This window comes from Mirounga leonina, unplaced genomic scaffold (assembly GCF_011800145.1).
Source record: "Mirounga leonina isolate KUSES-001 unplaced genomic scaffold, KU_Mleo_1.0 Mir_53, whole genome shotgun sequence".
Lineage (NCBI taxonomy): Eukaryota > Metazoa > Chordata > Mammalia > Carnivora > Phocidae > Mirounga > Mirounga leonina.
The window spans coordinates 79,904,742-80,048,920 of NW_023270807.1; the positions used below are offsets into that span (position 1 = coordinate 79,904,742).

A 144,179-nucleotide genomic window follows, 5' to 3' on the forward strand; every position below is an offset into this window, starting at 1 on the left:
TTCTTACAGCCCCGTGAAATATGACTGCATCACTTTGCATTGTGATTAGCTATTTACTTGTGCGGGAGATGCTGAGATGCATGAGATCAGGGACTGTGAATATTTGATGACTAAATGAATAAAGGAATCAGTTCTCCACAGTGCTCTCTTCACCTGTCAACACACAATACCACTTTATTTTCAGTCCCATGGAGCTGATTGGTTTCCAAAAACTCATGGCTATAGCCCTTGAAGCCTAAGGCTTGCCCCATGTAATTGAACCTGGATGGATAATCAGTTGGACCTAATCCCTGGACGTTATAGCCAAATGTAACATGAGATTTTAGCTATTCCTTTCCATCCTGTCATTCTATAAATATACTGCCATGCCTCAAGGTATTTCAAAATAGGCAGTACAAATTTTATGCCTGGGAAAGAATAAAATGCTTCCTTCATATTAGGAAATGATAACCATAGATTTTAATGTTAATATTTTATATTATCTAATTACAAAATCGTGGGATCTTGTTATAAAATATTTTTCTTCTTTTAGATAAAAAAGAAAATAGGAAGTCGGATCAGTAGAATAGTTTTATTCATTACAGCAGGCACTTTCTTTCTTATTGTGAAGAGACATCCTATAAAGTCTTTTGGTGCCAAATATCCCTGCAGCTCAGATGTGTCTGAATTGAAGTGTGACTTTTTCACAAAAGGGCTTGTAAACTGAGAGTGTTTCCCAAACTATGCTCCATGGTATATGAATAATGCAAGGGCTTAACAATCTGTTACCTGAATAGATAATTCTCTGGTCAAATGAATTTAGGAAATGATGAATTAAACAAGAACAGATAAGTTTCTTTACTGAAGAAATTTTTATTATAAGATGTTAGGTGCTTTGAATCTCCAAGAAAGAAAAAGAATTATTTTTTAGCAGAACACTTGTATAAAAGTGAGATTTTGAGATTTGTGAGAAATTCTACAAAAAATACAATTTATTGTCAAAGAGACAAAACAACTGCTTGACGTTGATTTTTATTGGGTAAATAAATGAATAAATAATAGTATTTTATAGAAGTTACAAATTGGAAGAAAATGTCATATATTTTTAAATTCTTTAGTGCTACTTTTAAAGTGAGATTTTTCAAATTTAAGATTATTTGGCGTTCCTACTTGATTGAATTAATAAAATCTCTTTTATAGGAAGAAGTCCTATTGAATGGAAAGCTGTGTTACTGAATTTGATTCTCATCCACATCTACAACTTTCGATTATGAGATCATACAAAAAATGCCATCCTTCATCAGGCAGGAGTATAGCATAATATCAGTATATGAGGAGGAAATAGAAAGTTCCTGAAGTGTTAGATTTGTGACCTCTTATTTACAAAATAATCATAGTTGTCAAAGTTGTCATAGTGAAAAGTGAAGAATGATAAGAAAAGTCATTCATTAACTTAACAAATATTTGATTTCCTATTATGTACCAGGCCTTGGTAGTTATAAACACTTAGCTCTTTAGAATAATAACTACCTTAATATATGTGTAAATTTTAGTTTCTACAGATAAATCTTCTAGTTCCTGGAGATTTTCAGGCCCTCCTATTGTAACTGTTTACTTATTTTTATATTTTATGTCTATTGGAATATTAATCTAGTAGAGAAAATTTTCTGTGTGGGTTTCTCATATTTCTAGAAAAATAGTTGAGTTATGAGATTAAGCTTCTGTAGCTAATAAAACTAGATTTGATTATGGCAACATTTCTCCCAAATGTGTATTTTCTAAAACTATAAAATGTTTATTATATTATGTTCTTTTGATATCTGTAATAATATAACCACTGTCTATTTTTTTAAATTTTGCTTTCAAAAAAACCAAAATTTTGGAAAGTTTGCTCTTTTAAAATTTGGTTTAACCAAAGAACAGCTTCATGTCAAGAGTTGGTGATAATTTGCTTATAAAATGTCCCCAAGTCCCTGTAAAAATATAAAGAGAAAATAGAAGAGCAAAACAAAAAATCCACAGCCGACATCTCGACTAAAATGAGGTGATAACATATCCATAAGAAATCCAGAACATGGGCAAATAGGACTAAATCAGTAATGACAGTAAATATAAATGTTACAGATGTTTTGGAAAGCAATTTGGCAAATTCTAACAAAGTACATATATATATACACTGAGACCCAGAAATCCCATTCCTAGGTATATTTGAAAACCTAAAAAAATATTCAGTAAATTCATAGAAACATTGTTTGCAGTGGCAAAAAATTAACAACAACCCAAATATATCTCAATAAGAGAATGGATTGATGGACTTGCTGTACATTCCTACAATGAAATACAGTAGATAAAAATAATGAATTAAAGGAACATGGATAAATATGTATGATTCTCACAAACAATACTGAGCAAAAATGTTTTAAAATGCAGGTCACATTGAGGCGCCTGGGTGGCTCTGTCATTAAGCGTCTGCCTTCGGCTCAGGTCATGATCCCAGGGTCCTGGGATCGAGCCCCGCATCAGGCTCCCTGCTCCGTGGGAAGCCTGCTTCTCCCTCTCCCACTCCCCCTGCTTGTGTTCCTGCTCTCGCTATCTCTCTCTCTGTCAAATAAATAAAATCTTTAAAAAAATAACAAAATAAAATAAAATAAAATAAAATGCAGGTTGCAGAAGAATATTAAGGAATGATAATGTTATGTATAATTTTAAAATTTGCAATGAATATTAAATGTTCAGATAGGCCCTAAAGAACACATACATGTGGATATATGTATACATATATGTATGATATGCATATACAATACATATAATATACAATATATGTCATATACATATATCATACATATAATATACAATATATATTATGTAGATATTTACATGAAATTTATGGAAACAACAATCAGTGGGTGTAGGCTATTGGTTGCACTAGGACATGGAGGAGAATGCTGTAGGGAAGGTTTCCACATCCATTTTAACTGCATTAGGAACATCTCATTTCTGAAATAGGTGGTGGCTCCATCCATGAGTGATGAGTGTATTACTCTTCACAGCTTTTAGTGCCTCAAATACTTTCTAATAAATTGAAAAAGTCAACTAAACCATTTTTCCCCTGACTCTATGAAATATAGGTCTCTAGTTACACCTGTGACCTAGAGCAAATCTCTGTAGAGTCCCTTTTTATACCAATCCTCAGTGTGTATACTCCCCTGTGCCACACACAGACAGATATTGTTCCTCTCGATTTTCTTGTCCGAAGTTCATCATTATTATTTAATAACATTTGCCAAGTAGATATAAATAACTTGCTATTCAGGACCATTGTAGAGCATGGTCCTTTTCAAGAAACCTCATTTTCCCCCTGAATAGTAGCCTAGCATCCAGACATTTACAGCAAATCAAACTTTCTCTGCTCAGGACTGGAGAAAAAGAGTAAGGAATGACCCCTTGGTTCCCGGGTCTCTCAACCAAAAAGGTATTGTGCCTCTTTAGTGCCCAGTGATTCTCTAATGTTCTCCAAAATATCAGCACTTCACATGAGGGTTTCCACTCACCTCTCCTTTCAATTTAAAAGCAGGATGACCAAATTATACAAAATTTTCACATGTGATTGTTCCATACTCTCCTTAGACTTTAACTGGCTATCATCATATGACCTAAAACACTGTCTCTGATTTTGGACATAAACTTTGCCATTTCTCTTTAGAGGAATAAAAAACTGTTTCATATAACATGACCCTGACCTATCTTTGTATTTCCAGTATACCCAGATTTTTCCATCCCGACATGTTTGCAATTCTGGGAGACAGTGTATACTGACATAGAGATTTATTGCCAGAAGCTTCCCAGTGGAGTCAGTGGTCACAATTCACATGTGTTTGAAATGAGCATTCCAGGAGAAAATGATTAATTTCTCTTTAAAACCCAAAGGATAAAATACCATACTCACAAGCATTACTACCTCTGTGTTTGCTCAGTCTCTCCTTTGTTCATTTGCTTCTCTTTACATTTTCCTCACATTGTTTTGCTTTTTTTTTTTTTTTAAAGCAATGAACCAAGTTATTGTTATTCAGGAGAAAAACTTACAAATGTGTAAAAGAATTTTATTCTGCCATGAATGCCTTACAAAAAAAAAAAAACAAAAACGAAGTAAAGTACAGAATAAAAGGTAAAACTGAAGTAGAATAAAATGCTAGCACTAAAAAGTATGTTAATACTCCCAGTTTGGTATCCTCACTTTGTAAAGGTAGAAATCTAGAAAGTTTAAGTGCCTGCTCCTAAGTCATTTCATTCATGCAGGGGATTGAGAAAGAATGGGAATCCAGATCTTCCAGTTCTGAGAGTCAGGAATCTCTGAGTTTGTAGGATGATACCAGAAGTTTTATTATCAGGCTTTCATGCTTTGGCTTAAAGCTCTGATCAACATTAAAATGTTTACCCCCTTCCTTCCTCCCTCCAAAAAGTGTCCCCAGAACAATTAACATTTTAAGTCTTTGTCCACTATACCATGCCACAAAGCAGCTATAGATAAGAAAAAAATATATGTAATAAATTATTTTAACCATCATAATATCAAATGGAAGTGACTTATATTTATGTCAGATTGCCTAAATATTTCAGCTACATTAAAAAATATGTGTATATATTCTTGCCCCGTGTGTGCAAGGTAATGTAACTGTCAGTTAGCAGTATATGTGGCAAGGTTTTTATTCATGTATTAACTATCAAGTAATACTTGTCTATTTCTTTAGTATTTATATCTCACTTACTATCAAAAAGTATTTTCTGAGCCTAATAAATGGAGCATTGTTAAATAGCAAACTAGCAAAACCATTAACGTAAGGATTTAAAAGAAAAAAAAATCTAAGAGCCACTTCCATTCAGTTCTACACCCCAAGCTCTAGCCATGGTCTTCACTGCTGAGTATAAAAAGGTGAATGAGGTCTGGTCCCAATATCATGGGGTATCTCACATCCTAATGGGCCATTATTGTAAAGCAGGCAGACTCTATCTGTAGATAAAATTGATTGCACACTCATCAAAATATCTGCAAAACAAGCAGGGAGACTGTGAATAGAAAGAACTTTTCTCTAAAGTTCCAAAGAATTTTAGAGAGTCCAAGAATTTCAGGGTTAGAGAGGATCTTAAGAGGTCATTTATTCCTACACTTTAAATTAGTCCTGTATCTTATGCAACTCGACTGAGTGACTCTTTGGGTTCTGCTTGACCAACTCCAGTTATTGATGCAACATTCCATTTTGAAATTTCTCTGATCACTAAATTCTCCCTTATTATAAACTGAGTTACCCAAAACCATGTGCACCAGTCTGTGGATTCAATTGGGGTCCCAATTAAAGCAACATCTATACTCCAGGGGCTCGTGCCCCACACTGGCTCATGTAGGAACCCAACTCTTTCAAAATTGTCTCCCTCAACTCCTTGTATTTCTGATTGTCCCAGAAAATGTCTCAGAAGCACTGATCAACACATCAAATCAAATGTCCGGTAACGGTCATGTAGAACCTGCCACCACTGCTAGGCGTGGTTGTCTCCCACTAGTGACTTGTCACCGTCCACCCCATTCCCTGGGGTCAGCAGTAGCTGCGACAGCCCTGAGCTGTACAGTAATCTGTAGAGCAGTGAGAAGACATCATTTCTCCCACTTTTGTGGTGTAGTCTGTTGCTGCTTGTATGGCCCATACCATCCCTCCCTGACCCAGTGTCTTCCAGAGCTTTTAATTCACTGCCCAGCCTCATCTCCACTCAGGGGATAGATTTGACTCCAAAAGGAGCTGAGTTCTGAGATGAGTGTGAATGACAGGTACGACACTGTATTCAGAAAACCTTTTCCCTAAAATTGCTAAGGCGTTGATACTGGAAGCTCCGTTATTCCTGCAAATGGAGTTCTGGGACCACCTGACCAATTGATCAGTCAGGTCTATATCCTACTGAGAGGCACAGCTTAGATTCAACCTTGAATCTGTGATAGATGGAAATTGAGTAAGGTTGTGTGTCTTGTTATATGTCTAATATCCCCTACAGTTAGGACACATAGAAAAAAATTAACAACAATGATAATAATCATAATAATAACAACATATCCTGAGTATTACAACCTTGTAGGTAATATTTTGTTTAATCCTCACAGCAATTCTATGAAGTGGATACTGTTATTATTCTTATCTTATAGGTGAGTAAAGTGCATCAGGAAAGGACTAATTAATGTGTTTTATACATAATCACAAGGCTAATAAGTGGTGGGAATGGAACTTGAATGCAGTCTCTCTAACTGCAGAGCCTGTGGGCTCAACAGTCACATGTCACCTTCTTACCCTCTAAACAGAAGAGGCTCAAGAAATATTTTGAGGAAATGACTGTAACTATCTCTTGTAATATGAACACACTGATTCTTGACTCCCTTCTGGAGACATAAACTGTGTGTTCACAAAGGAAGCAGTCACACACTTAAAGATAGTTCTCATGCCCCTCAGCCATCAGACAGTTTTGCTGGTTAGTCGCAGAGAGAGTGTAGGTACTGGCTACCCATGTACTTCTGAGCGGTGACTTGAAGATCAGAATTCTGTGCCACTCTAGGAATCTGAAAATGTCTCCGCTTTCTTTGAGTGAGTGGTTTGAGCATTTAGTCAACCTTCCCTGGAAAACAGTTTTCAAAACTTTGTTTCTTCTGTCCTTCTCTCCAAACCTATTTCCCACCAGGCCTTTAAACATCCATTGGCAAATATCTGGAGATGCCCTCCTGCACAACGATCCATGCTCTTCAACTTTCCTATCCTTTTCTCCACACTGTCTCTCCTGAGTCTAGACACTGGCTCATCACAGGTTCTGGAGTGCATTCTATGCCAGCTTGTCTCATCTTGGAAATGTTTAAAGTAGGTACATTTACACAAAGGTTGTGATTTATTAGAATTTTATGTATTGAGGGCGCCTGGGTGGCTCAGTCGTTAAGCGTCTGCCTTCAGCTCAGGTCATGATCCTGGGGTCCCGGGATCGAGTCCCACATCAGGCTCCCGGCTTGGCGGGAGGCCTGCTTCTCCCTCTCCCACTCCCCCTGCTTGTGTTCCTGCTCTCGCTGTCTCTCTCTGTCAAATAAATAAATAAAATCTTTAAAAATAAATAAATAAATAAATAAATAAATAAAAATAAATAAAAAAAAAGAATTTTATGTATTGAGTCATCAGGAGGCTTTGTTTTAAAAAGTGTTGATAACTAGAGAAGACAATGCTTAATTCAAAAGAATTAATCCCTAACAATGGACTAAGAGTGGGGGGAGGGGCAGAGGGAGAGAATCTCCATGCTGAGCATGGAGCCCCACAGGGGCTCAATCTCACAACCCATGAGATCATGACCTGAGCCAAAACCAAGAATCAGCCGCTTAACCAACTGAGCCCCCCAGGTGCCCTTCAATGGAGTAGGAGTTTTGAGGCCTAAATAGGACTAAACAGTTTTAGGATAAGATATTTTCTTGAATCTCAAAAGAATAACTACAATAAATTATCAGGCTCCTAAAAATTCCCTTATCTTATTTAGCACTTATAACACTTTAAGATGTAAGTATTTTGTCCCCATTTGGAGAAGATAGTAAAATTTGTCAATTTGCACATCTAGTCAGAAGCATAATTGAGACTTGAACTCTGACCCATTTGACACTTTGCTACTGCTTTATTTCCTAGTTGACCTCTTATAAATTCAGTTCTTTGGTGAATTCCTAGGGAATGTACAGTTAACCTGAAAGACTATTTTGAGTTAAGATAAAAATAATTGAAGGTTGCCTAACATATCTTCATTTTAATAACAGTCTTTAAGGCATTAACCTTAGAGAAGTGATTTGGTGGCCCAGAAGGGCTTCTCATGGGCATGTTTGGGGGTAAGTGGGACTTCCTCTCAAAGCAGTGTGAGCAAAGAGCTCCTTGACCTTAAACAAACTGAACTCTGCTTGGGGAATTGGTCAGAGAAGCTGATCTCTACCTGAATGTGGAAATGGGCTTTAGAAACTTGGCTGACAAAACCTCCCTCTGTCAGTAATAAGTGGTTTGATTTTACTTAGTTTGTCTGTCCTTCCATTTCCTCAACTGTAAAATGAAGATGTTTGACAGGATCAGAACACCTCAAACCAGCAAGCTCATCAGAACCAACTGGGGAGTCATCTTTCAAAACATCCATACCTGTTTCCCTTTATTCTTTTACAGAAATCACACTCAAAGACTCCTTGCATCCAATTAACAGGTCTAACATAACTTCTGACTTTACCATGTTATGGTTAGACTCTGGGAGGTATCATCATCCTGGACATAATAGGGAAAATAAAATCAAACAAAGCATGTCAAAGTAAATTTGTAATATCATGACTTTTTTGATTAGACACCAGAACTAGATAAAAGGTGAACAAAAAAAAAATCTATGTAATGTGAGAAATTTTGTTGACTTCATCTTTCATTTTATTTATTAAACAGAAGATATGAGTTGACATACTATTGTGATTTAAATGATCTCCAGTTAATTTTGTCCTCTTTTTCTTATAAAGGATGGGATCAAACAACTGATTGGGTTTTTTAAATTGAATTCAAAAGAAATATTTTAAAATTTAGACAATGATGTCTATATTGTGCACATGATGTCAAATAGCGTGTTTGATTAAAACTTTCATCTTTAACTAGTTGCTTCAGCAATATTTCTTTTCCATCTTTATTTTATTCTGTCAGTAGTGTTTTAAATCTCTTAATTACTCATACCATACATTTCATTCAGTATGTGAAACATTTGCCTCATGAGAAAAAATTCCCACCATGGCCTGATCTCTCACCAGTTTTGTGCATCTGAAGAAAAATCTTTCTAAAAGATTGAGATGAGCGACAACAGAGTAAATTTTCAAATGGTATTGTTGACTGAGAGCATAATGGACAGTACCAAACTGTTTACAGATGTTACACTTGGCCCCTTTCCCAGTGCCAAATATTTTCATGAGAGATAAAGAGCATAATCTATTCACATATAATGACTTTCCTCTTCAAAATCTTTTGAGGTTGGTTACATTTTAATAACCATTTGCTCTTGAAAAATGATTTCTTTCTTGAAGACCCGTCTGCATCTGTATAGCTAGGCACCCATTCCTTCCTTGTCTTCAATACCAAATGTTGGCTTCTCTCCACAAAGTGCACGCTTGCTACACCGTCCAGTAGATTGTGTTCTTGCCGCAGTGAAGGAAAAGGAAACTCTAAGCGATGTAGCATATTGTGTTCTATTTTTTTCTACAGAGCATCGTATAACCATGTGGTAGAGTGAATAAGAGGACAGATTGTGATGCTAAATGATCTTTCTTCTTATTCTGGCTTCACCAATTGTGTGATCTTGAATGCATGACTTAACTTCTCTAAGCCCCTTTAACTCATCTTCAGAAAGAGAATAACACTACAGGGGCGCCTGGGTGGCTCAGTCAGTTAAGCGGCTGCATTCGGCTCAGGTCACGATCCCGGGTTCCTGGGATCGAGCCCCGCGTCCGGCTCCACGCTCAGCAGAGAGCCTGCTTCTCCCTCTCCCTGCCACTCTGCCTACTTGTGCTCTCTCTCTATCTCTCTGTCAAATGAATAAATAAAATCTTAAAAAAAAAAAAAAGAAAGAAAAGAACAATACATATCTCTTTAGAGTTATGTTAGGATGATTAAATGAGAAAATGTGTAAAGATTAAATATTCAGTAGAAAGTAGATGTTGTATTTCTGCAGGGTCTCAGAAACACAAGAAATGCCAGTGTGGGGGGAAAAGTGGCTGTCAACTCTAGTGGGGGATGGCAGCTAATTTATTTTCTGGGAATTAAAGAACTCATGCCATTAGTTTCAAAGACAGTGATTCATGAGTTGAAGTATATTTCTACTGTAAAAACCTTCTCTGAAGGATTACATACAGGATAGAGATAGGAGGACATAATTTTCCAGATGCATCTCTTCTATGAGGAGCTTAATATTCTTTAGTCCAGTAGTTCTCAAACTTTTCTCATTATAAGAATCATCTGTGGATCTGTAAAAACAAACAGAAATAAACCAAAACAACAAACAGAAAATAAGGTTGGGCCCAACCACAGACCTACTCTATCAGGAGGTCAATGGATGGAGATATAGAAGCTGATTTTTTAAGAGCTCTCCATTTATTTCTGATGCACAGTAGGAAACTGTTGGGATTTTTAAATTCCCCTCCCAATATTCAGAGAGCCAGATACTAATTATTACCCTGATGACTCAGGGAAGTCATATTCTTGGTAATTTACTTGTGGAAATGGAAAAAAAAAATATCTGTTTTGGGTTTTTTAATAAAATAGCGTTTCTATGAAGAAAGAAGAGCACTAATAAAAATATGTCAAGAACTAATTAATTTTTAGCACTATTAACCTAGTATTTAAAATAATATAATTGTCAGCATATTAACAGAAATACAAACTTAACTGAAGGCAGCAGAAAAACAGAATTATGGAAGCAGAAAGTTGAATATAACATAGAAGAAAATTTGAGAAAAATTTTCATAATATAATGATTAAATTAAGATAATGAGACCAAGCAAAAGAGACCAAATGATACAGAAAATATATAAAAGTTAGGATCAATATATTCAATTTAGGAAAGATAGAAACAAATAAAACAAACAAAAAAACAATAATCAAACATATGACTAAAGAGATGTTTTGAATTGAAAAAGTAACAGGTTTTTACCTCAAGCAAAAAAAGAACAATAAGATACCCATACCTAAGATATGTGATGCAAACATTTTTACAAATTTTAAGATTAAATAATTTTAAAATCTAGACAGATAAAAAGATAGGTTATCTACAACTTACAGAAACTGAGGTGATCTTAAAATTCCCCCAACACTAAATATCAGAACCAAATAAAATTATTTTATAGACCTGATGTTTGAATAATTTAACATACATTTCTTATGCAGAAACCACAGAAAAATCTCCTCAGATATATAAGAACAACAAAAACTAAATAAGCCACCCATAAAAGTTTCTGGAAAACTTTCTTAAGAATATATTCCAGGAGATGAGGCACCCGGGTGGCACAGTCGGTTGGACTTTCTACTCTTGGTTTCAGCTCAGGTCTGGTTTTGGGTTCATGGGATTCAGCCCTGTGTGGGTCTCTGCACTCAGTGCAGAGTCTGCTTGAGGCTCTTTCTCCTTTCCCTCTGCCTCTCTGCCCTGCTGTGTCTTTCTAAAATGAATGAATACATCTTAAAAAAAAAAAAAAAGAATATATTCCAGGAGTGCCTGGATGGCAATTAAGCCATCCCACTCGTGATTTCAGCTCGGGTCATGATCTTGGGGTCATGAGAGCAAGTCTCTCCTCAGGCTCCTCGCTGAGCGTGGAGCCTGCTTAAGATTCTATGTCTCCCTCTCCCTCTGCCCCTCCATCCCCGCTCGCTCTCTCTCTCTCTCTTTCTCTCAAAAAAAATTATAGTAAACACTGTAATCATTAAGAAAGTAAGACTGAATAATTACTGTAACTATAATGAAAAACTCGAGTGCAAATGCCATAAATAACTTTAAACCATTAACATTTCACAATATTTGTGGAAATCTGTAATTCTTTATTAAACCTATAAAATTTTATAACTGGGTGTAAGAGGGGAGGAGAGTTCTCAAACTCCAAATTTCAAATCTTTAAAATCAAAAGTCATATATTTTCTTTTCTTTTCTGCTTTGATTTTATAAAGAAATATTTGTTTGAGTTGATTTAAAGACTTAAAGATAAACATTCACGGAATGTGACTAGGAAGATAACAAACAAAACATCATATTATAAAAAAACCACAAGGAAAATAGAAAAGGGTTTACAAAACAAAAAGAAAATACTCCATTAAGTTGACAGAAAAACAAACCTTGCCAAAAGCAATGAATAAAAGTTATTTAACCTCTTTCAATAAAGGACAAGGCAATCTGTTTAATGAACAAATTCATTTGTATGTTGCTTACAAGAGATACATAAACCAAAATGGCACAGTTGACTGAATATTTGATAATGACGAGTATAAATTGATGTCAGACATGGTTATAAGAAAATCCAAGAAAGTAAAATTAGTGGCAAAGAAACTAAAGAGACAAGAAGGCTCATAAATAAAATTTTGATAAAAGAATTCACAATGAAGACAAATAGTGATATGTGCAAGAATAAATTGACCTCCCTCCTGAAAAAGGTAGTGTTATAAATTAATATTGCTATTTATAAGTTTGGGTCAAATATTATAAAAAATTAGCAAAGAATTTGATTAACGTAGTGCTAATAGTTTAAGAAATAATCATTGATAGATTAGAAAGTAAATGCTGAACTTTACAAAATTATGTATAGTCATGAAACATACTGAAATTCTCAACAAATTCTAAGTAATAGAAATTTTTAGGTAATATTTGACCATTATATAGACATATCCGAACTTAAAAGCAAAGTTGTAAAAATAAACATCCTATTGTCTTGATACATACTTAAATATTTTATACAACTGAGACAATAAAGGGAAAAATAAATGCAATCTAATGCAATCTAATTTGATAAATGCAATCTAATTTGATAAAGATAAAAGGATATTGATATCAAGATATCGAGGGTGCAACCAAAGTTACATTCAGAAATAATTGTGTAGACAGATGGGATTGTGTTGTTTAAAAAGATGACAATTAAGCATTCAGCCAAAAAAAGTCTGAGATTTTTAAAAATCTGTTTTAGGAGAAAATAACTAATAAAAACTGCAGTGAGTTACTTAGAAAAAAGAAATAAAAAATAGAATTAATAAATGAGTCTGAGAACCAATTCTTGGGGAAAAGTAAAATAAAACATACTAACTAGACAAAATTTCATTTAAATTTTAGTTAAGAAATTAAAAACCAAGCAAATAATGTCAGAAATCAAAAAGGAGACCTAATAAAAACTGAATTCATAGTAAACGTCTTAATTCTCAGGGTTTTGTTTTGTTCATTGTATTTATTTATAACCTAGCATACACATAACCTAACACTTTATAGGTGTAGCAGGCTTTCATAAATATTTATGGAATGAATGAATATGGAAGATATTAAAAATTGTAAGAGGACACTTTGCACTGTGTAGAGCTGTGTACTCATTAACTCCAAGAAAAAGTTCCATATTCAAAGAATTTTATGCTTAGTTTTTCAATCTTTTGAAGGTTAAATGTTTTTTTATTTGTCCTTGGACATAGAAAATACGGAAAACTTTCTAGTTCTTTAATGAAAGTAGTAAAATACTAATACAATTGGACAAAAATAGAAAATAAAAAAGAAAAACTATCACAAACCTACACAAACACAAAAAGCAAAGCAGGCACACAAGTGAGAACAGCATCATTTATCTGCAATGTAAAAAACATGACTAAGGTGTTAGCAAACTTAATTAAAATATTAAAAAGATGGTTCACCATCTTAAAGTAGGGTTTCTTCCAAGGACGCAAACCTAACTTAATACAAGGCTGTACAGCCTGTGGTTATGAGCATGACCTTGAGATCCAAGCAGCTCTTGATTCAATTCACTATTGTCTCACTTAGTCGTGGTGTGACATTGAGCCTTAATTTCCTCATCTGTAAAATGGGAATAATAATAGTATTAATCTTAAAGAACCAGTTGGGAAAATTAAATGTTATATAAAATGCCGAGCATGGCATCTGGTGTATATCATTGTTACTATCATCATCATCATCATCATCATCATCATCATCACCACTATCAGTATTATTTTATTTAATAATCTCAGGAGCCATCATTGTCCGATTTTTATTCCAGGGCAATAATGTGTACAACTGCTACAATGGTTGTTTTATAGTATTTTGATTAGCAACATGATTAAAGAAAATCAAAGTGGGGGGAGGAATCATGTGTATAGTAAGTGAAAATATGTCCTTTCCATGGGCCCAGGAAAGCTTTCCCTTGAGGTAGGTGTGTGTAACTCATTCATGGCCCATGCTTGAGTCTAGTCTGGGAAAAGCTGAAGCTCTGGAGGACATCCCTGCCTTTGGCCCTATGATACATTACAGTGCTGATGTACTTACACTTCACGTGGGCAGATTGTGTCAGCTAATCTCTGTGGCTGCTCAGTGGTAAATAAAAGTCATGGATGAGCTATTTTCCAAAATCTTGTAAGTAGACTCAGAGATGGCACTGTCCATATGATTTTAACATGGGACCGTGTTTCCTAAGGAAACATGGCAAGTGGAGGTGGGAGATACTAGCAAATGTCCCACTTTGTTCCCCAGGCACAGGGAAGGGCTATGGTTTTCTCTTTTAAGTCCTGTGCTTGCTTTTACTGTATAGAGTAAATTTGCCCCACCCCTTATTTTATTTTATTTTATTTTTTTAAAGATTTTATCTATTTATTTGGCAGAGAGAGACACAGCGAGAGAGGGAACACAAGCAGGGGGAGTGGGAGAGGGAGAAGCAGACTTCCTGTGGAGCAGGGAGCCTGATACGGGACTCGATCCCAGGACCCTGAGATCATGACCTGAGCCCAAGGCAGATGCTTAACGACTGAGCCACCCAGGCGCCCCCCACCCCTTATTTTAAAACAGGAAATGAAGATCAAATTTTCCTTTCCATTATTGTAAACAGTTGTGCAAATGAAAAGATTGTTTTCTTCTGGGAACCCCACAACCCACCCAGGAATCCTATGAAGTGATCTATAATCTAATACAGTAAGAAAAAAATCTCTGATTTTGATTCATCACCACTGTGCTCACTGCTATATCACCGCCCAGGACTGCCAGAATTTCTCTGTCACCCAAAACTACACTGGAGTCACTAAAGGCAGCAGCTGGGGCACTGGTGACCCATCCAAAAACAAGAGAATTGAGCTGATCTGGATGTCCAACAAAAGGATGCCGGTAAAATTTATGGGAGATACCTGAGAGTGGAAGAAAGCACTAAAAATAATTAAATAGGTGTTGGAAGGTTCACTGTTCAAAAATATTATTTGTTGTTTGAAATTTTGCTGTATTATGTTCATAGGCCTAAAAAAAGCAATTCTATTCAAAAATTACTTTCAAACTTGAAGTTTTTACTTAAAGATAAAACTAATATATATCTGTATACATTAAGGAAGGTTAAAAGGTTACATTGATTATATAAACTGTTAGGAATGGAATATTCTTGGCACATTTTCACATACCTTACTCAGTTGCTTAGCTGACTCTTGTCTCTAATACCATGTCTAGAACCAGAGGAATGTGTTTTTTAAAATATGGACTATTTTTATTTTTTCCATAAAATTGTCTATAATATTTTTGAATTAAAATTCTATGTTAAAAATGTGAAATCATTGACATTTTCACTAAACATTTCTTTGTGAAAGAGGTAAGAAAGTATCCTTTCTAAATGTGCTGTCCAAATAATTTCTGCTGGATGAAATATACTCTCAAATCCAATTTATTTTATACTGGGGTAAATATTGCAGCCCAAATATTTTCACAGGCACTGCCTTTTTGCTTCCATTTAGAGTAGTTTCCTTCAACAAATATTTTTATAAGACAACATTTGTCAAATAAGTTGTCTCTATTTATGATTCCCCTGAAAGTTTTACCAAATTTAGATGCTGCAAAATTGTAGGTTTTCTCAATTTTATTTCATTGCAATACAGGATATAAATGTATTCAATTAGGAATAGGAGATTTGCCAACTAATTCTTCCTGCAAATCAGATGTTCCCAAGATTTTATGCAATTTCAAAACTAAATTTTATACACTTGTCTGTGATCTCATTCTCTAATTTATTCAGCTTCCCATTGCTTTTGTAGAAAATGTCTTCCCCATTGGCAAGATAATGTCTTCAGTAATTTCAGTTTGCTGAAGGCTTCAACCTGAAGTCATTGCTTTTCTTGCCATACCATTTGTTGAATACTTTGCTTAAAAATTTCCAGGTGATTTTGAAGAAAATGCAACCAAAATTTGGAGAAATCCTTTACAAAAATATTAGTATCTTTGTAGGCTATTAGGCTGATTAATAGAGTAGTTATTTAAAGACTTCACCATTGCTAACATCTTATTGATGAGAAGCTAGAGGGAGAGAAAGAGCATACTGCTAGGCCAAACATTTTTTTATTCAACATTAGTTTTACCAATATTAGTTATTCCAACTGTGTACTTATAAAAATATGTACAGATTTTGACAATTGTAGCTTCTATTTCAGTTGGTAGAATATTAGTTTCTTTGGGTGAAATTATGAATTTTATGTACTCTACAACCAATTCCAAATACATTTCTCCTTCACAGGTTCCTTAATTTAGTGAGAACATTGTTGCTACCATGCCGATGTGCTCTACAAAATTTTCTGTTCATATTATCGCCCCTAAAACAAATGCTATAACCTCAGTGTTGCACTTTTAACATTCATAATGATATCAGATGTTTTACTTTTGAGAGGATAAATTCCAAAGCTTTACTTTGATTCCAGGAACCATATGGGGGGGAAAAGAAAAGAATGATTATTGGAATTACCGATTTTCAATGTGAAGCATCTGCTGATACCAAACTGACGTCCTTTAAACTTGAGAAGTTCTGCTGCTAATGGAGTCACAGCATTTGCTGCTGTCACTTCCAGCTTCGTGCAGGCACAAACACTTGGAATTGAAAATGAGCAGCGTTAATTCCAACCAACAGCCAATTGATCTAAATGAAAACTCATGCTTCAGAGTCACATGTGGACGTACCTTATGTGACTGCATATGTAAAATTGTCCTTTTGGGCACAGTGTCCCTAACAATTTTGAGTTGATACTGATGGCTTCCCAGAAGATATTTTTTGTCCTTTATTTTTCATCTCTTCAGTGATATCACATGGGCTTTGTGATGAGTGGAAAATTTAGTACGTATTTTTTTAATTAAACATGCACTTTCATTTCTTGAGGTCATTGATGACAGAAGGATTTATTGCTAAATTCAAAGAGTATTACCAAACAATATGATGCATAGCTGCGGATTTACAATCGGTGGATGACATCATTGTAGCAAGAGCATTTAAGCTACTTGCTACACGTTTTAAACCTGAACTGCTCCAGGGGCTGGCTGAAGAACAGCATCTAATACGTGTAATACTTCAACCACCATCAGGACCAAAGGAGTTAGCAGCTCATACCTGAATGCCCTGCACATTCTCCTTAGATCTAGAAAGCATGAAAAAATGAAAAGGATAAAGACAGAGGCTTTTGCTGGTCATCTGCCAGGGCATATATGTCTTATACCTACTGCCAGTAAGACAACGACAGGTGCTGACAATAAACTAGCAGTCTAGCAGAGCTATCCTGACTTATTTTTATGCAACTATTAATAATAATACTTGAAAAAACAAAAATACTTGGACATACGACAACTGAACAGGATCCTGGGACCAAAAGGTGAATCAGGGGTCTCCTTTGCGCCCTGGGGTGATCACCCTTCTGATTGCACCGCTTGTTTAGGGACCATTTACCTAGGGCAGGCCTTCTGGTTTTTCGGAGGTGAAATGGTCACCAAAATAGGATCCCCACTCTCTGTGTTGGCCCACTTCTCATAGTTCAATTTTGCAAAGCATGCTGTTTTCAAAGGCCGTTCTCACAATGAACTCCTTTGATTCAGACATGATTCAGGAAGCACATCATCCCCTCTGCCACCAGTTTTTGAGGACCCTCCTACCCCTCGGCCCAAGGGCACCGAACACAGGAGAGCACAGGGTGCCGCACCTCTGCTTGTGTTGTTTTGAGAACACCAGGCTTTCTCAGCATCGAGGGGATAGGCTGTCACAGTAAGCAGGCTTTCTCACTCAGCCTCTCCTCTTGATGCCACTCAGCAGCTTGAGAGCAGCCAAAGCCACAGGAATGTCAGGGTGATTATTGGCCAATGTCAAACTTACTTTGGAGCAGAGGCCCTTTAAGTTCAGCAGACAGATTTACCTTTCTTACGGCCTTAATAGAATTAAGCAAATCAGCACTTCCTGCTGAAGGCGGGCTGCACCCCCACCAAGCTAGCAGTATCATTAAGGAACCACATGTGTTTAAAATAAAATTGTTTCTAACAGTAAGTCTCAAATACCTGCTCTGCCGGCATACTTGGTGATTTTTAAGATTCTGTCAAGCTGTGATGACTTTAACCTTATTCTTTGAAACACTCTCCTTTTCCCTCTTTTGCTGTATTCATCTATTAAATTGAATTTACTCTATTTTACTCTAATGAAAAGAGAAATAGAATATATTCAAAATATACTTGAGGCTCAAACTGGTGCCACTCTTTTTCTTCCTCATAAGACTTTTGCACCCCATTTCAATCAGCGGTCCCATTATGATTCCAGTTCCTAAATAGAAAACACTGGCTTTCTCACTGCTCTCGGTTCATATCAGTTGCCATTCTCCAGGTTTTGTCACATTTTCCTCAGAACTGACCCTTGTGTTTTCTGTTTGCTCTTCATTCCCATGCTCTCTCTCCAATCCAACCCTTAAGAACCTCCCCTCTGTGAGAATGAACCCAAATTTCCACCTTTACCAGCCTAGCGTTGCAAGTGGGTAGAGCCAGAATGGCTGGTCAATGCTGGCTGTTACCTGCTCGGTACACTTGGCCAGATTTAACCTCTATGCCTCAGTTTTTCATCTGTAAAATGGGGCCAGTAATTGTTCTCAGAGAGGTGTTGTGAGGATTAAATGAGTTGTACGTAAAGCACTTAAGAGGTGATTAGCTATCTCCTCAACTTTAGGAAATCAAGTAAGGCAGAGATATCATCCATTTATAGTCAATGCAGAGAAGCTTTGAAAAATGCTTAAGGCAACTCTCTTAGCATAAGACAGCCAAGGTTATTAGTTTGCTTGATCCAAGACCAAAATAATGTTCTTGAAAGCGACATGAATTCCTCGTGTAGAAGAGATCATGGTCTTCACAAGAAAATCAATCCTCAGGGTTTGGGACATATGTTTGATTTCAGATGTGACCGAAAAAAACCATCCTCAGTCCAGAATGCACACCTTGTACAAAAATCGGAAGTTTTCTATTTCATTCAAGTAACTTATTCCATAGTGATCAATGTTTTTTTGAACCTTTCAGCCATAAGTGTTCAAAATTATTTTGAAAAGGTGTTACTAAATATACATCTATCATTTTTTTTCTTTACTTGCACATGTACAACAAATTTGATGAAAAAAACATCTTTTATATCTACTTTGTAAGTCACGCATATTAAATCATAAACATTTTTTAAAGATTTTATTTATTTATTTGACAGAGAGAGAGAACACAAGCTGGGGGAGCGGCAGGCAGAGGGAGAAGCAGGCTCCCTGCTGAGCAGAGAGCCCAACGTGGGGCTCAATCCCAGGACCCTGGGATCATGACCTGAGCAGTCGCTTAACTGACTGAGCCACTCAGGTGCCCCTAAATCATAAATTTTTTTTAAGAAACGTTATATAATTTTTTAGAACAAAAGTCTTTAATAGTAGGTTTAGGATAATTAATTAGGACCTAAGTTAATCTCAAAGTGAAAGAATGTAGATAAAAGTACCTTGTAACATGTCCAAATATGAGATATTAAATCACATAGTTGTGATTTCATGTTTCAGGGTGTGTGTTGTGGGGAGGAGAAGGGCACTTGTTCATGGAAATTCAAACTACAATCGCTAGCCCATTTATCTACACCCATTCTCCAAGTTAGAAGCTGCCATCACCTTTAATGGGTAACAATAATTGTTATCAATTATTAATCACCTATAGTTTCCCTAAATTGGGATAGGTGCTCAAAACATAATATTCCTAGACTCATATTGTTAGCCCTATAAATGTCTGTGGCTTTCTGGGGAGGGTAGTTAGGCTTACTCTGTTCTTGAGTTTGGCTAGTTTTGACCAGTAACTCTCTTTGCCTTTCCATTGTTCACATCAAAAAAGTCTGAAGGGGTCGTCCTGACAGAAGATAGACACACATCCCTGAGAAATTTCAATCAGTTCTTTACTCCATGTTACTAGCGACTGAACACAAATTTAAAATATTAAGATAAGAGGCTGAGGATGAGAAATGCTGTTTCCCCTAGTCAAACTCAGTCCAACTATGGTTGTTCTTGAGCATGGGCCTCACTGCCCGACCTTCTTCATTTCCCTTCCTTTCTGGACTGTAGCTTTTCTTCAACAGTCCTTATTCTTCCCTTCTACTCTGATATCTTACCAATCTTTACAGCTTCCTGAAATGAGTCATAGCATTTTTATCTCCCACCAGTTTCTTCTGCCAAATATTTGGAAAAGGAAACTAGGACTCTGAGAATGAAGGAGACCATGAAAATCATCAGGATAGGCTTCTGCTTTAGTTTACTACATGTTTTTTTTTTTTAATTTTTAATTTAAATTCAACTTCATTAACATATATTGTATTATTAGTTTCAGTGATTCATCAGTTGCTTACAACACCCAGTGCTCATTACATCAAGTGCCCTCCTTAATGCCCATCACCCAGTTACCCCATCACCTCCACTCCAGCAACCCTCAGTTTGCTGCCTATAGCTAAGAGTCTCTTATGCTTTGCCTTCCTCTCTGTTTTCCTCTTATTTTATTTTTCCTTCCCTTCCCCTATGTTCATCTGTTTTGTTTTTTAAATTCCACATATGAATGGAATCATATGGTGTTTGTCTTTCTTTAGCTGACTTATTTCACTTAGCATAATACCCTCTAGTTCCATCCATGTCATTGCAAATGGCAAGATTTCATTCTTTTTGATGGCTGAGTAATAAAGCCATAATCATCAATTACTACATGTTCTTACTTTCTTTTTTCTTTGTATACTTGTCTGTATGTCTGTTCTTCTCTGTCTTAATAAAAAGTTCAGGGCGCCTGGATGGCTCAGTTGGTTGAAGGTCCTACTCTTGATTTCAGCTCAGGTCATGATCTCAGGGTGAGATTGAGCACCGTGTGGGACTCTGCACTGGGTGTGGAGCCTGCTTAAGATTCTCTCCCTCTCTTTCTCTTTCTTCCTCTCCCCCCTGCCCACTTGCTCTCTTTCTCTAAAAAAAAAAAAAGTTCATCTTCTGCCAATAGAATTCATTAGTTCTTCATAGAAGATCCACATCATCCTGAAAGCACAACTTTGGATCTTATTAAATAGTAAGAGAAATTATTTCTTCCCCAAACTGGAGCTTCATCAAACCTTCTCTTCTATTAATTTCTTTTAATGTGAAGAATCACTATTTTGGATCTGGATTACTTCTTCCCAATCCTTGTTCATTTGTTTGTTTCCCCTTTCATTACATCAAAACAGAGTCCTGTTATGGAAAAAATGCACCTGTAATCCTCACATTAACATTCCAAGCTAAGCACCTAGTCTTAAATATGAAGACCTGTTAAATTTATTAGAATTTCATGCTTGATCATTAGCAGAAGTAGAAATGATTTGACACAAAGTCAGTGGAATTAACAAAGCTTTAAACAGGAAATAGCATCAAAATATATTCATAGGCAAAGCTTAAAATAACTGAAATTCTAACAATATGCAGAAAAATTATGACCAGCAAAGCTAATACTGTTATTACAACAAACACCACAACCACCACAACCACCATGTGATTTAAGACCACCTCAGAGACCAAGGGACGCCTTTAGCCCAGAGTGACTAAAGGAAACCTCCCTTTCCTGATCATGCACGGATCCCTTACCATCTCATGGCCTGCTGCCTTGTTGTTCTCTAATCTTCTGCTTCCTGAACTGGCCCCTGTTCCCAATCATCATAAGCTGAGTTATAGAGGACAGTTCTCTTCTGAATATCAGCCTGCCAGGTATTTTCAGAGAATTACTATTATAGAAAATTGTTGAGAAATAATAGTTAAAATTAAGTTATAGTTCTGCAAATAGAAAAACTAACTGGGGATTTCATTGAGCTAACTTGGCCTTACCAGGGATGTGGCTCGAGATAGAAATTGGAGTCCATACTGATTTAAAACTTTATCAAAGTAGGGCTTCTATTACAATTCTGGGTGTTTACCCAAAGAAAATGAAAACACTAATTCAAAAAGATATATGCACCCCTATATTCATTGCAGCATTATTTATAGTAGCCAAAGTATGGAGGCAACCTAAGTGTCCATTGATAGATGAATGAATATAGATAGATTAGATAGATAGATAGATAGATGATAGATAGATAGATAGATAGATATAGATACATACACATACATACAATGAAACAATACTCAGCCATAAAAAAGAATGAAATCCTGTCATTTGCGACAACATGGATGGACCCAGGGGTGTTATGCTAAGTGAAATAAGTCAGACAGTGAAAGACAAGTACCAGATGATTTCACTTATATGTGAAATCTAAAAAAACAAAACAAATGAACTAACAAACAAAACCAGAAATAGAATAATAAATACAGAGAACATTTGGTGGTTGCCAGAAGGGAGCGGGGTCAGGAGGATGGGCAAAATAGGTGAAGGGGATTAAGTGGTATAAAATTCCAGTTATAAAATAAATAAGTCACAGAGATGAAAAGTACAGCTTAGGGAATATAGTCAATAATATTGTAATAACAGTGTATGGTGACAGATGGCAACTACACTTACTGTGGTGAGCATTGCATAATGTATAGAATTGTTGGATCACTATGTTGTGCACCTGAAACTAATATAACATTATATGTCAACTACAACCCGATAATAAAATTTTTAAAATAAAAAAATAAAATAATACAAAAAATTCTTATGCGGACATCTAACATGTAAGTAATCAAAGGTAATTTTTGGATTTTATCTCTTAAGACAGTCTCCTATCTTTTAAGCTCTCAACAAAGAAAAGTTACCAAATTCCTGTTAAATCATTTTCATTTTCATTAATACATGCATACATTCTTCAGTGAACATATTTAATTCATACGAAGTTAAATAATATAAGATCAAGCTATAAGACCATTCTTGGCAATCGCTATGGATAATAGCACCCTGTATTTCTTCCATCTGTGTGGCTTTTACAGGGGCTTCACAAACTCAAGATGAGACAATTATGTTTAACTGTGTTCTATTTTGGAGCTACTGCTTGGCAATTCTGCTGCAGCCTGAGGGAGACAGTAAGACCCTGAAGAAGTAGTAGGCATCTTGCCACATGGGGTCCTGTAGTAGGAGCCCGTGGCCTAACAGAAGCATGTCTGGGCCTAGCCCCGCAAGGCCAAGATTTCCTATGACCCCAGATGTCCTCCAAATTAAGAACAGTTTCTCTGGTTTATGCATTACGATCACAAAAATTTTAATACATATTTGACAGCAGCCTAAAACAGCAACAGAGATTTGTGGAAAAGCCAAGATAGTCTGATCCAGAAGTCTTCATTTCTTAGTTATATAAAAGTTCCCCTGCATTCTGAAATCACTGATTATATTCTTCTATCTTGAATACAATACCTTATTCTGGTTAAACGCAAAATATTTTTAAACATTATTTTAAAGAATTTGCATTACTCAACTCTAGTAGCGTGCAATAGAAGACATTCCGAAGAGAAATTAAGTACTTTTCAATGGTTAGGTTCAAATCAGGTACTTTGGAAGATATGGTTCTGTGAAATCTTACCACTTGTTTAAATCCCCAAAGCCTGAAGATAAACAGATTGCTGAGGAGAGGAGGCAGGAGTGAGCCTTAAGCTCAAGGGTTATCCTAAGGTGAGAGTGGCCAAAGTCCAAAGGCAGGTACAAGAGTCAATCATCCATCAGAGGAGGGGAAAATCCTTGATCAGAAAAAGGAATATTTAGGAAAAGACAGGACAGACAAGTTTGGCAAAGAAATAGCCACTAACCTTTCTTTTTTTGTTCGAAAGAACATGAGAAATCACAATTCCACGAGAGAACATGAAGAAGAAAGACAAGTGCACTGTAAAAAATATTTAAAATAGAATTAGTTGACTCAAGGGTTGCAAAAGTGATCATCTACCCACTCCTGTTTCTCTTGAATTCACTACCCTGACAAAATATATATGAAAAATCTAACATACGTTAAATTTCAAAAGTACTCCATTCTAAACATATTGATTTGTGTCTTCTTCAATTTCTTTCATGAGTGTTCTGTAGTTCCTAGAGTATAGATCTTTTACCTCTTTGGTTAGTTTTATTCTGAGGTATCTTATGGTTTTTGGTGCTATTGTAAATGGAATCGTTTCTCTAATTTCTCTTTCTACAGTTGCATTGTTAGTGTATAAGAAAGCAACTGATTTCTGTGCATTGATTTTGTATCCTGCCACATTACTGAATTGCTATATGAGTTCTAGTAATTTGGGGGTGGAGTCTTTTGGGTTTTCCACATAAAGTATCATGTCATCTGTGAAAAGAGCGAATTTGACTTCTTCTTTGCCAATTTGAATACCTTTTATTTCTTTTTTTGCCTGATTGCTGTTGCTAGGACTTCTAGTACTATGTTGAACAACAGTGGTGAGAGTGGGCACCCTTGACGTGTTCCTGATCTTAAGGGAAAGACTCTCAGCTTTTCCCCATTGAGAATGATATTCACTGTGGGTTTTACATAGATGGATTTTATGAAGTTGAGGAATGTTCCCTCTATCCTTATACTCTGAAGAGTTTTAATCAGGAAAGGATGCTGTATTTTGTCAAATGCTTTTTCTGCATCAATTGAGAGGACCATATGGTTCTTCTCTCTCCTCTTATTAATGTGTTCTATCACATTGATTGATTTGTGAATGTTGAACCACCCTTGCATCCCAGGGATAAATTCCACTTGGTCATGGTGGATGATCCTTTTAATGTATTGTTGGATCCTATTAGCTAGGATTTTGTTGAGGATTTTGGAATCCATATTCATCAGGGATATCAGTCTGAAATTCTCCTTTTTGATGGAGTCTTTGCTTGGTTTGGGGATTAAGGTAATGCTGGCCTCATAGAATGAGTCTGGAAGCTTTCCTTCTGTTTCTATTTTTTATTTTATTTTTTTATTTTTTTTATTTTTTTTAAAGATTTTATTTATTTATTTGACAGAGAAAGACACAGCGAGAGAGGGAACACAAACGGGGAGTGGGAGAGGGAGAAGCAGACTCCCTGCCGAGCAGGGAGCCCGATGCGGGACTCGATCCTGGGACTCCAGGATCATGACCTGAGCCGAAGGCAGTTGCTTAACCAACTGAGCCACCCAGGCACCCCTGTTTCTATTTTTTAAAACAGCTTCAGTAGAATAGGTATTATGTTTGGTAGAATTCCCCAGGGAATCCATCAGGCCCTGGACTCTTGTTTTTTGGGAGATTTTTGATCATTGCTTCATCTCGTTACTGGTTATTGGCTTATTCAGGCTGTCAATTTCTTCCTGTTTCAGTCTTGGCAGCTTATAGGTTTCTAGGAAGGCATCCATTTCATCCAGATTGCTCAGTTTATTGGCATATAGTTGTTGATAATAATTTCTAATAATTGTTTCTATTTCCTTGGTGTTAGTCATGATCTCTCCCCTTTCCTTCATAATTTTATTAATTTAGGTCCTTTCTCTTTTCTTTTGGATAAGTCTGGCCAGTGGTTTATCAATCTTATTAATTCTTTCAAAGAACCAGCTTCTAGTTTCATTGATCGGATCTACTGTGTTTCTGGTTTCTAATTCATTGATCTCTGCTCTAATCTTAATTATTTCTCTTCTAATGCATGGCTTAGGCATCATTTGTTGATTTTTCTCTAGTTCTTTAAGGTGTAGAGTTAGTTGGTGAATTCAGGATTTTTCTATTTTTTTTTTTGAGTGAGGCTTGGATGGCTATGTATTTCCCCCTTAGGACCGCCTTTGCAGTATCCCATAGGTTTTGGACCGATGTGTTTTTGTTCTCATTGGTTTCCATGAATTGTTTAAATTCTTCTTTGATTTCCTGGATGACCCAAACATTCTTGAGCAGAGTGGTCTTTAGCTTCCAAGTGTTTGAATTTCTGCCAAATTTTTTCTTATGATTGAGTTCCAGTTTTAAAGCATTGTGTTCTGAGAATATGCAGGGAATAATCTCAATCTTTTGGTATTGGTTGAGACCTGATTTGTGACCCAGTATGTGGTCTATTCTGGAGAAAGTTCCATGTGCACTTGAGAAGAATGAGTATTCTGTTGTTTTAGGGTGGAATGTTCTGTATATATCTATGAGGTCCATCTGGTCCAGTGTGTCATTCAAAGTTCTTACATCAACATGGATGGGACTGGAGGAGATTATGCTAAGTGAAATAAGTCAAGCAGAGAAAGTCAATTATCATATGGTTTCACTTATTTGTGGAACATAAGGAATAGCATGAAGGACATTAGGAGAAGGAAGGGAAAAATGAAGGGGGGGAAATTGGAGGGAGAGATGAACCATGAGAGACTATGGACTCTGAGAAACAAACACAGTTTTAGAGGGGAGGGTGTGGGGGAGGTAGGTTAGCCCGGTGATGGGTATTAAGGAGGGCAGGTACTGCATGGAGTACTGGGTGTTATATGAAAACAATGGATCGTGGATCACCACATCAAAAACTAATGATGTATTTTATGGTGACTAACATAACATAATAAAATTTTTTAAAAAAAGAAAAAAGAGTAAAATAAACATACTGATTGATCTTTTTCATTTTTGGAAGTTATCATTGCTAATTGCTGCAACACAGGTAGGCCATTAGCTAACTCAAACCTAGACCCCAGGAACAGAGCAATCTGACTAGACCAGAGAGAGGAAAGTCGAGCTGCCACCCAATGCCCTTGAAATACTAGAGGTTCAAGTCCTGTATTGCTGATAAGAAGGGCTGGCAGGTACTCTTCTTTTACAAGATGCCCATGATTATTCCTTCCTTCCTCACCAATATATCTATCTACATGTTTTTAAACCTTCATACACTGATTGTTACAATTCAGTTTTGCCCATCTTACATTGACCCAGCTAACTCACTTCTCATTTACAAAATGTTGTTTTTCACCAACTACCTGATGAATAATGATTTTGGATCTATTATCTGGTAATTTTGCTAATTGCCTGGCAAAATGCATCAGGCCTCCGCCAAAGCAGTGGTGCATAATATTTGAGTGGGTCTGGAAGTAGTACCAGGTCTTTGCTCGGAAGAGAACATCTGTGGCTCTTTCATGCAATGTTTAAAAAGTTTTTTTTTAATTTTTACTGATATTTAATTTACATACAATAATGTTCACCTCTTTAAAGTGTACAGTCTATCAATAGTTTTGATATATCTACAGGGTTTTGCAACCATTACCAGTATCTAATTTTAGAACATTTTTATCAACCCCAAACAGATAGCTTGTACCTATTTCTCCTTATTTCTACCTTCTACTCTAAGTCCTACATAACCACTAATCTACTTTTTTTCTTTATATACTTGTCTATCCTGGACATTCCATATACATGGAGCCATATAATATGTGGTCATTTGTAACTGGCAGTTTTCATCCCTGTTGTAGTATATCAGTACTTAATTTCTTTTTATTGACTAATAATATTCTATTGTCTGGATATAACATACTTTATGCATTAGTTGATGGAGATTTCATTTTTTTGTCTATTATGAATAATGTAGATATGAACATTTGTGTACAGGTTTTTGTGTGGATATATGTTTTAATTTCTCTTGGGTAGCTCCCTAAGAGTGGAATGGATGGGTCTTATGGTAGCTCTTGTGTAATATTTTGAATAACCACCAAATGTTTTTCAAGGTGGCTGCATCATTTTACATTTCCAATTGTATTAGGATTTCCAGTTTCTCTACATCATTATCAACCCTTGCTAATATCTTTTTTTTTTTTTTCCCCATAGCCATTCTGGTGGGTATGAAGTGGTACCTCACTGGGCTTTTGCTTTGCATTGCATATTTGATTTGTATGACTGATGAAGTTTAGCAACTTTTAATTGCATATTGGAGATTTGTATACCTTCCTTGAAGAAAATCTATTCAAATTCTTTGCTTTTTAAAAATTGGGTTGTTTGTCTTTTATTCTTGAGTTGTAATAGTTCTCTATATATTCTGGGTGCAGATCCCTTATTAGACATATGATACGCAAATAGTTGCTTCTAGCCTGTGGGTTTTCCATTTTCTTCATAATATCTCTTAAAGCACAAAAGTTTTAATATCAATGAAGTGCATCAGTCATCCTTGTTTTTAATCAAATCATTGCCAAATCTAAGGTCACAATGCTGATTTTATCTGCTCCCTGTTAAAAAGGGAAAGGGACCCAGTTGTAAAGCCCTGGGAATCTATACCATGACTACACACAAACATCAATCCTTGCATAGCTTTAATAAATGTCCTTAAGCATGTCCTGGCCTAGATTCTCCTCCCACTGACTTGCCACCCAAAAGTCCCCAGGCACAGACAAGCAGGACAAGAGGAGATTAGTTAAAGTAAGCAATTAGAAGAAAAGCCTTACAAAGAGGATGTCCAACAAAGTGATCCAGGGTGAATTTCAGGTGTGCAATGATAGAATGCTGCGATGGCAGGAAAATGATGTCACCTTCCCACATTTATCTTGACAAGAAGATGTAAGAATAAAGGGCTTCTCTGCTTCCTGCAGCTGGGCTTACAGAGAGGAGGACAATGGACTCTAATAAGGTAATATATGTGGGATGACTTTATAGCAGTCACATAATTAATAATTATACAATATAAGCCTCTGGCAAGGAGTCCTAATTTTGAGAAGTAATTTCAACCTTCAGGAAAGCACTGATGACTTCACAGCTGCTCACTGGCCCCAGGACAGATGAATGGAAAGAAAAAGTGAAGGACATTGCAAAAATCCTTATTTGTCAAAGCTGGTGTATGTCACCAGTACCCAATGACTTCTACCTCCCAAATCTCACGTGGATGGCCCTCATCAACAGAACCTGAACTATATCCAGATTCCTTTTAGTAAGAGATTCCGGGAAATTCAGTTGCCAGTCTTCTAGGCCTTGTGATACAGGGTGACAGAAGCAGGGTAGAATGGATAATATTTGCCAAAGATAATATCCAGCATAGAAACGTTGGGAGGAATCATCATTATTGATATCAAATAATGGCATATAAGGAATAAGTTAAAGTAGGTCTCAGAGGCTGTAAAGGAAAAAGAACAAATAGAAACGTATAAAGGACCATATAGTAGATGAGGATGGCAGAGCCTAATGGAAGAGTATATACATATTGGACATTACTGAGGGGTGAGAAACAATATTGAAGAACATAATACATTTCCAATTGCATAATAGAAGCAAATTTTCCTCATTTTCTTCATCTGAGTGTGTAGATTGAAATTCATAAAATAAAAGAAATTCACTGCTAGATGAGTTCTAGCAAAATAGGATAATTTCAAGGATTATTTAAAAAAACAGCAATAAACATGCTCAAGCAGAATTTTAAAATATAGATTACTAAAGGCAAGAAATTTACACACTACAAATGAATGTGTAAATTTACACTCTAAAAATTTCTGTAGTTTTCATTATCTTGATATGAAAACAACTTGGCACATATAGTTAAAAGGTAGAGACTGTTGAAACTAGTTAATTTCAGTTTTGTCTGATGTACGTAGTTCCTTTAGGTTAAAGAGAAAAGCATTTCTCTTTCAGGTACTATTTCTCCCTTTTCAAGGATTCTTTTTTTCCTCCTTTTCCCTCCAATGGTATGTAGGCCCAGGAAAAAGCATCCATGTCCTCATGACCGGACAGGTCAGAGAGTGGCTTCTGATCTGCATCGACTCTCACTTGCTCCACTGGAAAGTAAGGTCTTCATTCCGTTGTTTTGTTTTTTAACTGATTGTTTGGTATATTGCATTGGCTTTGCAGAGTAGCTGCTGTTTTCAACTGCTTTTTTTTTTTTTTATTTAAATTCAATTAGCCAACATATAGTACATCATTAGTTTCAGATTAGGGTATTGTGCAGACACCTGGAGCGGAAGTCTCTGACCCTGGTTTAGCCTCAGTTCAAGAGATCCCTGCATTATGCAACCTCCTGATCTAGAACTCAATCCTTTTCTGGTCAGTTTTCTTAGCCATGCTGTTTCTCCCTCCAGTCAAGGGTTCCCTAAATGCCAAACAAAGGCAATGGAAATCTGGATCTAGCTCAAAGATATCTGTCTAGATACTTCCCTCAGGTATCTTTACTATACCATTTGATTGACACCACTCTTCTTTTAGGAAATGCTGATTTTTCTTTTAGGAAATACTCAGAATTTTTCTGTTTTTCAGCTTTTTGGTCTATTCCTTCAAAAGGGAGACACTTAAACTTTTTGCTGAGGAATTCCTTTTAAAACCTTCCACCTATTTCTACTGTGCCACATTCCAGGATTTGGTGAGACCTGACCCTAAAGCAGGGGTAAGGAATGCAAAAGAAAAGAACAAATAGAAAAGTCTAATAATTCCTTGCTTCTTATCAAAGCTTCTTCTTTTCTATTTGGTGGAACTTACTTTATGTCAAATCATGTTCCTTGCTCTATTCTGGTTTATAGTAAAACACAGCGACCAGGCTTCAAGGTTCACTCTGAAAGCTACAGGGAAAATTTTGGAATTTATTGAAAGTCAACAAAGCCTTCATTTGAACACTGGTGTCTCACTATAGACTCCGGTTTTAATTTGCAATTGCATAATAGAAGCAAATTTTAATTTGCAATTGCATAATAGAAGCAAATTCTCCTCATTTTCTTCATCTGAGTGTGTAGATTGAAATTCATAAAATAAAAGAAATTCACTGCTAGATGAGTTCTAGCAAAATAGGATAATTTCACGGAGAATACTCAAAGCTGAATAATCACACCTTTATTCTAGCCTAGGCCCTCTTCTAGTCATGAATAATGATAATTATTTTTGATTCAGTGGGTGGGAGAAGCTGTGGGAAATCTAGGAAAAAATATACTTCTTAAATATGTCAAAAATTATTCCAGTACATGTCCAAAGAAACAGATTTGTCCCTTGCAAAATGGATGGAAATGGAACGGTAAGTAACATTGTGAGAGGAAAACAAATGACTCAAGAATTTCATAAGAAGGCAACAGAAAAATATGATCAATTTCATGAGAGATCAGTAAATATACCATTCATATCATCCTCCTGGAAAAGTTACTCAAAATCTTTCTGTGACTGATTGTTCTTTCTTTTATATTACACTTCTTTTAACAAAATTATGAAGTTAATATATGCATATGCATAATGTTAAAACAGGTTAAAAGAAAGAAATTATGTGGAAAAATAGTCTTACTTCTCCTCCATTTCTGACAACTTTTAATAACTACTGGCAGTTCCTTCTTGCCTTTCTTTATTTTCTTATCATTTTACTTTTTAATTTTATAAGAAGAGAAAATATAGGTTTATTTTTTGGTAATTAAAACAAAGTTAAAAACAATCAGAATTAAATTTGAATGAACAACTAGAATTAAAAATCAATATTCATGAACTTTTAAATGTAGTGAACTTTCAAATACATGGGAAAAACTAGAAGAACAAATAAAACATAGCTCATGTAGCAAAAGGGAAAAATAAATGTTAAAGCATGAAAAATAATGACAGAGAGAAAGGCCAAATATCACCTGTGACTCTCAAAATGAGCCAGTTAAATCCTCATGTTTAAAGCTTTTGAGATCAGGGTAGAAAAACCCAACTCTTTGCTGTTTACAATAGCTGCAATAACATAGAATAAAAATAAAAATACAAAAATGATCAAAGACTTATTTGACAGAAATAAAATAATGGAAAGCAGCCCTGGAGGAATCGAAGGCAAAAGCCTACATTCAGGGGACATTTCCCAACTTTAAACATACACATTATTAAACAAGAATTAACAAAACAATGAAGTAAAATAAATAAGAATAAAAGAAAAAAGAAAATAATATTTTAAAAGCAAATTTTAATGGATTAAAATTAGGAAAAAATAAATTTAATGAGCCCATGAATTATTGGCAATAAAATTAGAGTAGATAGGTTTCCAGAAAATCTGATTAAGAAAAAGAAGAAAACAAATAGAATTAGAAAGAGAAAGGGTACAAAAGTCAAACAGAATACAATGTATGAGATTACAATATAAGACCCTATGTATGCAGTAAATATGTAAAATTGGGTGAAATGGATGATTTTCATGAAAGATATAAACTGACAATAAAGATTTATAAAAATTAGAAAAATCTGAATTGAATAATAACCATAGGTATAATGGAAAACATTTCAAAAATTGCTCTAAATTCTCTAGGGATTGTTTTACTAGTGAATTACTTGAAACTTTAAAAGAACTAGTAAACTCAATTCTATATAATTTGTTCCAGAACACAGGAAAAAAATATGGAAAGCAATCAAATCTATTTTATGGATATGGGATTATTCTGACATCAAAATCTGACAAACATTACACACAAAAAAATAAAACTAAAGACAGATCTCTCTTATGAATAGAGAGTCACCATGAATCGATATTAGGAAATATATGTGCCTGGCATTTATTAGATATCCAATAAATTCATTCTACATCACTAAGGAGAGCAAGGCTATCCAGAATGAATTTCTTTGGCTTCCCAGCCCCACGTCTATACTTTTAATTTACATAGGAACCCATCCTCATCTCACTTCCCTCTAGTTCAGAAGAAGGGGAAAAGATCTTTTGTTAAAAAATGAAAGTTTCCAGTTGTGTTCTGGATCCTGGTCTAGAAGCAAACCATCATCCTTGATTTGTCAATTACTTCTTTTGTCAGTTATATGTTGCCTCTTTCTATTAACTATTTCCTTTCAGCTCTTACAGAATGCTTCCTCAGTTCTGCATCCAAACACCCTAGAAAGTGATGACCAGATTCCACGCAGTCCTTGCTTTCAAAGAGCTTTCAATATGCAGGAGTGGGCTAAATCAGCAATTGAAGGGCAAAATGCTAAAATGTGGCCATGCACAGATACTACTGAAAGCCTTCTGGAAATGTTCCTCCAGTCAGTGCCATGCCTTTTTTTTTATTTCTTTCACTGACTATCTTCTTAAAAAGAGTAGCTTCCGCTCACCATACCAATTTTTCATTTCCCATTGATCCCTCCACAGATCACTCCCTCACTGAAACCCCATGACTATATGTTCTTCTGCTTTTACTTCTTCTTTGGCCTTTCCTACCTATTCTCTTTTGCAGACTCCTTCCACCCAATTCTTTATTATGAACCACGTTTTAGAGGAACAATGGCTGCTTTTATCTCCTCAATTTGCACACACTCTCTCAATGTACACTCTCTCTCATCTAGTTCCATGGTTTCAACTACTACCTAAATGTTGGGTCTTGATGTCTACCCACAACAAGGATCTCTCTTCTGAGGTCCAGGTTCAAACACCAGCTCTCTACTACATCTCTTCACATGAATGTCTAGCCGGTATGTCAAGTACATGTCTCAAACGAATTAGTATCTTTTCAAATCCTGCTGCTTTACTATACGCATTGTACAATGATGTGAGCCCGGACAGCTCTAATACAGAGACAAATTCATCACGTTATCAAAATGTAAGGCTCACATGCATTCTGATTTCTTTGTTCTGATCCAAATCTCTCTAAGCAACTTTTGGTAATTCTAGTGTTCTATATGGGTAGAAACTTCTCTGTCCCGGATGGCACAAAGGCCTTTTCTAATTGAATTATATGTATCATAGTGAGTGAACAAACTGGCATTTCAGTCTTTTACATTGTGTTTTGTAAGGTTTGCTGGTTTGAGTGTGCATCTTCCGTTCCTCCAAGACTGGAATACTAAACAGACTGAATTATTAAGTGTGCAGGGCTGAGTCTAGACTCTGAAATGTGATGAATTCACCAGTATAAAGATGATAAAACATGATGAGGGATTGGGATAGCCTTTCCAGGTGCCATTCTTTTGTCCCCCTCTGAGCCTGTTCACACGTTGCCCTCTGTCAGCAGAAATGTCATCCTCTCAGTGAAGTGTCCCGCAGTGCTCTATGCAGAGTTAGTCCCTCTCTGGTGTTCTCCCACAGCACTTTGTTCCTGGACCCTTCTCACTTTTTCTTGCAGCTTACTTGTCTCTGTGTCTGCAAACTCCTGGTACATAATACATGCTCACAAGGGTTCATTTAATCAACTAATTCAGATCCTAGGATTGGTATTTTGTCCAGTTCTTTTCCCTTATTTCTCCTGAATTATTAGACTGCACACAAAATATGATACCTTTGCAGGAACGAAGGCCGATCTTGTTATCAAATAAGACTTTTACAATATGGTCAGGAGACTATTCTAATTCCATCCAGAGCTAAGTGTTTTAGAAAATTTTTACTGCCTCCATTCATTTATCTTTCAATTATTTTTAGCTTCAGTTAAATGTATCAGCTCCATAGCATATTTCACAAGCTCTTTTTGCCACAGGACCTAGATGTGATTATTATTGTTTTGTTTTGTTCTGTTTGGGTTTGGCTTGTTGCCGTTAATGCCACCAGGCTGAACCCATGTACCATTTTGTCTCTCAGCAAAGTAGCCATTTAACAAATAATAGAGGAAGCCTTTGAGTTCTAAAAATTCTTGACTGTGTAAAATACGCTTGTAACCTGCAGCTTATAGAATCAATGCATATCCTAATGGTTGTTCAGTAGTTTAAGAGGTGTTTGAATTATTAGGTGAGGGAAGTCACTGTAACAGTTAAGCAAAATAACTAAATACATCTGAAGCCATATAATTTAATGTTTTAGGAGCAGATCTTTTGAAAATTTCCAGAAAGTTATCCAATATCCTATTGACCAGCATTTTAAGACACATTTTATAGCTCAAACCCTTAACTTAAGTGCCTACGTCGTTCACTAAGGGAGAAAGAAATGGCATAATGGCAACCCTAGCCATGGAAAATATGCTGTTTCTTTAGTACACCATTATTTCCTAGTAAGTATTGTAATTGAGAAGAAACTTCCTTTAAATGTGCTAAATCAATTAATTACCCACACACACTTGCTTTAACATCCTGCACTATTGAAACAACTTCCAGATGTTACATTTGCTAATAATTCTTTGGTCATCATGTTTCAGTGGGTTGGCTGTATCACTCCAGATACAAACTCAGAGAGGCAGAATCGTGACTATCCCACATGACCATCACTGGTGGTGAGATGAATCTTGGCATAGCCACACACTCCTTTTTTATCTTGGTAATTAATTTAATCACTTTATGTCTTGACGTCCTCATAGGTAAAGATGGGAGTAGTGATGCTGAGAAAACATTAAGAACAAAAATGAATATAAACAATTCTGTGCTTTGCAAAATATATACGTGTGCTTACTAGTAATCACACTTTGATGTTCACAACGTTTTTGCATAAGAATGATCTCATTAACTTATTTTCCCATTGAGAAAGTGTGTATGGCAACATTACCCTCTGTTTGCTATTAAATGCAATCTTTTTTCATTTAAGGTCTAATGCTTATTTTATTTTAGCACATTTTTTAAAAATGTTATTTTAACATACCCAATGAATTATACTTCTGAAGTCCACTGTTGTGGAGAATCTGAATAGCATCATGTTTACCCTAGTAGGTTTATTCATTAAATGTCATTTACAAGATGGAGAGATACATTTGGAATCGCTTTGCAGCCTTTAGATTTTCTAGAACTTTTAAAACCACATTAGCATTAGTTGAACTTCTCAAGTTTGTCAGTTCTACTAACAAAACCATGCAGCAAATTGCTTTTAATATTTTTCTTCTAGCTTTGTGCTTTATTAGAAATAACTCATTTACAGAAAACCTTTTATTTGAGTTGGTGGTGAGAATAAACACATAGTTCTCAGTGACTTTTATTATTTATTATAAAGTAATTTGGCAGGGTGTTGTGGAAGCAACTAAACAAAATAAAAGATTAATCAGAACTACCAATCTTTTTCTGATTTGCAGAGTAACAAAAACCAGCAGCCCAGCCCTGTTTTACTCCCCGAAGGTTTAGTTCAGTATGTGCCAGTGATGGAAAACACCATCCGCCTATAAAGCAACAATTAGGGCTGGTTTCTATTGACTCAATCAGTCAAATGTAGAAATACAAAAGACCAATATAAAATAAGCCCTCTTCTGTGGGCCTTCACATGCCAGAAACGTGAACACCCTTGGATATGGGCTGCTCCTGCTATTTACCAATGCTCCACTGGAATTTTTAGGTTTAAAAGTTCATATTTTATTTGCAGAATTGAATACAGAAGGATAAAAATCAGCAGTTGTTCCCCAGGTTATAGCAGAGTTTGGAGGAAAAAAAGACATAGCTGGAAGAAAAGAGGCCTAAGTTCACTTTTTGGAGAAGGCTGTTGTCAGTGAGACTAACTGATAAATTACTTAGTCTCTTGGTATAGTCATTTTTTATATATATTATGTATCAATTGATATAAAATATTGGAAAAACGGCAGACTACTTAAAGCTGGTGGCTTTCCTGGAAGTAAGCACATTTGCCCACAATTATGTCTTAAAAAGGCCTGTTAACATGTACATTGTCCTCCATATATTTTGAGGGTAGAGAGTCACAGAAAGCAATTTGTATTAATACCAATCCATCCAAAAAGGAACTCCTAAAATCACCTATAAAGAAATGTTAGAGAAGGTTAGAGGAAAGATATGAAATTCAGGTATTTTCTGAAAAACAAAACAAAACAAAACAACTAAGGTGATTAATACCTGCTAGCTTTTGAAATGCTATTATACATTCACTGATAATCAAGTACTTATTATGACAAAAAAACACAAAATGTGTTTGAGTTATATGGAACAAATTTAAGGTAGAGATAGGGAAGATCTGCCTGGCATTGAGGATGGGGAAGTGAGGGTTACTTTTGATATTCTTTTCTCCAGTTAGAGCTAATTCAGTACTGCTTGAGAGGAAAGAAGGTAGGTAGATGATATTTAAAGGACTTCTCTAGCTTATTGTTGAAAAGTGCACTTTGAAGCTGTTACGGGAATAAGATCTTTTGAGTGTCTATGTATGGTGACCTTGTGAATAACCTTTTATTCAATTGAAATGTTGCAAAAAAATCAAACATTTCTATTACTACCTTAAAGGATGTGAAAAGCATTCCATCCCTATATCCTTCTTCTCCCTAACATTATGCAAAGGTAGTATATTATTTGTGTTCATAAATTTTTTAAGATGTTATTTATTTGAGAGACAGAGCACGAGCAGAAGAAGGGGGAAGGGCAGGGGGAGGGGGCGGGGCAGAGGGACAAGCAGATCCCCCCTCTCCCACCCCCGCCACCCCGAGCTGGAAGTCCAATGAGGAGCTCAATCCCAGGACCCTGAGATCGTGATCTGAGCCAAGTCATGCTTAACTGACTGAGCCCTCCAGGCACCCCTGTGTTCATAAACTCGTAAAGGAGTATTAATTCAGAATCAGTTGCTGACTGATGACATAGGATCTTTGCTTCTGTTTGGTAGGAATATGTAAGGTTTTTGCATTTTTCTTGGTGGCTTGGAGGGAAGAACAGTGTGGTATTCCTGGGTCCTCTGCCACTAGGCCTGGTGTCACAAGCATCTGTCCAAATGTATTCCAAAACAAGAAATTAAAAGTGAAAGAAAGGAAATTCCTATTCTGGTTAAAATGAAAAGGGGATTAACTGCGAACTACCAGGCTTTGTGGTGAATCTCCATAACTTACAGAATAAGAGTTAACACTTGTTAATGAGCTGATGATTACCAGGCCTTTAGCCATCTGGCTTCTGCTTATCTCTCTCCCCCCATCTCTAGTCCCTGTCCTGGTTGTCCTACTCTCTCAGCATATCAGACTACTTTATGTCTCTAGAATGTAACATCCTCTTTCACTTCTGAGTCATTTAAGTATGGATTCTCCTGCCTGGACTACGATTTCCCCTAGTCTTTCCAAAGGCTGGATTAATCTAACCTTAACATCATTTTCTTCTATGAATCCTTCTAAAATCTGAAGTTTTTCATTATTTCCAGTAGTTTCTATCAACCATGCTTACCGTTATTATAGCAATCCTTTAAACCAAACTCTGTCAGACTTTGTCATGTTACAAAATCAAGGACAATATATAGGAAGTACATAGATGAAGTATGAATTACTCCAAGATTAAAGTGTTACCCAGGGATCATCTTTGTCACTTGCATCTCTGGGCAAGCCTCAATAACAAGGTATCTATGACACTTCTTTACAAGTAGTATTTTGACATTTGAATAAAGAACTCTATAATTCTATCCCATATGACATTACTCAGATTTTTAACCATGTGAGGAGAAATAGCAGTTTATATTGTTTTATATTAATGTCTGTAGGAAAAAAGAATGAAAATTATTTATATCACCCAAACAATTTCATAATAACTCCCAATCACCTTGAATACTAGACAGGGTGATAAGGGTCTTAACTTTCCCATTCTTCTGAGACTGAGGTCTATGAAAAACTTAACAAAGAGCAATTATTTAGCGTTGACTAAAACAAATTAATAGAAGGTGCCCAGGAAATGACAGGAAGTAATAGAAATGTATCACCATAAAAAGTAGACACAAAACAAAAGGAAGATCTACTAACTAAGGGGATGAAAAGCAGTAGCAGCATAAACTATTGGACAGCCAATAGGGTGATTTTTGGCCATATGATGGTGGGAGCAAACAGATAGTCTAACACTTATAGTCATAAATTACCAACTTCAAAAGGCCTACTTGAAAGGATTGTTGAGAGTATATATTTTAAAATAGCCACCTGATTCGTCCAGTTAAACATTAAGATTTATCACTCTCTTGTGACTTTAAATTTCTCTAACCATTGTCATGTGTGCTCTTATTTTGAAGGGCCAATTTCTTCATGATTATTATGTTCCAATTACGGTTCTACTCCTGCACAACATCTCCTAACTCTTTCTCGGTAAAACTATCCTATCGCTTCTCTCCTTTAATGTGTTGTAACACTTATTTTGATGGTGTCAACATCAGTAACATGCTGCCTTCACTTTGTCACTTAACTATCATATCTGAAGAGCAGGATTACTCATAATTTGTCTGTAGCCACCCGCCCTTGTGCTGATGATAACATTACACATTTGGAATAGTCCTGGCAAACTTTATTGAATGAATAAATGCCTGGTACAGTTTGCCGGACAGAGGTAGTGGGGCATAGACTAGAAAACAAAACCTTATATTAGGAGTGAGAGGAATGCATCTCATCTCTGCCAGTACCTTTAGGCCTCTGGGGCCTTATTTCCTCATTTATGAAGGGATCTCTAAAGCCTCTTCTAACTCAAGTCCTCTTGGAACATATGGATGTTATCCATATATTAGAATAATACCTACAAAAAAGTATGGGAAATGAGTAAGAATATGGCAGCTAAAGGAAACCATACAATTAGAGATTTATCTCCTTAGTTTGTACTTAAGATTTATGCCATGAGATATTTCACATAAATCTGAAAACAATTCATCATTAAATATGTTACTTAAGCTGTAAAACTCCTCTAGCTAAAAATGTCCCAAGTACCCTAAAAGGCCATGGAAACCAAAAGGAAAGTCCAGTTTAAAGGTGTGGAAACTGATGTTAGGAAAAAGTTAATGATACACAAGTTTCTTTAGTGAATATGTTGTGTCATATCATAAGGTGTCACTTCACCAAAATAAAAAAGAGGTTGCAATCCACTTCTGTTATCGTAGCTAGTTATGATTTTCACATAAAAATTATTTATGTCCAGGAACACCTCATTATTTTAGTAGTATGCAAAGCCTGATGTGGAAAGTATTAATATCTTTATAACCCCTACATAAAACTGGACTTGAATTTTATATATATAAACATTGTATATATAAACATATATAACACACACATATAGTATCTTTCTTACTTTGCAATGATAAGGCAAAGTAAAATGGCATAATATAATTACAAGTTGTATAGAGGTTTTTTTAAAACCTATCTGATTATCAAAATATAGAAACAATATTTTCTGAGCCCTCACTTCCCCCTCCTGCACAAATCATCTATCTGTAGGATCTTGTATTTACTGAAATATCAGAATGATGCCCCCATCTTCCTATATCTGGAAGATATAATCTTAATATGACTTCTACTACCATAATCAGGGCAACTATACTCTTTATGGAACCTTTTAGTTAAATTTGATGCTGTTTTTTAGGGCTGTCGGCCTTATCAATTCCAGAGAGTATAGTTTTGACCAGATGCTGGAATTTGTATCTAGTATACATAGCGTAAAGGCTGAATGTTCTCCGAAGATCAAGGTATAGACCAAGTTGGTTAACTTGTGGATAAAATAAGATAGATTTTTAAGGACCCAGTTAAATATGCGTGATTGATTGATTGATTTTCTCCTGAATGGCTGGATATTAATTCTCTACTACAGGCAAACTGAAACATGGGAAACTCAACTATTTCACCAATATCATAGTTTAAGTTGAATCCTCCTTAAACTCCAAAATAAGAATAGAATAGTGGAAAGAATGTGGGCCGTGAAGGCATCGAAGTCATAGGTCACACACAGAACTTACCAAGTAATGGAAATGGCTAGTGTGTGTGTGTTTGCTTGTGTGTCATACCCATGATGGAATACTACTCAGCAATAAAAAGAAGCACATACTGATACATCTGGAAACACAGATGAATGTGAAAGCCATTTTGCTTATTCTCTATCTTGTTTTGGTTGGTAGATACCCAGGTGTATGCAATTTAGTCAACAAAACACCAGAGACTGGGTGGCTTAAACAATAAAAACATTTATTTAAACAATAAAAATATTTATTTCTCAAAGTTCTGGAGGCGTAGGAGTCCAATATCAGGATACCAGCCAATTCAGTTCCTAGTTTCTGGTGCGAGCTCTTTGCTGGTTTGCAGATGGCCACCTTCCTGTTGTGTTGTCATGTGCATGGAGGAGAGAGAACTCTGGAGTCTCCTCCTTTCCTTATATGAGCAATTATTCCATCATGAGAACTCCACCGTCATGACCTCATTTAAATCTAATTATCTTCCAAAGGCCCTATCTCCAAATACCATCACATTGGGGGTTAAGGACTTCACCACATGAGCTGTGGAGGGACACCTTTAGTCCATACAGTAACTGTCAAAAATAATTGAACTGAACATTAATAATTTCTGAATTTTATTTTATGTAAATTATACCTCAATAAAAAATTGTGACACAAATAAGACTAAATTTTTTGAAATATTTGGCAACTCTGACAGTCTACACCTGAGATCTCTCCAGAGAGGTCTGCTTCATAGCATTCTGCCTATAAGTAGGGTGACATATATCCAGTTTACCCGGGATTAGCCTAGTCTATGCCTGTTGTCTCAGCATGAATATTAATGAATTTTTCTTTCACTCTGGAAAGTGCTCACTTTGGACCTTAAATTATATGTTCCCTTCCTAATAAGCACCTAGACAACCTCTGAGTGACAAGCCTAGGAAATTCTTTCCCGTCTCTGGATTCTAGTAGTCACCAACACCAAACTGGTTGCTATGCCATACTCTTCCTCAACCATAATGCTAAGTCATTTGTGACATAGATGAGCAATTCTAATACTGGCTCAGACAATATCTCAGTCAGGTGGCTCATTCCCACACCCAAAACTTTGAAGGTGCAAATGTAAACCAGTCTCCTTTCCATTTAATTTAGATTTCTGTTTTTATTAATTCCCTGAATTGCCATATTTTTTCCATATTTCTCCAACAGAATCTTCTCAGACATTTATGAGCTTCATGCATCAAACAACATATTATTTCTTCCATCATCACCCCATTCTAAAACTTTATTATCTGCAACTTTTAAATCTACCGTAACAGCAGAAAAGATCCTCCATCTCTTTGATCACCTCTTAGGGGTATCTGCCCTAGATTTAGAAATAAGCTGTAAATGAGTACCCCAGGGTATAATTTGGAAAATGGCATTTTTATGTTTGGATTTTGTTTAAAAACGAAAGGGAGGAAGGAGAGAGGTGAAAAGAGAAAAAAAAAGATAGGAGAGACAGAGTTTCTACATCAAATTCACTGAAGAATTTGGTCAAGCTGTAATTTCAGCTACAGTAAAAGTCGACAGACTTTTCATTGAAAGTTACCAGACACTCCTTTGTTGAACAACACATAACATGTATTCAGAAGTGTGCCATTCAATTAGGAAAAGAAAAAGCTGAATGTCTGATTTCTTTTACATAATATGTGAAGTAATAAAAATAAAGATTCTTGATTCCCCTGTTTTGTTCTATGACTTTCCACTGTTTAAGATGAATAATGAAGATGAGGAGGAAGAGGAAGAGAACACAACAATGAGAATATTGTAAATACTTTCTGCCAGTGAAAGACGGACAAGCTTTAAAAAGCTGCCCCAACTCGAAGATGAAGCAAAAGTAAGAGGCAGAGATAAATCCTTGTATATATGCATAGATATCCACATTACATTTATTTGGTCTACTGTGAATTGCATGTGGTTTTTAACTATATTGAGGGCCTCTAATAAGCCAAATAGTGAATCAGAGCCAATGGTACAACCAGCTGATTTAGTAAGTTCATTCCAAGAGCTGATCAAATCCAATAAAACGAAAACAAAAAAAATTAGCCAAGTGAGCTATTTGGCTGAAATGGTTGATTGATTGAGTAGAATAATATACTCCACAGTGCAGGCAGACTAATACTCAGCCGCTCATAGGCTAGATAAAGCAAGGCAGGCTCTTGTGACTGGATAAGTAACAGGTCTTTGTTCATCTCAGTCTGTCTTGGGATAGACCCAAAACAACTTCTGAGTTGCAAGGTTTATACTTTTAAAAAGAAGCTAGAACAAAATATTACATTTTGCTTAGAATTTTGACTGATGCCAAATTTCATCACTCTTCCCTCTGGCTGGCTGTCACTTTCAAGGTTTATCTGAATATTAACTGCCATCAACAGCTCAAATTTTCAGTTAGGTTCACTGCAGCCAAAAGTATTATGACATTAGAACAGTCAAGATATAGATTAAACTGCATAGCAATGACTGCCTGTCATCTTAACAACATGGAGGCATGACTTTTCAGAGCATTAGCCATTGCTTGTTTCTGTGCATGAGTAGGAAATATTGGTAAAATTTGTACTGCGAATGACAAGAGTAGGAATGAAAAAGTATTATTGAATGGTTTTCTATACTGATGAAGAATGAAATTTTTATCACTTTTAGCTCTGTTCTTACATCTGTTTCCTGGAAAGAAAGTATTCAGTGCCAATAACAAATATGCTAATTACAATTTGGGCCATAGCTTCAAAATCTTTAAGTAAATGCTGAATACTTTAGTTCAGTCAGGAAATTTTCTAAGACACATTTCTTCTGACAGCTGCCAAGGAGAATGTCTGTTTTTAATCCTTGAAAGATATACCAGATTTGCACTTTTAAATAACCACAGTTTTATAGCTCCTATTGGAGTCTTACTGAGCTCTTGACTATAGTTTCAGCATTGAATGTCAGAAAGTAGCCCACTTCAAATGGTTTTTTTTGGTGCCAACCATACAACTACTCTAGACAACATTTATTTCAGAGTCAAAGAGCAAATTATTTTGCTTTTTTATTCCATGTAAATTCAACATCACTGAACAATGACAGATATAAATGTCTAACCTGCTGGTATCCAGAGTGCCTATGTTTATGAGCCCAGCCAGCCCCATTTATCATGACCATCTTCAGGGACAATGCTGCGCTTCATACTCAAATTTCTTGTGTCATGGTCCTCATTATTTTTAGATAGGCAAAAAAATCAACATTGCTACGCAATGATTTCTTTATATCCCTCACTTAAAACTGGCATAGTACTCCAAATGAAGCAACCAAATTGGTGATAAATGGTAGAAAAGATTTTCCAATTATATTTTTCCAGCACAGTATGTTTATAAAGAAAGCAGTAAAGGCAAAAATAGGCTTCATTTCAAAGGACTGAATGCATTAATGTATCAAAGATTTGTGCAAATATTTCAAACAAACTTCTTTTATAGCCTCCACCTCTTCTTCCCCATGAAGATAAAGAAACCTAACTCCTGTCCATCAAGAAAGATTAAAATTTATTTACAACTGGGTGGATTTGAGCCAAGCTATGTTTTCCTTAACAAGACTGTCTTTTCAGTACAGGCCTACTCAGTATAGGATTTCAATAGAGTTGAAATAAATGCTCACTTTCCTGCAAAGACAATAGTCTGAATGTCTTGGCACTTTATGAGCAAATGGCATATTTTTCTGCCCGTTGAAATTATTTAGTAACACCTCATGAGAAATAGTAAAAATAGTCAATGTCTCAAGATTGTTCTTTTCATATCTATAATATCACTTGGAATTTGATATTCTTCAAAGCAGAAGAAACAAACAGGTACTACTTAATCATCCTTATCGACATCATCAGAATTGTCCTCACCATTCCTAGAACCTACTATACACCAAAATAAAGGTATTGCTATTGTACTCTTGATAATGGAAGCAGATTTCTCTCGTTTGTGTGTGGTTTTTTTTTTTTTTTTTTTTTTGGAGAATCAGAACACATGCCAATTTTCTACTTCTATCTTATCTCACTCACTGCAATTCTTCAGAGACCAGTGCATCTATCAATTTAATGTTTTCTTTTTTTCAGTGATCTGGAATATAAATATTCCAGAGCAGGGACTTGTATAAATTTGGAGATTCTAGAACTCTTTGATAATGTCTTTACACTTTCTACTACTTTGACCAGTACTGAATCTACCTTTGTCATACAGTGATCTATTGCCATAAAGTCAGTATCCAAATAGGAATTAAGGTCTTATGAAGTTGGGCCTGCTTTTTCTATGAACAACTTGAAATCTTTACTAGGATCTATGGAGTTTAGGAGGAATGAATCAAAAAGAGAAAAGGTCAGGAATTCAGAAACAGCTTTCAGAGAGCTAAAGACAAAGAGACCTTACAATTCTGCTGCCTTATCCATCCTCACCATCGAGACCAGTACAGCTCAAAAGTGTTGTCCCAAGACCAGCAGCATCAGCAACTGCTTAAACCTTGTTAGAAATATAGATTATTAAAAAAAGAAAAAAAGAATAAAAAGAAATACAGATTATCCGGTCTCTCCTCTGATCTCCAGAATGAGAATCTCCCAAGGCAGGGCCCAGGAATTTGTATTTGATCAGCTTTCTAGGTGATTCTTACACATGCTAAAGTGTGAGAACCACTCTTCTATGCTAGATTCTGTGAGAATCTGTCCACAGTGATACATTCTCCATGAGGTTGTAGGGTCATATAGGTAGGATAGAGAGCAAAGAAGGTAGTTTTTGAAAACCCAATAAAAAATGACTCGATATTGTTTACACAATGCTGTATGTTAACTAACTCCTTTCATTCCTCAGATGTTTGGAATAGCAAATCTTCTAAGTGAGTTTAAGGTGCATTAGTGGATTGAATACAAAATCTGTATTAAGGTTGAGATTTCCTTACTCCTTGTTCAGATCCAATCCATCCGTTTTGTTTTCCTCCTCAAAATTCTTATTTGCCTTTCCTGAGTAATCCAATGGAACTGTTTTTTCCTCACTAAACTTCAGGGTGTATCAGGAGCAAAATGTCTTTAAAATAATTCTCCTTTGGTATCTTTTCTATTATAAAATCTCGCCAAGACGTTCTCTGCTGCAAAATCATGGTGATTCAGTGTTTACTAAAAGTTTGATTGAGCCAAACCAGGGATGTGCTTTAGGAAGCAGCAAAGTATGGTGGAAAGTGCATCAGTTTCAGAATCAAACAGATCTAGATGCTATTCATAGTCCGACACTTACTAGCTGTGTAATCTTGGGTAATTTTTTTAGTGTCTCTGAATTTCAATGTCCTTGTCCATTGGATTTATTGTGTGATAAGTAATTCTTATTTGCCTATTTGTCTGTTTATGGATTTATTTGCATATGCCTATCTCAGTACAAACAGCTGATGAAGTAGCTATTGAGATAATGAATATGAAGTGTCTAGCCCTTTGCCTGGAGCCTACAAGATATTTAAGAGAAGTTAATTCTCTTTTATGTTTTTTCCCTTATTTCTTTTGTTGCTGAGAATCTTTTCAAAAAGAGTTAAAGATCTGCAGAGCCAACCAAAGGTGTGCAGTAATCAGCAACCTGAACATTATAGTTCAGATAAAAGGGTGAAAGTGTAAGATTTGCCACTCTAACCTTTAGATCTTTGCTATCCAATAGGGTGGTCAAGTCTTCCTGAGTACTTGAAATGTGCCTAGTCTAAACTGAGATGTGATAGATAGATGTAATTATAAATATGTAATAATACTAGATTTCACAGATTTCATATTAAAAATAATTTAAAATATCTCACTAATACATTTTTATGTTTCTTAGGTATTGAAATAATATTTCAGATATATCAGCTTAAATAAATGTGCTATTAATTTCACCTGTTTCCTTTTACTTTTTTTAATGTTGCATTAGAAAATTTAAAATTATATATGTGGCTCAACTTTGTGGCTCTCTTAATATTTCTATTGGACAGAATTGCTCTAATTCATGGGCCTTTAGACTACACTTGCCCACCAAGTAAATAGCTTTGTATTTTAATTCTCTTTGGCTACTTTAAATATAGCAATGCCAATGGTCCCACATTAATGTACTTTCAATTTGTTTTTAACAACTACAGAGAGGACAACCAACTCTCAGTGAACTTGCTTACATAGTGTTATTTAAGAAATCAGAGGCATAGGGTGGGCAAAGCCAATCCATGCAAAGAATCTCTACCCATCTGGTTTTTCCTAAGAGAATCCACATTTCATGGCTGGTTTAGTAAACTTTTTACATAGGTGCAAGGTCTTAGTGCCCAAGGTAGAAATTACAGCCCTGAATGGATATGTACTGGTAAGCTATCATTCTTTTAACAACAAACATGATGGGCCAGTATTTGCATAAATAGTACTATTTTTCAACACATATATTACATTAAAACTATGAATAAAATTGTCTATTTTCCCTTCACTTCTGCCGCCAAATTAGAAATGCCTATATTCATCATCTTCCTTTATCTATACCTTATCAAGACCAACATCACCTTTTTTTTTTTATACCCTCTCTAATCAGTTTAGCCTCTCTGTTATTAGCAATCCTGTAACACTGGTTATTTGCAATACATATATTAGCCTTTCGCTAAACATGATTTTGTTGGTTTTCTGTTTTTTAGTGTAGGTCTTATCTACCCATCCATGCCCTGATCTCTTCAAGGGAAGAGACATATCTTATGTGCTTTTGTGTCCCTCACAGCCTTTGTTTAAGCAAGGCAAGTAGGTAATGTTGACTATAATAATAATGATGAAGGTCACAAAGAACAATATAAAACTAACCCCTATAAAGATGTGCAATATGATGACAAGCTCCTTATGAACAAGAAATGTCCATTGTGCATTTTGACCTTAGTTATTTCTATGTCTCAAATTCATCAGGGTTAAAATTGAATTCATTAATTTCCCTTCCCTAACCTACTTCTGCTTTGATTCTTATTTCAGTAACTGGTGCTACTGACTCAGGTTAGAAATGTATATATCCTTAACTTACTCTCCTCAACTAGTCCCCAAGTTCTCTTGATATCCCTCAAATCCATTCAGCTATTTCAATCCTCACTGTTAATATCCTATCTCGTGCCTCCTGTCTTTCCCCAGCCCCTGGTCCAGTCAGTCTGAGCTATGAAAAACACAAATCTGAGCATGCCATTCCTCTGCTTAAAATCCTGATTCTTCTCCAAGGGATAAAATTTCAATTCTCTAGTAGGATTGATGAAGTTTTTCATTATAATGGGGTCCATTTATACTACTTCAACATTAAGTCTCACACCTCTTCTCCTGACCCCAAATTATACTAACATTATTTTGTCTGTTCTAATCAGGCTTTCCTTCTTTTACCTCTGGGCCTTTGCACATACCATTCCCTTCATAGAAAGCATTCATTCCCTGTTACTTGATTAACGCCCTTCACCAGCTCCAGTCTGTTTCTTCCACTGAAATGTGAGCAGAGAAGTCAGGGTGTATCTCTTTTGCCATTTTATTTGTTACCTCTAGCAACTGTATCTGGTCCATGAAGGGGCTCAACATTTTTTGAAAAGGAAAAAAGATGTAAGGGGGGGGGTGAAGGAAATAGGGAGGTATAGAGAGAATGAGAAAGAAAGAAATTTATTTTACTATTCTGCTTGCTTTCAAATATTTGAGGGTCAGTCCTGAACCACCATTTTAGAGAATACTCTTAGGCTGTTGCTTTTTATTCTTGATTCAATTACAGTCTCTTTCTTGCATTAGTCTCACACATTTGTGAGGAGTTGGTTGAATAGCCAACATTCATAAATCAAATTATTCCACCTAGGGACCAATACCCACCCAACCCCAATGGACAACTGCACTGTGCTTTTACAAACTCAGCTCATTGGCCCACTCTAAATACCCATTTATTACTTCCATGGAGCCAGCCAATAGCCAAGTGAACTCAATCAATTAAAAATTTAATGGATGTTTGTTATACACTCAGCACTGCACTAAGCACTCAACAAATAGTAAGTGAATATGAGCCTTGAGAATCTGGAACATGCTCTTAAGAAACTTTGTCTAACTAAGAAAATAAAGCTAAACAAAATACAAGAAGCAATCATAGAGAAATAATGTGCCAAATATATACTTCTGAATTCATGCATCAGAGTAGCTTAGAAACATCAAATTGATATTTGATCAATGAATATCAAAAAAATAGCAACATCAACTAGAACTTCAAAATGAGAAAGTGCAAAATATTAACCTACAGAAAAGCCCAATGGAGTTAACAACTAGGTGGATGTTTACTCACCAAAATCTCTCAGTCAGTAGAGTATAATCGTGAAGGCCTGCTCTGTTCTCCCTACTATTTACATGAAAAGTAGAATGCCAAATACAGGGCATTCAGCAATCACTGACTCAAGCCATCGTCCCCAGCCAAAAACATCTCCCCCATGTGTGGGGGCAGCAGCCAAGGTGTTTTGGTCAGGCACTGTGAAATTGCCTTGGCTGACTAGGCTCTATGTGATTCCAGCAAGGAAATAACACCCTGTCTTGTTGCTCTACCACATATGCTCCAAAGGAAGAAATGATATCAAAGATTCCAAAGCATCTTATCGCATTTTGTGCTCAAACTTTCAAAACTTACAAGGTAAAAAAGTGTAAATGCTTTTGGCCACTTTCTTTTTCCAGCCAATAAAAGACAATATTTGTTAAACTGTTGAAAGAAAACATGGCAGCTTATATAATAGGTTTAAGCAAGTGAAAAGTCTCTTTCTTGCATGGGGACATTTCACTCTATAAACATTGAGCTTGTTTAGAAGCCACAGTTAATTCTACTACCTATAGAGATTGCTAATTTGGGGGGTTAGGTGTGCAATGGAATGATGCCATAGTGAGTAAAAATAGAAAGAAAAGGGCAAGAACAGAAATACGTTGGTTTAGTCATTAAGGTTATTTCTTGACTGGGGTTAAACATTTCAAATACCTTATTTTCTTCTTTTAATAGTGTAAGTAAGGGGCCCTGGGTGGCTCAGTTGGTTAAACATCTGACTCTTGGTTTCAGCTCAGGTCATGATCTCAGGGTCCTGGGATGGAGCCTCCTGTCGAGTACAACACTCAGCAGGGAGTCGAACTCAGGATCCTCTGCCTCTCCCTCTCTCTCTCCTTCTGTCCCTCCCCTGCTCACACGCATACACACATGTGTACTCTCTCTCAAGTAAATACATACATTTTTAAAAAATAATATAAGTAAAGCATATTATGAGACCAATCATGAAGCAAAAGAACTGTCTAGCTAACAAGCAAGCATACTTCGTGGTCCCCATATGCTACCAAATTAAATGATACAGGGGATTATGGTAAAACAATAAAGAGAAGAAATCTAGAGTTAGTCTTGCATCCTGGCTCTGCCAATGTTTACTCTCAGGCAATTTATCTGAGGCTCTTCAACTCTCAGTTTTCACATGAGCAAAATGGGACTGATAATAATATCCACCTCATACAGTCATTAAGAGAATTAAATGAGAACAAATTTGTTTGGTACAATGCCTAGTACATTATAAGCTTTACTATATATTAGCAATTTATTAATATATTTATACCTTTCCTTATTCCTAGTTCTTCAACATTATCTGTAGTCTGAAATATGAATCAATTTCAAGACTTTAGGGTCTTTGATCTTCTGTTAGAAAACAAGAGGATGTTCTCAGCATCTCTTTCTGAGTATGGAGAGACTCCTATCCAAATAAGCCCACCTTCAGAGCACCTAACATCTCATATCACATGAATAACTTATATGTGCAAATGCCCCAAAGTGATAACTACTCATTTTATGTCTTTCTTTGGTAAACCTAGGATTTCTTGTAGATGATATCTAGCCCACCTAATTCAGTTTCATAATATTTCTAATACTAGTAAGCAATGGAGAAATGTGTGGTTTTGGGGTGGGGGGAAGAAAAAGTTAGGGGGACTGGCATCAGTGATTCTGGAGGGGAAAAAAAGAAACTAAACATTAAAATGTATGAATAACTCCAAACGCTGGAAATAAGAATTTGTAAATATTTAGTGCTGGGATGGATCCTAGAGACCATTTATTTTAATTCCCATTACAACCCCACACACCTCAGGAAAATGAGACTCAGCAAAGTTAAGTGACCTGCCCAGATTCACACAGTAAGGTCAGGACAGAAAGCAGCTCCAGCAACTTCTGGTGTGTGTTCTATTATGGTGTCTCTAACAGCTGGGAGACTGTTTTCTTAAATAGCTCAAATTGAATATTTATAACAAAACTGTTTTATTTGAAACAGATTTAAAATGTAGAGTCAATATTTTTCCCCTGACTTTTAATTAGACAAAATTTTTTCCTGAATATTATAAATGTGAATGTCTTAGTTCATTCAGTCTGCTATAACAAAATACCTTAGACTGGGTGGTTTATAAACAACAAACTTATTTTTCACAGTTCTGGAGGCTGGGAAGGCCAAGATAAGGCATGAGCAGATTTGGTATGTGGTGAAGTCTCCCTTCCTGGTTCATAGACAGCATATTTTCAGTGTCCTCACATGGTAAAAGGAGTAAAGGAGCTCTGTGGGGTCTCTTTTATAAGGAGACTAATCCCATTCACTAGGGCTCCATTCTCATGACCTAATCACCTCCCAAAGGCCCCACCTCCTAATACCATCATATTGGGGTTTAGGATTTTAATTTAAAAATTTTGGTGGTTACAGAAACATTCAGATCATAGCAGTGAAAGCAAATTAAAAAACAGGGGTTCTTTCCCTGCTTTGAAATTTGAATGAAAATGGGTAAAATGGATTGTTTGTTGTTGTTGTTGTTTTTAATATATCTCTTCACTATTCCTTCGCTATGTATTTGCTTCTAATAGTCTCTCTACTTGGCATGCCCTTTCTTCCTCCCTCATGTGTCTGAAGCCTCTTTTCTAAATTAGTTCAAATTAGCATCTTTGAAACAACAGCTGATCCTTCCAAGTTTCTGAAGAGTCTCCACTCTTTTGACCTCCCATTTCTCTTTATTGGTGTTTCACTCATGGTACTTTCACTCATAACACCACTTAAATATTTTTATATCTCCTACATTCTCAAGCATGGTGTCTTTCACATAGTAGTTGTTCAGTATTAAAAAGAAAAAAAAGCAACAAAGTCTGTATCTTAGTTTAAAATTCTCTGCCCCAACTAGAAATGGCATTGCTAATAACACAGATCCTTTGATTTGTGACAGAAATCCCAGGTTCATGAACTTGAAGCATTCTCTTTAGAGAGATATCTCCATACTTTTTAAATTTTAACTTTTCTTATTATTTGATTAAAACTTGACATTGTCATTTAATATCAAGAACTCACTAGAAAATAGTAAACCCCTTGATAACAATTTCACTTATTAATCATCATTGCTGTAATGTAATTGTATATCTTAACTTTATTATAGCATTTATAGAAACCCAGTTAAGCTGATACTAATTTGGTTTAGGATTGTGAACCTCCTTCTTGCAATTCCAAGGATGAGAACAGAGGATAAGAGAAAAGTACACCCAAAAGAACCACAGAGTACAAAGCCTCATTGCAAGATACTTAATTCCATCACATAGCTTACTTTGTGGATTTGCAGAGGGAAAAATATATGTGTATATATACGTACCTGGATGTATATATTTAAAAAATCATATCATATTCAAACACATTACTTAATATGCAAAGATTGTTACTATTACATTTATTTACCTTCCTAATAAATCTTTAACATAGAACAAATAAATATTATTAGCTCTATTTTACAGAAGACTGGGATACAGAAAAATTAATTTATTTATTCAAGGTCATACAGCTAGTGAATTCCAGTCTTGATATTAGAAGCTATGTCACCTGACTCACAGCCTTGGAATCTTTCTACTACTCTATTTTGACTTAAGTAAAATTATGCCATTGTACATTTTTATATTTTGGTACCTAAAAAACCCCTAGCAAAAGTAGCAGTAGCAGTACCAGTTGTTGCTGGTGTAATAAATTGAGCCATATTAAAATGTCTTTAAATCCCTCATTAGACTTTATAAGAGTGAATTGACTTCCAAAGAGCCCCAGTGTTTTCCTTGAGCTTAATTTTAGAGGATGTCTTTTTCCTCTTCAAATATACTGGACATGTTCTATTGCTTTAGGGAAATTTAAGAATGATGAACACTTAATTTCTGACCAGAGTAGATATGAAGAGACTTCAAGAACAACAACAACAAAAATGTCTTTCACATAACATGTACTTAATGTATTCTATTCATAAATTAAGCCATTAACAAACTCATTTCTACCATTGGCTGGGATTGTAGGCAAAAATCACTGGTTCCCTCCCACTTAAAATTTTGTTTCAAAAGTAACTTTTCCAAAAATGAAGAGATTAAAATATTAGGAAGATTTCTATGACCACAGCTGATAATAGTAAGTGCCCCTTTTGTTAATTTATCCAGCATTTACAGTCTATACAGTTGACTCTTGAACAGCATGGGTGTGAACGCAGGTCCACTTATACACATTTTTTATGAATACAGTATAGTACTGTAAATGAATTTCTCTTACTTGTGATTTTATTAGTAACATTTTCTTTCTCTTGCTTACCTTATTGTAAGAATATAGTACATAATACATATACAAAATATGTGTTGAACTGTTGATGATATCAGTAAAGCTTTCAGTCAATAGTAGATTATGGTCAACTGTATTACTGTTTTTGTATACCTATCTTGGAATAGGTTTTTTTCTCTACATCTCCCAATAAAATTTAAGTTTTTTGAGAGTAGGATCACACATTAATTCACAGTAAAATATAAATATATACTCTTCTTGATATGTGGGAAGAGGATTGATTGATAGCATTTTGTTACTAATGCCTTTGTCAAAGTGTAATCCTTAGATCATTTGAGTCATAAGCACCTGGTGTTTGTTAAACATGTAGCACCAGACTTCTGAATCAGAATCTCTCCATGGATTCCAGGATCTCTATGGAGGCCCTGGAATCTGAGTCTGGTACACACTAGAGTTTGAAAATCAGTGAACTAGGGGATAAGGGTGGGGGCACAAGAAGCTACAAATACAGACACAGAATAGCTTGTAGTTAGGGCCGGCTAAGGAAAGGCAATGCACCAAAACCAAACTGCTCATCTCTAAACTTTGCCTGACTGCTTCTCAATTTCCTGCTCTGCAGGTTCATAGCACAAGTCATTTCTCACCAAAGATTATTAACTTTCCTTATGTGATGAGATTTCACTGGAGATGTGAAATTGTCCTGCCAGAAACATTATCAGTGGGTTCTGAAGAAGCCAGCTCCAGACAGCCTGCTGGCTGAATGGCCATGTGGACAGTTATAACTGGGTTCCCCATGGGCTCAAGAAAGTGCTGTAGGTTGGGTGGTCTCTGTGAACAGTAGTTCAAGGAGTAGAACAGAAAACACTGAATGTAATTTAATATAGCACACAGTCTCAACTCTGACAAGGCTCAGGTCTGAGCCGTGTGAAGATCGAATTACCTCTCCGTCCACAGAAGGACACCCCTCCCCACAAGCACCATTGGCAGAGTCTGTGGGAAAACTTACTAGCAGCTGTGCTACCTTATCTAGTCAAAGGAAAGAAAGAGGTCATCAGATTCCAGGGCTGCCAGTTGTTAAACCTTTATAAGAACCACAAGGAGGGGGGAGAAAGGCCTAGAGGGTTTTAAGGAATAGATACACAGAAATAGTTCTAATTCCTTTGAGAACATAATCTAGGATTTATTTTCTGAAATAAAAATCTGGAAGGAAAAATAAACACACATTAAACTATTAATGACCAAATATCACATTGGGATTTGACTATATTTTCCTTCTTATACTAATGTTATGGAGCCAAAGCCAAAATACTCAGAAAGACTAATTGCAAATGAAATTGAGGCTGATAAGCATTTGATTAACTTCTATCATATTTATTTAATACATTATATTGGGCTGCTTTAGTAAAAAATAAATAAATAAAATATAAATCTCTTAATCTAACAAAGAAAACACTGGACATTAAATGGACCTATGAAAAAGTCTTGGCATCACAAAACAATCCACTCATAAGATCTTCAAAACCAAATTAGCACTGGCCTAGATAGTGATAAATCTCATCTGTAGAATGTTAACTGAAGCTAAAACCACACTTTGAAGTGACTATTTTGTTTTCAACTTTCCCTATGAAAGCCTGAAACTAAAACCTCAAATTCTCCACTATTGTTGTGTCCCAAAGTTACTATAGGTTTTCTAGAAGTCAGCGTACTTCATGAGGCACTGGAAGTGAATAATGTCACTCAGCTTGCCCACGGTCTCCAGGTTGATCCCTCTACAACCTTGAGACCAATGCTGTTTTACTGTTATCTTACTTGTGTTTACCCCTATCTTAAAGCTTAAGCTTCTCAGGTCAAGGACCCTGTCTTTAGTAGTTTATACTTTCTGAAGCAATATACTCCTCTGTAAATAATTGTGTTTGATCATCATGAGACACTTCAATTGGATTTTCCCATAAAAGAGAAAGTTCTTTAAAGGGTACTTTATAGTTAAAACATAACAGAACACTTTTTGAGCCTTTTTCTATGAGGCCTATCAATACATATACAAGCAGAAAAGTTCAAGGCACAGCAAAGCTAAAGTCACAATCAAGAAAGGCTTTGCTGTTATTTGTGATATTAAAGATACAGCTAGACTTTGTTCACTATTAGAGGTATTATCATAGGACATATTAGATGAATTTCACTTTCTCTTTCTCTAGCATGTATTTATTTCAAACTTAGTGGCATCAGAATCCCTAAGAAACATTTTAAAGGAGTTAAAATTAAAATAACAGCCAGATGTCAGAGCTCTGTCTACCGACTGGTGAGGTCTGGGAATCCATATATGTGCACACCCCTAGAGGTGAGTCTGATTTCTGATGCTCTGCTGAGTTGGAGATCCCTACCAGATGCCCAAAGAGTGGATCCCCATGAGGTGCTTCCCCTATGCCTCTTCAAAGTACCTGATATGCAAAAGAAGGGTCTGGAGCCCCATTCTCAGAATTCAGATGCTCCCTCAATTCATCAGCACATAGTTACCTTATATTAGAAGATTATAACAGCCCCGAGACCTAGCTACACAAATAACTAAAATTTTCTCATAGCTTTGGAGACAGTTGGAAAGTTGATAAAGATGTGTGTCATTGGCTTACCTTGGATTGTCCAAAAAAAAATTACTTACGAAGCTTTATAAAAATAATCATGCCTGGTCTCTATCCCAAGAGATTTTGGTTTAACTGGTCTGAAGGAGGCCCTGGCATCAGTATGTTTAAAAAACTCCCCAGGTGATTCTAATGTCTAGCCAAGTTTGAGACCCACTGGAAATGATGAAATGATAATTCTACAAAGAGTATCAATGAGGTATTTATATAACCAGTTACATTGCCTAAATTTTTGATATCTAAGTCTCGCAACAATATTTTGAGGTAAGTAGTAAAATTCTCATTAAGCAGATGAAGAAGGAGAAAATATGTTAGAGCCTTCCTACTCAAAGCATAGTCCATGTATCAGCAACACAAGCATCACCTGGAAGCTTGTTCGAAATGCAGAATACCAGGACTCCAGCCAGGTTTTCTGAATCAGAATCTAGTATTTTAACAGGATTCCCCAGTGATTTATATACACATTAAAGTTTGAAAGTCCCACTGCTCTAGGAAGGATTCATACCCATGAGTCTTCTCATGGAAGTGAATGACCCTCCCCTGCACACTGCCTGCCTTGCATATGAAACTCATATCTCTTAGTTCCAATAGGAAGACTTTCCTCATGTGAACATAACTGAAGTGGGGCTATATCACCTGATCTCCTCACCTTGGGTTTTTTTAGTCAAAATAACTACATATCACTTAATAAACAGCATGTATGTTGGAGCATCTAAAACAAGAATGGAATCATCCATAAGAGATTGACTTTTGTCAGATGTCCTGAACTAATGGCTTTTGTATTACTTACTTTGATCTTTGGCTCCATGTCTGATACTTCAACCGTTGTTTGAACCCTCAACTTCTGGCCTTGACCCTGTCTTTCCCTAAATCTCAGCAGAGCAAAGGATAAAAGGATCTTAATTTCTACATACAGATGAAGTACTTTTGTTAGGTAGTATTAATTCACTCATTGTTCACTAACACTGCACTGGGCTTTGTGATCCAAAGATGAATAGGACAGAATTCCTGATTGTAACTAATTAATAAATTAATGGAAGAGACAGACAATAATAGATCATTACAGCATATGTGACAAATGAGAATACCATATGTTAGTGAAGGCATGATAAGATCCATTCTTTGTACACTGCTTGTTTGAGTATGAGTTACCGCAACCTTCCGGCAAGCAATTTGGTAATATGTATTAAAAGTCTTAAAATGCTCTTGAATTTGAATACTTTATACATGACACATTAAGGAATCCTTGCATAAAGTTTAGTAGGGAGGATGGGATCCGATTTATATTTTGGGAAGTTTACTTTGGCTTAATGTAGGGAATGGATTGGAGGGGTGCAAGACTGGAAGCAGGAGTTTAATTAATAGGCTGTTGTAACAACCCAACATTTTTCTAATCTAAGAAAAGATGAACACCTGGAATAGGGCCATGCTTATGTCTGGCTTCTTTGAATGTAATATGTTTCTAGTCTTACCTCAGAAGTACCTTTACTAGGAAATAATCAGAGATGGATTATCACAAGCAAAGTTTACAATGGTGTTTACTGTTGTGATGTTTGTGATAGTGAAAAACAAAACAAAACAAAACAAAAATACCTAAATACCCAATATCCAAGTAATCCTTAAACAAATCATGATATAATAATTTTACAGAATATATAATCATTAAAATAGTATTTATGAAAAATTTAAATGAAGTGGAAGTAAGCATATGATACAATGTAACACCAGGCAAAATCCTCTGATCAAAATTATCCAAACATCTTAGTATGGTCTACAAATTCACTCAAACTCTAATCTCTAGCTAACTTATGCCCATGATACTTCCACTGTACCAAAATGCTGGTTATTCTCTAAACATAGCTTATTCTATCACAATCCCATGCTATTGAATAGGCTACATTTGTTTTTGGTTTTTGGTTTTGTTGTTTACAAAAGTACTTTTTTTCCTTTACAATTCTGAGGTATCCATAACCACTTCCACTCTTCTGTTCCCAAGGACAGTTCAGGTCCCTGGAGTCATCTTTTAAATTAATTAGTTAATGATCTATTTAATTGTCCCCTATAATTTTATGAACATGAAATGTAACTTACTTTCCCTCAGCTTAGCTCTGGTGGGTACACTCTACCATAAAACTTATAACTGTATACTTTCCATGCTCATCTCCAATTTCTCATTCAAAGCCTCTTCTTCATGAAGATTAATTACCTGACAGGAATAAAAGACTTCTTAGAGGAGCCAGATCTTTTCCTTTGGAAAATTTGAAAATCACCAAACAGCACAGAATCTATCTTAAATATGCTATTCTGACTTCTTGAGAGATTGAATAAAAATGTTCAGACATAAGTTGGTAAATAGATATGTTGATAAAATAGAGGAACAATTTTTTTGGCAAACAGCTTCATGATAAATAAAAATTTTGTTATTAAAAATATTGTGTGGGGCGCCTGGGTAGCTTCGTCAGTTAAGCAGCTGCCTTCGGCTCAGGTCATGATCCCAGGGTCCAGGGATCAAGCCCCGCATCAGGCTTACTGCTCAGCAGGGAGTCTGCTTCTCCCTCCCTCTGCTCTTGAGCTCTTGCTTGCTCTCTCTCTCTCTCAAATAAATAAATAAAATCTTTAAAAAAATATTGTGCAGAAGAAATTTCTTTCATATTAGAAGAACAAAAATTTTAAGGGGCCTCGATGAAGAGACTAGACTTCAGAAGTTGGATATTAGGAGAAAATGCAATCTAAAGAGAGAAAACAACTTAAAGGAAGGTCTGAAATTGGGATATTGCCAAGCATGTTTGTGGAAAGCCAGTGGTGGAGAAATTAGATGGAAAAGTCTATAAAGGGTCAAATTTTGGTGTTTGATGCCCATGTTGAAGTATTAAAACTCTATTTTTCATATTCTAGGGATTCATTGAAGATTTTTGTATATAGGCAATGACATGATTACATCTGTATATTGTAATGATAACTGAAAGTATGTGAGAAGTTTAGCAGGAAATAAAACCCGGGATCTGATAGTTCCTAAATTGATGTCTTCTGCCCAACCTTTTGCGTGACTCTAGACCCATAAACTGATCTGCTACAGGGCAGTCTCATATACTTACACCAAACTCATCATACCTGAAATAGAGTTTATCAAAGTTACTTGTTTTTCCCATGAACTAAGCTGTGCATGAAGAGCTAAACATACACATGTAATTTAAAAAAAAATTTCTTAAGATGTCAATTTTCCCAAATAACTAGAATTAGGGGATCCAGAGTACTCTACTGGGGCTCTTATGTCCTTGGAATTTAGAATAGTTGAAGATGAGGGATATCACTTGCCAGTAGCTATTAGGGCTTAGATGTAAGGAGAAAAATACAGAAGGCCATGTCTTGAGGTGAACCTCATTTGATCCGGACAGACTTTCCATCCAAGTCAACCTTGTAAAGAGCAATCAGAAAGGGACAATCTGGAAAAGAAGGGAAAACAAATGAAGGCAAGAGGATCTGAAGCAGAGTGGGAAGAATGACCTGGGGCAAATAAAGAGGAAGGCTCTAAGGATGACTGTGGAAACTCTCCATAGAGACTTTCACCCATAGAGCATGGCCAGCACACATGTCCAAATCTCTGTCCTTGCTTGCAGTGTGTTATTCTTTCATCCCCAGTTATTTCCCTGCTTCATTCTATTTCAACTTGTTCTCACTTTGCTTTCCCTGTCATATTTGTGACATCTCAATATATAGGACTTGAAGTTTGAGCTTTCCTTCCACTGATATTGGTTTCTGATTTGAGGTACACACAACTAAGAGTTTTCTAGATCAAAAACCAATATGGAAATGAGGTAGTGCTCTAGTACACTTAGGAGGGCTAAGCCATGCCCTGAACCTTTGTCTTCTTGGCTGGGGCCAGGCATCCTCTAAGCCTTTCTCAAATTCTCTTCTGAGCAAATATCCTTTGCAATCAGGCATTCCCTGGGTCATACTACAAACCACTGACCACTCAGACTTTCAGCACTGAATTCTGCAGAAGATAAGAGCTGTGATACTCTACCATCCACATGCCAAGAGTTGCAGTAAATATTAGGGACTCTGTCTTCCAGGAGTTAACCAACAACAACATATGTCATTACAATATGGTATAATAGGTACAATATATAGAGAGAGATAGGTATAGATATACACACACACATAAATATTGCATTTATATTTTTTTAAAGCTGCATCATGAATTGAGTTCTCAGTCTTGTACATGAGCAGTCACTTCTCTCTAGGATAGCCACATTTGGTCCCAGTGTGGGACCAGTGCCTCAGTGCATATGTATACTTACACACCAATGAGTGACCTAATTCCTATTTAACTTAAGCGTTTTCATTTGGTGAGTAAATTAGAGCTCTGTTATACTGGCAGTAGATGGATACACTGAACTGTAAATTATGCATTGGTTTCTTTCTTTCTTTTTCTTTTCTTTTTTTTTGGTCTCCAGATTTTCACCACTTATTGAACTCACACTCTTATAAATATGAAAAGGGAAGAATTATTTCCCTAGAAGAGAAAAAAAAATGCTAAAATCAAGAAAGCTTCATACAATCTGAATAAAATGGCTGGTTGTAAGGACTTTTGTGATTTCGATGCTTCCATTAGCAATCCCTTACTCCGCACCAAAAAGATCCTATGAAGTTAGAGCTATGGCACTTCCATTGAGGAAGAAGTTGATTCTTCCTTCTTTCCTTTGTGTTGTGAGTATTTAAGGCCTTGGTTTGCATTTAGAGAAACTGTGGGTCTTCCAAAATCAGCTCTTCATATTCAGCGAAAAGTAAAGCATATATTGTAATAATACTATTACCACTGCCTAAGTCATCTTTATATAGTGTTTGACAAATAACAAACTGGTTCTCTAATATTATGTTATTTGATTATTACAGTAGCCCTGTAAAATGAATAGAGTTGATATTTTTATTCCCGTTTTGCTTAGAAGAAAGTCTGGCTTGCTAAAGGCCACACAATTGACAAAATCCACAACTGGCAAAATCCAGATCTAGGATGTTCATACAGATGTATTACTATCCATATTTGGAAGTTTGAGAATTCTTGTATTGTTCAAGAACATTTTTCCCATTTACGGTGTATGAGTCTTCTCCAAGCTCCATATGTCTTTTATTTCCTAGGTTTGTAAGAGGGACAATAACCTACACACTGAGGTTTTCTTACAAGAGAAATATTATTTCAATGCATTGTTCTAAAGAGCTCTATTCTGATTCTGAAGAGAAATAAAACATGCCTTATTTTTACTTTCTTAATAAAGTACTTACAGGAAATGGGAAAACAGACAAAACAAAAACACATCCAAAATAAAGAAAACTTCCATATTTTTTTCTGAAATACTATATCTTGACAGACAACATAGGTCTGTGGATGAAGCCTGAGTTTAGAAGTTAGTTATACTGCCAGACCCAATTCCTCCCACCTTGTTCCAATTTTCCTTTTACCAGTAGCTCTCATCACCTTCTCAGATACCACAAAATTTATACTTTAATTATTTTGACTTATTGTCTTTCCCCTCCAATTTGAATGTAAGTTCCAAGTGGGCAGGGATCTCTCTTTCACACTTTGTGAACACTAGCCTAGTGTCTGGCATATACGAGGAATACAGTAGTTTGCTGATGGAATGAATGAAGACATGCCTCGGTTGGAATTCTCACCTTACCATTTACCAGTAGCAGAAATTTAGCAATTTTATTTAACCTTTCTGAGTATGTGTGTGGTGAAATATACATAACATTTACCATTTTAACCATTTTTAAGTGTACAGTTCTGTGATATTAAGTACATTCACATTGTTTTACAACTATCCCCACTATCCACCTCCAGAACTTCTTTGACTTTCCCAACTGAAACTCTATACCTGTTAAACAACAATCCATTCCCTCCTCCTCTCAGCCCCTGGCAAACATGGGTCTATTTTTTGTCACTCTGAATTAACTCATATTAATGGAATCATACAGTATTTATATTTTTGTGACTAGCTTATTTCACCTAGCATACTGTCCTCAACATTCATCCATGTTATAGCTTGTGTCAGAATTTCTTTTTTTTTTTTTAAGCCTGACTCATATTCCACTGTATGTATATACCACATTTTGTTTATCCATTCCTCTGTTGATAGATACTTGGGTTGCATCCACCTTTGGCTATTATGAATAATGCTGTTATAAACATGAGTATACAAGTAACTGTTTGAGTGTCTGTTTTTAATTATTTTGGCTATGCACTCCAAAGTAGAGTTGCTCGATCATATGATAATTCTATTTTTAATTTTTTAAGAAACCACTATACTGTTTTACAAAGTGGCTGCACCACTTTCATTCCCACCAGCAACGAACAAGAGTTCTGATTTCTCTACATCCTTGCTAATACTTGTTATTTTCTTTTTGGTTTGTTTGATTGTTTTTTTTAATACTAGCCATCTTAATAAATGTGAAGGAAATCTTTCCAAACTTTAATAGCTTCATCTACACAGTGAGGATATACACAGAGACTTATTGACTATCACAATTCTAGCTCAGAGTGGGTGTTAACCGAAAGGAGAATTTCTTTTGTTTACTGCTATATTTGGGAAGAAAATTTCCACATAAATATTGAGAGTCACTTCCACTTTTCCTATTACTATCTAAAATTCACTCAGAGTGGCATAGACATAAATCAGACATAACATATAGGAAAAAATAGAAAGTCTTATTTTTAATTTTTTCTCTTTTCACCCATGAAAGAGACTACTACTGCCTGGATCCAATAGAAAGAGTCCAAATAATTACAAACTGAGACATAACTTTAGTGATTTATATTTTCTTTTAGTGAGAAAGACTTGTGAGTAAAATTAAAGAACTTAGGACAATCTGATTCATGTATGAAAATACTACCCTTTTACTAAAATATCGTATTATTTCAGCTGATCAAATTGTTGATTCACACATTTAAAAAAAATCACAGAAATTGGTTACCTGATTCAGTGAACTATTATTTGATTGATTTCACCATCTTGTTATTTAAGAAAAGTTATGATTCTCTCTGTCCCTCTGGAGATTCATGCTTGGCCTAGATGTAATAAACAAAATTTTTGGTGCTTAAGGAACTTTATTCAATTTAACTCATTTTAATTCAGCAGAAGTTTATCAAACCAATGTCATGTACAAAGCATATATGGAAAACAAAAAGATTCAACATGTACTTTTAAGAGCTTGTGATCCAGATGAGTAAATTGGTTAATCATTATTTTAACAGTTAATAAAATACTGAGAGGATTAGATCAATATGGCAGGATGAATATACAATTCTACCTCTTCATATGCCTAAGTTACCATAAAAGAAAATAAAAATAATATCTACTTATATGTCTAACTATATCTATACCTATATCTACCCATGAATATAGTATGAAAGGGAATATAATAATCTTTAACAATTTCAAAATACTTAAGAGAATTGGATCAATATGGAGAAAGGAATACATAGATCTAGCTGCTATTTTGTCTAAAATGTCACAAACTAATATCACTATATCTAAAAATATCTATATTTAAAATAATAAATCTATAGTTATTTTTGAAAATAGGAAAGAAATCTGTAAGTAGTTACATAATTTGAAGTATTTCTACACCATATCACTAAAGAGCTTATCATAAACATAACTAGAAGTCATATTCTAGTAGATAGGGTTACTTGAATATAAAATTTTCAGAAAACAAAAGAATTACCAATAATTTCAGGAAAATCAAAACCAAGAAACTTCATGAAAGCAAACAATAACCGTAAAAAGAGAACAACAACATAAAAGAGACAGATAAAATAAATAAAACAAACTTTTAAAAGTATCCTCAGCTCTTTGAGAATTCTGTATCCACAAAAAAGGAAACAGACTTTGTAGATTTGAAAGCTAAGGAAGTTGAAGTGTTTTTAAAAAAGCTCTATAGGGCAGAGCAAGACGGCGGAGGAGTAGGCAACCTGGATTTCGTCTGGTCTCAGGAATTCAACTGGATAACTATCACAATTCTAGCTCAGAGTGGGTGTTAACCGAAAGGAGAATTTCTTTTGTTTACTGCTATATTTGGGAAGAAAATTTCCACATAAATATTGAGAGTCACTTCCACTTTTCCTATTACTATCTAAAATTCACTCAGAGGGGCATAGACATAAATCAGACATAACATATAGGAATTCTGAACACCTACAAACTCAACAGGAGATCAAAGAAAAGATTAGCAACAACTCTCTGAACAGAAAAGCGACTACTTTCTGGAAGGTAGGACGTTCGGAGAAGTGAATCCGCGGCGATATTCGGTAGGATAGACGGCAGGGGAGGGGCCTCCGTCGGCCGCTTCTGGCAAGTGATAAAGCCGCGGGGCACAAAATCGGAACTTTTAAAAGTCTGCTCCGCCGAGGGACGTCACTCTGGTGGCTAAGCGGGGGTGGAACCCTCCGGGACAGTGTGGTCTCAGGACCCTCGGGGTCACAGAAAGACCGGGGGTGCCTGAGTGTGGCAGAGCTCCCAGGGATCGGAGCGGGGAAGCCGGCTGCAGAGACGGAGCCCAGGCGCGGGCTCTCAGCTCGGGGTGGCCATAAACCGGGATCCGCGGCCCAGTCGGGCCCCTGCTCCTCCAGCAGGGACCCAACAAGCGGCAGATCCGGGGAGACTCACCTTCCTCCCCCGGGAGGAGCCGCGCGGGAGTGCACCGCAGGGATCTGCTGGGTTTGGAGACTCCGCACGGGGTCGGGTGCCAGAGATAGAAACGCGCGGTCACAGGCCGGGTGAGCACGGAGTGCGGCCGGAGACCGGGGAGACGGGAGTGACTGACTGCTTTTCTCTGGGGGCTCACTGAGGAGCGGGCCCCGAGTTCTCGGCTCCTCCAGGGCGGAGATTGGGAGGCCGCCATTTTCACTCTCCGCCTCCAAAGCTGAACGGAAAGCTTGCAGGGAACAAAGGCTCCTGAAAGCAAACCGGAGCGGATTACTTAGCCCAGACCGGGCAAGGGCGGGGCAGTTCCGCCTCCGGCAGAGACATTTGGAAACCACGGCAACAGGCCCCTCCCCAGAAGATCAGCGAGAACAGCCGGCCAAGACCAAGTTTACCGATCAATGAGAACGGCAGAACTCTGTACAGAGCTAGGGGAATATTGCATATAGAATCCATGGCTTTTTTACCATGATTCTTCAGTCTTTCAAAGTTAATTTTTTTTAACTGTCTTTTTTTTTTTTTGAATTTTTCTTTTTCCCTTTTTCAACCAACATCTTATCAATCCCTTTTTAAAAAAACTTTTATTTTTCATTTTTACAGTCATATTCTATCCCTTTATAGTAGTTACCCTTATTTTTGGCATATATATATAAGTTGTTCTCTCTTTAAAATTTTGAGATAGTTTCTTCTAACAGATCAAAATACACCCTAAATCTCTAGTGTATGGTTTTGTTCTACTCTCCTGCCTGATCACATTCTCTCCCTTTTTTTTTCTTTTTTTTTAAATCCTCTTCTTTTTTCAAACAACTTCTTGTCAATTCCTTTTATAAAATTTTTTATAATTTTCATCTTTACAGTCATATTCCATCCCTTCATCATATCAACCCTTATTTTGTACATATATAAGTTTTTGTTTCTTTAAAATTTTGGGAGGCACTTTCTTCTAACAGACCAAAATACACCCAAAATCTAGTGTGTGGTACTGATCTATGCACCAGCCTGATCATATTTGATCATAATCTGGTTTTTTTGTTGTTTTGTTCTGTTTTTGTTTGTTTTTATCTTTTTCTTCTTCTTTTTTTTTCTTTTTCTTTTTTCTTTCTTTCCCTTTCTTTTCCCCCGGCTTCAGGTCTTTTCTGATTTGTTTAGAGTATATTTTCTGGGGACATTGTTACCCTGTTAGCATTTTGTTCTCTCATTCATCTATTCTCCTCTGGACAAAATGTCAAGACGGAAAAAATCACCTCAACAAAAAGAACAAGAGGTAGTACCGACTGCCAGGGACCTATCAATATGGACATTAGTACGATGTCGGATCTAGAGTTCAGAATCATCACTTTAAAGATACTAGCTGGGCTTGAAAAAAGCATGGAAGTTATTAGAGAAACCCTTTCTGGAGAAATAAAAGAACTAAAATCTAACCAAGTTGAAATCAAAAAGGCTACTAATGAGGTGCAATCAAAAATGGGGGTGCTAACTGCTAGGATAAATGAGGCAGAAGAGAGAATCAGTGATATAGAAGACCAAATGATGGAAAATAAAGAAGCTGAGAAAAAGAGAGATAAACAACTACTGGATCATGAGGGCAGAATTCGAGAGATAAGTGATACCATAAGATGAAACAACATTAGAATAATTGGGATCCCAGAAGAAGAAAGAGAGAGAGGGGCAGAAGGTATATTGGAGCAGATAATAGCAGAGAACTTTCCTAATTTGGGGAAGGAAACAGGCATCAAAATCCAGGAAGCACAGAGATCCTCTCTCAAAATCAGTAAAAATAGGTCAACACCCCAACATCTAATAGTAAAACTTACAAGTCTCAGAGACAAAGAGAAAATCCTGAAAGCGGCTTGGTAGAAAAGATATATAACCTACAATGGTAGAAACATTAGACTGGCAACAGACCTATCCACAGAGACCTGGCAGGCCAGAAAGGACTGGCAGGATATATTCAGAGCACTAAATGAGAAAAATATGCAGCCAAGAATACTATATCCACATAGGCTGTCATTGAAAATAGAAGGAGAGATAAAAAGCTTCCAGGACAAACAAAAACTAAAGGAATTTGCAAACACAAAACCAGCCCTATAAGAAATATTGAAAGGAGTCCTCTAAGCAAAGAGAGAGCCTAAAAGCAACATAGACCAGAAAGGAACACAGACAATATACGGTAACAGTCACCTTACAGGCAATACAAAGGCAGTAGATTCATATCTTTCAATAGATACCCTGAATGTAAATGGGCTAAATGCCCCAATCAAAAGACACAGGCTATGAGATTGGATTAAAAAACAAGACCCATCGATATGCTGTCTGCAAGAGACTCATTTTAGACCCAAAGTCACTCCCAGATTGAAAGTGAGGGGGTGGAAAACCATTTACCATGCTAATGGACACCAAAAGAAAGCTGGGTGGCAATCCTTATATCAGACAAATTAGATTTTAAACCAAAGACTGTAATAAGAGATGAGGAAGGACACTATATCCTACTTAAAGGGTCTATCCAACAAGAAGATCTAACAATTGTAAATATCTATGCCCCTAACATGGGAGCAGCCCATTATAGAAGGCAACTAATAACAAAAGCAAAGAAACACATCGACAACAATACAATAATAGTGGGGGACTTTAACACCCCCCTCACTGAAATGGACAGATCGTCTAAGCAAAAGATCAACAAGGAAATAAAGACTTTAAATGACACACTGGACCAAATGGACTTCACAGACATATTCAGAACATTCCATCCCAAAGCAACAGAATACACATTCTTCTCTAGTCCCCATGGAACATTCTCCAGAATAGATCACATCCTAGGTCATAAATCAGGTCTCAACCGGTACCAAAAGACTGGTATCATTCCCTGCCTATTTTCAGACCACAATGCTTTGAAACTAGAACTCAATCACAAGAGGAAAGTCAGAAAGAACTCAAATACATGGAGGCTAAAGAGCATCTTACTAAAGAATGAATGGGTCAACCAGGAAATTAAAGAAGAATTTTAAAAAATTCATGGAAACCAATGAAAATGAAAACACAACTGTTCAAAATCTTTGGGATGCAGCAAAGGCAGTCCTAAGAGGAAAGTATATAGCAATACAAGCCTTTCTCAAGAAACAAGAAAGGTCTCAAGTACATAACCTAACCCTACACCTAAAGGAGCTGGAGAAAGAACAGTAAATAAAGCCTAAACCCAGCAGGAGAAGAGAAATAATAAAGATCAGAGCAGAAATCAATGAAATAGAAACCAAAAGAACAGTAGAACAGATCAACAAAACTAGGTACTGGTTCTTTGAAAGAATTAACAAGATTGATAAACCCCTGGCCAGACTTAACAAAAAGAAAAGAGAAATGACCCAAACAAATAAAATCATGAATGAAAGAGGAGAGATCACAACCAACACCAAAGAAATACAAACAAGTATAAGAACATATTATGAGCAACTCTATGCCAGCAAATTAGATAACCTGGAAGAAATGGATGCGTTCCTAGAGATGTATCAACTACCAAAACTGAACCAGGAAGAAATAGAAAACCTGAACAGACCTATAAACACTAAGGAAATTGAAGCAGTCATCAAAAATCTCCCAAAAAACAAAAGCCCAGGGCCAGATGGCTTACCGGGGAATTCTATGAAACATTTAAAGCAGAATTAATACCTATTCTTCTGAAACTGTTCCAAAAAATAGAAATGGAAGGAAAACTTCCAAACTTGTTTTATGAGGCCACCATTACCTTGATCCCAAAACCAGACAAAGACCCCATCAAAAAGGGGAATTACAGACCAATATCCTTGATGAGCATGGATGCAAAAATTCTCACCAAAATACTAGCCAATAGGATCCAACAGTACATTAAAAGGATTATTCACCATGACCAAGTGGGATTTAACCCTGGGCTGCAAGTTTGGTTCAACATCTGCAAATCAATCAACGTGATATAATACATTAACAAAAGAAAAGAACAAGAATCATATGATCCTCTCAACAGATGCAGAAAAAGCATTTGACAAAGTGCAACATCCTTTCTTGATCAAAATTCTTCAGAGTATAGGGATCGAGGGTACATACCTCAATATCATAAAAGCCATCTATGAAAAACCCACAGCAAATATCATTCTCAATGGAGGAACACTGAGAGCTTTCCCCCTAAGGTCAGGAACGCAGCAGGGATGTTCACTATCACCATCGCTATTCAACATAGTATTAGAAGTCCTAGCCACAGCAATCAGACAACAAAAATAAATCAAAGGCATCTAAATCGGCAAAGAAGAAGTCAAACTCTCACTCTTTGCAGATGATTTGATACTTTATGTGGAAAACCCAAAAGACTCCACCCCAGAACTGCTAGAACTCATACCGGAATTCAGTAAAGTGGCAGGATATAAAATCAATGTGCAGAAATCAGTGGCATTCCTATACACCAACAAGACAGAAGAAAGAGAAATTAAGGAGTCGATCCCATTTACAATTGCACCCAAAACCATAAGATACCTAGGAATAAATCTAACCAAAGAGGCAAAGGATCTGTACTCAGAAAACTATAAAATACTCATGAAAGAAATTGAGGACGACGTAAAGAAATGGACAAACGTTCCATGCTCATGGATTGGAAGAACAAATATTGTGAAGATGTCAATGCTACCTAGAGCAATCTACACATTCAATGCAATCCCCATCAAAATACCATCCACTTTTTTTAAAGAAATGGAACAAATAATCCTAAAGTTCGTATGGAACCAGAAAAGACCCCGCATAGCCAGAGGAATGTTGAAAAAGAAAAGCAAAGCTGGCGGCATCACAATTCCAGACTTCCAGCTCTATTACAAAGCTGTCATCATCAAGACAGTATGGAACTGGCACAAAAACAGACACATAGATCAATGGAACAGAATAGAGAGCCCAGGGCGCCTGGGTGGCTCAGTTGGTTAAGCGACTGCCTTCGGCTCAGGTCATGATCCTGGAGTCCCTGGATCAAGTCCCGCATCGGGCTCCCTGCTCAGCAGGGAGTCTGCTTCTCCCTCTGACCCTCCCCCCTCTCATGTGCTTGCTCTCTCTCATTCTCTCTCTCTCAAATAAATAAATAAAATCTTAAAAAAAAAAAAAAAAAAAAGAATAGAGAGCCCAGAAATGGACCCTCGACTCTATGGTCAACTCATCTTTGACAAAGCAGGAAAGAATGTCCAATGGAAAAAAGACAGTCTCTTCAACAAATAGTGTTGGGAAAATTGGATAGCCACATGCAGAAGAATGAAACTGGACCATTTCCTTACACCACACACAAAAATAGACTCAAAATGGTTGAAAGACCTAAATGTGAGACAGGAGTCCATAAAAATCCTAGATGAGAACACAGGTAGCAACCTCTTCGAGTTCAGCCACAGCAACTTCTTCCTAGAAACATCACCAAAGGCAAGGGAAGCAAGGGCAAAAATGAACTATTGGGACTTCATCAAGATAAAAAGCTTTGCATAGCAAAAGAAACAGTCAACAAAACCAAAAGACAACCGACAGAATGGGAGAAGATATTTGCAAATGACATACCAGATAAAAGGCTAGTATCCAAAATCTATAAAGAACTTATCAAACTCAACACCCAAAGAACAAAGAATCCAATCAAGAAATGGGCAGAAGACATGAACAGACATTTTTCCAAAGAAGACATCCAAATGGCCAACAGACACATGAAAAAGTGCTCAACGGGCGCCTGGGTGGCTCAGTTGGTTAAACGACTGCCTTCGCCAGGTCATGATCCTGGAGTCCCTGGATCAAGTCCCGCATCGGGCTCCCTGCTCGGCAGGGAGTCTGCTTCTCCCTCTGGCCCTCCCCCCTCTCATGTGCTCTCTCTCTCTCATTCTCTCTGTCTCAAATAAATAAATAAAATCTTAAAAAAAAAAAAACAGAAAAAGTGCTCAACATTGCTCGGCATCAGGGAAATCCAAATCAAAACCTCAATGAGATACCACCTCACACCAGTCAGAATGGCTAAAATTAACAAGTCAGGAAACGACAGATGTTGGCGGGGATGCGGAGAAAGGGGAACCCTCCTACACTGTTGGTGGGAATACAAGCTGGTGCAGCCACTCTGGAAAACAGTATGGAGGTTCCTCAAAAAGTTGAAAATAGAGCTACCATACGATCCAGCAATTGCAGTACTGGGTATTTACCTCAAACATACAAATGTAGGGATCTGAAGGGGTACGTGCACCCCAATGTTTATAGCAGCAATGTCCACAATAGCCAAACTGTGGAAAGAGCCAAGATGTCCATCGACAGATGAATGGATAAAGAAGAAGTGGTATATATATACAATGGAATATTATGCAGCCATCAAAAGGAATGAGATCTTGCCATTTGCCACAATGTGGATGGAACTGGAGGGTGTTATGCTGAGCGAAATAAGTCAATCAGAGAAAGACATGTATCATATGACCTCACTGATATGAGGAATTCTTAATCTCAGGAAACAAACTGAGGGTTGCTGGAGTGAGGGGTGGCGTGGCTGGGTGATAGACACTGGGGAGGGTATGTGCTATGGTGAGTGCTGTGAATTGTGCAAGACTGTTGAATCACAGATCTGTACCTCTGAAACAAATAATGCAATATATGTTAAGAAAAAAAAAAAGATAGCAGGAGGGGAAGAATGAAGAGGGGGAAATCGGAGGGGGAGATGAACCATGAGAGACGATGGACTCTGAAAAACAAACTGAGGGTTCTAGAGGGGAGGGGAGCGGGAGGATGGGTTAGCCTGGTGATGGGTATTAAAGAGGGCACATTCTGCATGGAGCACTGGGTGTTATGCACAAACAATGAATCATGGAACACTATATCAAAAACTAATGATGTAATGTATGGTGATTAACATAACAATAAAAAATTTAAAAAAAAAAGCTCTATAGATGGATTGAGTAGAGAATGGGCACAACTAGACAGTAAATCCATGAGCTGAGAATGGAGCCAAGGAAATCCTCCAGAACACAACACTAAAGTACAAAGAAATGGAAAGAATGAGAGAAAAGTTAATAAACGAGGAAAACAAATTCCAACATCCATTTATTAAGAGCTCCAGAAAGGGGCACCTGGGTGGCCCAGTTGGTTGACTCTTGATCTCAGCTCAGGTCTCGATCTCATGGGAGTTCAGGGCCCACAAGGGGCTCTGTGCTGGGCATGGAGCCTACTTAAAAAAAAAAAAAAAAACTCCAACAAGAACAAAGAAGCTGGCATGGGAGAAATGACAAAGAAATAACATAAATTACAGAAGAAAATGTTGGATCTAATGGCACAACCGAAAGAACTTATGGAGTACCAAGTAAGATGTATAAAAATAGAAATATACCTAGGCCACCATGCTGAGGTTTCAGAATTCCAAAGATAAAAAGAAAAATCCTACAGGATTTTAGAGTGAAAAAAATAGGCTATTAACAAAAATGGACAAGAATCATCTAGGCAACACTACGAGCCAGAAGATAATGAAGCTATCTTTAATGTTATCACTAAAACACTGGTTTTAAACCTAAAATACTAATATTAAATACTAATAATTTAAACCTAAAAAACTAATATTCAAATTGGAGATAAAATAATGATATTTTCAGGTATCCAATGATTCAGGAAGTTTACCACCCACAGTTGTTCTCTAAAAAAGCACTCCTAACTATAACACAGGAAAGAGAAGCCCAAGAAGTGGGAAATATTAGGCCATCAGAAAAAGTGGTGAGCAAAGAAACCAATAATCCTAGTTAAGTTTAAATATTTGTTGAAGCATAATGTAAAAAATCAAACAAGATCAAATTTTTGGACCTAAAATCTCTGGTGATTTCAACATAACATTGGTAGAGGGCTGGGAGTATGAGCATGGGAGAGGGAGTCAATTTATAATGTCCTAAGTTTACCTTTTTACAGAGATTATAGAAATTCAACTAAATGAATATATATGGATATATAGATATGATTATATATATAAAATTATGGTAAATGATGAAATTATATAATATCTCTAAGCAAAAACAGAAATAAGTTCAACATAAGTAAAGGCTTTATGAATAATTAATATTAAAAACAAATTAGTTGTATAAACTGCCAAAATCACTAGCAAAAAAAAAAATCACGTGACAAAAACACATAATCCATTTAATAAAAGAGAGGGAAAGAGAAAGCACAGTAATTTAACAAATAAGTGCAAACACATCATTAATTACAAACACATACATGTACAAAATAGAATTATATATACTTATTTAGGCTTGTGGAATTCAACACCCAATGAATAATAAGCAATAATTGAATTTAACTGATGGGTCTCAAATACCTAAAACATATGGAGGCTTATTCTTTATACTATAGAACGGTATGTTATCACATGTAAGTGCTGTGTTTGCTATCTAGCCTGTGATATGAGAAAAAGTTTTAAAAGGCAATTTCGTGGATAAGACTGCTCTAGTGTACAATACAAAATTAGAAACGTTGAGCGAAGTGTCAGTAAAGATATTGAGGAGGATTTAGTCCATAGTATCAAACTCATTATAACAGGAACTCTATTAATTGATTGGCTTATCAAATATTATCAGTAATCATAGAGCTGTTCTCAAATATTTATCAATGATGTTGCATTGTGAAGCTCCAAATAAAATGAGAGAAAATACAAATTTCCATATAAATCATTGCTACTAGATACAGAGTAAAAGAAAAACTTTTTGAGAGAAATTACAAAGTGGTTATATTGATATCATCTAGACCCTTACTGACATGGCACAACTCACTCTTCAAGGTCACGACCTGTAGTTTTTATTCTATGAGTATTTCTTGATTAAAAGAAAGCCTTGTTCTGACATCCTTACTTAGTCCTGCCTTTCCAAATAATATAATAGTAAATAACGACCGCACCTTACCTCAGTAAGTTCTAAGAACATGATATGGTGGAGAGGTCACTCCAAAGGGTAGTGCTGTGGACTGAATTGTGTTTCCTAAATTTTTTTTTATGTTGAAGCCCTCACTTTCAATGTGATGTTCCAGGAGGGGGAGCCTTAAGAAGGTATTGGGTTGATGAGGTCATGAGGCTCTCATGATGAGATTAGGTATCTTTATAAGGAGAGACATAAGAGAACTTCCATTCTCTCTCTGTGTCTTTCTGTCTCTCTCTCCCTCTCCCCCTCTCATCGAGGAAAGGCCATGTGAATACACGGTGAGATGGTGGCTGTCTCCAAGGCAGGTAGAGGAATCTCATCAGAACCCAACCATTTTGGTACCCTGATCTTAGACTTTCAGCCTCTCGAGCTGTGAGAAAATAAATTTCTGTTGTTTAAGTCACCCTGTATATGATATTTTGTTATGGCATCTTGTGCTAAGACAGGTAGTATCATAAACCAATACAGGATGAGAAAAATGTTCTGGGTCAATTGACTTTTTGTATATAAGGATGAACTTATATAGATGTACACTCATATATCAAATATATTTTATAATTCATCAGATACTAGTAAAAGCCCCAGTAGGATAGTGTCAGATAATACCAGTACAGGTCTTTAAATGCTAAGCTCTTCGGTAAACTTCTGGATTGGTCTAATCAAGTGGGATAGTACAGATCCCTTGTCATATACTGGAACTTCATAAACTACTCTTGGCCAAATTCCTAGGAGATCCTTTCACCCAGGTTTCTGTATGAGACCCTAGAAATGGCTTACTTAACCCTCAGTAAAAATATAGTTCCAAGAAGCTGTTACCAACATTCTTTCTTTTTCTAGTTTTCACACAGATATAAAAGAGACAAAGTCCCAGAGATGCAGCAAGTCCATTAATTTTGCTTCTGCGGGCAACTGAATAGAATGGGATCTTCCTGACAGAAGGTACCTTCTATACCACTCAGTTCTCAGTCATCCTGCTCTCCTCACCCTTGGAAATAAACTTTTAAACCTAGATGCCTATGACTGAGAAATATGCCCTTTTTACTTAAATCTTTGCTATACTTCTTATCCTCATTTCCATCTCTTCTCATTTTTCCATGGTTCTATATTTAATAATCCTCTTGTAGAATTTCTCCTCTTTCTTACCCATGATCTGTCTATATATTTTTTTCTTTTTTCCAATCCATTTTAACTAACCTAGTTTTTTGGCTTAAAACTTTTTTCTTTCTTTTCATCCACAAATATCAAAGTGTCCTGCACTGTTAGAAAAAAATGTAAGTGGTTTCATCCCATTCTTACTGTAAATGACCTACTTCTTTTTCTGTCACTCCAATAATGCCCATTTCAGTCCTCTAGCTGCCATGATCCACAAAGCTTCAAATGTTTCTTGGAGTTGAACAAACAAAGATGACCTGCCCTACCTAGCTAGAGCAAGATTAAAGACCAGGAGCAGAGCAGGATGAATAACCAGCTGAGGCTGAAAGAGGGAATGAAGTAAGAAAGAAGGGGGAGATGCCCTTCATCATGGAAAGTGTGTCTACTAGGGTACCAGAGAAGACTTGACAGATAGATGGTGCTGTTCCATTCCCACTGCCACCGTGCTAAAGCCCACGTCCCTTCTGTACCCAATAAAGATGTGTGACTTGAGAATATTCTTCACAGAAATGATAATTTGGCTTAAAACATTTCCTAAATATGTACACTTTACCATGGACAGCTTAGTTGCAATAACATTGATGAAAAAAATAGCTCAGAATATCTGTAGTCTCTTGGTCTGGGACTTACTCTAAAATGAAGAAAAAATTAGATTTTAAAGCTCTTATTTTTACCAAAACTCAAAAGCTTCATGTTTTAACATCCAGAATCTCTTGAAAGACTGTATAAAACTTTGGTTGCTTGTCAATAAGTGATACTGGAACACTGACTGTTACTCTAGGCAACAGAGACCCCCACATTCTGAGATACAACTTTGGTCATTTGTCTAACAAAATATGTTGGGCTAATAATTACATTTCACACTGGCTAAGTTTTTCCAAATACAAAAAGTTGATAATCTAGCATAAGTGAAGCAGTATGTACAGTGATTGGACCAAATGCTGCCAATATTCCAATCTTGGTTCTGACCTCTTCATTTATTTGCCCTGTGACTTTGGCAAGTTACTTATCTTAGCATTAGTTTCCTCATCTAAAAAAATAACAGTTGCAGGTACTGCTTAGAATTTTTAGAGAGTTTAAGGAGTTAACACATAAATACAACTTAGAACAGTTCCTGGTACATAAGAAGCACTCAATAATTGATTTAGCTATTATTCTTAAGAACATCTCAGTCACTTCCTTTAAATCACACTGAGTGAGTCCCCCAGGCATCATTTGGTAATTCTGCTCAGTTATTTGAATTTACATATTCTTCAATACATTAAAGATGTTAGCAGCTTTACAGAAGTCAAACAACATAAAAGCAAATGTCCTGCAACATGGTTTTGTGACCCTGAAGACAGAGAAATCTGGAATCAGAAATTCTGGTGTTTTATTTTAACCTAAAAAAAAAAAAAGTTGTGCCCATTCATCAAGCATTTTTATTCCTTAATTTCAGCATTTATAAAATGTGAAAAATAGAGGCTGGCCAAATTGAGAAACTATGAAGCATGAGCTTTAAATTATGAGCACTGGTCATTTATACATGAGCTTTAAATTATTTTATTCTTTAAAATTAAAATCACAGTAGCTTATTTAACCCTTACATTATAACATGTTGCTGGGTAGTTATGCTCCTAGGTAGTTATGCATAAATAATACATTAATCTGTTAACATTGCTTTTATAATACTGTATCACAATTCAGCTTTCTGTTAATATTTGGAGCACTGCATGGATTTAAGATGGCAGACATTTGAAACCATTTTCCACAACCTACCAAATGACACGAGCTCAAGCAACTTACTTAACCCTTCTGTTTACCTCAGTTCCCTCACTGCAAAATGGAGAAATGGCTAAATCTCCTCATTGTATTGTGGTAAGAACTAAATTATATAATATACGTAAAGCACCTAGAATAGTGGCAGGGATCATAGTAAATACCTAAAATTGTTAGCTTGAAATTAAAATGTATTTATTTCTCATTTGTTATTTTTTCATTCTTTATTTTTTTATTTAGTCACATAATTTACACACAAGAAAATGGGTTAAGGCACAGTGGTTTGGGAACATACTTGAAAATAAAAGTGACTTCTTTTGGTCATTTCCATGATCCATGACTGCCTCTTCCTGGGCACCACTTGTTTGAGTTCCATCCATCCTGTCTTCTCCAAAGAGATTCATTGAGAGTATACTCTGGGCTCAGCGTTGCAGGATCAAGTATTTGAGGACAGGAGGGCTCAAGGTAGCAGATTCTTAGAATCCCTGAAATTTGAGTCTATCAATTTCCTTCCACAGCTGGTCTGCAAATTTAAACATGCTGAGAAAACAGAAGGAAAAGCACAGAGATCTGGGATGGAGAAAAAATAGAGAATATAGGAAAAATAGACTTAGAATAAGGCAGCATTACTTAAAGCTAAAGTTAAGAAGAGGAAAAGAAAAATAAGAAAAAAGAGAGGGCCTTACCAGCCCTGGCATCTTTTGGATACTTCTGATCAACCAGCCTCCAAGCATTGTCAGACTAAGCAAATTCAGATTTATGGCTCGGTGCTGGAGAGATGCGTTATCCTTCCCGTACTTTAGTTCTCCAGTCATTTTTCAGTCACCAACTTACTCAACACACTGTAACACCTTCTCTGGGCTAAGCCTTCATTTTATTAGACATTGGGACCAGGAAAATAGAGAGGTGGTTACCAAGATGAAAAAAGACATGATTGTTGACCTCAAAGAGTTTGTAGTCTGGTGGAAGAAACTGAAAAAGGCCCAGAAACATTACAATAGAGCCCTGAGTTAATGAATATAAGTACTAGGGGCTCAGGGAAAGAGGAACGATGAGTTCTGCCTGGAGAGTCAGGAACATTTTCACAGAGGATTTAACACTTGAGTAAGTCCCTAAGGACAACTAGGTACTCCTCAGCCTGAAATAAATCGTATTTTGTAGAGCATGAGGCATGCAGAAGCATAATGTGTTTGGGAAGTAGTCATTCACTGTGGCTGTAGTAGAGGGAGTATGGGTGGAGGCAGAGATGTAGAGGAAGAGATGGGGGTAGTTGAGAAATCATGTGCCCAAATAGGTTTAATATGTCTCTTTCATCTTCTATTCCTTCCCCCTCCCCAGCCTCCCTAGTATGACTAAATGAGTGATGCTTGGAAGTTTCTGTTTCTGGTTCTGGGGAAGGCAGGGAATCCATGCAACTCTGAGAAAAATGGCTCTGAGTGACCTGAGCATCTGGAAGGGCCATTTTCAGTCTTAAAGCTGGGACAGTTGAGTGGCTAGTAGTGTCAGCAAGTGACTCAGCTGGATTGGGTCTGTTATTAAATTTTATCATGTCACAGCCAATAGTATCAGTAAAACATAAAGCATTACTTAGAAATTATTGTCAGATGGAATTTCTGTAGTTGCTTTGTTGAAAATTGGTATAGATAGCCAGCCCTGTGTGTGTGTGTGCACGCGTGTGCATGTGTGTGTGCATGTTGTATATGTTAGTTTTTATAGCCTGTAGTCCCCAGGAGTCCTAAAAACAAGCATGCCCTTTTAATATTCTTATTTGCTCACACATCTGTATATTCAGGACAAGGGTACAATAGGGGCTTTTTGTGCCCATGTAAGGGTCATAACAAGGATGAGGGGACCAGGAGATGCTGAGAGTCTAATGAGACATGACCAGTTGTTTCTTCTCTGGTGACAAAAGTGTTACAAGGGCTCAGCTTTTCTCTAGCCAGTCCTCTTCCCAGCCCAGGCCTTTAGGTATGGTTGAAACAAATACTCCTTTCTCTTGTGTGTTCTAGTCTAGATTGTGCAAAATCCCTCAATCTGGCAGAAAAAGGCAATTCAACCCAGAGAATTCTTTGCCCATGTTTTCCTGGGACTCTCCCCAGTAACACTTCCTGGAAATTCTGCCTGCCAAGGCTATATGAGAACACTGAATAGCTTAGCAGAGAAGGAAACTGATATGAAAAGTGGACAAGGAGTTGCCAAAGAGGTCTCTCTTGAATATAAGCATAAAAACGTAAAAAGGCACAATTAACTAATCGGTTTCCTAACATATTAAGAAATAACTCAATCTCTCGCTACCTAAAATCATGTTAAAATAAGAGAAAAAAATTAACACATTAATTTGTCCAATATGAGGTGTGTATTAAGTCTACTGGATAGTGATGCGCCACAAAATAAACTTCCCATATTTCAATATGATTTGCTCTTAAGTTATCAGAAACTAAACCTGAATACACTTTCTCTTGGCATCTTATAAAAAGTTCTTACAGAATCTCAGTCTAATAGTTCAGCACCAGCAGCACCTATTTTGTGCAGTTCTGAAAGCTTTCAGCAGTAAATCTCTAAAAATGTCCACTTAAGCAGTAGAGGTCATAAATACTTTGCAAGAGCAATAAAATAGAACAGAATTTTGGAAGTTATAATTTTAGTGGATATAACTGCACTATAAAAGAAAGGCCTCTGGGACCCAGAATAAATGCAAAACTCTAAGTGAACCGCAGTGCTAACCCATCTGCAAGTGGTAAATTATCCCCAGTCCCAGGTGTGGTGCATTATCCTAAGGGTGTCCAGTGATTAAAGGTAAGAACGTGGCTAAAATCCAAGGGAGCACTGAACATTAATGACGGCTGGAAATTGTCGACAATTTCTCTGGAAGTTTGATTTGGTCCTATTTGCTCACATTAGCCAGGTCCAAAGTTCAGCGGAGAGCCTATGATCAGTACAGATACTCCAGTGGAAGAGGCCCAGAGGGTGAAAAGAAGACTTTGGCTCTTCATTTGCCCCAGAAGGAGTTCACACAGATAAAAGTAGGACCATAATCCTATTACCTATAAGCTCTTTAAGCTGCAACAAAGAACAGACACTTACTGAGGCCATTGTCCTAAAATTCAAATGATAATTGCAAAGCAACATAAAAATTTCACTACATTTGTTCTCTTTCTGGTACATCACTTATTCTCAATAGTACACATTTGCATACATGTTCTTTTACAGTTAAATCTGTGTTAGGTTATTAGAAACTCCCAAAGGGTCAAGAATATGTTTAATTGATTTCCCAAGCTCTTCCCCTATCACACACACCCATATGCATATAAAGAACATTGTGCATTGCTGAAAGCAAGTGACTATTTCATGATTACATTCATAATTTTTTATAATGTTTGAGTTCAAAAAGTCCCCATTTTTTATACTTTTCCACCAAGTTCTTGAATTGCCCCTTATGCTCCAATCTAGTTTTAACCAGCACAATATAGAAAACTGATGAGAACAATATCGAATGAAGGTGGCAAGGATAAGAAAGTTACATCTGAAGAGCAGATGAAGAAAATTTTCATGCAAGGAAGTCCAAGCTTCCAATTTTTAATCAGCATTTGATTGTGGCCTATTAAAATGCCAAATCACTTTGCAATATTGTGCTATGTCTTCACAGCTTAAAATAGTCACCGTGAAATAGTCATCCCACCCCATTTCCCCATCTGAAAATAATAACACATTGTACCTTTTGCTGTTGTTTCTAATTTTTGGGCTTTTATGATTGTGTAACTGAAATGTCATCCTCCTGCATCTAAGGGTCACCTTCTAGTTTATTTGGAAAATAAAAGAACAAGTGGGTTTGTCCCATGTCAACTCCTGAGTCATCAGCTTGGCAGCTCTTGTCTATATCATGTGCTCCTCTCAGCCTTGTTTTTTGCATGACCTTTGGTCACTGCTCTGTTCACTGCTGTTTACCACCTGGAACTTGGGTCTTCCTTGGTGGTATGGTGCCGATTCCAGAGGGCCACACTTTCCATCATTAATCTGTTGCTTTGCTCCCATTAATACCTCACCACAAAGTTTATGGCTGTTAAGGATTTTGCTGCAGGTTTGGGGATTGTTCCAAGTAAAACTCTAGTTCTCTCTTTCAAAAAAAAAAAAAAATTGGCTGATATCTATGTGGATTGGTTTTACCCATGGATTCTTCTTAATCTGAGCACTCCTGCGCTGCAATAATCATCCCACAAAGCATTTCCCAAAGCCTTCGATAGGGAGTCCAAAGTAAGATCATTGCAACAGTAAGTGGGAGTTGCATTTGCGAGGAGGAGGGCCCACAGAAAATAGTCTGTGGTGACTTCTGCAGTCTGGTTACCATTCAGGCCTTGCAGCCGGTGTGAAGTGAAACCAGCGCAGGCTACTGGGTGGACCTGGGTTGTTTCTGCATACCTAGTATCACTATCCTTATTCTTGTAATGGTGTCTTGACTTTCCTTGGGGATCGACCTCCACCCACTTTCATTCCATGTGGTTTAGGTGGGGCTAGCCCAACCCCTGCAATCAGAGGTGAGCTCATGACCCAGATCTGGACAATTGGTATTGTGGTGTGGCCATGGTGATTGATTAATCACTCTTTGCTCTAATCAAAGTAATCCTAGGAATTTTTCTGGAGCAACTCAGAAAGACGTTTTGTTTTGGGGAGCTTTTTCTAAGAGTGCTAGCAGAGAGGATGAAGTAAGTCTGAGCTTCCATCAGGCACCATAAAATCATAAAAATAAGGCCAATCAAGGGGAAAGCAGCGCAGAGATATAAAGATAGATTGATTCTAATGATGGCATTTGAGACTCTTGGATCCAGACATAATTAAAGTTGGTAGTGCTGAAATTTTCAGTATGGAAACCAAGATTTTTGTTTTAACTTAAGCCAATTTGAGTTGATTCCCTGTCACAATCCAAAGGTTCTTGAATAATATATTCTTGAATTTTTCCTATGGCACCAGGTCTCCCATGGATACCAGAATAAACACACACACACACTTATCCCTCCCAAAGATAAACAATAATTTAAAAAATATTGCAGTCTAAAGCCACACTAAAAGAGAGAAGCACCTTTTTTGGGCGAATATAATAAAATCTATACAGATAGCTTTGTGAACAATAACTATAATGCTTTATATTATTATGTACAAAGTTTTAGTTTCCATCTCTTCTTTCTAGACAATAATCCTAAATCTTAGTGAAGCAAAAGAAAACAGCTCCATTAGATTTCCATGACAAATAACAAAACTACGTATTTCATTAGTTATATAAACATCTGGAATTGAAATTAAAATAATTGAAATTCAAAGTCAATTTAATAGTCAGGCATCCCCCTCATCTCACTATACATCTCTATAAGCAGTGGTTCCTGGTATAGAATTCATTTCCCTGATCCAATTCCTCAGGTAAAGGAATGAGCGAGAGGTAGGGCAGGAGGCTGGTTCTTCCAGTGACATCTTTAATTTAGGCAACTTTAACCAATGATTATAAAGAACACAAAAGGGGTGCCTGGGTGGCTCAGTCAGTTAAGCGTCTGCCTTTGGCTCAGGTCATGATTTCAGGGTCCTGGGAAGGAGCCCCAAATCAGGCTCTCCACTCAGTGGCAAGTCTGCTTCTTCCTCTGCCTCTGTGATCCCTCTCCCTCTGTAGTCGTTTTCACTCTCTCTCAAATAAATAAATAAAATCTTAAAAAAAAAAGAACACAAAACCTATTTACATTTTTCCAAATTCATTTATGACCTTTCTTAATACACATATATTCATCTCCATTTATGGGGGAAGAGTGATTTGTATTAGAAATAAACCAATCGAGGGGTGCCTGGGTGGCTCAGTCGGTTAAGCATCCCACTCTTGATATTGGTTCAGATCATGATCTCTGGGTGGTGAGGTTGAGCCCCTTGTTGTGCTCCCTGTTCAGTGGGGAGTCTGCTTCCTCTCTCTCCCTTTGGCCCTTCCCACACACTCTCTCTCTCTCTCAAATAAATAAATGAATCCTTAAAAAATAAAAGAAATAAACCAATGGAGGAGGGAAAAGTTGAGAGATCACTATACTACTCTAGAACAGATGATATTTGTTGGGAAATCTTTATCATTGAGTTAAAGACATAATTATGTTAAATTTGAAAGAAAGATTTCCAAATTTTCTTACATTATGTGGAGAATATTTGTCTAAAGTCTAAATATTTCAGTAAATCAGAGTTTGAATACTCATAATTTTATTAACATTTTGCTGGTGTGATGTATTTGTGTGTGTGTGTGTATATACCTGGTGAAGGCAGAAGAGGGAAGGCAAGAACCATTGTATCATCTTGCTATCTCTCCCTTGAAGGAGAATGAAGTTGGTGAACAAGAAATGGAATCCCAGTTTGGATATCAGAAAAAATTATTTCCATTCCAAAGGACTCCAATCTATGTTTCACATTTATATAATACCAAATAACATGGACTTATTTTCATGGTCAGTGAGGATTAAATGCACTACAGGCCTCCAGGAACCTGGTGGCTCTATGGAAATTTGCTTAGCTAATCAATAGTTGGCTCTCAGTCCAGTATGCATTCTGATTCAACATATCTATTTAGTTTAGTTGGGTTTTTTTTATTTAAAAAATTTTTTGTTATTTTTTGTTTTTTAAAAAATATATCAAAGTATTGAGGTATCAGGAACAATGAATTTGTGTCTTCTTAAATACCCCTTCTGCTTTCTGGCACCCCATTTCATTAATTCCTTTCAGCCAATCTAAAGTAGATATAAGGCTTTTAATTTAATCAGAGTAAAATACAAAGTTATTTACTTACTTTAGGAATTTTTTTAACTGCCTGGATCTTAATCTCTGGAATACTGTTGACTTTAGCCTAATCTGTGATACTGACCGTTCTTTGGGATAAAAACCCTTTCCCTTCCTGGGTAAGCAGGTCTGTTCCAGTCCCATGAGTTGTTACCTGTTTGGTTTGACTACTCACTGAGGACTGTTTGTTCTTTTCCTAGGCTTCCCCACTTATAATAGGCCCATCATTGGCTCTGCTTTAACTCCCAGAGCAAAATCCAAACTCTTTAGCATAGTATATGAGAACCTCCATCATCTTGAATTCTGGTTTTATTAGATTGAACCATCTATATTTTCTACCCACTCAGACTTCCATCTCCCTGGTTTTAAATGCTGAGGAAATTCTTTCTTTATATAAAATCATACACAAATATGTGATCATTTTAACTTTTTAATGATTGTTGCCTAATAACATGTTTTTAATTTTTCCTGCTAAAGCGTGGGATTCAGCTAATGGTTTTCCTATATTATACAAGCTTGTTTTTTAAAATAAACCCCACAAGGTCACAGTAGGTAATTATTTCAATGTGATATATTCTGTTTTAAGACCTTATAGTCTTCATCAAAATATTCATAAAGAAAGTTGAATTATATAATTTTTTTTACCTTTTTGACTTCTAGTACTAAAGCTAAATATATTTCATAATGTGAAAGGGATAGTAACATATTTCACTTTTCTATTTTTTCAAGTCCATGCAATATAAGGAACATTTATTCCATGACAGGTTTTGGAGAAAAGTCTTTAGGAAATCAAGTTGAGATAATAATTTTAGAGATAATTCAATTTCTTATTAATGCATTAGTTTGGTAATTTGATATTCTTTTTTTAAAAAAGCTTTTATTTATTTATTTGAGAGCAGAACCTGAGGTGGGGATTGATCCCAGGACCCTGAGATCATGCTGAGTCAAAGGCAGATGCTCAACTGAGTGAGCCACCCAGGCACCCTGGTAATTTAATATTCTTTAAAGGATCTGTTCTATCTATAAAATTGTCACATTTATTAGCCTAATATTTTTAATAAGAAGAATAGCCTTTGCCTTTCCTTAATGATTGGTTGGCACACCCATCTAACATGCTATAGCGTTTAATAGCTTTGTACAGTGGCAGTATCTTAGCCAATGAAGTTTATCCGAGGTGCGATTATTGCTGATTGAAAACTTTTCCCATGCTATCGTTTTAAGAACACAGACTCCCCAAGCCAGACCTCTTCCACTTATTATGGTCAGTTAGTTTAGTATTAAACCTTGTTAAAGTATTAAATCTTAAAATGGGGACAATGATGATAATAGTACTTTTATTGCAAAGTTACTGTGAAGATTAAATGAGCTAGTATATTGAGAGCACTTAAAAATGCTTTGTGTGTAGAAAGTGTTAGGGATTTCTTTATCTGCTGATTGTTTAATAAGGACCTCAAACTTAAGAGGTCCAACACAGAATTCTGATCTCTACTGATCCCCAAATCTACTCCTTCTTCTATAATCTCCTTCTAAGTAAAAAATACTACATTTTCACAAAGTTACTTAGTCTAAAAAACTACTAGCTATCATTCATTCCTCTTTCCATCATCTCTAACATCTAATTCTTCAGCACATCTTATCATCTGTCAATTTAAATATCTTCTAAGTTGGAGAGCTTCTCACTACTTCTATCATTGCTGTCCAAGTCTACAGCACTATCTCCTTGACTATTGCCATGGACTCTTAGATGATCTCTCTGGCCCTGTTCATATTCCACTTCATTCTGTTCTCTGCACAGCAGCCCCCTTCTCCTCCTTAAAAGACAAATCAGATCAAATTATCTCCCTGCTAATAATTGCTTGGGTCTTCCAATAAAAATTAGAATAAAATCCAAATTCTTTATCCCGACCTTAAAAGGCTGCATACACTGGCCCCTGTTTCTTCCCAACCTCGTTCCCTGTCAGGTCCTGCATGTTCCACGCACAGGGTCTTTTTACCAATAGGTGTCTTCAAAACATGCTGAACTGTTTTTTATCGTGGAAGTGTTAAGATGTGAGGGGAGAGGAAGTATTCTATCGTTCTATGAATAGGTCTCAGTCTTTTGGTGAGCCTGTGCTCCTGGACTTTGAACTTCACCTGTGCTTCTCATTTTTCTTTTCTCCCCTTAGGTGGGGGAGGATAGCTGGAGGGAGCTGGAGTTGTGGGTATCCCTTTCCCAACATGGAAGATTGGAGGGAACTGCACTGGGTATTTTCCTTCTCCCATGTAGAAGGCTATTGCTGACTAGGGTTGGGTATTTCTCTTCCCCTAGATAGGTCAGGCTCTGATAAAACCCCAGCAGATTAGGCTGTGGTAAAATAGTTTTTCCAGAGGGATTGCCTTGTCAAGAAGAAAACAGCGCCGTGGCATATTTCAAAATGGTTCTTTCCCCTTTTTTCTGCTGGAAGCATGAGGGGATTTTTCTCTGATATTCACTGTGAGGACCTGGTGTTGCTCCTGGAGGTAAAATTAACAAAAATGTGGGAACCCTCTGATGACTGGGTACTCCTGATTTTTTAACTCTCAGACTCATCCACACTGAGCCTCCAGCAATTTGTCAATCTCATTTCAATTTTTCCTATCCTGGCACCATTCCTGGGGAGGTTTCTGCCCTGGTGAATTGAGAGTCTCCATCTGTCTCTTCACCTTTGGGAGCAGCAATTTGCCCTATGATCTCATTTCTTGGACAGATCTGCATTGTTGGTTTTTCAGTTTGTTCAGCTTTCAACTGGTTAAGATGAGTGGCAACTTCTGTGCCCCGTACATGCTGGACTGGAAACTGGAATCCCTCTTCATTGGATATGTGTAGAGGTAGCTTTTTCCAAATTTGAATTTCTTTTAAGTTCTTTGTACAACTTATAAACTGAGAGAAAGAGTTGTAGTAAAAAACAATGTTATTAATCATTGAAAATATAAAAGCATTAAAAGGATTGGACTGAGTTGGTATTTAACTCCAGCTGTAGAAATATTGGGCACACAGAGGATCTTCTAAAGGAGATTTAAACTCATATATTTGAGAAGTGGACTTGCAAAATATTACAATGATATTTACATAGCACTTATCACTGGTTTAAGTGAGATATTTATTGAACATAAAATCAGGCTATTTGTAATCCCAGTAATATGGATAAAGAAACCTGGACATAGGAAAAATTTAATAACCATCCAAGGTCATTCTCTGATCACCTGCTGTATACTATAATAAATCTGAACATCTGAACATTAATATTCTTGTTTCTTTCATGAAAATCGATTCAGAAATATACCTTTCTTAATTGCTTCCCCAGAGGATTTATCTCCTACTGACAGGTACAAGATGAATTAGGGCACATGGAGGCAAAGTTTAAGTATCTCACACCTCAGGCATATTTCTCACCTATTTCATAAACACAGCCACCATTGGAAACCCCCCAACTACCAGATTCATCAACATATTCCTTCAGGGGATGCAAAGAAAGGTGTGGAATACATGGCTAAATTCTATAATTAAGGGCAAATTACTTTATTATTTCACAAAATGTAATTTGAATGAATAAATATATATATCTATTTATATCAATAACCATGTCTAAAATATCACATTAAGACAGTTCCTAAATGAGGGCAAAGATCCAAAGCATTTTGAGAGCCTGGTAGGTCTCCTATAGGGTTATAAAGGAGAAACAGGGCCCATAAGTAGCATTTCTCAATGATGGTTAGCAACAACAACAACAAAGATAAATACACATAGTTGAGCCTCCTTTGGCTGCTAAAGGTTTTATTTAATTCAGTCCGTTTATCATGAAAATAGAGTCAGTTCACAACACAGGGCAGAGAAGAGGTGTTGGAAAGAATCCTTTTGACTTTTGCCAAAATAATGAAGTTACCACTGCAATAAGTATGATTCCTTACTCTAAAAGGCTTGTTTTACACATCATTAGATATTTTCTATAGTTATTGGAGATATTGATAGTGAAAATGACGTGGGAGAATACGCAAAGAACAGAGATAGTATATTGGAAGATATATAGTATCTTGGAGTATATATCTTGGAGTATATATATTCCAAGTATATTGGAAATCAATATCTCAAAATCTATAGTTTAATATAAGAATATCTGACTTTTAAAAGACAGACATAACTTCATACTATTTTAAAGCACTCATCTCCTTTATTGTAACTGCATTTGCATCAATGTCTGTCTCCCTCCATGGGCCTTTCTAATGGCTTGGATCAAGGTTTTTTTTATCTTTGACCCCTCAATTTCCAATATAAGTTGTTTGCCCTCCAATTTGTAACCACAAAAATGTACTAAATGAGTAAATGAAGGAACACCTACATCTGTAAGTCGAAGAAGTATTTTTTCTCCTTTCTCTGGTGAAAATTATTTAACATTTCTGAATAGTTTTTGAAATATTTTACTCTTTTATCTGATATAGAGAAGAGTTGACACCATTACTTAGAAACATCATAAGTAGTTGATAAAATAAAATATAACTGCTTAAATTATTTTAGATGATTAGGATATGATAGGAAGAAAGCATTGGTATTATAGAAAAGGGAACAAAATGTTGAGACTTGATATTGAAGTTGCTTTTTTTCCTAAGCACAGTTAGACAAATCCATGAATTTACCATTGCTTTCGACTCTCAAGGAAATACAAATTAGTTAAGGATAATAAAACCAACATTCAGCTTCATGTTTGCGGGTTGAGTTGCTACATGGAATCAGAATGTATTTTCTGTGGCATAATATTTTTATAGTGAAGCAGCCAAAATACCACAAATGCATAGCACGAGCTGCAAGTGTTCTGGCCCTTCCAGGCATTTCTGTGGCTTGGCGTTGATAAATGTAGGTGAGATATAGGTTGCAGTTAGGATCAAATTACAACAAACACGGAGTTTTCCAAAAATATAAGAGTTGCTAAAATAGCTTCCCTATTACCTTGGGAGAGGATGCCTGTCCATCAACAAGCTGAGACTTCAGAGCAAGTTCTCACAATTGGATCTTTTGAGCCCAGTCAAAATATAAAAGAACTTTCCCTCACATTTCCACAAGAGCCCTGTGTGGCAAGCACTAATATATAGTGGGACTTGCTTTTCCCCTTCCTTCTTGTTTCTTAATTGGGTATTTTTGCCTGTTATTGAATTAAAAGAATTGGGTGATTCCTTAATTTCAGAAATGATCAAAAAGTACTAAGACCAGGTGTGTGTATTTATTCTATAGAACATTACATCATTGGCCCACCCAATAATCATGTTTATCACTTACGTGATTTCCTAATGTATAGGTCATCATTTATAAGCATGCAATCTGTCCATGGGTTTTTTTTTCTTTTTCTTTGTATTTTCTCCCATCAGTTTCTCCCTAATTTGGTTACATCAGGTAACGACATAATGTAGCTTGGAAAACACAGTGTGTGGCACATATGATATGCACAGTACCTTGTGGTTACTGATAAGATATCTAAACATAAGATACTTCTTAAGATTAAAGAAAAATAGAGCCTCTGAGTTTTTTATATACTCATGTGATTTTGATTTGCTTTTCTGGTATAATAAATGAGAAGTATATTCTACAGTTCTCCGATATTACTATAGCTGCACACTAGATTTTCAGCTATTCTTTGTGATTGATAGTCTAACATGAAATCTGTGTTTTGAAATAATGTGGCTTTTCTGAAGTTGATATGTTTTAACATTCACCATTTCTCATATGAGTCAATTTCTCTTGATAAGTATTTATTTGGGTTTTGACATAGCAACTAAGACTCTTGTTTCATTTCAAACAATGAACCAAGTATTATGGAGTCCATACATTTGGATCATAGAAAGTTAAACTGTGCTATACTTAGTTCTACTTTTAAGAAAAACATTTTAAAATGGTGCTGAAAATGATACTAAAACTTTTAGATTATTCTCACAGAATGAAGTCCTCAACACATCATCAATCATTTTCTTTTGTTTCCCGTCTCTATGATGTCCCTTCATACCACTTTCATTGAACTCCCTGTGGATATTTTGACCTTAAGACAACTGCCACCATTCTTCTAGCCACACAAAAAGACATTTATTACAGTCAGATCAATGCAAAACTGATGCAGTTAAGCCATTTTCTAATTAGCTCCCTTTCCAATTAATCGCTGATGAATGCTTTCCACTAATTCAAAGGTTCCAACCAACTATTGTTTTGTTCTTTTGTTTTTATTTTGACAAGGACAAACTGAATTTCTCACTGCCCAGGAATACACTTGCAACCATCACAATTATATTTGCACTGGTAAATATTTCAGCCCTCCAGAACATTTAGTAGTAAAGGACCTCTCATGTTGGAAACAGTAGAAAGACAGTTACCACATAGTCTCATTTCAGGCTTTGTATTGAATATTTCCATTAACAATGTAAAAAATGGTATAAGTTGATTGTAATCAAATTGAAAATGTGAATCAAATGGAACAGGATAGATACTGGGCAATGAAACAGCTTTCTAACTTCCACACCACTTATGTGGCCCTATGAAGTCTGATGGACTCTAATGATTCATTGCCTCCAGATATTGGAACCAAACACTTGGGTCCTGAAGTTAGGAAAGAATCTGGGTAGCTCAGACATAGTTTTGACAATGCCAAAACAAGCTTGGAAAGGGAAACAGTTTAACCAAGGATTTGGCAGCATAAAAACCCAACAAATATGTTAATTGATGTTTGTTTTAATATTGAATATAGTCAAATCCTTTTTATGTAAAACCAACCCATTAAAGAAGACACCCTCTGAAGGAGAACAGTTGAGCAACAGAGGTCAAAATGTCAACCGAGCCATTCTTTGTTAGAAGTCACAAAAAGAGGCTGAAACTTTTTGATGAGGGTTCAGAATGAGATGGAAGGGAGAATGTATGAAAACTATGCTTCCCTTTAGATTGTATATGTCAGCATTAGTTAAGATTTGTAGGGTAAGAAAAATTTTCCTCATCAAATGTTGGTGCTCAAAGGCTGTAAAACAAATGTATTAGCCAAACATCTGCAAAAGGCCTTTAAAGATTAAAATATTAACATTTTATTTTCACAATGAGGATCCATATAGCTGTGAAATGTTATGCACATTTTTGGTTTTGGGAATTCGTCTGAATTGAAATGTAGTCTAAATGAACCTTGTTTTCTCTTAAAACTTTCTCTGGGTTATAATTACCAACATGTTGTGAGATACATAAATTCAGTTGATAAAACCATGGCAGGTATAGGCACCCTGCTAATTCCTAAACATATCCATTATATTGAAAACAAACAAAAAAATACATTATGCTTGATACATGACTGGTTATAGCTCATTCTATCTTTAAGTTCTACCAGTCAATGCCTCCTGATAAAACAAGGTAAAAGCTATATATCAGAAAACACACATCAAGGCTAACAGCACTTTCATTTAACCAGGAATGAGGTGGAACATAATTATGATGATAATAATAATAACCATGTATGGAGAACCCACTGAATAAATGGCTCACAATATGGCAATCTGGATATTCTCTTCTATTTAATTACTAAACAAATCTTAAGACCAGTATTATCATTCCCATCTTATAGATAAGGAAATTTGTTAAATAGCCTGTCCAAAAATAATGACAAAATTAATGTGAAGCCAAAACCCAGATCCAGATCTGACTGTACTAAAAGCCTATGGACTTTTCACTCAGCAATCCTGCCTAAAAAAATAATAATAAAGTGAAACACCAGGGTTAAAGAGAGAATATGATATCTCTGGTTGAGCCCATGTTGTGATTTCATGCTTTGAGGTCATATTCCCCCATTCCAATCCCACTCCAAACACAGCAGTTATAAAAAAGCAATCTCAAGGAAAACAATTAAATAATAGAACCAAATTAAAGAAAAATCAGACAGAGATCTCTGTGGACCTGAAGTGGAAGGGAAACTACCAAGGACTAGTGGGTATGTGTGTTTGTACATGGGAGTGGGGGTAGCATAGGAATGATGGTCATTTTTTTGTGCTCAAATCTATTCCCTGCCTTTCTTCTGTCTATATTGCAGGTAGCCACATTTCCTAAGCTCTCTTGACAGCTGGCTTTGGCAAGGTTAGCCAATGAGAAGCAATAACAAGGAACTGGAGAATAGGAAAAAAGGAAAAGCTAGGGTATCTGGCCTCCTATCTCTGCCTCACTGGCATCTGGCAGTGACTATGTCTCTCTAACGGTTCATGGTCTTGCCAGACCCATTCCTTCCATGGTCCCAGCTAGCCCCCACTCCAGGCTGGTTCTGGTTTCTGTTGAGTGGCAAGGGTGGCTAGTCTCTGATAATAGCAGATACAACGATATAAGACATGGTGCTGGAGCAGATATCCCAGGATGGAGGAGGCACTCAGAGGAAGAAACTGTTAAGAAATGGATAAACACAGAGAGAAAGACAGATAGACAGAGAGAGGGAAAAGGAGAGAGAAATAACCCTACCAGATTAGAATCAAAACTAAAATTTCAAACTAATTAGAACTAAATAACCCTAAGAAAGGCTGCCTGAAATTTCAGGATGTTAATACACTATAGATAAAATGGTGAGAAAATAGAACAATCTCAAAAAAGACTATTATAAATTTATAAAACTAAGATCATTAAAGAGATAAATAACAAATAAGATTAATTAAAAAGAGAAAATTATAGGAAAAGAATAAGATTGTGAAACTAGACCTGATGGTTATGAAAAATAAGAATTGGTAGAAATAACAGATATCATATGCCTCATTCCCCAAAATCTTGAAATATCAGAATTATCAAATACATATTATAAACAAGAGTAATGACTATGTTTTGTGACTATGCCACTCCAGTGGGTAAATCCAAACAAATTTAGCATACTATCATTTCTCTCCTTCTGATATTATCATACAGCGGTGAATACATTAGGACACTGAGAACAACCAACTCATATTGGCGGTCTCTCTTATTTAACCAAACCAAATGTGGTGTGAGTACATTTTTCAGATTTTAAATGGCCATGGATGACATATCATGGCTTTTGCTTTGAAACATGTGCAAGTGGAAATCAACTCAGCTATGTTTTAAAGTTGCCAACCTTTGAGGATTTACTGTTTATTTATTCATATACTGTAGAGGATGATAGATCTATCTCTCTATCTCTCTATCTCTCTATCTATCTATCTATCTATCTATCTATCTATCTATCTATCTATCTATCATCTATCTATCTACTCATTTATTTATGCCTAAAGGCAGTCCTGGAACTGTCTAATGATACTAATGTGGTCAGCCTCTGTGCCCAGAGGCTTAACTATCTATTTACACAAGGGTCCTGGTTTGCATCCTCAATTTTCACAATAAATGTATCAGCTCTATCATTTACTTCACTTTTGTAAATAAATTGCATTTCTATGGATAAACAATACAGAATGCCTGGATTGCAAGCCTGTGTCAGAGAATAAATATTCAAATATTTCTTGTCCTATATTTATCAAAAACCTTATTGAAAGAAAACATATTTATGGAAGAAAACATCAAAGAGAAATAATTCTCTAGTCTAACTGGTTTACTTAGTTCACCCTGCACCATTGTAAAGCCTAAACCCCAGAGTACATTATCATAGCTCCCTACAGACCTATTTTTACTGAATTGTACATTGGTGTTGTACTCTAGACCTGTACTGAGGGCTGCTGTAAGAAAAATAAAATGAAAACCTCTTTGATTAGGGTAGGCTAAACTACTTTAACAAACAGATCCAAACATCTATAAGTGTCTCAAACACAGCAGAAGCATATTTCTCATTCATCTAATAGTCCAAAATGGGTGCACCTGGTAGGCGCACAATTTTCATCCATGCCATGATTTGGGAATATTTTGTGGCTCTGTCATGCCCTAGTTCTTCATCATCATGGGCATCCAACAGGTAGAAGATGATGGAGAGCCTGGTTAAAAGCCTTAGCCAAAAAATAGCACTCATATTCTTATGCTTACTTTCCATTGGTGGGAATTAGATGAACAGTCATTCATCATTGCAAGGAGTGCAGGGATATGTGGTTCCTAGCTAGGCAGCATCTTCCTATTGATGATTCTATATTTTGGAAAAGCAGGATAGAATTTGGTGGAAAAATGTACACTCTCTGCCACACTGTTACCTGTTCTAATCACAGCAATGTGTAGAGGACATTGATCATGGCTTAAAAAAAATAAATGTGTGAAATTTCTTTCAAAATAAGCCAGAGTAAGCTTTTCTTTCCTTAAGAAACTAATATACTTTTCCTTTTGAATGATATAAATATATGTAAATGATCATGATTTTGTTGGTTGTTTGTTCAATTACTATTTCCTTAATTTTCTGTTTGCTTTGATGTAAGGGAAACTTAAATCAAATTTTGGTTAAAATTTAATAACTGTGCAGGATCTTATGATTTGCATAGAAGAAAAATAAAATTCGTGTATTTATTATATAGGTAATATATGAAATGGTAAAGCACTCAAAAGGACAAAACGGTGTCAACATTTGAGCACCTCTTCCCAGAGCCAACGACTTTTATAAGGTTCTTTAGGACACTTCCAGAGCTATTTCCTGCATCTATAATCACATGCAGTTTTTTTTTTTTTCATTTTCCTAAAACTTGTGGTTTCCTCTGTCTAAACACTCACATCTTACATGTTTCTTGTTAATTTTATTCCTAATTATTTTCTCTTTCATTGCTGTTTTAAGTGGGGTCATGGGGCTTTTTCTCTATTACATATTTTAATTGTTTATTATATGATAGGTGAATTCTACTAGTTTTCAGCTGAGCCTCAGGTTTTACAAGTATACAGTGCTATCAAATCTTCTATAATAATTATAATTTTACTCTGACCCTAACACTTCTATTCCTATTCTCTTATTTAATTAAGTTAGCTAGTACTTCTAGAACAATCTTAAATTGTTAGCATATGATAGCATATTTGTCTTGTCCCAACATAAATGGGAAAATTTCTGAGAGTTCCCCTTTTAGCATTTCTCTATCGGGTTAAGATTTTTTTCCTTTTTATGGTAGAATTTATTTACTTTATATGCAGTAATTTTTAATTCATTTTTAGTGCTATTTGCTATCACTTTTGATTACAAAAGTGATGCTAAGTTGATTAAACAATTCAGAAAGTTAGTTTCTTTTTCTATGCTCTAGAGCACTCAAATAAATTAGAGTTTTCTGCTCCATACACTAAGAAATAATCTTGGCCTAACACTTTAGGGTAGAGAGGGTAGTTAAACAATATAAATTATTTCTTAGCTTTTATGACAAGTGAACTATTTATTTTGGGGGCGGGGTTGTTTTGAAAATATATTTTTTCCTAGAAAATCTCCCATTTTATCAAGGTTTGTGAAGTTATTTGAATAAAGTTAATTAACATCATATGGTCCTTTTAGACTTCTCCCAATCTATAGTTATTTCCCCATTCTCAATTCTTATTTGTGTTATTTGCACTTTCTCCTCTTGTTTCTCCTTGATAAGGTTATTGCTTACTCAATTTTTAAATAACTTGTTCTTGGATTTATTCAGTAGTTCTATATTTTTCCACTTTCTAATTTATTAATTTTTGCTTTTCTGTTACTATTATATTCCTTCTACTTTTCTTAGAATTATCTTGTTGCTGGAGCACCTGAGTGGCTCAGTCAGTTAAGCCTCTGACTCCTGATTTCAGCCCAGGTCATGGTCTCAGGGTCAGGAGATTGAGCCCCGTGTGGGGTTTCACGTTGAGCGTGGGGCCTGCTTAAGATTCTCTCTCTCCCTCTCCCCATGCCCCTCCACACTTGCATGCTCTCTCTCTCTCTCTCTCAAAAAAAAAATATTTGTTCTTGTTTTTAATTTCTTTATTTACCCATAGTTTTTTCTATTGACACTTTTTCATTGCTACAAAGAGAAAGGTGTTGAGGATATAGAAAGAAAGGCCATGCATACAAGGGAACACAACACGGGATCACTTTAGATTTCAGGAAGCAGTGAGCATCTATCTGAAGGGTCTTTGGGGAAATTGGAAAAGGGGAAAACCAATAAAGAGAAAGACCAACTTAGAGACAAAAAGAGAGACTGAGAAATGGAACATCTTCCTGAAACCACAGTAGAGAGGCTAAACGAGGTCTTCATTTCCTTTTCGCGGATCATAAAATCTCGCCCTCTCCTTGCTCTGGAATTCCTGCTCTCGCTCCACCTCCATCTGTGTCTCCTCTGCTGCCAGCTTCAAACGCTGGACCTTCCTCTTTCTGGCATCTGCCACCTTCTCAGCTGCCTGCTTATCGGCTTGCAGGAGCTGCGGGCCACCCTGGGGCTGGCCATTTCTGTCGTTATGGCTGATGCTGTTTCAGATACTGTTTTTAATTTTTATTATTGAAGTGTAATTGACATACATTGCATGTAATTGTATACATACATACATACGTTGACATACATAGCAATGTGTGTCAATTACAGTTTTAGGTGTACAACATATTGATTCTACAATTCTATGCATGATGAAGTGTTCGCCATGGTAAGTGTAGTTACCATCTGTGACCATACCAAGTTATTACAATATTATTGATATTTGTTATTCCTTTCTACCTCCCTAAGATACTCACTTCGGTTTTTTTCTTTTAACTATTTCTTCTTTATTGCTATAAAGGCTGAGAATTTTCCAAAGTTTAGCTATACTTCATAGGTTCTGATATAAGTGCTTTCATGTCATTTTCCAGGTATTTTTCATTTTGGTTTTGATTTCTCGCTCAAAAAAGGTTTTGGTTGGGGTGCCTGGGTGACTCAGTCAGTTAAGCACCTGCCTTTGGCTTAGGTCATGATCTCAGGGTCCTGGGATCGAGCCCCGCATCCAGCTCCCTGCTCAGTGGGGAGTCTGCCTCTCCTTCTCCATCTGAATCACACCCCCTCCCCCAGTGGCTGCTCATGCTCTCTCAGGTACACCCTCTCTCTCTCAAATAAATAAATAAAATCTAAAAAAAAAGGGGGGGTTTTGTTTGTTTTTATTTGTGAGTGGAAGCATTTGTCACTTTCCAATTTAGTTATTATTTCTGTTTGTGTTACATTGTGATCAGAGAATGTTGCCTGTATTATTTCTCCTATTTTGCGTGTATTGAGATACTTTTAAAATCCTACATATAATTAATCCTGTAAATGGTCACTGTACTTGTAATAAAGGCATATAGTTTGTTTCCAAGGACATCCAGAGTTTGTCATGTCAGCATTATCTTATCCCTTGCTTTGTTTTATTTAGGGCTTCAGTATCCTTAAAAATCTTTCTCTAATAAACGCATCAAGGACTAAGAGGAATGAATAAAAATAAGGTATCAATGTTGTCTGTGTATTTTTGTATGTGTTTGAGTTTGTTTTTGCTTTAAGAATGTCAGTGCTATGTTTTTGGCAAAAAGATATTCACAGATGTCATATTTTCACTGCAGAGTGCTCTCTGTCATCATTAAGGACTCTTCTAAGTTTCATTTAGTGTTTGTGTGCCAATTTCAACCATGTCTGACATAATGATATGTGTTCTTGTATTATATTTTCATTTGTTTGGTATGTTCTTTTCTATCATTTAATTTTTGATCTTTCTGAGTCACATTGTGTGAAATAAGTCTCTTGTTTTTGCTGGTTTTGCTTTGTGATCCAATTTGAGAATGCTTTTCTCTTAATTGACTCTAGTTCATTTGCATTTGTTAATATGAATTTTATATTTATTCTTAGCTGTGTCATCATACTTTATATTCTGTTTTCTGCCTTATAATATATTTTAAACTTCCCAATGTTTTATTAGTTGTATTTTCTTTGGCTCTGGTATGTTTTTGGGTACATTGTGAAACACTGCTTAAAATATATTGTGGTATAAGGTGCAGAAAAATAGATATTTACATAGGCAGATGTGTACACACAGAATATATACATATTTATGTACATGTATCCATTTATAAATTTCTCTGTCAAATAAAAAAATTTACATTGCTCATATCACAGATGGTCAGAGGAGCAATTCTATAATAGAAATAACACTCAAATAAGACTCAAAAGACCTGGCTTCTTATTCTGGTCCTTCTTGTACTAGCCAGAATACTTTAAGGATATTATTAAGTTTCTCTATAATGTCAAGATAGTATTTCTCTTATGGTAAAATTCTTGAAAAGATAAAGTATTTTAAAATGTACTTTCAGAATTATCAGCTCTGTCTCTATTTTTTTTTATATATTTCTCAAATAATCACCCAAAACAACAAAATGAAAAGTCAAAACCTTAACCTTGACATTGCAAGTGAATCTGATTTGGAAATCTTCATATACACAAGTTCAGAAACACAAACATTCTGCAACCCCATTGAATTTTATCAGATTAGTGACTTTCTGCAATGATTTTGACATTTGCCCATTCAGAAGTCACCCTGACTGTGCATGTAATCTGCATAAATGCTTCTGGTGACTTTTAAGGACAACTGACAGAGGCACTTGCTGATCACCATGATGAGAACACATTATTGAGTCTGTTATGCAATGGCAGCAGGTGCCTTTAGACCTGGAAAGAAATAGGGTGGGAGGTCCTCAGTCATTTAGAATCAGTCATGAGGCTGCAGGAGGAGGCTACAGGTATCACAACATGAAAATAAAATAGCAAATGTTCTTCACACAATCAAGAAATGAGAAGATGGGCCAGAGTGTGAAATGTAATGTGAGCTTAGCTGGTGTCTGGGCTAGTACGTCATCCCTCTGTCCTTTGTTGTGCCTCAAAATAGAAAACAAAGGCCACCGGCACGTCCTGTGCAACAAGCTAAATCTACATTAATTTACAATCTCAGTTCCCTTGGCACCTCAGAACCTCATGGGCATAAATCATCTCTGTAATGTTACTGTAAATAACAGCCCACTGGGCTGTTGTTGATTCATTAACTTCTCACTGTTTCTAACAACACTCCATTTCATGACACAGGGGACCTCCACAGGCATAAAGAAAAAGGTTATAAGTATCTTTAAGCACACCTCACTGTACATTAAATGTTAGGCAGGGCTGTTCTTTCAGATACTATAACTTTTAGAGGTAAATTAAACTACTTGGCTATAATAACTGGAAAAGTTATTGTATCTCTAAATTAATATGTGTACAAGGAAAACATATACCTTGGAAAACACAAGATACTTCTATTGAACTAAAAATTGAAATTCTAGGGCACCTGGGTGGCTCAGTCGTCGGGTGTCTGCCTTCGGTTCAGGTCGTGGTCCCAGGGTCCTGGGATCGAGCCCCGCATCAGGCTCCCTCTCCCACCCCCCTGCTTGTGTTCCCTCTCTCACTGTGTCTCTCTCTGTCAAATAAATAAATAAAATCTTTTAAAAAAATTGAAATTCTACTCAAGCATAGAAAGAAGGTAGCAATTATTTAGTGCCTTCTAAGTGCACAGACTTGCACAGTATGTGTTAATGTTCTTATTTTAGAAGTGAGAAAACTGAGGAACAGAAAGTTTAAGTATGTTTCCTATAGCCATTTAGCTCAGGAACTGCAAATACAGGAATCAAGCCATGGTGTGTCTGACTCCAAAGCCCTCCCTTTCCTTTTTTCCAGTATATCACACTATTTCCTCTAGGGCATATTATAGAAGAGGTACCCACCTATACAATGTAGGGTACTTAAAACATAATGCAGGGTCTCTAATACTAATTATCTTTAAAGTTAACAGAGTTCACAAGTACATACAAGACAAAATATGAAGAGAGGTTTAAGATAGTAGTAAGAGACTGAAATAAAATCAGTATCAAATCTGACTTACAAAATTCGGAAAAGAGTTCATGACAAAGATGACATGTCAAGTAGTTTTTAAAGGATTGGAAGAAATTGTAAAGAAAACTGCATCATTCAGCATATCTTATAAACTGCATGAAGTTGGATGTGCTCTTTACTTTCTTTTGTAGATACATGGCCATTTTACCCAGTGTGTTTTGTGAAAGAAGTCTTTGGCAAATAAGAAATTATTGCAAGTAAGATTCATTATGTCTACACTGAAAACATACCTGGGAAAATTTTGGAGGCTTTTTTAAAAATGAGTTTATCATATTTGTATATTAGCCAAATTTAAAGTAACGAACCTGTTCTCATTTATAAAAGAACACACCAAGAAAAGTTTCAACAAACCACCGACCACGAAGAAGAATTTAGCAGAAACTATGTCAATTAAAGTTCTAAGGTGTATATTACAATGTGTATATATTTAACACCTGGAAAGCTTGTTGACCTATGTTCTTGGGAAATTGCACCTGCCGTCTAAAATTCAGCTGTGTTGAGGTTCTGGGTTAAGACTGGACTCCAAAGACCCCAACAAACTGGGTAATCTTTAGAACAGTGGGCCAAATTCTTACACACAACTGCCACTGACATCAGGGAAAGGAATCGGACTTCAGCGGAAGGTGACCTTGAGTGATCGGAGCAGCACTTGTCCCCAAATCCACTATTAAATTCACTTAAAGTGAACTTAGCCCCCGGAAGAATGCAAAGTCATGTTTCAGCATCATGAATAAATAATATTCTGCATCTGTAGGAACCCCACCACAATAACATGGGTTAGTGGAAGTACTGCCATCTGGTTGGATTACTTCTCACGACAGGAACCACAGTACTCTCCAAAGAAGTCTAGAGCATGGTGAGATACTTGTTATGGAATGATTTCTTCTATTTAATTTTTCTTTTTAAATCATAATTTCCTAGTTGCTTTAGGTTTAGGCTAAACCAAATTTTAACTTTTTCCAGGGTAGCTTTGTTTTTTGTTTAGTTTTGTCATTTATGTTCCTCATGTGTTACTTGCTTTTATAAATATCTTTTCATTTTTGTAGCAATGGCATTGCCTCTTTCTTAACTGCAAAAGAAGATGTACAGATTTTCAATGGGACAGGAAAACATGTACTTACTGCTTGTTTCTTTGTCTCCCTACTTCTGTCACTTTCATGTATCTAGAAGCTGAACACAGTGGCAGCTGAAAACAGCATTTAATGTTTTAAAGCACACTGGGCAGGTGAAGTGCATTTCTGTAGGAATCAGGAAGCTCCATAAATAACGGTCTATGAACAGTAGATGTGCAACGGAAGTTCCTCACCAAGTTCACATCTACAAGCACCCTGTTTCCTTTGGGTACCTCAACTCTTGCTCTTCTCTCCTTACTCCAAATGCTCCAGACAAACAGAACTGCTTTCAGTTCCTGTCAGTCATTTCCATTCTCACCTTTAATCCTTTTTATGTGCCTTTACTTGACACCACCTATTTCAAATGGCTAACTCTACTAACCATTCAGATTTCAGTCTAACCATCATCCTCCTGTTCCCTACTCCTCTCCCCCATTCCCCACAAGAGGCTCAGTTACAAGCCCTTTGTACTACTATACCTTACATGTCATCCTTCTTCAGCATTTACAATTGCCTACTTCTCTGAATCTCACCTCTTCATGTAAGCTCACTGAGAGGGGCACCTTTTGTTGGTCTTGTTCACAATTATACATCTCATAGTGTTTGGCATATATCAGGTATTCAATATTTATTAAATGAATAAATGAGTGAGTGAGTGAATGAACAAATGACTTTCATGCAGTACCTATATGAGGTATGGCAAGGTATATTTGCTAACTTCATATATAATGATTGATATTCCTCAAATCTATTGTTACTGTGGTAAGCAGACAAACAATATACAACAATATCACAACTTTTAAACAAGCCAGATAATTGATAAGCAATTTGGGTCTGGGTGGAATTACCTATACAGGCAGGATTTTTAAAATTAGCCTTCTTGATATTTATAAATTTATCCAATTATTCTAAAGTGCATCTGGTCTAGTCTTTCTTAAGTTATTAAACATTCCAGAGTAGTTCAACAGGAGATTAAGTCCACTGAACGTGTGTACTGACTCTTTACCCTGGCCTACAGTGCTGGATAGATAAGTGACAGCTTCAGGACCTCACACCTGAGATAGTATTCTTTTTCAATACTCACCTGTAACTACGCCTAGCCAGAATGTTTATGACTGCTTCGCGTTGATAGAGTTATGTCAGGCATCTAGCCATATAGATCACTTTTAAAAGCTCCAGTGCACTCCTGGCTAAATACTGATGGATTGGATGAGACGTCTTTAACCTTTACCATTCTTTCTACTTTCTGACATCTGTGAATGACACATTCAGAAATTTAATGCAATTTTAACTCTCAGATAGACTGGAATGTAGAATATTTTGGGATTTGGGGGCTAGGGAAAGGGAAGAAAAAGATGTTGGAATAAAAAAAAAAAAGACTGTGAATGGAAAGGGACCAGGACGGCAGGGGAGTAAGGTTGTCACATATAATGAAGATTTAGTGCTTCAGCAATAAATCTAATTCAGCTAGAAGAGCATGCTGCCAAAACACTGTGCAAGAAATACCCTCAAGGTATCCAAAGGGTCTCTTTAAATCCTGTTCACTTCACATTGCATATTTGAACACAGACAGTTGGAGTTCAGAGAGCACACATCTGGGTCACTGTGCAAATCCCTATTCTCCTTTAAAAAAAAAAAATACATATGCACTCCACCTACACTAGACTTACTCTACTGCAGAGTCTGCCAAGGAAAACTATTCCATTTTGAAATACAAAAGCCAAAACACAAAGTGGAACCAACCCACATGGAGTCATGCTCTGCTACTTTATGTATCCAAAGAAAGAAAAATATTCAAGGCACAAAATCTCAGATTACTACTCCCACAACCACTGTACCTAAGTTTTTTTTTTTTTAAATTACCATTGTCCTCTCCAATGAGGACCAGAAATCTTCAAGAAATCATGAGCTTTAATATGCAATATTCAGCATCATCTACTTCTCTTGCACTTAATGTAGCATTAAGCTCTCTATCATAATTTGACATATATGCTATTTGTACATTATTCTTAGGTTCATCCTGATGATGTAAGGAGAAGGGCTTTGTAAACTTTAAAAATGCTACCTCTACAAAAGGGAAAGGCTATATGATTATAAGTTGCTTTCCTCTCATCTTTATTTTATACCTGATACTTTAATATAAGAAAGCAAAAACACACGATTATCTCATTTTAAAATTCTCAAGCCCAATTCTATATATATAAGTTGCTGTATGGAAATAGATCCTCTGATCTTGAACTAAAACATATCCTATGCACTTCTCAACAGTATTCAATTAAAGAAAAAAATGGTATATAAGTAGGTGTTTGCTAAGAGAATTTCACGATTATTATACTAACAGAGAAAACCAAGCTAAAGCAAATCAACTGTTGTTCCTAGTAGGGGTGATCTAGGGTATAAATTACTTTTTGTGTTTTTTTTTTTAATTTAAATTCATACATATATACTATATTCAAACATATAGTTTAGTATTGGTTTTGGAGTAGAATTTAGTGATTGATCACTTACATATAACACTCAGTGCTCATCAAAACAAGTGCCCTCCTTAATGTCTATCACCCATTTAGCCCACCCCCCCCCATCCACCTCCCCTCCAGCAACCCTCAGTTTGTTCCTTATAGTTAATAGTCTCTTATGGCTTGCCTTCCTCTCTGTTTTTACTTATTTTATTTTTCCTTCCCTACCCCTATGTTCATCTGTTTCTTTTGTTTCTTAAATTCCACATATGAGTGAAATCAATGGTATTTTTCTTTCTCTGACTGACTTATTTCACTCTAGTTGCAAATGACAAGAATTCATTCTTTTGATGGCTGAATTCATTTATAAGTTCTAACAGTTTTGATAGAGCCTTTAGAGTTTTCAATGTATAATATAATGTCATCTACAAATAGTGACAGTTTTACTTATTTTTTTTTTTAAGATTTTATTTGCAAGAGAGACAATGAGAGAGAGACAGAGAGCATGAGAGGGAGGAGGGTCAGAGGGAGAAGCAGACTCCCTGCTGAGCAGGGAGCCTGATGTGGGACTCGATCCCGGGACTCCAGGATCATGACCTGAGCCGAAGGCAGTCGCTTAACCAACTGAGCCACCCAGGTGCCCCGACAGTTTTACTTCTTTCTTTCCAATCCAGATGCCTTTTATTTCTTTTTCTTGCCTAATTGCTCTGGCAAGGACTTCCAGTACTATGTTGAATAAAAGTGGCAAGAGTGGCATCCTTGTCTTATTCCTGATCTTAGAGGAAATATTTTCAGCTTGTCATCATTAAGTATGATGTTAGCTGTGGGTTTGTTATATATGGCTTCTATTATGTTGAGGTATACTCCTTTTATACCCACTTTGTGGAGTTTTTATCAAAAATGGATGTTGAATTTTATCAAATGCTTTTTCTGCATCTATTGAGGTGATAATATGATTTTAATATTTCATTGTGTTAACATAGTGTATCATGTTAATTGATTTGCAGGTGTTGAATCATCCTTGCATCCCTGGAATAAATCCCACTTGATCATGGTATATGATCTTTTTAATGTATTTTTGAATTTGGTTTGCTAATATTTTGTTGAGAATTTTTGCATCTATATTCACCAGGTATATTGGCCTGTTACTTTTTTGTGTGTGGTGTCTTTGTCTGGTTTTGGTATCAGCCTAATTGTGGCCTCCTAAAAATTGTTTGGGAGCTTTCCCTTCTTCTCAATATTTTGGAAGAGTTTGAGAAGGATAGATATTAAAAGCTTCTTTTAATGTTTGGTAGAATTCATCAGTGAAGCCTTCTGGTCTTGGACTTTTGTTTGTTCTGAGGTTTTGATTACTGATTCAATCTCCTTACTAATAATTGGTCTATTCAGATTTTACTGTCTTTGAAGATTTTAAATCTCCAGAAATTTATCCATTTCTTCTAGGTTGTCCAATTTATTGGCATATACTTGTTAATAGTAGTCTCTTATGATCATGTGTATTTCTTTGGCATTATTTTTTTTTTAAGATTTTATTCATTTATTTGACAAAGAGAGAGAGAGCACAAGTAGGCAGAGCAGCAGGCAGAGGGAGAGGGACAACCAGGCTCTCCACTGAGCAGGGAGCCCAATGCGGAGCTCGATCCCAGGACCCTGGGATCATGACCTGAGCCGAAGGCAGCCACCTAACTGACTGAGCCACCCAGGCGCCCCTGCCATTATTTTTAACTACTCTTCTTTCATTTCGGATTTTATTTACTTGATCTCTTTTTCTCTTGGTCAGTCTAGCTAAAGGTTAGTCAATTTTGTTTATCTTTTTGAAGAACCAGCTCTTAGTTTTATTGATCTTCTCTGTTATCTTTTTACTTCTTCTCTATTTCATTTATTTCTGCTCCAATGTTTATTTTCTTTTTTCTATTAACTTTGGACTTTGTTTATTTTTCTTATTTTAGTTTCAATGGGTGTGAATTTAAATTGTTTATTTGAGAATTCTTTTGTTCTTGAGGTAAGCCTATATTGCTATGAATTCCCCTTTTAAAACCACTTTTGCTGCATCCCATAGATTTTGGTATGTCATATTTCTGTTTTCATTTGTCTATAGGTATTTTTTTAATTTCTCCTTTGATTTTTTTCTATGACTCAGTAGTTTTTCAGTAACATGTTGCTTAATCTCCATGTATTTGTAGTTTTTCCAATTTTCTTCTTGTTATTGATTCCTAGTTTCATACCATTGTGGGTCAGAAAAGATGCTTGATATGATTTCAATAATCTTTAATTTATTGAGACTTGTTTTGTGTGATCTGTTCCATGTACACTTGAGAAAAATGTGTATTTTGCTGTTTTTGAATAGAATGTTCTGTATATATTAAGTCCATCTGGGCTAATGTGTCATTTAAGGCCAATTTTTTCTCATTGATTTTCTGTCTGGATGACCTATTGATCTAAGTAGGGTGTTAAAATTCCCTACTATTATTATATTACTATCAATTTTTCCCTTTAGATATCATAATATTTGCTTTTATATTTTGGTGCCCCTATGTTGGGTGCATATATATTTATAAATGTTATGTTTTTGTTGGATTGACTCTTCTATCATTACATAGTGCCCCTCTTTGTCTTTTATTACAATCTTTGTTTTAACATCTATTTTGTCTTACATAAGCATAACTCTGTCAGCTTTCTCTTTGTTTCAACTTACATGTAATATCTTTTTCCATTCCTTCACTTCCAGTCTGTGTGTGCCCTTATTTTTGAAGTGAGTCTCTTGTAAGCAGCATATAGATATGTCTTTTTTTTTTTTAAATCCATTCATCCTTTCTATGTCTTTAATTGGATTATTTGGTCCATTTACATTTAAAGTAATTATTGATAGATATGTACTTATGGCCATTTTGTTTTTTTCTGGCGGTTTTGGTAGTTCCTTTTGTCTGTTTCTCTCTTTCATTTTGGTTTGATGAATTCCTTTAGTGTTATGTTTAGATTCTTTAGATTCTATTTTAATTTAATAGCAACTTAACTTTAAACACATTCCAAAACTCTACATATTTATTTCCTCACCCCCATTTTATATTTCTGATGTCACTTTTTACATCTTTTATTTTATGTACCCTTTAACTAATTATTTTAATTTTAGTTAACTTTACTACTTTTTTCTTTTAAACTTCTTAGTAGCTTTATAAGTGATTGATCCACTATCTTTACTATATATTTACATTTTCCAATGAGATTTTTTACTTGTGTGTTTTCTTGATATTAATTAATGCCATTTCTTTTCAGCTTAAAAAAATCCCTTTAATATTTCTTGTAAGACCACTTTAGTAGTGAGGCACTTCTTTAGCTTTTGCTTAACTGGAAAACTTGTTATCTCTCCTTCAAATCTGAATGATAATCTTGACAGGTAGAGTATTCTTGCTGCACCTGCCCGCCCCCCCCCCCCCGACGCACCCAGGTCAGCACAGAGCCCAGACATGCCCCCATTGTTGGGAAGTGTCAAGACTTGTCAGTGATCCAAAGGGGAGATTCTTATTTAGCACCTAGATTCAGAATGATTGGAAGTCAGATCCTCAAGCAGCAGTGTTTAAAGTATGTAAATATATTTAGTCTCATGGTCCACAATCATAATCCCTGCTGGCCTCTAGATCAGAAGAGTTGAAGGTATCCCCTGGAGAACTGTTGCAAAAAATTGGAGCTCTTTTCTAGTAAGTGTCATCAATCTGTATTGAGGCCAAGGAAGTATACAAGGATGGTGTGTCCCTGCTTGTTTTCCAGGAGCACCTCCCTAGGTTTTAGATATGTGGGAAATCTGAACCCTGTTCCTCAGGCCAAAGCTCCAGGCTAAGTAAATAGGTCTTTTTCATAAGAAAACTTGGGTTGTGTTTTAGTCTGATATTTTTGCAGTGCCCTGGGAGTGGTAGCCTGCCAAGAGCTGTCTTTCTAATTTTTTTAGTACTGTGGAGCTCTAGAATGCCAGCCCTCTTGGCAACCAGAGCCAAGCAATCAAGAGATGTCCCCTGTGTTGATCATGTACTCCCACTGGCTTTAGCAAGGCAGCTGAGATATGTTCACCAGCTTCAAAAGGGCATCAGGAAAATGTCTTTTCTGTGCATGCCCATGGGCTTTAGCAATTCAGTGGGAGAATGCCTTATGTGCGCATGTATGCTAGGTTTAGGCTGGAAATGGAAGAATATCATGACTGCTTGCACTTGCCAGCCCCAGCCAGGGGCCCAAGGAGTTTTGCAACCACCCATTCTCACAGACTTAGCTAGGGAGTGGAAGAACCTCATGACCATTTGCACTTGTCCACCCAAACCAGGGAGCAGAGAAACATTGCAACCACCCATGCTCTCTGGTCTCAGCAAGTGCCACCACTGCTCACCTTTGCCCATCCCAGCAAGGCAGTGGAAGGCACTGTGTCCAAGCTTGCCCACTTGTCTTAACAAACTATGTGGAGAATGTAAAAATGGCATCCACCAGTGACTCTATCTCCAGGGAACATCTCCAATGTCCACCATCCCTTTAGTCAATGCCCCCTGATTAGCAAAAGAATCACCTTCCAGGCACTTTTCAAAGTGCTGTTTTTTCTGGGTCTTGGGGTGAGTAAGACCACACATGAATCTTCCAAGAAGAGAATTCCAGTTTCCTATACCACTTTGGGACCCCTGGACATCAGTCCCATTGATCTTCCAATGACAATCTGGCAGCTCATCTTTTTGGATGAGCATAACAGGCAGATCCCTGTGGCCAGGGTGCCTGATCTGGGGTATTCAACTTTCACTCCACCAGGAGAAGTACCTGTTGGTGAAATCCCTCTCTATTGTGTATTGCTACATGGTGATTGGGATTTTTTGTGAGACCATGTCTCTGCTTCTCCTACCCATCACAATGTGGCCCTTTTAGCCTTTGTTGTGTAGAGCAGTTCATCTAGTTTTCAGATCTTTTTCAGAGGGAAATGATCTACACGTAGCTTTGAATTTGATGTCTGTTAGAGGAGGTGAGTTCAGGATCTTCCTCTATCAACAAATTGGCACCCCCTCCCCATTGGGCACTTTTAATATCTCCATGTAAAATATGAAAGAACTGAGTTAGAGTCAAAATTTTAGCCTTGGCCTATACAGGGTCCAGAACACTTCTAATTTTATCAACTATGAATTTCTAAAAGGAATCCAAATTTTAAAAAAATCAGAAAGCATATTCAAAATCTTGCTTAGTTCAATCAAAATAAAATTCACTATGGAAAACATTGTGCTTCTACTACTCTTCTAACAAATAGTACTATGGTTAATTAACAAGTATCATATCTACAGTTGGTAAAATACAAAAAAAATCAACATACAATTTCTCATTCTTGAAAGAGAATTCAAGTCCCGTATATATTCCAGTCTCATATATTCTTTAAGCTTCTTGTGCCCTAGTTTTCAATTAACTCCAAAATAACTAAAAATTTTCCTTAGCTATAACAGAGATCTATGAGCCAAAAATTCTCTGAAATCACACAGATTCCTTAATTGTACCAATAAAAATTCATATTCAGTAGTTTTGGATGGCACTGGAATATTCTTTTTTTTTTAAACTCCCCAGCTTTTATCTTATGTAACAATCTGGTATCAATGAGGGGAGCTGCATCTGGAAACTCCTGAAGTAGAACATTTCATCACCAACCATGCTGATGAACTAGGTGTTATATTTATAGTGCAAATAAATCTAACAGCAACAATTTACAGATAGCATTTTATGGTGGATTAGTTTATGGAAAATGTGTGATAAAGCAAATCTTATTTTAATGTGATAAATGTTGGGATTATTGTTATATTCTGAATCTTCCATCCAGTATTAACCAAATTGACCACAAACACCACACTGACTCAACTACAAAGTATTTATCTTTATGCTGTAAAAAATATTTTCTGTCCTACTTTTAGTTATTTTACTAGTAATCAATATAACATAACAGACATTGATAAACACATAAATGAATCAAGGTAATATATAAAAAAATAAAATTGGACAGGCTTTAAATAACTAAACAGAATTTGGACTTAAATATAACTATCAAAGGTTCAGTTCAGTTTTAGAGAGGAAATGGATATGATTGAACTTGTATTTTAGAAGAGCACTCAAGAGGCAATTGTGGAGAATGGACTTGAGGGGAAAAAGATTAGCAGCAAAAGAAACAATTAATAAGTAATAGGTGATGAGAGTCAAAAGTCATAGCAGTGGGGATAAAGAGGCAAAGAATAATAATAACTAGCATTTAAATAATGCTTACTGTGGGGGCATGTGGATGTCTCAGTTGGTTAAGCATTCAACACTTGATCTCAGCTCAGGTCTTGATCTCAGGGTCATGAGTTCAGGCCCCATCTTGGGGTCCACACTGGGCATGGAGCCTACTTAATAAATTAATAAAATTAATTAATAATGCTTACTGTGTAGTAGACAATGTTTTAAGCACTTTATACATATTCACTCATTTAATCTTCACTATAACCCTATGAAGTAGTGTTATCAATTGACTTTTTCTGGGTAATAACCCAAGACATAGTACTTTAAAATAACAATCATTTATTTAGCACATAATTCTCTAAACTGGCAGTTCTGATCTTGGCTAGCATCACACATACTCTTTAGTCAGTTGCTATGATCTATAATGGCCTCAGTCAGGAAGGTTTGTCTCTATCCCACATGGGGTCTCTTTCCCCAGAAGACTGGCTCAGTCTTGTTCACATAATAGTTGGGCAAGTTTTCAGAGACCAGTAGCATTAAGTGCCTTTTAAGTCCTAGTATACACAATATCTTCTTCACTCTATTAACCAAAGCAGGTCACAGTCCAGCTCTGATTTCAAGATAGGAAAATCAACCTCATCTCTTGCTGATAGATGCTGCAAAGTTACATTGCAAAGGGAAGGGTAGATTGAGGAGGAAAAGTTGTGGCAATGTATGTAATCTACTTTATTTTTTAATTATTTTTATCATGCTTATTTTGCAGATAATGAAACAGAAACACAGAATTATTAAGTAATTTACCTTAGATCATTCACTAAACAGTGAAGCATCACTGTTGTCAGAGGAAATGACCTATATGTCTCTAAAGTTTAAAAAAAAAAAAGGTGGATGTCTAGAGAAGTCTTAGGAAGAAAAATCAATATGATCAATGATTAATTAGATTGGGAGCAGAAAGTCAGAGAAAGAATAAGAGAGGATCCAAATGTGGAAAAGTGGTAATATTATTAAGAGATGATAGCATTTGTTGATGATCCTATCCAAAAATTAAGTAATATAGCAGTATGATTAAGTCCTAGACAGGGATAGGAATAGGCCTAATAAAAATGTTGATTTACTCACTAAAGACTGAGTTGTCTTCAAATTATTTAGGTGGACATGTATGTTGGGCTACTGGAGATAGAGTGTTTCACTCAAAAGAAAGAAATCTGGACAAAGATACAGATTTGGGCTCCATATAGTTGGTCTGGTAATTGAAAGCCTGTGACTAGATGAAAAGACTCAGAAAGATTTTAACATGAAGGCCATGCACATAGTTCCAGAGAGGCACAGAGTCAGTGCAGAAGAAAAGGAGCCTTCCAAGAAATTTTTACAAGACCAGTGCTCTAACCCCTGAGCTATGGAGCCTCTTCCAAGAAATTTTTAGATGATAAAACCAAGAAATAGCAATATCAAAAGCAGTAAGATAACAGTAAGATATTCCCACTAATGGAAGATGAAACGATTTGTCTCCCACTGAAAACAATTGGAAAATCTAGATAAAATATTTTAAAAACTAAAGACTCACATCCTTAAATAAATTAGAGAACCAACATAATAGTAAAGGATCTAAAATAAGGAGAGAGGCCCATGAGGGTAAGCACAGAATTTAGGGTTACTTTATCCTGGGAAAGTTTGACAATTACAAAGAAAGCTTTTGAGAGTTTGGGCTGTGCTTTTGACAGCCTCACAGGTCTAAGAGAACTAAAGTTGAGTCCAGAGTCTACCAAGGGAAATGGCTTCAGTAAATCCTTTACACTTTAGACTGGGACCTTACAAAGCTGCCGTCTAGGTATAAAAGTAAACCAAAAATTGACCATTCTTCTCAGAGCACTGCAGTTTCTCTGAATCACCTGTCTTTTAAATTAGATTAAAGAAATTTATTAATGGTGTATCACCCTTAGTATCACCAGGCATCCTCCAGAGCATAAGCTCCTAGCAAAAACACATGCAAATTTAGATCTTTTTTGTGATATGATAACATCATTCTAGCCTTCAGGTTATATCTACAAAATACTTAAATCTGAGATCCTCCACATAATCAAAAATAACCAGTCATACTAGAAGACAAGGCAACATGAGCAAAAGCAAAACAGCAATAAAAAAGAAAAAGCAAACAACAGAAAAAGATCCACAGGGCCTTCAGAAATTGGTACTCATGGATAGAGATTTTAAAATAACTTCAAATGCTGTCCAAGGAGATAAAAGACAAAATAAAAAATTGATTAAAGAATTTAAAAATATTAAAAGCATCCAGACAGAAATTCTAAAACTCTGAAACTCAATAAACAAAATTAAGAATTTAATAGGTGGCTTTGCCAACAGATTAACACAATTAAAGAGAAAATTAATAGCCTGAAAGAAAGATCAGGAAAAGAACACCCAGAATAACAGCATAAGGTGCATAAGATACAAAAGAGTATAGAGCAAACAATGGTAAGGACTACATATAATGTTTGGAATGTCAGAGAAAAGAAAGTTACTTCAAAGAACATGTACTTCAAAAAGATAACATCCAAGTGACCAATAGACATTGTTAATGTGTTTAACTTTACTAGTAGTCAGGAAAATGCAAATTGAAAATACAATGAGATAATGACTACGTACCAAAATGACTAAAACTTGAAAACACCAAAAGTACCAAGTTTGGCAAGGATGTGAAGTAAGAAGAATTCACATATCCTTCTAACCATGTAAGGAGAAGAGGAAGCCATTGATGAACAAGACCTAAGAATTGGAAAGAAGCAAATACCCAAGTGGAAGTTTACTTGTAAATTATCAGAGGTGAAATCTACCTTTCTTTTGAGAGGAAGAAATGATGGATGGAGATATAGATTGTTTTGGAGCCAAAATTTTGAGGAAGTTCTGAGTGTATTCTATATTCTTCGTCCATAAGAGTGAGGCTGTTGATTAAGGGGAGGAAAGCAAAGGTGGGTTAGAGAGTTTGCAAATGTTACAGAAAATTTTAGACTGGTTGTCATGTGGAAGTTGTAGTTGACAAGGCATATGTAAAAAGGTAACTAAGAATACTGAGAACTAGGTTTATAATGAAAACAATGTAAATTGGGTGATTCTAATTTTAGTGTTTTAGTGATTTCTATGGTCTCAATGTTTCAGGAACTATCTCGGTTTATGAAGTCTGTCATAAGTATCATTCCAGTTGCCTCTGAAGTCAATTTCTTCATTTAGTGAGAAGTAGAAATACTGTACTCACTATAGAAGAGCATTATAGATCTGTTCAGAAACAATTGTATGTAGTTATACAGAAAAACATTCCAAGAAAGTGAAGACAAAGCATTTACATTGAATCTGGAATAAAGTGGTGACCTTGACCATGGAATGGTGTTTAATCCACATACTTGCCTAGAAAAACAGTTAGCATTTAAATTATTTTAGGTGCTCTAGCATCCATGTCCCTTAAGCCATCTCAAGCAAAATGGTGCAGGCCCCCAAATGTTACTAAACTTCCAGCAAGAGAGATTCAGCCAACTTTCTTTGTGGACCATTCTAGTTTCTCCCAATTCTCATGGCCTGGGCATACTTTCTTATATGTTTCATGGTCTATTTAACTTTCCCTGAAGTCTGGAAAACCTCAAAAGCCTGTTGACAGCAAGGATTTTTAAAAGTCTTTCCTAAGACAGCCAAAACTATAGCTCATAGCCAGCACAGAAACAATTTTTTACAAGCAGACCAGTGATATAGGTTTCCCTCCCACTCAATTACATTCCCTCATTTCAGTTCAGCTTTGCATATGAGTTTTACAAAGCTGAGTTTGACGAGATGAAATGTTGTTAGGAACTAAAAGGCAGGATCATGGAAACACCTCACCAGAGATACATTTAATTAAAATGACTCACCATAACAGCAAAAGAATAGGCAATTTTGAAGGTCTCCCAAACTTTCTCCTTACCTTACCACCAAATCTCATGTGGTCTTAAAAAAAAAAATCCCAACAAAGGATAGATAGAGTCTGGAAAAGAATACACGTTAGCTTGGTACTCTTTTGCATTTTGTTATCCCTCTAAACACCAGAACAGGCAAGACCAAGTTTGCAAGCCCAAGAGACACTTTCAACAGCAACCTTATCTTGTTGGAAAGTTTGCTCTGAGGTCACATGGGGCGAGCCAGAGCCCAGCTGACAGTGTGTCAAAAGGCCTCAAGCTAGCAAAAGAAAGCACTGTGAGTGCACAAAGGTCGAGCATCTTTGGAAGTGGGTAAATTGGAACAATATGATATGCCTTGTCTAAAAACATATCCCATTTTCTAACTGCAAAAAGCAGTTTGTGATCTGGATTCTTAGCAGCAGAGGAAATGAAAATGAATAAAATTAAGCTAATGTCAGAAGTGCTGGACTTTTGTTGTTGCTGCTCATGGTGGTATTAAAAATGAAAATAACCGAAACACATGCCTAAATATATAGACAGCAATTCCTTCAAAACCCTGAAAACTTTGGGCAAGCCCAAACAGCATGCACCTACCATCCAATTCAGGGGGAACCAGGCCAGCATTGGATTTCACAGATAGCACCACAGACAGCTATTAAGCTCTAATTCGGTGTCACATTTTCTGCCCAGTGCTGGCTGACTACTAGCCCAATTTGCTGGCTTCACTCTCTGTGTTTCTTCATTGTTTCAAACTAGGCAGAGACTTATCTTAATAATGGGTCAATCCTCAGCCAAATGTGTTCAATTGAAGGCCACCATGGGAGAATGGCAGGATATTGTCTTTCCAACAGCAAGCGAATTGCAGGCAGCTTAAGGCAATATCCATTTCACTATAATGCTGGTTTATGTTACAGCCCTTTTCAAACTTCTAATTGCTCTGTATTGCTGACATTTATAGACATGCCCTATTTTAAATGAAAACACAACACTGAGGTCAGGAGGAGGTTCTGGGACAGCAGAGACCCCAGGTGAAGCCAAAGGGGGAAATTACTTTAAAACTTCTAAATGCCAAACATGTTTGAGAAAAGTAGGAAAAAAAATAAAGTCTTGGGGCAGAAAAAACATTAATCATGCCCCATGGTATAAATTAATAATAACTATATTTAATTTTCCTATGTAAACGTTCTATGGTTGGATTATATAATTTTTAAATGAAAGCAAATATTATTCATTGGGCCTGGTAAGTCTGGTAAGTCTCATTTTATATGGAATAACTTTGAATATGATTTTTTTCTCCCAATTTCACTTTGATTTGTTAAAAGCAAATACACCAAGCTAACCAGGTTTGTCAGCTGCTTTTGGCAATCATGGTATGTTATGAGCCTTTCAGATTATTCTAAAAGTCACAATGAATAAAAAAATATATCACATTTATGTAGGACTTTTCACCTAGTATCTCATATGGTTTTATAAATAATAAATCATTCATTCCAGAATTGCAACTAAGGAGCCTCAAATAAAGTTCTAATAAGTAATTCTCCCAGGTAGCTTCAGAAGAAGAAAGGCATATAAAGACTACAATCATTTTCATTTGTTTATTCATACATTCATTCACTGAGTTATTGAGTCATTGATCCATATCCTGAACAAATATTTATGTCATGTTCATGTGTATTTAACACTGTGTGATTTCAGACTCTATAAAGAACTATTAAAGAGCTTACACTCTAGTTGGGTCCTGGTTAGGAAATCAATTGTTTAAAATCTTACTCTAAATTGCCAGAACAAATTCTTTTCAACATTATGCTTACTTAACTCCCTGTGAATGTCTTATTGAGGAATAAGAAATTATTAAGGAATATTCAACAGTACTGTTTTCTTTTTACATATCATATATATTCACAGAAAAAATTTTAGAAAAAATAAAAATCACCATTTAAAATTAAAAATCACTATTAATTCCACTATGCAGGGATAAATATTGTTAATAATTTGGCACACAGATTTCTTGTCTGTTTTTAATTTTTCTGTGTGTGTGCAAAATATATCCACATTTGACATAAATAAGATCATGATACACATGTCCATTTATAATTAACTTTTTCTTTTTTTTTTTTTAAAGATTTTATTTATTTATTTATTTGAGAGAGAGAATGAGAGAGAGAGAGAGCATGAGAGGGGGGAGGGTCAGAGGGAGAAGCAGACTCCCCGCCGAGCAGGGAGCCCGATGCGGGACTCGATCCCGGGACTCCAGGATCATGACCTGAGCCGAAGGCAGTCGCTTAACCAACTGAGCCACCCAGGCGCCCCTATAATTAACTTTTTCTCAGCTAATAATATATTATGAATATTTTCCAATGTGATTAAATTTGAGTTTTTGGTATTATGAAGTCAAACATAATGACCACATGATTTTTGTTATTAATTCCACTTCAAGTTGTGAAAGGACATTAAACTACAAGTCAAATTCACATGAAGAAATAAAAAACACAAGTAAAGTTAACTACATAGATAAATATAAGAGATATTATAAATACTTTTTGTTTGCCACTTCTTTTTTTCCTGTGGTTTAAAAAACAACTGAAAAATTGGAATAATTATAAACCTATGTTGATAAACACACAATGTATAGATACATGACTATACAGCATTAAAAAGTGGAGAAACAGAGCTATACAGTATCAAAGTTTTTGAAATACTATCAAAATTAAATTGGTATTAATATGAACTAGATTATTATAAATTATAATTTATGATAACACCTAAGGCAGCCACTAAGAAAATAACTCAAAAATATATTGTGAAAGAAGCAACAAAGTAATTAAAATCGCATACTAGAAAACATTTATCTACTTGACACAAAAGAAGACAGGTATGGAAGAAATGAGGAAGACAATATACACAGAAAATAAATAGCAAATGGCAGATGTAAATTTTACCTTATCAAGAATTAGATTAAATGTAAGTGGATTAAACTCTTTAATCAAAAGGTAAAGATTGGCAAAATGGGGGAAAAAATGATCTAATTCTATTCTGTCAACAAGAGACTCACTCTGGATTCAAAAACACACAAAGACACAAAGAAAGTAAAAGGATGCAAAAAAGACATATAGTAGACCCCTTTATCTGCAGTGTCACTTTCCACAGTTTCAGTTACCCACAAACAACTGTGGTCCAGAAGTAGATGATCTCCTTCTGACATATCATCAGAAGGTCAACAGTAGCCTAACACTGTGTCACAATGCCTACATCATTCACCTCACTTCATCTCATCACATAGATATTTTGTTATCTCATATCATTACAAGAAAAGAAGGGTGAGCATAGTATAGTGAGATATTTTGAGTGAAAGCCCATATTCACATAACTTTTCTTTCAGTATACTGTTATAATTATTCTATTTTATTATTTGTTATTTTGTTAGTCTCTTACTGTGCCTAATTTCTAAGTTAAATTTTATCATAGGTATGCTTGTGTAGGGGAAAAACATAGTATATATAGGGCTTGGTACTATTATCCATGGTTCCGGGCATTCACTAGGGGTCTTGGAACATATACCCTATGAATAAGGGGGGACTACTGTACCAAGCAAACAACAAACAAAAGAAAACTGGAGTGACTGACTATACTAACAGCAGATGAAATAGATTTTAAACAAGAATTATCAGGGAAAAAGAAAGACATTTATAATGATGAAAGGTCAATCAAGAAGATATATATATATATCTATATATATATATATAGATATATAGATATATAGATATATAACAATTACAAGCATACATGTACCTAACAGCAGACGCCCAACATACATGAAGGAAAAAGTAACCAAATTGAAAGGAGAAATAGAAAATTCAACAATAATAGTTGGAGACTTAAATATGCTACTTTCAGTAATGAACAGAATGACTAGGTAAAGGATTACAAAGAAATATAAAACTTGAACAACACTAGAAATCAACTAGACCTAACAGACATCTATATAATTCATTACTCATAACAGCAGAATACTCATTATTTTCAAGCACATGGAATATTCTTTAGAATAGATGATATGCTAGTTCACAAACCAAGTCTCAATAAATCTGAAAGGATTAAAATCATACAAAATGTGTTCTCTGACCATAATGGAATGAAATTAGAAATCAATAACAGAAACTTCGGAAATTCACAAATATGTGGAAATTAAACATACTTCTAAGCAACCAGTGGGTCAAAAGAAAAACCATAAGGGTAGTATAAAATACTTGATGATGACCACAAATGAAAGCAAAGCCTACCAAAACTTATGATTTATAGGAAAGCAATGCTCAGAGGTAAATTCATAGATGTAAATGTCTACATTAAAAAGGAAGAAAGATTCAAATAACCTAACCCTTAAGAAATAAGAAAAAAAATAAAGCAAATTAAACCCAAAGCAAGCACATGGAAGAAAATCATAAAGGAAAAAGAGTGGAAATAAACAAAATAGAGAATAGAAAACAATAGAGAAAATCAATAAAACAAAAAGATGATTCTTTGATGAGATCAACAAAATTAATAAACTGTTCAACAAATTAACCAAGAAAAAAGAAAGAAGATTCAAATTACTAAAATTAAGTATTAAAGAGGGTACATTTCCACTAACCCTATAGAAATAAAAGGGATTATAACTGAATATTAGGAACAATTGTATGCCAACAAGTTAGATTACCTAAATGAAATGGGAAAATTCCTAGACAGACATAAACTACCAAAACTGATTGAGTAAGAAATAGAAAAATAGACCTATAACAAATAAGGAGAATGAATCAGTAACCAAAAAACTTCCCTCCTCACACACACACACACACACAAAAGCCCAGAACAAGATGACTCCATTGGTGAATTCTGCCAAATATTCAGAGAATCAGCACCAATCCTTCACAAGATCCTCCCAAAAATAGAAGGTAGAAATACTGGCTAACTTATTCTACAAAGCCACAAAAATCAACGATATCACAAGGAAAGAAAATTATAGACTAATATTCCTTATGACTGTAAGTACAACAAAAACACTAGCAAACTAACCCAGCAACATCTAAAAAGGATTATGTAATATAACCAGGTTGGATTTATCCTAGGAATGCAAGGTTGGTTCATATATTAAAAATTAATGTGATTGCCATATTAATAGAATAAAAGTAGAAAGTGCATAATCATTTCAATACATGCATAAAAAGCATTTGACAAAACCTAATACTATTTCATAATAACACTCAATAAGCTACAAATTGAAGGGAATTTCCTCACCCTGATAAAAGGTATCCATCAAAAAACTACAGCTAAACTCATACTTACTGGTAAAAGATTGGTATCTTTCCCCCTAATATCAAGAACAAGATAAGGATGCCCACTCTCCCCACTTTCATTCAACACTGTATAAGATGTTCTAACCAGGGCAATTAGGAAGAAAAACAAATAAAGGCATCCAGATTGGAAAAAAGAAGTAAAACTATCTCTATTTTTTAATGACATAATCTTATATATTAAAAACTCTAAAAAATCCACAAACAGATACACAAGCACAACAAGTGTTTGGCCTGTTGCAGGATATAAAATCAAGACACATAAATAAGTTGTATTTCTATACACAACAATGAATATTCCAAAAATGATATTAAGAAAACAATTTCCTTTACAGTAGCATCAAAAGAATAAAATACTTAGGGATAAATTTAACAGAAGCAATTAAAAACTTGTACATTGAAAACTACAAAATGTTATTAAAAGAAATTAAAGAAGATCTTAAATAAATAGAAAAACATCTTGTGTTCTTAGATTAGAAGACTTAATATTGTTAAGACTACAATAGTCCTCAAATAGGTCTTCAGATTCATAGCAATACTTTTACCAAATTCCAATTGCTTTTCTTCAGAAATGGATGAGCTGATCCTAAAATTCATATAGACATGCAAGGGACCCAGAATAGCCAAAATAACCCTGGAAAAGAATAAAATTGAAGAGCTCATAATGCCTAATTTCAAATCTATTACAAAGCTACAGTAATCAAGAAAGTGCGGCATTGACTGCCAAAAGGCTAGACAATAGATCAATTGAATAGAATTGAAAGTCCAGAAATAAACCCTGGTATCTGTGGCTAACTGATTTGCCATGAGGATGTCAAAACTATTTAATGGGGGAGAGGAATAGTCTTTTCAACAAATGATGCTGTAACAACTGAATGTCCCCATGCAAAAGAATGGATTTGGACCTGTATCTCCAATCATATGCAAAAATTAACTCAAAATCTATCAAAGACCTAAGTAATATCTAAAACTATAAAACTTCTAGAATAAAACATAGATAAAATTCTTTGCAACCTTGAATTAGTAAATGGTTTCTTAGATATGATACTAAAAATTAAAAAAAAAAAAAAGGCAACCAAACACAAAATAAATAAATTAGACTTCATCAAAATTAAAAATTCTTGGTATTAAAGGACAAAGTACAACCTATAATTTGGGAGACTGTACTTGCCAATTAGATATCTAAAAAGACTTACTAATCAGGGTATATAAAGAACAATTAGAAGTCAACAATAAAATGTCAAATAACCCATTTTTAAGAAAGGCAAAACACTTGAGTAGGCATTTTGCCAAAGATATATAAATGGCCAAAAAGCACATGAAAAAATGTTCAACATCATTAGTCAGAAATACCACTTCATACCCACCAGGAAGGAAGGAAGGAAGGGAGGAAGGAAGGAAGGAAGGAAGGAAGGAAGGAAGGAAGGAAGGAAGAAGGAAGGAAGGAAGGAAAGAAGGAGGGAAGGAATAGGGAAGGAGAGAGGGAGGGAGGAAATATAAGAAGTCTTGGTGAGACTGTGGAGAAACTGGAACTCTCATACACTGCTAGTAGAAATGCAAAATGTTGCAGTTGCTATGGAAAACACTTTAGCATTTCTTTTAAAAGTTAAATTTAGAATTACCATATGACCTAGCAATTCTGGCCCCAGAATTCTTGTCAAGAAAACTGCACACTTACCGTCATACAAAAACTTGTGCATGGATGTTCATAGCATAATTATTTGTAATAGCCAATGGGGGGAAAAAAAACCCAAATGTCCAACTGATGAACAACTGATAATGGATAAGCAAAATATAGTATATTCATATAATGAAATATGATTCACACATTAAAAGAAATGCAGTACTGTTTGTTCCAGCTCTGTGAAAAATGCTGGTGTTATTTTGATAGGGATTGCACTGAATGTGTAGATTGCTTTCGGTAGTATAGACATTTTAATAATATTTGTTCTTCCAATCCATGAGCATGGAATGTTTTTCCATTTCTTTGTGTCTTCCTCAATTTCTTTCATAAGTGGTCTATAGTTTACAGAGTACAGATTTTTTACCTCTTTTGTTAGGTTTATTCCTAGGTATTTAATGGGTTTTGGTACAATTGTAAAAGGAATCAATTCCTTGATTTTTCTTTCTGCTGCTTCATTATTGGTGTAGAGAAATGTAACAGACTTCTATCCATTGAGATTTATATGGAACCCTTAAAAGAGTCTAAATAACCAATGCAATCCTGAAAATGAAAACCAAAGCTGGAGGCATCACAATCCCAGACTTCAAACTGTATTACAAGGCTGTAATCATCAAGACAGTATGGTACTGGCACAAAAACAGGCACATAGATCAATGGAACTGAATAGAGAACCCAGAAATGGGCCCACAACTATGTGGTCAACTAATCTTTGGCAAAGCAGGAAAGACTATCCAATGGAAAAAAGACCTCTTCAACAAATAGTGTTGGGAAAACTGGATACAACAAGCAGAAGAATGAAACTGGACCACTTCCTTACACCATAAACAAAAAAAAAATTCAAAATGGGTGAAAGACCTAAATGTGAGAAAGGAAACCATCAAAGTCCTAGAGGAGAACATAGGCAGCAACCTCTTTGACCTTGGCCGCAGCAACTTCTTACTAGACACGTTTCCAGAGGCAAGAGAAACAAAAGCAAAAATGAACTCTTGGGACTTCATCAAGATAAAATGCTTCTGCACAGTGAAGGAAACAATCAACAAAATTGCAAGGCAACCTAGGGAATGGGAGAGATATTTGAAAATGACATTATCAGATAAAGGGCTACTATCTAAAATCTATAAAGAACTTATCAAACTTAGCACCCACAATAGAAATAATCCAGTCAAAAAATGAATGGAAATTTCTCCAAAGAAGACATATAAATGGCCAACAGACACATGAAAAAAATGCTCATCACTCATCATCAGGGAAATACAAATGAAAACCACAATGAGATACACCTCACACCTGTCAGGATGGCTAAAATTAACAACTTGGCAAACAATAGATGTTGGCAAGGATGTGGAGCAAGTGGAACCCTCTTACACTGTTGGTGGAAATGTAAACTGGTACAGCCACTCTGGGAAACAGTACGAAAGTTCCTCAAAAAGTTAAAAATAAAGCTACCTTACAACCCAGGAATTGTACAACTAGGTATTTATCCAAAGGATACAAAAATAGTGATTTGAAGGGGCACATGCACCCCAATGTCTATAGCAACAATGTCCACAATATCCAAAGTATGGAAAGAGCCCAGATGTCCATTGACAGGTAAATGGATAAAGAAGTGGTATATTTGTACAATGGAATATTAGTCAGCCATCAAAAGAATGAAATCTTGTCATTTGCAATGACGTGGATAGAACTAGAGTGAAATAAGTCAATCAGAAAAAGACAAATACCATATGATTTCACTCATATGTGGAATTTAAGAAACAAAATAGGTGAACATAGGGGTAGGGAAGGAAAAAAAAATAAGATAAAAACAGAGAGGAAGGCAAACCATAAGAGACTCTTAACTATAGGAAACAAACAGAATTGCTGGAGGGGAGATGGGTTGGGGGATGGGCTAAATGGGTGATAGGCATTAAGGAGGGCACTTGATGTAATGAGCACTGAGTGTTATATACAACTGATGAATCACTAAATACTACCCTTGAAAATAATAATACACTACATGTTAACTAACTGAATTTAAATAAAATCTAAAAAGAAAAGAAAAAGAAATGCAGTACTGATGTATGCTACAACACAGATGAACCTTAAAAACAGTATGCTAATTGAAAGAAACCAGACACAAAAGGCCACACACTACATAATTAAATTCATACAAAGTGTTCAAAATAGGCAAATCCATAGGGTCAGAGAGTAAATTAGTGATTGTCAGGTCCTGGAGTAAGAGGTGATGGGCAGTGACTGCTAACTGGTACAGGGTTTCTTTTTAGGGAGATGAAAATGTTCTGGGATTAGATATTGGTGGTGGTTGCACAACTTTGTAAATATTCTAAAAGTCAATGAATTGTACACTTTAAAGTGATGAATTTGATGGCATATGAATGAAATTTCAGTTTTAAAAAATTGGGCCTGCAAGATTTTAGCAAACATATTAGAAGTACATGGTTAATTGAAATGAGAAAATAAAAAGTGAAAAGTATGGGGAAATAACAGAAAAACAGAAGAAAATGCACAAACTGATACATTTTCTAAAGAGATCACAGATAATAATGAAGTAACACAATCAAGCCAACAGAAAAATGTATTTTCAGTGCACTTTGTCCACTTAAAGAATATACCTGCTAGGGTATCCATTTGTGTATGTCTGAGTATTAGCAAAACATATGGCATGAATAGCCATCTTTTTTTTGAAACCCAGCTAGTCCTAGAAATATAATCCATTGACCTTATTTTTTCTTCTGATTGTGCTTAGAATTTTTCTATATATAAGAAATAAAGTGATAACTTAGGAATACTGAAGGACCAGTTGCTTAATCAATAAATTAAGTCAATCAGAGAAAGACATGTATCATATGATCTCACTGATATGAGGAATTCTTAATCTCAGGAAACAAACTGAGGGTTGCTGTAGTGGTGGAGGGTGGGAGGGATGGGGTGGCTGGGTGATAGACATTGGGGAGGGTATGTGCTACGGTGAGCACTGTGAATTGTGTAAGACTATTGAGTTGCAGACCTGTACCTCTGAAACAAATAATACATTATATGTTAAAAAGAAGAAGAAAAAGAAGAAGATGGCAGGAGGGGAAGAATGAAGGGAGGGAAATCGGAGGGGGAGACGAACCATGAGAGACGATGGACTCTGAAAAACAAACCGAGGGTTCTAGAGGGGAGGGGGGTGGGAGGATGGGTTAGCCTGGTGATGGGTATTAAAGAGGGCACTTTCTGCATGGAGCACTGGGTGTTATGCACAAACAATGAATCATGGAACACTACATCAAAAACTAATGATGTAATGTATGGTGATTAACATAACAATAAAAAATTTTAAAAAATTAACCATATAACTAAAAAGCTATAGGCACAGCATTTTAAATAGTTTTAAAATTTGCTCCTCAATCTAGCCTTTTAAAACCTCTGGTCAGGGTAAGGAACTCCTTTATATCTAAGTAATTTCACTGCAGGACACAAAATAATGTCAATGTCCCTATTCTGATAACTTAAGGCTAGCTGTGTCCATAAAATTATTAAATATTAGGCACATCTTACATTAATAGACATCCTCCCTCCTTCCATCCTCTCCTTTCTCTCTCCCTTTGAAATGTGCTTAAGTTCTTGAACCGTGAGCATATATACATCATTTTCATTAGATTTGAGGTTCTCTGATGCCAGGAATATGGATCATTCATTTCTGTTGTACTTGAAATAACCTATGGTAAAATTTAATACACAGCAGTTTCATAGTAAACTTTAAATATAAGGAGAAGAAAGGAAGGAGGGAGGGGGAGTTAGGAAGAGGAGTGGAGGGAATGGAAGGAAGACAGGAAGAAAAGGAAGCTCAGTTGGCTAACAGATTGGGTAATATATTGAGGTCTCTACTCTCTGGAGCACTTAGAGCAGTGGTCCTCAAACTTAACAGACCCAATTTACCCTTTAAGAAGGAAATATTTAATATTTTTATCCTGAAAAATAATTCATGGATATTACTTATTTAAATATATGTTCAGGAAAATGTAATATGAAATCTTATTTTTAACATAATAACAAACAATATAGAGTTCAAAATACAAATGCTCAGGTGTGACTACACTACAAGACAAAATGAGATCATCAGATGCTTCACCTCTGTATAATAAATAAGTTTGTATTTAAAAGAACAAGGGATGCCTGGGTGGCTCAGTTGGTTAAGTGGCTGCCTTCAGCTGAGGTCATGATCCCAGGGTCCGAGGATCAGGTCCCACATTGGAGTCCTTGCTCATCAGAGAGCCTGTTTCTCCCTCTCCCTCTGCTAGTCCCCCTGCTTGTGCTCTTTCTCTCTCTCAAATAAACGAAATCTTTTTAAAACTTCAATAATTAATTAATTAATTAATTAAGTAGGAAGAGCAAAAGTCACTCTGTTAAAAAAGTAATGAAATGTTAATGGTATTGGTGAAATTAGAATAACAATTAGAGTTAAGAAAAGTATTAACAAACCAGACTTTTCATTTATGATGAGATAAAGAAGAAAATATTAAATAAGTAAAAACAAATTACATCCTGTCAAAATAGAGAAAAAAAGTAAGTACAGTACACTTTTGTTAACTGCTGTTTCTTTGTAAAATGTTCACTTGGTTTTGTTAGTTTCACTACTTGCTTCATTATTTTAAAAAAATGTTGCCATAGAACATTGATGACTTTTTAAATGTGAGCAGAATAATAAAACTCAATTTCAAATATTCCAAAACTGAATGTTTTCAGTATTTTTTCTTTGTATTTCTCATTTAAAGAAATCCTCTAAGTAAATGTGTGTGCATGCATGCATGTGTGTGTTTATTAGAATTACCATGATTGTGAGAGAAACAAAAAAAGACTAATAAGGGGTATATTTTATAGGCAACTCAAATACCAAAGTGGCACTGTCACTGATGATGTGACTTCCCAAAATGATACATTTTTAAAATCTTATTTCAACTTAAATCTTGTAATTACTGGAAAATTCAGTGTATACAAAAAATTCCAAAATGTTTGTATTCGTGTATTAAATGATTGCACTGAGGCTCAGATATTTACAAATTGTTTTTTCACTTATGTGTTTGTTTGATAAAATGTTCAAGACTCAGAGAAGACAGAAGCCAATTCTCTATTGTGTGGGATTGCCTCACTCAAAAATGCACATCAAACATCCCTGTCTCCTGCCAAATAAATGTAAATAGCAATAAATATAAAGAGATGGTTTGTATTTGTTTGTCTGCTTCTTGAGGAGATCAATGAAATATGACTCTGGAGACAGTTTCTACCATAAATTGATTTGGAACATTTTAATATTACTGATCTCTCAGATTAAAATCTCATTAATTTAGGTTAAAAGGACTTAAATGCAGATTTTTAAAATTAATAACCTGCTGTTATTAAGGTGGAGTAGCTAAAGAATGATACTTGCTTACCAATATTGACTTAATTACCATTTATTGTAATCAGTTCTGGCACTAGCAGTTTATAAATTCTTCTATTGACAACTTTTAAGAACAATGGAAATCCCACAGGGCTGTGTTTCTCCTTGAATCAAATTATCCAAAAAATAGGCGAAGGTAAAATTTGCTTAAAGTATGAATGCTTTATTTCTTTCTGCAGCTATTGCCCTTGTTTTAAAAATTATTTTAAAGGGAAATAAAATCTTCAGCCTACATTATGATTTCCCAGTGTACTTTGAAATATTGAAGAGACAATGTTGGCTTGGAGGAAATTGAAGTCCACAATAATGCAAATTTACCATATTTAAATTTTAGGAAAGAAAGTTTCCTTTGTTATTTGGAAAAGACAATTATTATTAGTTCTGTTCTTAATATTGACAATGAAGTCTCAATTCTTTTTGCATGAGCATCTTAATAGAAAAATCTGTCAAAAATACATGAGTGAAATAATATTATTTTCTAGCAAGATCTACCATTTAAATCAACAATACCAAGAAACAGTGGAAGGGCTAATCTCTAACTGATTTACACTCAAACTGTGACAAAATAAGAGGAGCAAGATTGTGAGGGGAATCTGAATATCAGGATAAAATAATAATTTAGTGTAGAGACTGAGCCTAGGTCAAATGGCTCCAGAAATTTTTGAAGTAGTAGAAATGTTCTAAATCTTTATTGTAGTGATGCTTATGTGACTATATACATTTGGAAAAAAACCCCACAGAACTGTACATCTAAAAAGGATGAGTTTTATTGTGTACAATTATAACTTTTAAAAAATGATTTGGGGAATAGATGTAGTTGCTAGTATTTGCTCAATGACTCAACACTAATGAGGGTCTGTATTATGGTTTATTTTTTACATTCAATAAAAGTCTCATACAACTTATGAAATGCAGCTAAAGCACTGCTTCTGGAGAAATATATAGCCCTAAGTGTGTCCATTATAGAAGAATACTGAAAATTAATATGCCAATAATTTCTCTCAAGAGATTAGAAAAATAGCAGCAAAACAAATGCAAAAATAATAGAAGGAAATAATAAAGGAGAAAGCAATAAAAAAAATCAGCAAAGTCAAAAGCTGATTATTTGAAAGGAATAAAATTTATAAACTACTGAGATTAATTTAAAAAAGAGAGAAAGAAGAAACAAATAACTAATATCCAATTCTTCAGATATTATGAACAACTTTAGGCCCATCATTTTGAAAATTAGATGAAATGAACAAATTCCTAGGTAATACAACCTATAAAAACTGACAGAGGAAGAAATAGAAAAACTGAAAAGGCCTAAAGCAATCTTTAGTAACTTAGTAAATCTTCAGTGAAGTAATTGAATCTTTAAATTAAAACCTTCCCACAAAGAGAACTCTTGGTTCATACAGGGCTAAATTATATCAAAGAAAAATTAATTCTTATAGAGATTAACAAAAGTTGGAATACTAGCTCTATCAATCAGGAAAGGCTAGTTCATGACTAGGCTATTGACAACAACCTCAGAAATCTCAATATCATTTTATATATATATATATAACATAAATAGTATATACATAAAATATTTATACATATACATGTTATATATACTACATACAGATAATATAAACATATATTATACTATAGTATAATAAAATGCAAACCACAGAAATCTCAATATGATATATAATACTCTCATTATATATAATATATATTATATAAATACTATACAAATAGTATAATATTGTAGTATAAAAATATATATTAAGCATTCTTTTTGGTCTTAATAGTCTTACATTAAAGAAATACAGGTGAGCTGAAAACTATAAGATAATTGAGATGTACAAGGACATTCAGCAAAAATTGCTCATATGAAATAAGAACCTAGAACTATAATAATTAGGGCAAATATTTTACAATATTCACATACAGTGAGTAAAAGAACATAGTCTAAATTATTCCAGTCTTTTGAACTATGAAGGATTTTGTTTAAAGCCTAATATATATCATATTTATGCTTCATGCTTCATGCAGGTTTATTAGATTTAGGAGAATGGCCACACTGAAGGGCATGAAATTGGCAGTCCCAACATTATCCCAAAAGGGCCAGATGACACAGTTTGCAAATGTAGGGCAGTCAGCTTCCAATGGGGCAAACAGGAGATGGGATAGAAGGAAAGCTAAAAGCCATCTCACTCTTTCTTCTGTTACAAGGCATGGTTTCCTATAAGGATTTTCTGGAGATGCCTCACTTACCAAGCCACCAGGTACCACTTTATATTTACAAAGCAGAAGGCAGCTAAATAACCTATTACCTTAGACTCATTTCCCATCCTTTCTTATTTTAGGTCTATATTCCCTCATTTTGTTGACCTGGAATTTCACCTCTCAATTAAATATTAGTTCTTTAGCCTCAGGCTTTTATACTAGGGAATCCCAACACAGACAAAAGGACTAAATGAAATTGAGTTTAGATAAATAATGTAGCATATGTAGCATATCTAGTTGATAAGATTTGTGGAACATCTCTGATGGTAACAGAGACTGAATTGGACCTAGAAGGGAATGGGTATAATTTGTGTTGGTTGAAAATAGAAAGTGGATACCAAGGAAATAGAAAAGAATTTCAGGTAGAAGAAATAGCATTAGCAGAACAGTAGGAAGCAGGATATATACTTTTTTGTTAAAGGGGATGGTTTCAGATACTACAAAGTATAGAATTCAGGTTTAAGGGAATGCTTCCAGGTAGTAAATGTTGGGTCATTCAAATCTAATGTTTTGTAGACAAAAAGACTTCTGATTGGAGAAGAAAAGCCAGAATGGAATAAAAGAGTTTTTTGATGGTTAAGCTTGGGGAAGTATATCTCTTCCTAAATCAAATACCTATTTTCCCATTTGTCCTCTTCAGTGCCCAGGGGTTTGGGTGGTCTGCCTGTCTTTCCAATCTGCTGTATCAGGACAAATTAAGTAATGCTGTAAAGCAACCACAGTCTTAGTAGGTTAAAACACCAAAGGTTTATTTCTTGTTCTAGTTACATATCCACTGTAGCTTGCATTGTCATTGTTCTCGCTCTAGAATCCAGGCTGGAAAAGTAACTCTATCTATAGCATTTTCAGTTGCAGTGGCAGAGGGGAAAGAGAGAATACAGTATAGGAGAACGGCCTCAGAAATCTGCAGCCTGTAAGTTACAGAGAACATAGTAACTCATTTATTAGCCAACACAAATCACTCGGTAAAGCCTAACTTCAATTATGTAGGGACTTATAATCTTGCACCAATGAGGAAAAAAATATTGAGGAACAGTAACACAGTCTAACACAGTAGGCACTCAACAAAATTTTCCTTTCCTCCTTGACTTAATATCCACTCAGCAGAAACTTATATGACATATAACCTGCCTTATTTTATTTCACAATTTTTCACTATCTAAAGGGAATCAAGAAAGGAAATAAAATAATACCACAACAGTCAGAATGTTAAAAGAAACCTTTAAAAATACTCCTATACTAGTCTTTGACTGGTGAAAACTTTATCTTCACTCTTAAGCCATTTATTTCAGTTCTAATAACAAGCATTTAACTATTTTATGGCAAAGACTGTCTCCCAGCATTCTTTCTATCCATCAGTTTTATAGTAGAATTCTTGTCACATGAGCTGGGAATATTTACGCACCGCTATACCCTTAATTTCTAATCTCCTTTGCAACTAGATGTGTCCTTATAGTCAATTATGTGCCTGTAGGTTGTAAGTGGAAATAACATGTGCATTTTTTGAGTAATTCCCTTAAACATAAAATCACTTTTCCTAACTAGGGCAATTTGAAGAACTGCCAGGGGCACTTGTTGGAAGTCATGAGCATACAGGTCAAAGAAGGCAGACCCTACCCACTAGTTCAATCACCCATCTACACTTGATCTTTAAGTGTGAAAGAAATAAGCTACTTCTTTTGACCAGTGTTGTTGATACGTCTTTGTTACAGTCGTTTGGCTTATGCCCTAATTAATGCTCAGCTGTTAAATTTTGTTCTACCCTTAGTCAAAGCCCCACATCTTTACCTACTGTTCCAAAATTTTGTCTGAACCAGGCTCACAGTAGGGCCTGTGGGGTAGCTTCAGAGGTGACTGTCATAATTTTAAGACCCTTTCAGATCCTTCCAAACACCCAAAAACAATGTGGGGATTAGGAGTGCCAAACCCTATATAGTCAAAAATTGGTGTATAACTTTTGACTCTCCCAAAACTTAACTACTAATAGCCTACTGTTGACCAGAAGCTTTACTGATAACACAAATAGTTGGTTAATACATATATATTATATACTGTATTCTTATAATAAAGTAAGCTAGAGAAAAGAAAATGTTATTAAGAAAATCATAAAGAAGAGACAATACATTTACAATACCATACTGTAAAAAATCCTGTGTAAGTGGACCTGTGCCATTCAAACTTGTGTTGAGCACTCAAGGGTCAACTGTAATTGAAATTAAAATTGCTCTTTTGTCAGTAAATGTACATTTGCACATTTATAAAATACCTCAAACCGACAAAAAACAAAAAGAAAAAAATGCAGGTATAATTTCCTTGAGGAGTACAGGGCCATTTTCCCCCAAAGATTTTACTTTTCTTAGTTGTCCTATTTATTACCTGATAATGTTTAATGGAATTTGCAACACAAAGGTAGTGTTTCTGCTTACCTAATATTTAGAATCAGACAATCTCTGTGGGTAATGGGATAATAACCTATTTTATTTTTATTGTCCCTGTAAAACATTGTGTTCCCCAATGTTTCTTAACTATTTCAAAGTGTCAATGAAAACATGGCCTTGCCTACTATTGTTTTGTAAAATGTCTATTGTCCATATGACACAGAACAGCCCTTCTGAATCACTAACAGTTCATTCCTTGTCCTAAATTTGGCTGAAGTCCTAAAGATGCTTAAACTATCTATATGTACCTCATCTACCTTCCTTTTATCGTTTTGGAATTGCATTTAGACTGCTCTCAAACAACTTATACTACATTTCTCATATTGGCCTCCACAATTGGGGCATGAGCTTCCTGAGCTCAGGGACTGTATCTCTTCTGTCTCTGTATCCTCAATGTCTGTTACCTGTCAGGTCTTCAGTTATCAGGTACTGAATAGTCATGCATGAATGGATGAGCAGATAGAAGGGTAAATGAATGGAGAAACATATTCATGCACTAGGACAATCTCAAATAAAAATTTTCCTCTAAATAAGGGCAAATAAAAGTGTTAAGTAACTGAAATTGAAATTTCTCTTTGTCAGTAAGTACACATTTCCTAAAATTACTTAACTTATTATTGATATATTAACTACATCTTTACTTGATAAGAACTAAATTTGGCTGTCAACCTTAAAGTGCAGGTAAAGATAGCATTAAAGTAAATAAAAATGGACAACAGAGACTGAACCACATTAATCCATTTTCCCCCTGGAAGGAGGAGCTGGTGTGAGAATAAAAACTGCTGGGTGGAGAAGTCCATGGAAAACATCTGCCAGTAGTGTTTCAAAGAGTGAAAAGGACACTTATTGTGTGTGCTATTGCCAAATACCCCCCAAACACAACATCAATAGAGTGCTGTTTGTTTTTTCTATAGTCAATAGATCAAAAGCCTGAGCAGTAGAGCGATCTGCTCTTTGTAAGGAGAAAAGGTCTATCCAGAGAAGTGGGGGGAAATATCTGTCTATGAAGCTGCTTGAAAAATCACCATGTAGCAGCAATAGGAGAAACATCTGTGCAGTGTGAAGCAGACCAGCCAAGGAAGGGAGCTGCTGGGAAGAGAACCACATAATCAAGACACAGATTAGGGTGGAGACAGGCACCCCTTGAATGACAAAGTTTCCCAGATCACATTTTTAGCCACATGTAATCAATAAGGACAGTTTTCCCTTCCAAAGAATTTAGATTAACAGCACCTGTTCCAGGCATACCAGGGCAAAGGCAGAACACAATATGTTAAGGTAATTTCTCATAGAGATCGCCAAATGTCATTGAAGAGCAAAATCTGTGTGTAATGTATTCACTGTGAAGTTCTAAATACTAATGTTATTATTTTAAAATAATGCATTACAGCAGCTCATAAACATGAATTTTAACCCAAAATACCTTAAACGTAGTTTTCTTACACAACTTATATACACAACTTTTTAATCAAAAGTAGTTTGAAATATTTTTTATCAAACTAACATGAATTCAACAATTTTCTTAAAACAAGGTTTGGTTTTGTTATATTTTGAGTTAATGACATCATAGTAGTTCTGAAAAATAAATATGCAAGTAGTGAATATTCAGTTGTATTCCCTTTAAAATACAAATTCTTTATTTACCATATTCCTAAGGAGACAGCTCTATGATTTTTTGATAAACTAAATCAACTCTGCTATTTAATTAAAATATAAAGTTAGAGAGAGCCTTCATTTACATCTACATTTTTAAAATACTGTATGGCTGTGAAGCTAGATTAAAAGTACATTCTGTTTTTGTTATTTATGAAATTTGGCCTGCAAACATGGTTCCCAATATTGGTATTAATTAACAAGTTGTCACTTTATATTAGGCTAGAATTGTTTAATGCTCTCATTGCATCTTGAGCCTGTGTTTACACTACAAAGTGAAATATGGAGGAAATCATAGAGCTATTTCAAACCAAAATGTATTTGCTGTTGAGGAAGACATTAGGGAATTGTGTCAGAATCAAACACCTTGGCTTTCTCCATTGAATCATTTGACTAGAATATTGCCCAATTCTTGTAATTTTTCTCAGTCCACGTTACCAGAATTTTAAAAGAAAAAAGATATCTTTCAACTCTCAAGAAATAATATACCTTACACATATAATTTATAAATTAACTTTATTCTTTGACTCATTTAATCCTTTCTACACTCTTGTATTAAGGTGTTATTAACCTTATTTGTGAAAAGCAAAATTGAAGTTCTGAAGAATGATTTAACTTGCCTCAAGTTGCATAATTGATAAATGGCAAAGCTAATATTTGAACCCAGGTATTCTGATTATAAGTCCAATACTTTTTTATAAATATTTCCAAAGAATCTGAAAAAGCTATTAAAAACTGAGGAGGGTTTTTTTTTTTACAGTCTCTAGCATAAGCTCTGCAGAGAGAGTTATATGTTATTTAAATTAGTATTTGCCAAAATCTTGTGAAGTAGCTATTATTTTCTCTATTTTGCATGGATAGTTTTAGAGAGGATGAGTAATTTGCCTAAAATGACACAACTGATGAGCCACATAGCTTTCATTCAAATACCAGCCTGATGAATTATCCTAGACCTTTTCTAGTCAGTTCTCACTCTTCAGACAAGTGGTATGGGCAGCACCTGGAAACCTAGTAGATACAAAGAATCCTGGACCACACTGTCAAACTAATGAGCATTTTTCACAAGATCCCCAGAAAATTCATAAGCACATAAATGTTTGAAAAACACTGCTATATACTACATTAGTCTGATATCAACATTTAATTTATTAAAGAGCATAGCAGAACCCAAAGAATCCACATGCTCATATCTAGCCATTCCTTCTAGACTATAAGCTCCTCAAGGGTAAAGTCTAAAACTGTTCCCAGCAGTGGCACAAGAGCTGGTGCTAGTAACTGCCTAATACATGTTTACTTCTTTGGTTAATTGCCTATATAAAACAAGTATTTGGCCAACACTTGTATATAAATAAGATGTTCCTTGTATTTGCATGTATCAGGGGATGTTAGGCAGGAAGTAGGTTACTTTACTTCTGCTGTGCCTATAATTAAACAAAATATAAAACTATCTTAATAAAATGTGATTTTTTTCAAAATATTATCTAGATAGCTTAGGTATTTTTAAACTGGGTTTGCTTCTTGTGTTTTTGGAAAATAACATTTATGTTGGGAACTGAAGAGCTGCTCTAATATATGGCTATGACAGCCTTTATATCCTGCTTCTAACCCCACAGAGAGGAAGGGATACAGTCAGGAGGCTTAGAATCTCTGTGAAGAGACACAGAGCTACAGAGCTGGAGAAAAGTGGTAGGATTGACAATGGGAAGGAGTGACAATGATAGAGGTCACTTTAGTGGTTTCAGGCTCAGAGACTACATGACAGAGGGATAAGCAGAATAAAAAAGAGATGGAGATTAAGACTCAAGAAAGCTTTGGAAGATGTCCGAAGAAAAGAAGAAACAATGTTATGTTATTAATATTATATTATTAATAGTTGTACTACATATTAATATATTATAGCATAATGTACAACATAGTACAGCATATAACTATATATAATTATATATTAACATAGTAAATATATGTTGATATTATATTAATAATAATTATTTTTTTAGGAGTTAAAAGATGGGAAAAAAATTAACATCTATTAAATGCTTACCACATGCTAGAAACTATGCAGGGTGTTTTCATACATTAGCTTGTTTAAATTTTACAATAATGTAGAGAGGCTTCCATTTTTCAGAAGAAGTAAAAGAGACTCAAAGAGGTGAACTAATTTGTCTAAACCAAAATTTAACTCCTGCTATTTCCACTGTTCCAATCCTGGCTGAGATTCATAATCATCCAATGGACTTTTAAAATTATAAATATCTGAGCTCCTCATCTATAAATTTCATTAATATCTACATATTTGTTTAAAATTCTGTAAATGTTTATGATGTACAAAGTTGAAGACCATTGCACTATACAATACTTCCTCTGATCCACTGTGTGCAAAGCAGTATACTAGGAGAAATAGGAAAGAAAAATCAACATCTTGCCCTCAAAGTCTACTTGGTCCGACAAGTCAGTTTCAAAAATAACATGATATATGGGAAGATGATCTAATTCCAATGTTATTCCTTCAACCTCCCAATGAAGATTGCTATTTTACTGGTCTGTGAGTACAAATAACCAATAATCAGATAACCACAAAACAAATTCTCCTTTTACCTATACAAATTCATGGTAAATCCATTTTCTCTACACCCACTTCAGAATAATTTCGTCTCTTCACTTACCCCTCCAAAGACACCAAATATTTTAAATTACTTCTTCATAAAGTTTTTTACCTTTTCTTATCTATCATACCCACTAACTTTGTTTCAGTCTAAATCATTATTACATTATGCCTAAATTATTAGGCATTGTTTACTTTTGCCAATTAGTTTCTGACTGCCATATAGAATGTTAGCAAGAATATGGAGTAAGCAGAGCTCTCATATATTTTTTAATGGATATTGTGAAGAGCTATGTAAATTTCTCATAAAACTAAACACATGTCTACCTTATGACCCAATAATTTCACTATTAAGTATTTTTCTTAGGAAGGAAAAATGTATACAGGAATATTCATAGAATCTTTTGTTCATAATAGCCCCAAACTAGAAACAGCCCAATAGACAAAAAGATAGGCAAAAAGATAAACAAACTATAGTAAATTCATACAATGAAATACTACTCAGCTATAAAAAGGAATGAACTACTGATGCAACAAAATAAATGAATCTCAAAGATAATATACTAAATTAAAGAAAAAGAAAAACTGATCTATAGTCAAGAAGTATCAGAACATGGGTTGCCTCTGAGGCAGCAACTGGAAAAACCAACCAACAATAGAAACAGGATAACTTTTTGGAGTGATAGTAATGTTATGTATCTTGATAGAGGTTTGTTTTATAAATGTATGTGCAGTTGCCAAACACATTTAATGGTACACTTAAGATTTGGGCATTTATTGTATATCAATTTTACTTAAAAAAAAATAACAGTAAATAAATATTGAACCCACTTCACTGATATACATGATGAAGTGTTTAGGGGTGAAGTGTACTGATATCTGTGACTTACTTTGAAATGAATTAATAAATGAGATGGATTGACTTGTAGAAAGAGGGATATATAGATGGATACATGTGTGATAAAGCAAATATACTTAAAATGTTAACTATAAAATTTAGGTAGTGGTATATGAATGTTTGCCATACAATTATTTCAATTTCTGTGCATTGGAAAGGTTTAATAATAAAATGTTAGTGGGGAAGGGGGACCTGGCTTCCCATTACTTCCAATATATACACTCTGTTCTAGCAAGTGTAACTGATTTCTACTTGACCATCCTCATTCCTTCTCACCTCTGTAAACTTTAACCTATGAACCCCCCCCCACCACCTTCTTTCATACTCAAATCCAACCTTATCCAAGCTATAGGCTAACCTCTTCCTCAAAACCATTGATGACTAATTCCATCTAAAGGGATATCTCCCTCTTACAATGAAGCTTAATTAACTTGATGGTTTTCACTTGTACTTGATTACAGAGTGCAGTGAGGAGTGCATAGCATAGTCCATGCACTAGTTTTAACTCCAGCTCCAGAACTTACTCACCCAAGAGTCTTGGGCTTGAAATTTCTCACCTATAAAATCAAAAAACTACTATCTCTCTTAGAAAATTACTGTGATACATTAGTGTTAATTCTTCTGCCTGACACATAGAGCCCAATAAATGTTAATAATTATTACTTTTTTGGTACTTATACTAGTATCTTACAGTACATCTTAAATCCTATAAATTCCTTAACAGCACAGATTGACACAGACATATTGTTTCACTGAATTCTTCTGCAAAAATGTATCAGGTTGACAAACATAAAGTAACCACTAAGAAAGTATTTCTTTAATGAATGAATGAGGAAGTAAGTGTTTTAGCCTGTTTAACTAGTTTTATGTCCTTCTGTTTCTTTAAAGAAATAGTAAAACATTGCTGGAAGCTATAATTTTATGCACTTCAAAAGCAAGAGGAAATCAAACATTCTACAGGATCATGGTAAGACTAAGCCCCTCTCATCGGCACTGCAGTGATGACAACACAATCATTTTTCTGGAAAGTAGAAGCATAAGAAACTTATGATCAACTGTGTGAGAAAATTAGCAAGTTACACAGCAAGTTGGAGGGTCCTATCTTAGCACAAATTCAGAAGGACCCTATAGAAATTATAAACGAGTGTAGTCTTTTGGGAAGTCTATCAGAATGATGAGTTTCCATCTCAAAAGCTTATACAAATTTTTCAGAACTCCAGAACCATAGAGTAGTTAGAAATCATAACTGCCTATTTGTGAACAATCTCTTTTTTACATGACATATGAGAGTTTAAAGCTTATGCAGAGATGGCTTTAAAAGGTCAAGATAGCTATTTTGTACTTCTCACTACCCAGAACTTTTAGAGGAGTTTTCATATCTATAACTTGTACAAAAAGCCTGGCTAGAACACAGTTCTAAAGAAAGCCCAATGTCTTTGTTCTGCTTTGAGGCTAAGGCTGGGTGCTTTACTCCAGCCTGGTGTCTTGGAAAGAAGTTCCCAGTCATAGAAAGCCTGGAAAGAAGATGTATGAATGAACATACTACTGGAATAGCTCATGGTAAAGGGGCCACAAAGGCCTGTGGCCAAGTAAAGGGGTACATTTGGTGAGGGGGGGTTATCTGCTCCTGCCTACAAACTAACAAGCAGCAGAAATTGTTCATGCGGAGCGCCTGGGTGGCTCAGTTGGTTAAGCGACTGCCTTCAGCTCAGGTCATGATCCCAGGGTCCTGGGATCGAGTCCCGCATCGGGCTCCCTGCTCTGCGGGGAGCCTGCTTCTCCCTCTCCCACTCCCCCTGCTTGTGTTCCCTCTCTTGCTGTGTCTCTCTCTGTCAAATAAATAAATAAAATCTTTAAAAAAAAAAAAGAAATTGTTCATGCTTCCCTCAGAATAGAAAAGGCAGGCTTGAATCAAACTGAGGTCTTTAAGGGCTAATGCCTCCACGTTCACCAACAGAGGAGCCCTCTTCAACCAGGGGTGTCAATCTTTGGAGTCTTTTACTTACTACCCTTTACTAACAAGGGCCTCCTGCACTGGCTCTTGGTTCTCAGATTCACTGGTTATTCACTTACGTGAGGACAATGAGGGCTCATTGCAGGTGAAGGTTAGAGGCCTTGTGTAGCAAGGTAACACCAACCCTAGAATTAATTTATAAATATTATAATTAACTTAATATCTAAATCTCCTAGTCTATTTCCCCACTACCCTAACAGTACCTAATTGCCTACCTCATTAAGAAGTGTCTACACTGAATAATCCTAATTCCTTGCCCTCAATCCCATAGTTTGCCCTCAGAGTGATCTCAGATTCACTCTCTTCCTTTCTTCTCTTCACTTTTACAGACTTGAAAGGCTCTTTATGGTAGACTGGCCTCTCAAAAGTTTCTCTTAATCCTCCAAGGTTTAGAAAACCCCTACATTTTCCAAACACAAGAAATAGCTGGCAATACCGATACCCTGTTTTAGATGTTCCCAACCCCAGAATACTTACATGGAGCAGCTTCAAGAACATGTAATACTCAATCATAAAAGGATGCACTTCTATTTGTTTCATGTGACAACTGTAACAAATTACCACAATCTTGGTGGCTTTAAACAATAAAAATTTATTCTGTCACAGTTCTTTGAACCAGAACTCTAACATCAGTGTCATTGGACCAAGATCAAGGTGTGAGCAGGGCCACACACTGCCTCTGAAGGAAGAATTGGTTCCTTGGCTCTTCCAGTGTGTGGTGGCTGCCAGCACTCCTTGGTTTGTGGTCTCATCCCTCCAGTCTCTGCCTCTGTCTTCACACTACCTTCTCTTCTGTATGTTTATCTTCTTCTCTACCATTTGTGTCAAATCTCCTGCTGCCTCTCTCTCATAAGGACACATGTGACTACATTTAGGGTCCACCCTGATTAGTCAGGATAATCTCCCTATCTCAAAATCCTCAACTTAACCACATCTACAAAGACCTGTTTTTCCTTAGAAGGTAACCTTTACAGGTTCTAGGGATTAGGACCTAACATCTTTGGCAGCCATTATTTAACTTACTCTACCCTCCAATCACCCTTGTCTCATTCAGAGTCCTTTCTGTGGGATCAGGGCATCATTTTGCTCCTACTGCTTTCTATATACCATTCTTTGTTATATGAATTGTATTTAGATATGGTTATATACTAAGGATTGCAAGAGTAAAGCTTAATCTGATAGATCAGATCATTTCAAGTAATTCCTAGGCAGAACAAACAAATACAAGGACAAAGGACAGCCCTCCATTAGCTGAGGTAAACCATCAGGTTCCCTTTGCCTTAATCATGGGCATATCAAGGCACACCATAGGGAAGAGTATATAAAACATACCCACAAGATAGTTTTAAGTTGGTACTAAGTAAAACAGACTAAGACATAAGTTATGAGCGCCCAGGGAAAGTTGTACTGGCCCCTCGGGGCCATTTGACTCAAAATGGAGAATGAGATGAGACAAGTTCATGAGCCTACTAGCAAAACTGCTATCACAGCTTTAGAAAGCTATAGACTTCTTTGATGACACTCTTTATACTCTTTATTCATCCCCTCATTCATTTAATCCACAAATATTTACTGAATGCCCAGTATGTGCCAGGCACAGCATTATGCCCAGGGTAAGCAACCCTTAACAAAACAGACCTGTTTGTATCCTTCTTGGGCTTACAGTGTGATAGAGTAACTCCCCGCTGTTTAATAGTAGGAAATCACTGCCTACCTTATCATGCCTGTATTGAGGAGCCCAGGGCCAGTTGCTTATTAGGAGCACATCATGAAGATAGGAGTGGATCCAGAATGTACAAGTCCTAAGACAAATATAAGAACAAAGGAAGCTCTGCCTCCTCAGTTGGAGATTCTCCTTCCAGGGAAAACCCATGATGTTCCTATATTTTGTTTTAATAAAGGAGTTAGAATTGCTATAGAGCAAGGGTCTTTAGAGCTCTCAGAGAATCAAAAGAGCAATGTGATGAGCCTTTTCATGAGCCTGCTACAGAGCAGCTCTGGTTTCATCTGGTTTACATCTTGGGCTTTTAAACAAAGGGTTCTACAATAAGAATATGAAGATTGAAAACTCCTGCCTTAGAGGAGCAGACCCCCATAGTGACCAAGAAACCTCCTGCAATGTGACATGCGTGGGAAATAGCTCAAAATGCAAGAACCATGAATGGGGGTACATCTTATATGAAAGATGGACTACTAAATTAATGCTTAACCAATGACAGTAACCAGTGTATTGATGATAACCTGATTCTTTCTGGTGTTTCTTTTATTTCTCATGTGACAGGAGAGATAACCAGGAAGGGAATGAAAAAAGGCAAACCTGTTTCTCACAATGCTTGTCACTGTCAAGTCATAATTTCCCTGATCATGTTCTGAATGTTCTTCCCTTTTGAAGCATTTTACATCTCTATGAGTTTCTGAAGAGCTGTTCCTGGGAATTAAAAACACAAGGATCACAAGAACTGCACAAGTTAAATTTTTTCAAAAATGAGTTTGGATTTGAAAGTTTGATGAAAACCTCTTCTTACCAATTATATATGTGTCATTTTTATTATCTTGTGAACCTACAGAAAAAAGGTTCTTCCCAGACTACACTAGCCTCTGAGTAAGATAAGGTAATCACAACAATAATCATCAGTATGTTCTGGCTCTATTTCTGCACAATCTAACTTTAAAAAAACTCTGCCCAAATGGTTCTGAGTCTTCTTCAGTGGTATCTGATGCTTTGGCACCTACTACTATCAGGCCCTTTCATTCCTCCTCGCAGTCACAATTTCTTTAGTCACCTTTAACATCAAAAGTGGCAGCTCGGGGCGCCTGGGTGGCTCAGTCAGTTAAGCGGCTGCCTTCGGCTCAGGTCATGATCCCATGGCCCTGGGATCGAGCCCCACGTAGGGCTCCCTGCTAGGCGGGGAGTTTGCTTCTCCCTCTCCCTCTGCCTGCGGCTCTGCCTACTTGTGCTCTCTCTCTATCTCTCTGTCAAATAGATAAATAAAATCTTTAAAAAAAAAAGTGGCAGCTATACCACGATGATCACAGAGTCACTTATAATGAACTGATTAAGACTTCTAGCACTTTAATCAGACTGCTCAAATCCCAGTTGTGCCAGGGCCTGAAGGGACCCTGAAGACAGAAGTAAAGATAGCTCAGAAATGTCTGCAAGCACTAAATACCAGATGGGACAGTGGGTTTATGCTTGCATAAACAGGCAAACAATGATAAGGACCAACTTGCTGACCCCACTTCCCCAGTGTCTTGGATCTGCTTGCCCCAGTGTTTCAGAATGCAAATACAACTCTAGGAACAGAAGTGGAGTATATTGAGAACATTGTCCCAATTACTTTTCTACTTGCCGAGGAATCATGTTCATATAGACAATAAAGTTCTATTTTCTGATCACTTGAATTCATTGACAGATAACTTTTCCCCTTTATGTAAATTATTTAAATGATTAATCATGCAAAATTAATTATTCATTAATTCATTATTCATTAAGTAATATATAATGTAACACATAATTATAAAGTGATATTTATAATAATGTTTAATATTATGTATAATTAACTACTACAACACATTAATAGTTTATGTATCTTTCTAGATAATTCATTTAATCAGGCAATATTCCCCCCAAAATGTTTCCCAATTTTTCAGCTTTTCATTGCTTTATAAATGGTTTATTAAATCAACTGGAGTCCTACATTTATATTTATGGAGAAAAGAACATATGTCCTATTCCAATGAATCAAGAACACAAGCTATAAATGAGGGAGGGTAGAAGGGGACCAAACTCTCAAGTCCAGGGCCCCTCTGAGAAAAAGCTTTTAGACATGTAAATTGAAAGCTGCCCTTTCTCAGTCATTTTCCTTGTTTATTTAAAGAAGTTTCTAGCTAATCTCTTTAAGTACAACTAAAAACTAAATCTGCATCTGCTAAGTTTCCCTTTGAGAACTTAAAAATACATTACCATTTAACAGGGGCAAAGATAACCCCCCAAAACACCAACAACCACTGCACCTGAAAATTTCAGCTGCACAAGGGAGATTGGGCAACAGAGTATTGTTTTAAGAGAACAATAGATCTTCTTATAGATTCACTGGAGACAAGAGCAACAAAGCAACTACTGGAAAGTCTGGTAAATCTTTGCATGCATCTGGAATTGATAGGAAGAAATGACACAGGACCATTATTTGTCTTATATAAATTCAAAAAGTCATCTTGTCGAGCACTGTATTTTTTTCCTAGGGATATTTGTACTTCAACATAGTATAGCTCTTTCTTGTACACAGATGTACATGATGAATGAATAGAACAAGGGCCCTCGGTTTCAATGTTCTTACCCTCCAAACTGAATTATACCAAGATGCTGCTAATTACACAATAGTTCTTCTAAATGAAAGCTCACAGCAACAAAACTCACAGTAGGGGGTTTTAAAGGATAGTATAATATTGAATAATTGACTCTTTAGCCCTTGAAGTGGTACTCAGCTTTTAAAGTTAAAGGCAACCAGACCTGGATGGAAAGGAGCCATACAATTAATAAGGAGAAGAAATAGGACCTGAAGCCAAAATAATTTCCTTTTTACCATATTTCTTCCTTCATACACACTTCATACATTTACTAACAAAGAGGATTATCTTGTTTACCATCTCAAGACAAATTATATTTATTTTATTGAAAACACTGAATGGAATTCAACTGGACTCAAGTAATAGAGTTCATTTTTTCATACTCTGAAAATTACACTATTACTGATATTAATAATTATTTATTATTATTAGCTACCACTTTTTAAGCACCAAGATATTATGGTAAGACTTAAGCATTAAACTAATTTTCTCATCAACCTATGTGGTACTATAATATTCCTCCTACAGATAGGAAAATGGAGGTATAGGAGTAAGTGTGTTGGTTAAGTTCACACAGATAATAAATGCTGAAGAGGTATTCAAAGATAGCACTTTCTAAATCTATTAGGATATAGGAGATTTTGATTAAATGGATATTACCTCTCAAATATACTTTTTCTTTTCTATTTGACTAGAATTGTAGAAATGCTCAAAGCCCTAAACAGACTGGTTCTGGGATCCCTTGTTAAGATTTTAAGTTCCTAAATGAAATCAATTGTCACCTTTTATAATAAAGATCTGGTGTCTCAAGCAAATAATACAGAACCATCTTCTTTCTCACATGGAATCTCCTTGAGCAAAGAGTCAAGAGCCTTTGGATTGTGTCCCACCTATTCAGGCAACATTGGGACAGTTATAAATCTAACCTGCTTCTCAGTGGAAACACTATTGATATTTGAGGCAAAACAAATATTTGTAGTGCTGAATTGTCCCAATCACTGCAGGACATTTGCATACTTGGCTAACGCCCAATAAATATCAATGGTGCCAAAAGGCCCCCCCACAAATACAAACGGTGATATTGCCCCTAGCTAAGAATGACTGAGTTCATTCTTACAATGTTCTGCAGTCGTCAGACAGCTGCTATATACCTGCAAAAAGCAGTCCTGAACTTTCCCTGTAGGCTTACATCATTTTTATTCTAATCCAAGAATGTTAGGAGCTGATAACATGCTGCCATGGGCAGATCTGGACTGAGCCACTGCTCTGGGGCAAAACTATAGAAGATCAAGGGAGAAGGGCTAGGGAGTCAGATCAGAATGTGTAGAAGTGGGAAGATGGTCAGTCGTCATACTGAGTCATAATTATTAGTGGGAAGGAAAAGAAAGAGAAAACACATTAGGAGGTGCATGTCTCCAGTTCACTGGAAGAAAGGAGTGTAGTAAAGCCCAGTTCGGGCTCCATCTGTCTGGTTGCCAACTTCCCACATGCTATTGGCTCACGACATGGTAATTCTCTGTCTGAAACCTAACAGTTCTTTCTGACTTTACAATCACTCCTCAGTCACCTAGTAACTACCCATAGGCCCCACAAAAGACGGCCAACTGTCTACTTTCATGTCTGTTGAAACTATTCTTGAAATATGTCACTAGAAAACTAAAAAGCTTGATGTCCCGTTCAGCACATTTTGAGTTATATTTTTGAAAGAGGATGTTTGGGCAATGACACACAAATTACATACACAAAGCCAAATTAATTATTTGCAGATATGTAGTATAATTATATGGGTTTATGCTACCCATCTGTGAACCTTAGTCTCCCCTGTTGCAAGTACTGCTTACAATAAAAAGAGTTTAATAGCTTTAAGAAAAATGTATTATACTTACATTTGCACGAAAGGAAAGCCTTCATTATTTGATGGCATTCATGGGCTTCTATGTGGGGAGGGGAGCTTGATAGGCCAACTGGTCCATTCTCTGGCATTTTAGAGGAATCACTTTTAAACAAACTCTGAAAGATGGTGGCAAGGAAGTATCACAGCCACCTGAAGAAATATTTCATTATTGAGTATCTTTTGCCCTCAGGAAATTCTTCTGTTACTGTATGTACATTTCCTGCTGCAATTTAAACTATTCAAAATCATCTGGTGCCCAGTGATGCCAGAAAACACCCAATTGTCTCCTCTGTGTTAGAATAGGTCATGGCTGAGGGTTGTTATTCAATGATTTTTACATCCTCTTTAGACTATTATCAGTACAATTAGGCTTCCCTAATAGGTCTTGTTTTATAAAACTTAAAAACATTTTTAATGATAAAACTGTGGGGCGCTGGGTGGCCCAGTCAGTTAAGCGTCTGCCTTAGACTCAGGTCATGATCCTAAGGTCCTGGGATGGAGCCTCGCTGCTGGCTCCCTGCTCAGCAGGAGGGTCTGCTTCTCCCTCTCCCTCTGCCCCTCCACCCTGCTTGTGTTCCTCTCTCTCTTTCTTTCTGTCTCTCTCTCAAATAAATAAATAAATAAATCTTTAAAGGAAAAAGAAAATTGTGCAATAAGACTGGCCAAAACAGGATTACAAAATGATAGGAAGACCATCTCCGGGGTCCTTTTATGCATTTTTTAAAATTTGTATTGCTATCATCTCAGCTTGTAAAATAGCATCATGTCTCTGGCTGTGTGCTTTCATGTCCAAGTGCCTCATTATTATGGAATAATGACATAAGAGTGGACTTGGCAACTGCGTAAGTTATAGAAAGAGGTAAAAAAAAAAGAGGATGGAGTGGTTACCTTTGCCATGGGTGCTAGGGTGGCTTTACAGTAGTGACCCTTCAATCTCATCTTCTAGAATGAGAAGGGATTTTTTAACAGGGAAGAGGAGGTTACTTTTAGGATATGATATAAATGGATGGAACCAAAAAATAGACTCATGTTTTCATGCATACCAGCATGCTGATACACAGGGTAAAAGAAATAAAATGAGGGAAGGAAAGTAAAATGTATTGAGCACTGTCTATAACCTGGATGCATCACATACATGGTTTTATTTCATCTTTGCCATGGTTATGTACACTGACCCACAATTTACTCATGAAAAACTCAACAGTTCAGAAGGGTTAATACTGTGCCTGTGGTCAGACAAATAGTAAGTGGTGGAACCAGGATGAGAACCCAGGACAGGCTGATGGTAAAACACGTGCTC

General features: G+C 35.9%; 1 long non-coding RNA gene and 1 pseudogene across 9 annotated transcripts; one reads left to right on the forward strand and one right to left on the reverse strand.

Annotated features, from left to right (window-relative positions):
* Positions 1-9,541: 9,541 nt before the first annotated feature.
* Positions 9,542-112,544, reverse strand: LOC118000712. 9 transcript variants are annotated; one of them, XR_004676531.1, is made up of 7 exons: positions 76,752-78,955; positions 76,361-76,635; positions 62,523-62,616; positions 28,322-28,470; positions 23,748-23,821; positions 21,624-21,760; positions 9,542-10,006 (listed from the first exon to the last, which is right to left on the reverse strand). It is a non-coding gene; the product is annotated as an uncharacterized LOC118000712 (long non-coding RNA). The 9 variants fall into 9 exon arrangements; XR_004676532.1 differs by lacking the exon at positions 9,542-10,006 and adding an exon at positions 16,491-16,596; XR_004676530.1 differs by lacking the exon at positions 9,542-10,006 and adding an exon at positions 20,931-21,233 and having other exon boundaries at positions 28,322-28,465.
* LOC118001757 lies at positions 83,984-84,136 on the forward strand (annotated as a pseudogene).
* Positions 112,545-144,179: the final 31,635 nt, after the last annotated feature.